At 40.5% G+C, this 143087-nt stretch overlaps 1 protein-coding gene and 1 non-coding gene across 3 annotated transcripts; one reads left to right on the top strand and one right to left on the bottom strand.

The window, feature by feature from the left end:
* Nucleotides 1-26666: 26666 nt before the first annotated feature.
* fbxw7 (F-box and WD repeat domain containing 7) lies at nucleotides 26667-87035 on the top strand. Of its 2 annotated transcripts, none has more exons than XM_070918664.1 (11): nucleotides 26667-26894; nucleotides 67644-67726; nucleotides 68695-68836; nucleotides 71754-71888; nucleotides 74208-74331; nucleotides 74507-74643; nucleotides 75323-75436; nucleotides 80805-80986; nucleotides 82686-82911; nucleotides 84309-84519; nucleotides 86767-87035. In XM_070918664.1, exons 1-11 carry the CDS (start codon nucleotides 26667-26669, stop codon nucleotides 87033-87035), a joined length of 1851 nt encoding a protein of 616 aa, XP_070774765.1. The 2 variants fall into 2 exon arrangements, with proteins under 2 accessions (XP_070774765.1, XP_070774768.1); XM_070918667.1 differs by lacking the exon at nucleotides 26667-26894 and adding an exon at nucleotides 63360-63398.
* Nucleotides 87036-95484: 8449 nt separating this feature from the next.
* trnaq-cug (transfer RNA glutamine (anticodon CUG)) lies at nucleotides 95485-95556 on the bottom strand. The gene has a single exon. It is a non-coding gene; the product is annotated as a tRNA-Gln (tRNA).
* Between the last annotated feature and the right edge of the window lie 47531 nt (nucleotides 95557-143087).

Raw genomic sequence — 143087 nt, 5'->3', positions numbered from 1 at the left:
ATTTTGCTAGTGATTAACTTCATGTTTATCTATGCAAAAGACCACGAGTCCAAATGAAACGTCACTGAAGTAAACAGAGTCTGTAACAGATGAAAACTAAGAGGAAATGAGGTGCAATGTGCATCTTCTTTAAACAAATCATCAAATCGTGAACACGAAAGAAGAACAGTTATTCTCAGTGTGAGCCAACTGGGTCAGCATTTTAAAAATAAGGCATGACCTACTGACAGTAGGTCAGTAGTGACAGAAGTCAGCCCTTCTTGCTTCAGGCTCTATAAATGTGGGAAAGCAGTCAAATATGGTTATGTGGACTTGAATCGCACATTCTAAAGACTTTCCTCTAAGATAATGTTATGATGGATACAGAAGATGAGTAGAAGTAACAGACCTAACGCTTGCATCTGTAATTTTTTCTATGATGCCTTTTTGTGGTTGAAAATTATAGCTCATTGCTGTGTTAGAGGTATTGGGCTGGGGGGGGGGGGCTGGCTGAAATCAAATCAACAGTTTCATGTTTTTCATTACTTTGAGGCCGCTGTGCGTTGTATTGTAAGTGAAACAGGAAAATATGTGTTGATGTGAGGATCTGTGTCATCCTTTTGAGGGGTGGGGTTAACACTTTCTCATTCATGCTTTGGAGATCTGTTTGAAAACAGGAAATCCAAGTTTGTCCCTGCGTTGGGGAAGCAGGAAGTTTGGACTTGCTTTGGCCTGGTGCCCAGAGATGAGTCCTGATGATGGTCAAACCTTTTTTTCTGTGTAACTATGTGATGTATGTATTATTATTATTATTATTATTATTACTAAATTTAATTTAAATAAATGGATACTACCTCATCACAACCCAGATTTAACCTATGAGAACCTTACTGACAAGATAAGTATGCTAGTAGTGCATGCTGGTGCTTTTAATAGTCTCAATGGTGAGAAATCATCCACAGTCTGCCTTCTCTTCAGTGACTGATGTTATTTTCAGTCCTGCTTGAGTTTTCAGTCTTTGCCCACTAGAGTGCAGCCTACTCAGAGAAAATGGTCCATCTGCAGGATATTTTTTGTTTCACATTTGTGTCATTGCTTTAATGTTTAACTCTTAATGTTTAGACATAGAAACTGGATAGATTGCCTTTTATATGAAATGGTGCAAACAGTGAGGATGCACTCTTTGATATAGTATCCAGCTTAATCAATGTTTTTCCTTTCAGTATGTCAGAATTTTGGGATAATTGAACACATCATTTACAAGACCACTTAAATATATCAACCGCTAATTGGTTTGAAGAGATTAATGGCACCATGTTAATTATCACACATTTGCCACTTGATTAACCACTGAAATGCTCTTTCAAAGTTGTGTTGCTCGTCACTTGGAGATTTAAACACTGCAGATTAGGTGAGTAATTTACCTTGCTGAAATTCTGATAACGTTAATGGCTGTGTTGTTTTGTTTGGAGAGTTTATGGACTCTAAGCTGAGATCAGACATCGGTTACAACAGTCTACCTTAATATCTCATTAGTGGTTTCACCATTCTTCTCAATGAAGAGCAGGCTATAGATTTACTCGACAGACAGCAGTCGCAGCACAGTTGGCTTTATACATTGAAGGGGATCATGACTTTAAAATGTTAAATCAAGGATACAGAGGGGGGTAAACCTCTTTTTCTATTTTGCATAAAAAGAGGGAAGTGACTTTGTAGCCTTTAAATGAGTACTTTACATCAACATCATGATGTATTAATATTAAGAAACCATATGATTTTGTAACAAGACTAAGTTTTAGGGATGCAACATGAACAGGTTATTTCATAAATGTTTAAGATATTGTCATGATACATGATGTAGTCTTTCTTTTATTCTTTTAGCATATGCTTTAAGCATATAAATAAATCTACGTACATGCTTCCAAAAAAAAAAAAAGATAAAATCTGACTTTATCAAACACAAGCCAAATCAAATAATAACATCAGCAGTAGTCAAAGTATGCTTTTGCTACCTGTTCAGATGAGTTAATAAAAAAGAGCACTGGTATCAGATCTGCACTGTGTATCACAGCCCTTATCAAGGATTTAGGTGTCGGTGAGAGAAAAAGTGGATCCCAACATAGCTGTGCATTCTGGGAAGCGGCTCAGAAGTAATTTGTCATTTTGAAAAGCCGTTTAATGAAATGTTATCTTTCAGTAAAAAAGAATAATCGCAAGAGTCCTAACAAGAATAATTAAAGGTAAAGTGCACAAGTTTGAGTCAATATAATTGGAAATATAATTATTGATGTAGGTGTAGTAGTGCTACAGTATTTTTTTTAATTTAAATTGCAAACTTTTAACCTGAGTGCTAAGAATATAAACATACAACAAGCATGTTCAGATTATTTTTTTGGTGTTTTGTATTTATGTGGGAAATGCAGGGACAAAAGTTATGCTTAAATTTGATTTCAATTCATCACCAGCCTTTTCAGAGTTTGTGAAAGCTTCTTTTTAAGTCTATAAAAACGAACAACAGAAAATAGTTTAAAGAACAGATTTCGAGGAGGATATTAAAAAACGTCAGCTTGCCGTAGGGTTTGTCTTTGCATCTTTCTGTCTGCTCACCGCCACAGTAAACCATGTTAAACATTTTAAGACAGCTTGAGGCTTCATATTACCGTCCTTTTCTCACTTTGTACCAGATTGGCTCTCCATTCTTTCAAATTTCTCTCATGTCATGGACTGTCTGTAGTGTTTACATAGACCTCTGACACAGACACATTTTTAATGCTTACCAAATCCCTTTTTGTTACAGCAAATATACAGTTGAAAAAGCCTGAATACTGAAACTAAATATCCTTTGTTGAAACAAAAGAAGGCTAATTAAAGGTTATACTTCTATTGATCTTAGTAACAGTGGTTAAGTGTGAATCATTATTGTAAAAATGAGTTGCATAGTCTTTAGCACGAAGGGATTGGCATGTGGTGTAGTGATGCCACATTTCATTCAGCATTGGAAACTGATACAGCCACACTGATTGTTTGTGGTGAGATGAGTAGTTATAATCAGGGGATAGGTTAACTTGGTTTTTGGTTGAAGTTAAATTTAAAATGCAAAATGCTGCATTGGCCTTCAGTTTGCTGTTTTGTTTTACATCAACCGCTGAGATGCATGTCTGAACCTATTTTATGGCTTTTCATTTCCAAAATTTGGCTTTCATGTACAGTGAAGCTCAGGGGGTTATCATCCATCAGCGTTTGTACAAAGGCTTGGAAAGTTTGGAAAATGCTTCATTTTAAGTGTTAAGGTTAGGAATATACTTGAATTCAAATATACTCCTTGAAAATGCTTGACTTTCAACATAAATTTGTATGCCTTTGTATTTATAGTAACAATTTCGATGTGATGATAAAGGCTTCAAGAGTCTGGAATTTTTTTTTGTTAGGTACCTTGTTAAGTCCTTGAAAAGCACTTGAATTTTACCCTATAGTGAGGTTGTACTGATTTCTAATCCTGTTAATAAATACAGTCTATGAAATCATGGCATAAAGATGACAGCGGTAATGGCATTAAATTGACTTTGTACATTGCATTTCTTGTAAACTCACCAACAGCTTTGTCCAATGCCTGATTCTTCTGATTATGCACAAGACACAACACAGATTGTTGTAGAGCACAGTATTGATCAGTAAAGCTTTTGTTCAGTTAATGTAGTGCTGAATATTAGTTGTTTGTGCACAGTGCTGAATGTAGAATTCATAAAGTAATGTTTTTTTCCAAAGGACAAATGATAATTCAGTGAAATTCATGCCATGTTATATGCCAGTCTAGCCGGCCCTCTGGGGTTTGATACACCCTTTTAGCTGCTCCATGTAAGCCTCGTGTCGTTATGTCTTCCTCTGAAACCATCCGCTATGGTGCAGTGAGTCTCCGTTTTATGGATCAATACTGAAGCAGTGAGCTGACACAGTGAAAAGCAATATTCATAAATAATGAATAGGGCACCCTTTCACCCTGCCCTGTCTTTCAGTCATGGCAAAGAACAGAACAAAAGCGTAAACATGATGCTTATTTCTTTTTTTTGCTTATGGAGCATTCTTATTTAAGGGAACACATTTTGTCACTGTACTGCCTTAATGTTAGCTTACATTATGTGAAGGCTGGACTTTTTTGTTGCATCCCTTTGCCCTTGTTCTGTTTTGACAGTATTACTTTCCTTTATAGATAGTTTCTGATTATTGTACATGGAGGCCTCTGTGTTTGCTGTGTTTCATTTCTCTCCTGATGGGCTGTTTGTTCCAGGGAGATGGCAACCTGGTGTTTCAGGAAATCTCTGTTGCAATGAATCACAGTGAGGTGTCACCTTTAGTAGCACTTCTATCAACAGCACAAAGATGTGCCAGTGAGTGAGCACAGAGAACAGCTTTAAGTGCTTCATTATTACCCTTTTCACCACCTTTTATGTTGGCCGGAATTGGCAGTTGGTCACAGCTGCACACCAAAGCGTGATGCACTTCACCCAAATACACGGATGGGGCAATAACAGTTCTTGTCATTTTTGCAATATCCTCCTGAAAAGAGACTAATGGCAGTCGATTTTAGAGTGGATCTCTCTGCGTTATTTAACCCAGCCAGTATGTCGAATACAGAACAGGATGGACAGCCCAGGTGCAGAGATACTTTTGTACTCTCCGTGAATACACATTTTAAATGACCTCCTTAAAGGTGTATTCAAACATGAAGCCAATTTTAGAAGCGGCGTATTTGCATATAAACTCGATGCGATGTAAAGACATTAGTGGAAGTTACTAGACCCAGATTTCCTCTAAGCCGGACAAAGTGAGACAAGACGTGTCTGCAAGAGTCGAAAATGCTTCAATTTATCCCAAGGTTTTGTGAATAAGTGAATGAATAATTGGCAACAATAACAAATCTTTAGAGTGATAGGGTTTGAAGGGAAAATGGTTAATTTAATAATGGCAGTGGATTTATTTTCTTTTTTTTTTTTTTTTTGGCTCTTTTATTTGGCGTGAGCTCGACTGATTCACTTGTTGCACATCAGTGGTGGAGGATGATGTCCCTGTACATACATGGGATGCATACGAGTAGAGGGATGAAGATAAAGAAAAGCATAATTTCCTCATGTTTGAGAAGGGGGGGCCATCAAATGTTTGGCATTTTTATTTTTACTTGGAAAAATGCCTGAAGCGAATAATTGAAAAATAGCTGCCGATTGATTTCCTGTTGAGCGACTAATCAGTTAATTGTTCAAGCTTTAAATCACAATATTGCAGAATCACCATATTTTGAGAAACCACACTAAGTAAATAATCAGCAACGCAAGTAGCAAGATAATACCTTATTTTGATGTTGCGGTTGATTCTTGTGCCTACTAATCAATACGCCATTTATTCTCTGATATTTTCTAAAAATGGCATTTGCTTCTTGTATCCTTGTGTGGGAAACTGGCGATCTAGTTGGTTAGTGTTTCATTTTTCATTGTCTTTGTATTGGTGGTGATAGCAGACAATGATTCTGAATAGTCCTTTAAAGTTTATGTGTGTGTGCTATTAATAGCAAGCTGCTGCCATTCCTTTAACAGAGGGCCCATTCTCAGTTTTTTTATCAACCGATCTTTGCCTTGCCATTATTACTGCCCCTCCCACTCAGTATCTCTCCCCCCCAAGGCCCCACAGCTTCATCAACTCTGGTTTCTATTAGCTTCTGTGCTGAATAATGTTCACGTCGACCCCGTGCGTCGCTACAATCATCAGGTCAAACATCTGTGATGAGGTGAGCAGTGAATATGTAGTCTCACTGAAGCTGGGACAGAAGTTGATGCACAAGGGAATTAAAAATGATACACTTTTATTACAGTTCTTTGAACTGGCACTAATCGCAGACATGCAGGCTGTATGTATCATAACACTGATAAAAATGTAAATTACTGTGATAGAGTTTACTAACTGCAGATTTCAGGGTGTTTATTTACCACTTTCCTTATCAGTTTTACTTGATCAGTCAGAGAAACTGTCTTTCTTTTATTTCACTGATAATTACAGCAGTCATCAACGGCATCTTGACTGCAGTGACAGATTATTACCATAATAATCCTGTCTGCTCTGTTATTGTCTCCTAAATGCTTACCCAGGACCCCTCCCCCACCGCACACAGACTGTATCCTGCTTATCAGTCCTTCTGGTGCATGCAGAGTGACTTGGATTTCTTATAATATTCTGTCCACTGCTTCCTCAATTAATTGAACGACCAGGAGCTCCGATGTCATATGAGGGAAGCACTTTTATCGGCAAGTTGGATGAGCTCAGTCTGAGTGGTTTACCGCTGGAGCTGCTGCTGCTGGTGTTGGTGGTGGGGGGGGTACGGTGGTGGCAGCAGCGTTGACGGGGATAGCATCCTCATTGCACAGCAGCCGAAGGGAGTGGAGGGAGTGGAGGGAGTGGAAAGAAGCGGATGGAAATTGTGGGAGACAGAGGGGAATAGTGGCGGACATTGCATCCTGAGTATTATTTGCAATATCAGAAGAAGGTGTTTTGTGGATGGGACTGCATTTGGCAAAAAAGGGGGAGCTACTGCAGGAGGCGTGTGTTGTTCAGAGATAGAAGTACAGCATAGGGAGTGGAGTAAGTGGGAAGCAATCACGAGGGAAATGGACCGACAAACTGTACTTTCCAACTCCAGTGCCCTCACTGTGGATTAAGGTGAGCGTCGGCATCTGTATTATGCTGACTGTAGATAAAACCAACCAGATGTCAGTGACAGAGTACCTGTGGATCAACACCATGTGGAATACATCACAGAAAAGGCATCAGCTGTGAGGACAACTGAGGGAATTCAGCAAGGACCAGGAAGTGCCTGTAGCTTGCAGCTTGTCTCTTTTTTTTCCACACGTCTTTAAACCCCAGAACAGTCAGGCTACTAATGAGCAAGTCGATGTGTGGCTGTGGCTGCAGCATCATCTCCTCTCTGATGAAGAGACTGGGCCGCACAGCTTGCTGCTCAGATCTCTTCTCCAGCCATACCTCAGAACAGCTGCAGCGACTGGCCACTGGCTGCCCACCTCAACCAAAGGTAACAATGCGCCAGCGCCCACTGACACCACCGTGTCTCCATGCCTCCTGATCAGCCCGCGGAAAGACTTTTTTATGTGTTATTACCCATGTGCAATGCAGGAAACATATGAGGCCTGACAGCATATTGCAGAAATCACTGCGTGTGAAGTACAGTGTCCTTGTTTATCTGCTTTGATTGTCCGAAACAATTTCTCAGGTATAAGAACGGTGCTACCAGGGAGAGCAGCGCCGTAATTGATTCTTTAATGGAACCAGGTGATTTAATGGCTGTCTTGCTGCCTTGACAACAGTGGACTTGCTTTCAGCTTGCAGAGTCATTTAAATGGATGCCTTCAGACTGCCTGTGGTTAACAGTGATTGCTGCCCCTCATCAATTGGAGAAAAAGCTTTTCCTAATGGAGCAAATGAAAGCCAAACAAGATTGTGTGTGCGTCTGAGTGCTTGTGTGCACGTGCCAGTGTGTGTGTGTGTGTGTGTGTGTGAATCAGAGTGTGACTTTGCTCTAACACAGGCTTCTGTCTCATGGCTGTAGCTTCTACAGTTCCCTCTGTTTCATTGTTTGTTATGCACATGACTGTTTTAATAGTTGGCTGGCACTGACTGGGATTCTAAGTCCCTTCCAAAGTCCCTCTGGCAGTCGGCCATTCTCGCAGTAATGGAGATTGATTCTCTTAGTTTCTAAGAAGATTTATGCTCTTGTGGGTAATGATGGAAATTCACAAAGGAAAATGTTTTTGTATTATTGGGCTGTTGCATGGCAACAATTCAAAAGAAAAAGAGATAATGAGTGACAGTTTTAGAGGAGGCGTTGTGCTTATAGACAAAACCTTAATGTCACTTATGTTGAACAGAATCCTAAAAAAGTATTGTCACAGGATGAAGTACTTTTTGAAATGAATGTGGAAAAATGTTGTCCCCCTGTCAAGCAGCTCAGGGTTTGAGGTTTCACTTTCTTCCTCTGAGACTTCACAGGGCACCAGCTCTAAATAGAGTCATCGATTAAAAGCTTCTGCATTGCATTGGAGACACAAAGGTTTCAACAAACGCAGTGTATTTATAGGATTTCTAGACTCTGTAGGAATCCTGGAAAACAGTTCCTAATATTCATAAATTCACTTGGCTCAAAGAATATATAATTGCGAAAGTCCGAATACTCATTAACTCTTATTACTTTTTATTTCACATTTTGCACTTATTCAGGAGTCAGTTATGAGACAGCAGTGTCTGTCAGCTTTAAAACACATATTGGTTTCTTCAGTCTTCATTAATGTCCCACTGTTAATATTTGAAAATCTAAGCGGAGCCACTATATATACATTGCTCGATGTATATCTGTTACTATGTGCTTTGTGAACAGCCAATATTTTCTCCACTCTTTCCCACTGTTCTATTAAGGTCACATTGGTGTGATTTATTGCTGCCATTTGGGGGTGTTCAGCTCAGTCCTCCTAATTTTCTTTCCTTATTCTCAACAGGGTTTATGTGCGAGCTGTTTCCAGTAGCCTTGAAACGATTGAGCCTCTTTTTAAGTAAGGTTTCATCTTTTTCAAAGCTGGAAATCATTGTCGCACGTTAGTCCCCCACAGGATCTCAGTTTTTGCAATTCATCATCAAACACAGAATCTCCTGATAAGCATAGTAATCATGAACTTGAATGATATGAAATGGTTATTTTTTATAGATCCCACTTTTTAGATATTCAACCACCAACTTGGACATCATTGGTTCACAAACAAGTATATGTCAGTAGAACACAGTACGGTTATTTTGGCCAAACTCATTTCAGTGTGCAATATTACCTCAGTTACTGTAATAAGAAGAAAAATTTCACACACCATTAAACCATACTGTAATGATAAAAACATTTTACTGGAACCAGTGATAGTGACAGATGTGACATAAAATTTGTTCTGTTGCTTAGAACTTGTAATATTTTACTTTTTGCATCAGTTTCTAAACTAATTGTACCCAAGTGTCTTCATAAACTTCTGACTTAACTGTCTTTATTGCGAGAGGACATTTAGTCTCGTTTGTCTTTACCTTCAAAACATTGCTTTCTCAACCAAATTAAACAAAACAGGTGTTTACTGGCAGCCAATTTAAGGCGTGGAAATCGCATGATGAATGGTACACGATAAAGAGAGTTCTGCCAGCTGTAATACATACTTCAGATACAAAATATTACAGCCATCTTGAGATTGTATCTCTGCCTTTGGGTTTAATTTGTTGAAACAGCTACAGCACCCAATCACTGCTGATTCAAAGAACGCTAAACTGTTGTAATGTAGCTCATAAACAGTTTTGGTTTTGTTCTACAGCGATGGGAAACGAGTTTGGATGTCAGCCGCGTGATGGGGCGGGTAGGTTAGCCACTGCTTTGATGCTGTCTGCAGAAAGTTAATACATACCATCATGCATGTAGAGAACTCTGTCTAAATCTACCCAAGACAAGCACACTCTTGCTGAAGTGCCCCATGTTGAGTCTCTACACAAGGCTAAAGTAATGTCTGTGTGTGCCACAGCTGTGGCTTTATCTGTGAAGTGCCAACTTGGCACCACCCACTGAAGAAATCCCAAGCCCTCCCCATCAGCAGCATCACCAGGGACTCTGTGGATGTGTGTTGCACTGCCAGACTGCTGGACACGCATTATCAAGGCTGGTCTATGTACATCATCTTATTCTTTGGCCACTAAGAATTTATAATAACATGTGTAAGGGCACAATTAAAGAGATTCTGTCCAAGTTGGCATACCACAAAAAACTGCATCATTATTATTTTTTGCCACGTGGGGGTAGTGGATATAGTGGAAAGATATTTATGCACCTTATAAATTGTTATTGTTTTCATGTTGGCAAACAGTTGCCTATTTAAACATCTAACAGACACAGAACAGCATTCATTTGGAGTTTGTGTTTTTGACGAATGTAAGTCCAACATTCCTTCATTTTTTAGCTCTGTTTTGGTCTTGAGGGAAATATCTTGATAAATAATCCATTATGTTGACCCAGTAGTCGCCAAGGTTGTCTTTCTCTTGTAGCAGGGCAGGTAGCATACATTTGGTTTTTCAAAGATTTTCTGCAAAAAAATAGCTGCCTATGAGCTGAAAGATGCCAAAACGCTTCATAGAACTGACGAGAACAGAGTTAGTGTCAATTCTCCAAGGGTTTGTTACTACGAGTGACCCCTGTCACATTACATGTAGTTATTTGATTCATTGTTAATATAAAATATTGATTAGAGAAGCTTTAAGTATTGTCTGGTTTGACATGCTCATCTACAGGTCAGTAGACGAAGAAGTTAAATAACTAAAACTCTAAACCAAGCATGTGTCTTTGTGATGCTAACCCCATAACTTTGAAAAATCTCTGAATATAATTTCCTGTGTTTGCTCTCAGAGGCTCCCTACCTCCTGGGCACCTGTGTCACCCGTTTGCTTCACAAGACACACATTCACACCTGCCCTCCCCAGCTACCCAAGGCTATTTTTGTGCACCTCATAGCTCTTGCAGAACTAAGAATAGAGACTGATGAATGAAATTTGTGTATGCAATGCTAAATGTGCCATGTCTTTGTTCACTACAAGTGTGGCTGGAGTTTCATCTTTGTACTTGTTAGCTGCTCCTAAACACCAATTCAGCCACTTTATAAGCTTCAACAGAAGAACAGTTCTCATAATTGCACAAGCAGCTATTCTGAAACGATTTTCTGCTTTCCATTTAAAGGGGCATTTGAGTTGAGGGACTATCCTATTGAAGGGTGAATGATAAAATGATGAAAAAACCTTTTAAAATACGATTTTCTACTATTGAACGTGAACACTAAAGCTCTCGGCTAAGAAATGAATCAAAACTTTCATATACATTTGTCCTGTTTCGTCACGTTTTTATTGTGCGTCAATCTCTCTCATCCTGTTTGCACTGCTCACAATTGTTTGAACAACAATAACAACAAACAAATTTCAAGCGGTGTCTAGGAAACTAATTACGGAACCCCGGTCGTTCCGGTAAAAGGCAGGGACAACTTTAGCTATTCATAGCCTTCCTCTTCTGAGCTCACAGCAATGAACTGGCAGTCCCGAGGGGGGCTGTGCAATCCGAGATAGGTCTAATGCTTCCCACCACAGCACCGGGACCATACAGCAAAGACAGGGAGAAGCCTTACAAAAGGACCAGTGACTTTTTCTTCAAGGTCAAAGCAATTGATTTTCACAGAGACAGATGAAGTATGTGAGCCTCCCCAAAAATATTTTCTCATCTCGTATGTAGTGCATTGAGGAGATTTGGAACTGCAGTCTGCATAGTTGCTTCTTAATTTGTCACAGTTAAGATAAGCTAGAGACCTCATGTGGGCATTTAAACGGCCCATTGGCACCTTTTTAAAGCTACATTAGCTAAGATTATGTTCAATTCAACAGACAAAAATGAACCTCCTCTCAGTAATGTGTGTGACCATTGGTGAACCTCTGACCTTGTGTTCCTCACAGTCTATAAATCAAGAGACTAACAGCTTAAATTCAGAAAGGATTGTTTACTAATTAAGGATTAGACTGAAAAATGTGTGCCAAATGTCTCTCCCCTGTGTTGCTCACAATAAAACGGCAGCTTTATATTTATTTATTTATTTATGTAGACCACTTTGAGAAATGTATGTAATGGCACGACCATCTATGGGCTTAAATCACAATGTACAAGAGTTATGCGACAGGAAGGAAGTGTGTGTTCAACTACAATGATGTATAAGCTGCAAACACTGTAGTTGATATACTTTTTTATGACTTGCAGAATATCTTATTCATTTGGTCTTACAAAATGTCACTGCCACTGCTAATGGAGGCACAGTTGGTGCAGCTCCACATGATGTATTGGTGGAAGTCACTGATACTAAAAACCCTTAAGGAATGAACTGCTTTGCATGCTACCTACTCAGCCCACTACCACTTGGACCTGACAAATCCATGAGTCACACATCCCACTTACCTTTATTCACAACAAGCCTTTCTTGCCACTTAAATGTTCAGTAAGTGGAATACAATGTGTATGAAGTTGATTCACTTTTGAGTACTTTAAGTTGTGTGTGTCTGAGCTTGTGTCTTGGTTTCAGAATTCATACATCTAGATGTTACCAAAGACCAAAGCAAAGAGGATACAATTCCAGTGAAGAGTCTTTACCCCACTTTTTAAATGTTTTATTGTTTTACAACACTTAATCATAGTGGTTATAAACTAGGCTATTTTGACTCTGGTCAACTGAAAACCTGACTCGGTGGACATTCAACATGACTTGCAACTGTAATACACTCCCCAAAAACATGTATAATTGTACTAGTAATACATGTTCCGTAGTTTTTTTGGACCACCTTTAGACGGGAAGTGCCAGTTGTTTCTTTGCTAATTCTCAAGTACGATCCTATTAAAACCCATTTCTTTCAGAGTGCATGTCAACATACCAAGCCAACTTTTTACAGTTGTCCTCCTCTTTCAGTTGTAACCATATAAACAGACTGTTATTCAAGCTTAGATGCAATAACTCAGTTAATTCAGTGACATCTCATGTCTGTGTGGCTTTGTTACTGTGTTAAATCCAGCTGAATTGGTAGTGACAGTGACAATTGAGATTTAGTTTCCTGGTAGCTTTGTCAGCTATACCCTAACATACCACACCTTAGACCCTTCATTCAAATGAAGGAAACTCCATTTGTAATACCATTTGATCTTTCATGCTGTTGGGAGACCTATCCAGAATTAGTATATTAAGAGGAGGCAACAGCAGATTTTGGAGGGTGCAATGGAATATAACAAGATGTAATGAAGCACCGCAATCTGTTAATGTTTTTAATTGGCTACCAGAAATATAGACAACATATGACAAGATTTTGGATTAGAGCCCAGTTTGGAAAACACTTAGACATGAGGCATAAAGTGGTGACTTTTACAGGGTCTTTTATGTGGGAGCCCTTTGGTCGGTTCTAATGACATTGGCTTTTAACAATTGTGATAATGTCCCAGTGGACAATTTTGTCACCAAAATACTAAACACAGATAAGTTGACTAAAGTCAGTAAATGTCAGATAAAATTTCTGGATTTTAAAATGAAAATGTGTCTGTTAGTCTGTTGGCCTGTAATCATTTGAATACTGTCTCGTTGTGTAGCAAAGGCTGCTTGTTGCTCGTGTAGTGTGATGCAACAATCTGATACTGATCTTATTGAATGACTCTGGTATTGGGCCGATGTGCCCAAACCACAATAAACGCTGTTTCTTAGTCTCTTTCAATATATATATATATAAGACAATTTTATAGATTGTTCAGTTTTATGAAATTCGCACAAGCCCGAATAAAGAAGTTAAAAAGTTATTTGTTTAGCTGTCTGAATTGGTATCTGAAGAGGAAAAAGCAGAATCTGTGCATCCCTAGTTAAATGTAACAGTGGGGTCAAATCTCCTCAACTAGCATGGCTGAAGTCTGCACTTTATTCTCCTTTCCTCACCTCTTGGTCCCTCTTTGTCAATTACCTGTTAGTGGGGTAACTACATAGTGTTGTTGCAGCATCATACATGCAGCCAGATGCCTGTAAATGCGAGGACACATGGACTAAAAGAAACTTCAGCTCAAGAGAGTTGATGCTTTAATGGTGAAAGATTAGCGCTGTTGCTTTGAGTTGGATTCCTGTCTGCATTGCTGTGTCTGTACAACGGCGTCAGAAGGAGAAGCTGTCTCATTGTAGATAAAGTGCCGGTGCCTATCCTTCATTTCTACATATAGTTTGAAGCAAGCAACGAGACTTGTGATTATTCAGTAGGTTGGCCATCATAAACAGGTGAATTCATAGCAGCAACACAGCAGATTTAGAAAGTAGATAACATGTCTTTCATTTTTCCGAAGCTTGTAGGCTACACAACTCTTAAAGACATTTGTTGGACAAGCTTCTGGTACATTTAAGCCATGTTTTGCTTTTGTATTTGACAGATTGGACTTTGTTTATTGGCTTTGTTGGAAGCTGGAACACTAGTAGCTCTCAAGGCTTTTCTGCCCATCCAACGCTGTGTGATCTGAAGCCAAACACAATCACTCCCACCTTTTTTTCCTTGTCTGCTGCTGAGCAGCAATGATCTAGCTCCAATAGCTAAAGTTTAATTATTTTGATTCAGAGGCAAGAATAGAATATGAAGAGGGATATTCACACTTTTATTTTGGATGAAATAAGCAATTGAGCATGCATTTTTGTGTATGGAATGATATCCAATAAGAGTCTTATTCTTTCTCTTTAGCAGTTGTTTGATTTTTGCCTCAGAAACACAAGAGTGCGGACAAAAGACAACAATTAACATATGTTGATCATTTGTGTCTTTTGTCCTTTTGTGTGTGTCTCTCTGCAGAATGCCAAGCCCTTCTCCTCCTCAGACAGCCTAGCGAAGGTCCAGGAGGTAGCAAGCTGGCTTTTGGAAATGAACCAGGATCTGCTGTCGGGGGGCAGCAGCAGCAGGCGGAGTCGGGGGCCGGGGGGTCCGGCAGTGCGAGGTAACGCCTCCTCCACGGCCCGGGCACCTCAGCAGGCGGCAGAGGAGGGTGATGAGGATGAGCACATGAACCGGGTAGTAGAGGAGGAAGAGCAGCTGCAGCAAAGGGTAAGGTTAACTGACATTCAGCAAATGAAATGATATTGCAGTCACATGGAAGGATTTGAAATATAAACCTGTAGATCTAAATTGGATTTGCGAGTTACAAACTGAGGTGTGAAGATGCATAGATCAAATCAAGTCATATAATAGTGGAAATTTGCTTTAGACCTGCACTGTGATAACAAAGTAGAAACCTTTAGGCAAGTATAAGTGCAACAGATTGAATTTTTCATCAGACCTTTCCTCTGAGGCATGGTATTTTTTTTGTGGCTCTTCACAGCCTGAGGCGTCCCAGGTTGATGGCGAGAGAGAACAACCATGGGCGGCAAGTGAATCAGGAGCCAGCAACGGCCCTCGGGGAGATGACGAAGGGGAAGAAGACGAAGAGGGCCCAACAAACGAAGTGAACGGAGGAGAGAAGGGAGCTCGATGGATGTGGGGGGCAGAGCAGAGGCGGCTGCGAGGCCAGCCGCTGGGCGAAGAGGACGAGGAGGAGGAGGAAGAGGAGGAGAACAACAACAGCAGCAGTCACCAAGAGGAGGAGGAGGCGGAGGAGAGGACAGAGGGCGGGGAGGAGCAGGGAAGGGAGGAAGAGGAGAGAGAAGAGGGCGAGGAGGAAGAGGAGGAGGATGAGGACGAAGAAGAGATGGACCAAGACAGCGATGACTTTGAACATTCTGCGGAGAGTGGGAGGGAGGAGGAAGAGGAGGAGGAAGGAGAAGGGGAGGAAGGGCTGCGGTCTCCCTCTCTCAGGAACAATGTGTCTGCCCCCAATAACAACCTGGACTCTGGTTGTACACACCAAAGCTCTTCCAACAAGAAGGTAAGCACAGCTGTTGTTTGTTGAAGAGTTTTTCATTGGAGCTACTGCACCTTCTCCTGAAGAAACAGTCCCTATGTAAACAGTTCACAGGGAATTCTTGCTGGGAGTTAACAGGGGCACTGTTTCTGGAGGAGGAATTTGCTGTTGAAGTTTTTAAATGTCTTTTTTTCAATGCTATGGGCACCGCAAACAAAACTGCTTTCATCTCCATTGTATCAGGGTGAAGGCAGATGTCTGAGACCCACACTTCAAAACTGGGGCAAATATAACATAAATAATATGTAATTTGGGTGAATTGACCCTTTTTGTCAAGTCAAAGTTTATTATAACCCTATATCACAAATATGAAATAAAACTATTATAAACAACATTAGAATATATAAAAAGTGAGGCGGAATACAAAAATGCGCACATAAAAACCTGTGTACATTTATACCTGGATACATATTTAAAAAAGAAAATGCACACATAAAACTGAATATAAGCTGGATAACTTTAGCTACGTCTGCAGCAGGCACAGCAGTTTCAGAGGAAGTTGCTCACAGATAGTGTTTAGTTATTATCACTTCACTGCTGTCAAAACTCCCCACAGCACAGAGTTTATATTTAAAACAACACCTCCCTCTTTTGGCGTAAATGTGTTACTGCACTTCACAGTCCAAATCTTCCCAGTGGGAAGGATTAGGATATTGAAACCACATTATATATTTGAAAAGGCACATACAGACAGATGATCATTTTTATCCTGTTGGGAGGGGTCTACCAGGGTCCACAGCTCTCGAGGGTTCACTGAATGGTTTAGTATTATATTATTATATAGTATTCGAATCATGTGAATCATATGCCATGATCTTCACAGTCACCAGATTTCAACCCACCTACGGGAGATTATGGACCCACATGTTAGACAGCACTCTCCACAACCATCATCAAAATATTAAATGTACTTGTACAATCCACTGTATGATAAAAACGACTTTTAACCCGTTCTCAGATTGCGACTCTGTTTCCTAATCCAAATAAAGATAGAAGGCAATAAAGGTAGCTGGTGTTTACCTGGAAAGGAAGCAGAGTTGTAACGTGGAACAGGTTAAAAGTTGTTTTTTATCATGCAGCAGACATAATATCTTTTTCATCCAGATGGTTAGAAGAGTCTTCAGGTTAGAAGAGATTCTGGAAATACATTCCTATCAATGAAATTGAAGCTGTCAAGGCAGGTCGCTGTGGACCGACACCTTACTGAGTCACTTGTAGTGGTTTTCCTGCTACATATTTGCTTCACTGGATGGGCCGAATAAAGCTGAATCATTTCACAACATTTTCAATGGAAAAATGATATACAGTGCATCACACTGCTGTCATCAATATCAAAACTCAGTGCAAGCAAACACAGAGGAGGCACCGAATAAATCCTGAATTCCAACATTTATCACCTGTGGCTATAAAGCAGCTGCAGAGCATGGTCACAACTGCAAAATTACTGGAAAACAAGTAACTATGATCACAAAAAAAAAGAAAAAAAAAAGGGTGTGGGGGGTAGTCTTTCTTTGCATCTTGTTTCACCAGTTTAATCACACGCTGTATTCTAGGAACATTTTGTTCGGTCTGTGATAGAGGAGTGACAGCAGTATGAAATAATTATAGCTTAACAACCTCCCTGTAAATACGTCATTCATGTGTAGAATGTACAGAAGCCTGTGTCAGGACATGTTAAAACGTTCACGCATCACTGATTGATTGCTGACATGATGAGTGAAACGGAGTCGCGCTCGATGTTCAAAAAGACGTGTGACAGATCGTCTGTCCTCAGTAACAGAACTAATGTGCCCGGTTCAAAGGGCTCTGATGTAGCACAGCACCAGTGTTTGGATGTCAATGCTGGTGTCTCGTTTCAGTGAGTGGCCTTCACAACACCTGCATTTTAAACGAGGAAATGGAGTTGCCCAAGTTGTTTTCTTGACTCTACAGATGATATTCATAATTTGCAGTGTGTTTGCAAAGCACTGACATAGATTTGGCAAGAGTAAACCAATAAAATAAACGGCTGACATACCAAGATATTAGCTTATTACTTATTACTCACATCTGTATATATTTAGGCCAAAAAAGGCTTTTAAAAAAATTACTGGGGGTAATTACGACAATGCCATTATGACACTGTTTGTCCTGTTTATAGTAGCCACATGAGTTGTTGGAGTTTCAGGATCACGTCAGCGGATAGTGGTGTGAGTCTGTTAAGAATAACAACCCCCCCCCCAACTACCAACTTTATTGTGCATTTATGTTATTCATATTATCAAACTCTGTAGCAGCATCAGCCCCTTTAATCAAGTATTTCTCCAATTTTTAATTTTGACCTTTATTCACAGTATAATTTTCTTTTCCAAAATAATACTAGAGGCAGATATTTGTATTATCTGTAATTTAACAATACTTATGTGAACAATGTTTTATACTATTGTATCGTATTATTGTTATTCTTACTACACCAGAGGCAACATGGAGGACAGCAGAGATAATACACCCATCTCAACAGACAGTAATGACTAAAGCTGTGACAGATTTGTCATCAGCAGTGTAGTCTCATGACCAGTATGCTGCTCTTCCCAAACCCTTCTGACAATAGGAAGCTGCACAGTTATGAGGGTTTAATTATTGCTGTTGAAGAGCATGTGCCTCTGTATTATGTCATGCCTGTGGTTTCATTAAAGAGTGACATGACAACTGCATGTCATGTTATGTGTGTCTGAGCCTTTGATGGAGACATTGCCCTTGCTTTTATTGGCCTAAATATAGCAGTTAGTCTGAAATTGCTCCTGTGTGCCTCTCACCATCCGACACAGCTGTCAGATAGGTTTGTCAGGGTCTTAGCCACTATAGTGGGCCAGCTGGCTTTGATGTTCAATGTACACATTTTGTTCAGCTGTAGGTCTTGTATGCTTGGAATTAGGAGTGGTGAAGAAAGAGCAGATCAACATTTGCTGGCAGTTCATCTAAGACCTTAGAGTCTACTTCTATAGCACTATAGCACAAAAAACGTAGGTTTAGAAAGTGCTGTTGAGAATGTAATCAGAAAATAGGCAAAACCAAGTGATGAAAAGAAGCCTAAAAAGGCACAAACAGAGATGGGTGAAAAGGTACTAGACAGGATAAAATGAACAATAAGAGTTTAAAACGTTAAAACAACACATTTTAAAAGTGCCCAGATTTGAAAACAGATTCAGCGATTCTGAAATAGTAGCTTAATTTATTCCAAAGCTTCAGGGCTGCAAATGTACAGTTTCCTTTACTGTTGAGTATGATGATTATAGACACCTTGAAGAACAGCAATAGTCCACAATACTGTCTACTGGGTGTGTAGACTTTATGTAGCATCAACAATGGCTAATATAGACAGTGGTCATATGAAAACTGAATACTTGTCATTGAAAATGTTCAGTGTATTTGTATAAATAACACAATTTAAGTAACTTGTGCATTTGTTTTTGTTACTTGATTTATTTCTCAGTGTTACCAGTAGCCGTGTCCTTGTTCATTTAATAATTTAAGCTGCTCTTTTCAATTTCAATTCACCTGAATTTGAAACCATCGGTATCAGCCTTGAAATTCAGACATATGGTTGAAACGTGTGATGTATCTGTTCAGTTATTAGTCTGGTAAATAACACAATGCTTACCAGTAGTAGTAGTTTTTACCTTCACATAAATGACATGTTTTGAGGTCCTGTGTATGTTCCCATAGAGCATACGTATCCAGTCTTGCAAACTATGATATGTGCATTTTGACAGCTGCAGTGTGCATGTGTCAAACAAGAGGCAACAGGGTTGAAGTGCAGTATCAGTACCCATGTTGTAAAAACTCAGAATAATATGATGATTTTCAGCTGTCTGTGCATGTCTTAGCATGTCCCTGGTGAGGACAGATTGTGTTCCCGGGCTCCAGGTGCTGTAGACTCAGGTCACCAGAATTAGACGCTTCACTTCCTCTTCTTACTTGACACTCTCGCTTCATGAATCAATATTTAAGCCATGCATCAACATCCCCGCAGGCCGAATGTGCAAAGATATTCCTGATTTCAGTCAAACTTCACTCAGATTTACGTTTTGAGTTTAAAGGTACCAAAAAGGGCATGCATCACATGCTTGCACGTGTTGAATGATATGATATGAAAGGATATATGGTGTTGGGTTAACATGAGGTTGATATCTGCACCATATCTGTGCCATGTACCTTAGTCCCTGGGAAGGTAGGTTGACATTAGCTTGTCGGAAAAAATGTTTAAGGTTGTTAAAGTAAAGGTTATAACAAAAAGATCTGAACAGTCAAGTACATGTTTACTGAAAACTATTAATCCCACATCTAATGGAAATTACTTCTACTTAGAAAATAAGAAATAATGTGTGTTACATTTGAAATATGCCCACCCCAGTCACTCCAGACTGTTCAGTGTGGAAAATGTTGTGTAGCACAGTATCTAAAGTTTGAAACAGAAGCTCTGTGAGGAATTGTGAATGTGCAGTTCCTACCACTGTACTACTACTGTAACTACTTGGATTTGAAACCCTTTATACGGCTCAGCTTCATAGACAAAACAGCAGGCAAACTTGAAACTAACACGTAAGCTCCTTTCATTCGTTGGACTGTAGAAAAATTAGGAATTTGATGACTGTGTTCCAATATTCTCTATTTCCATAACTCTGTACAAATGGTGTGCAATAAGAAGTGGAAGATGTTGACATTTTTCAGGTGCAGCTTGCTATTTTTTTCAGGTGTAGTTTTACTGTTCTACTTTAACAGCTTGTACATCTGAAATTAAGGACGACAGATTTCATTACATGTTACGGGATAGAGCATTAGGCACACTTTTTAAAAACTTTTCAAATCATAACCAAATCTTCAAGATCTAAAATCTAATTAACTTATATTAAACTGTCATGTTTTTTTTTTTTTTTTTAATATGTGACAAGAATAAACAGGAATATATTGTGCCCATTTTAGGCTCCCTTCAGTACACTGCTGCCTGTCCATATTAGAATAAATTTTAACATATCACTCATGACTAACGACTAAGGCATTATGTGATCTTACAGGATTAGATGTCTTATAATGACTCATCGGAGACCTTTGGTGGCAGATGGATCTGCAGAGCTATGATAAGGCAAAGGGTTGGGGGGGGCACGATGAGGCCAGAGTGCATTGACAGTGTTACATTGACATCAACACTGGCTGAATAAAGCATCCAATTATCTGGATTAAAAGAAGATAGAAATATACTAATATTGTGTGGTGGGTGTCTGATATGTTATGTACATTTTGTCCTGACTAAAAAACAAACTATTGTACCTTTTTCAGCCTCACATCTCAGCCATCTGGGCCATCAAAATGTTATACATCTACATCTGAGCATCATTGAATGTGAAGTTTAAATTTATCTCTTAGCCGTTTCTCTGTCGAGCATAGCTGCTCAGATGCCTGTGTTCCTTGTCCTCTTTTGGTCATGTCTTATCAGATTTTCAAAGCTGACTAATCTTTCCAAAGGCCCACATGAAAGTGGCCTTTACTCTGTGAATAGTAGATGAAAGGACATTTAAAGAGAGCGGACAGCCGCTCATTCTAGTGCTTGTGGGTTAATGGCTTTGGGGACACTGTGACTTGTACAAGGTTGAAATAATTTTTTTTTTCTGGTGTTCCTTCTCTGTCGCTACTGCAAAAAGAACAGAAAGCTTCATGGCATTGAGCAATATGTCAATGAACTACACCTCTTTTCATGTGTTATTGTTTGAGATAAGGATGCGCAGCCAAACAGTTTTTTACTGTAGCAAACTTGGACATTTAGAGATACATTCAGTGCTCCACTTTTCTTCCCTTCCTTGCCACTAATTAAATGTTTTTCCAAAGAAAAGGCAGCCTGCTTATTGTAGGTGGCGTCTCCCACACACTGGCCTTGTCACACAGGCAGAGATGAGCCACAAAGGACCAGTGTTCTCATCCTCCCACATGAAAGCAACTAGTTTGAGTCACTTCCAATATATATTGACGACAATTTGTTTTCAAGGAAGCCTGTATACTGATACACTTCCACAGGCCTGTTGAATTGATCATTGTTCGTCTTTTCTATATCTAACCCATGTGTGTATATCCCTCAACCAACCACAAGGAGTCACTAGTGCAACTAAAAGGACATAATCCCTCACTGGCTTCCCACCTGCTGACACTTGCTTCGGTCGTGCTGTGCTGCAGACACAGCTGCTGATTGTCTTCTGTGCTGCCTCGGTGCTGAAATGGGATGTTTTTTTTAAACCAGCTCTTTGTTTACATCTAAGTGTTGTGCTAATTGATGTCAAAGTCACCAGTTGTTTAGATATAATTGCCTTGGGTAGGCTTTGTTCCAAATACTTAAAAAAGAACCCGGTTTCCAAATTAGTAGGGGTCTGCATGTGTGATAAAAGAGAGAGCTGTTCTGTTGTTATGTGTGTGTGTGTGTGTGTGTGTGCGTCCACCACTCTGCAGGCTCAGCGTGTTTTTTGTCAGCAACTTTTTCTGCTTTAGAAGGTAACTACAAAGAAACATGGACCAAAAGGATTTGCCCTTCCGTAGAGCATACAGTTGCATCATACGTGCAGGTTGTCTGTGCAGTGACAAACCTGTTGTCTGCAGTGGCAGTCATGCTTGGGAAGCAGAGTGTGGTTATCGCTTGTTAAGGAGCTGATGAAGTTTAGTCGTGTATGCTGAACTTGTGATTGGGTATATTGTGTTGTGGAGCTCTAATTTTCATTACAGACTTAATTTTCTTAAAGGCAGAATGAGTGGGATTTTCCTAAAAAAAAAAAAAAAAAAACCCCATTTGTATTGAATAATCACTCTAAATCATCAATTATGACAGTGTCTGTATCCGCAGAGACCCTGCCCTCTGCCTGTGTGCAGGATGTGAGGGCGGGGCTCTATAACAACGTAGCGACCAGGTGCCAGATTGTAAGCTATGAGCCGGGGAGGAGGGGCCAACTTTGAATGTTGTGTTTACAAACTGCGACTGACAAATCCGACTCATTCTGCCTTTTAAGAGGGTCTTGGTTTGGTGTTATTCATAAGGTTCCAGGCACAGTCACTTAACATAATGTAGGGATTATGTTGTTATCACAATAGATTTTTGAAATTTCTTGCAAAAAACCTGCCTTTGACAGGATATTGTTGTATTGGGGGATTTTGCAGTGCAGCATTGTTGTCCCAGTCTTTGACACCAGAGGGAGGCAGTGGTCTGAAAGACATGTACATACAATAATCTACAACCCACTGGTTGAGGGTGATTGCTGCAGCTGTGCTCAGACTGCACCATAGGCTTTACCTAGTAATGAACTGTAGCCTGTCTCACCCAGACAAGTGAGTGAGCGTTCATGTGTTTGTTCTCTCTAGTGATGCCTCTGGTGTTTGGCAGAGGTTGTACAGTCATTGTTTGCTGATGCAGAGACAGTGTGGGAGTGAACAGGATGAGAATGATGATTTTATTTTTCTGAAAACCACAATTTTCACACTACAAAGCTGCATTTTATGTGTATCTACGATGTGGATGTTTAAATGTAACAAACCACGCCCTGCTGCATGTTGGGTGCATCATCAGTTAAAATTGCTGATCATGCACCTCAGTGGTATTATCCGTTAGAAATGAAAAGGCTGATCACTGCCTGTCATTAGGACGTAGAGGGAACATGTTCGGTTTATGATACTTCATCTTATTGAGTTTATAAAAAGATCTTCCATTCACAAAGTCACCCCACGCTCCATAGAACTGTAGTGTGATGAGACTAGAAACATGCTATGTCCTGCCTGTTTTATAGACAAACATTTACTTGATTTTCCGATATGATAAGTTATCATGAGAAGCAAAATTCTCGTACCAGTATGCAAACACATCAGTCTCTTCTGTACCTGTCACTTTAATAGAATGTGTTTCGTCCATTTTTCAGATGATTGGAGAGTAGGTGGTTCCTTCCTCCTCTTTTTTTTTTTATCTGATGCCTGCACAAAAAATGCTCCTTGCAGGTTTGGTCTGCAGCTTTTGTTACCATGATGGCTTTGTGGCTTTTTTTTTACTTTGAGATTCAACATTAATAACTTTACACTGCACACAGGCAAGGCCTACAGTGTCCTTCTACAGGGCCTCCATCTGCAACCATATCCTGTCATATCAGTTGCTCTAAAAAGCTGGGATTGATTTGTACTGAGTTACTAGAAGCCTGGCATTCTTGACCTCTGGCACTCCAGCAGTCTTGGGATTTCAAACTCAATGACTAGGCAGGAATACTGGGACACAGTATAAAAAGAAAGCAGACAGACAGCAGATATTTGCCAAGTCATGGTCAAGTTATGAACTTGTATGTTGTGACCATAAAAAGTATGACTACAAACTACTATAATAATTTAGCACAGTGGTTTTATTCCTGGCATTGATCATCTACGTCTTAAAATGGTGCAAAGCTCAATGGATCTGCATGTTTCTTTCTAACTTTGTAGCTTCATACTCCTAAAATACTCACAACACAGTTTCAGCCTTGTCATAGGAGGATATCACACTAGCCACTTTTCTACTGCACAAAGTTCTGATTGTGGGAACTTTTTCAAGAACTCCAGGAATTTTATCCCCTTTTTCCACCAGAGGAATCTCTCTTGAGTTTGGTTTGGGTTTCTTGGTCATGGGAAAGCAAACAGAAATAGTTCCTTTACATGTTATTTCCTGGATCATTTGATGGAAAATGGCATCATAGATAATGTTTAAGGAAAATGTTCTTCCAAGCATTGGGGACAAGCATCACAGAGGAGAGAAAGTTACTTTGGGCTGATCATGTTGTCGCAGACTGGAACAGTGTGTCTGTCACATAGCTTTATGGCCTAAGATTAGTCCAAAAGCTCAAGTAACCTCTACATGGCCTGGGGAATGTCAGAAACAAGCAGCCATTCACAGGTGCTTCATTGGTTAGTTCATGTTGCATGTGGACTATTGTCAATCATGGTTTGTAAACTGAAAGGGAAAATGAAATTAGCCAATCATTCTTACTGAATGGAAATACATTGCTTTTTAGCTTATTTCCTTTTCCCTTTCAATCTTAATCAGTGTACATTTCAAAGTCTTTTCTATTTATTGTCTTGGAGGACACAGGTGCGTTTGGGCCCTGGCCTAAAGATGTAGGCCAATTGATGAAACAAATTGTTTCTGTATTCTGTGTTAAGTTACGGTCATATTACATTTCCATTCTACGAATATTCACTCCGTCTTCCATTCACTTCTGTTGAAACCCGCGCAATGGACAAATTCAAGTTTCCTATTTTGCTGTGATCTCCAGCTGGCTCCGGTGGACTCGCAGGTCAGAGTTCACCTTTGTTCAACTTGGACCAAGCAGATGTGCTTGGTCGACCAATAGAAACAATGATGCAGCTGTGTTTGTAAATGGAGATGTTATTTTTGTAGTGCGTTCTATCACCATGTTTTATTACATTATCACACTACCAGACTACAAACTGTAGTACCACTCTTATACACTGTTTATAGTTTGCAATTGATCGGATCAATATTTATATATTAGTGTCATTTTGTGTTGGGCAATTTTGTTGAACAGAAAACGTATCAAAAAAACATCAGTGAAAGACAATTCCACATAATTCATTCACCACCATGAATCTGTTTAGTCTCATTAAATGCTTGGAAACCAATTCTGGACGTGTGAGATGCGCCTTGCTTGGCGCTGGTATTGTCAAAATGTTGCCTATGAAGAAGCGGAACAGGAAAAATAAGAGAAAACTGCATCTAATTTGGTTAGCCGAATGTTCAGTCCGACAGCTCTCTCTCACAGACATCCTCTGCTGTTAGTTCAACGTGCTCAATTGATGGACCAGCTGCCGTTAAGGCGCCAACTTGCTCCAATTGTGCTGAACATACTGTTAAAAACTATGGGCGTTGGTCAGCCACAAACACTCAATGGCGTCCAACGGTCGACTGTTGGCCTGGTGTGTCAGGGCCCTCAGTCTACTCTGATAGATGTTCTGGCTCTGTAATCCTCCTCAGACAATGGTGGATGTGAGAATAGAAGAGAGGTTAAGCCCTGTAGGTCTGTCTGTTACCATGTGTTCAGACATGTAAATACACACAGGGATGGTCGTCTCCTGCCACTTGCTCAATCTGTAGATTTATACACATTCAGCACTGATAGTCAGCTGTTTTCTGCTGCATATTCATTTTCTGTGGCAATCAGCATAAATGCCATATTTCTCAACTCTCTGCTGTTCCATCACTTGTTGCGCCTACTTTCCTTCATACCTTCACACCTCTGACATTACATACCTTGTTGTGTAGCAAGGTTTAATTGAAAAAGACTGACTTCCTGCTGCTGCCTCTCTCTTTGTAGCTGCATGTGGACACACTTAAATACACTTCGAGCCTAAAAGTCCATCCCTCTTGACATTTGGTCAAGTGAATCCCTGTTTAAGTGCGTGTGTCACACATACTAATATTGAACTACTGTGTGATCGTCTCCTGAAATATCTTCAGCCTCCTTGCTGACATAAACAGAGTTACTGATATTCCTGAACACCTTGATTCATGGTAGAGTCAGAGAAGGTTAGCATATAACAAATCCTTGCTTCAACACTTAACGTTGACAAATGTGATTCAGACGAGGATATAGTAATCTGCTGTTGTGTTGCATGCTGACAGTTTTCATGGGGTAAAGTTAACTGGGCTCAGTGATGATGTAGGCCACTAAGTTGGGAGGACCAGAGGGGGGGTCAGAAAATGACCACAATGAGGAAGCTCCCTGGACACGTGTGCTGCATCGGACGACTGCTGGTACACATTCCACCACCGAGGGGTCATGGGAGCAGATTCCACAGTGCCTGTCTGAGAGGGGAGAGGCTGAGTTGGTCCATCCTCTTTTCAGGCCCTGAGAGCAGCTGCTCCGCCTGGCTTTGGCGCAACAGTGACCTCACACCCCAGAGATATTTTAAAGGGTACCAGTCAGCAGGGAGACGAGTTCTGAGTAGGTAGGTGCAGAGGCTCAGCGAGCGCAGTATTGATACACTAGGAAGATACTACATTCATTTAAGAAAAGTGATCTGCTTGCGACAATAGTCGGCCAGCTTTCCAAGCGCCTTCTGGGATATGATCCATTAGACCTTTTTTGCAATGCTGCGGCATTGCCCTATTCCCCGTTTCTCGTCGTCTGGTGCTCGGAGAAAGATGCCAAATGTTGCCTGTGGGAAAGAGAAGACTTTGCACGTCCCGCTGGAAAGCAAGCCACTCAACCTGGCAGACCCCAAGAACGTTGCCACGGAACCGTTACCCCCTCAGAAAGTACTCAAGATATTTAGCATCAACATCATTGCTCAGGGTTTGCCCTTCTGTCGCAGACGGGTGAGTATTGTACATATTAGACCAGTAATACAATTTGGTTTCGGTTGAGCCACAGAACCCGAAAATGTCAAAGGTCATGCTACACTCTCAACCCCCGTCATCCAGGTTGTTGTTGCTGCTGGTTTATCAAAATGGCAAATCAAACTTTAAGCTACCTTCTCTTCTACTCATTACGTTTTTTCGTTTTGTCAGTGCAATACAACATTCACATTTACTGCTGGATTAACTTTTGTCAGTCCTGCTGAATTCAAAAATTAGTCAAATTAACATAAAGTTGCATAGATAAGAATAGTCCAATGTCATATGTACTTCAGTAGTTTCCATACGCTCATTCGCTTGCCGTGGCTCCACCCATGGCAAACGACGGACACCAACATATAACCTTAAAAAGGCCGTCGCCAATGAGCCTATTTTTAGGTTATGTTTTTTGATGAAGATGGATATATATATTAATATATATATAAATTAATTAGAGAGAGAATTGTTAAAAATAAGTAAAATGCGCTAAATACGCAAATTAATTAATATTCAGATTAATAAATAATTGTGTTTATTATAGATGGGGTTTAGGATTTTTATATACACTAATCTGTTTATCTTAAAGTGTATACAAATGAAATAAAAACCCTATATCTGCCAGTTTCATCCATCGCGGCCAGTGAAGGAGTTCCGACCTTTGACCTATGATGGGTGGAAATTTAATGTAAATCAATTGTTTATTCTTACCTTAACAAATGTTTACTTGGCGGTTTTGTTTTATAAATTGGGAGGTAAGTTTGCATTAGAATTTGCAATTCTTCTAATGTGTTAGAGCAAGTTGTAGGTTGCAGTTTTAGCAGTTTCAAAACATCAGCGCTCTCTAACTATGACATTAGTAATTTCTTCGTCTTTGACAGCCATTAGTTTGCCTGATGGGAGCTGTAACAGTAACACTACATGCATTAAAAGTCTCCTGTGACATTCCTGCTGAATTAATTCAGCATTATGTGCAATGTTCCAATGACTTGGAACTTAATGAAATAAATTTCCCCATGTCAAGTAAGATGCTTCCCAGTGGAACCCAGGCAGCTATTGAAAGACGTAAACCCTCTAGATGACCGTCTATCTAATGTTTTGTCACTGGCCGCATCACATCGAGAGGTTAAAATTCACAAAATTGTTCAGCCTTCACATTTTTATTGATAAAAATTGTATTTATTTCATGGTAAATATTATCTTACAAAGCTGAAATTAATTAGATATAGAATGAATAGATATATCTGTACATTTATTTGCCAAAAAATTCTTTATGCTGGCATTTGAAAATGTCATTATTTTGTTTTTGTTTTTTTGTAAATTGTAGATGATTAAAGAAAACAAATTTTTCTCAAAATGTAAAAAGACTTTCCACATACAAAAAACAATCTACATAGTCAGTATTAGCTGAAGTTCATTTTAGTATTGATTTATAAATGTATAAAGCAGGAAATTCTTTTTAGCTTTCTTATACTTTACGTGTATTTACTTTTTTCATTTGACGTTACAATACATAAATGACACATGAAATCCAGGACAACTCAACTACTGTTTCCATTTAAAGACCCCAGTTTTTTTTACTCGGTGTTGAGGCGCTCGTAAGCTTAGTATTTTTCTTTCAGGTATTTCATTGGTCTCCCGCAGCTGTTAGTAAGAACTTTATACTTATAGCCAACCAAAATTTAGCAGGTACTTGGATTACAAGTAAAGCTAGGAACATCTTGGCTGCATGTGACCTCTGAATTGCAGTGGTTCTGACACTGTCATTAGTTAAAAATATCAACTTCCAATTGGTCAGAAAAATGTGGCGATAGACGGGGTAATGAGGAGAAAGGTAGTGAAATATCGGGCAAAGACTAAAATAGAAATTAGGGTAGATGTCACAATAACTGGGGAGTGTCAGGTTGTCCTTTTTCCATTCTTGGTTTTCTCTCAAATCAAAGCTAACTGCTATATTGGCCAGCTTTTTGAGACAAAGGGTCTATTATGGTGTTTTGGTTTTAATTTGTGCTGTTTATTCAGTAGTTAAACAGTAGGTTCAAAGGATAAGCTGAGTCACACCGCAGCGGGAGGCTTCTTTAGTTTACCCAGCCACAGACTTAAAAATGTCCAGTTAAATCTTTGTTGCAAGGCGAGGCAGCACTGATTTAAGAAAAGTGTGAGCCATTGTGTTACACATCCTTGTATCATCCCTAATTACATCTCTACATACAGCCTCTATAATTTTACATGTTGCAGTCATACCTTTATTTAGCATCAAATCCATTTTGTCTATAGTTCCAAGATTTGTACTTTCTTATTTTTAGCCATGCTATTAGCATTTTTCCACCATCAGGGCAAAATTTCATAATAGTTTTATCATAGTTTATGAACAGTTACCTGCAGTAATAATTACATTCTCATCAGCCTTGGCCGTGCTTTGTGTTTAGCGCTAATTAGCAAATGTTAGCATCCTTACACGCTAAACGATAAACATTGTACCTGGATAGTATCAGCATGTTAGCATTGTCATTGTGAGTATGTAAGCATGCTGATGTTAGCACAGCACAAGTACAGCCCCATAGAGCCTCTAGAATGACTGACACTTAGTCTTGTTTAGTTATGAGGTGAAATGATGGCAGCTGAGACACTGACTCATTTGTAATATACTTAATTATATTTTAAATGATGGGTTCCACACCTGTCAAGGTTAACACACTTTACATATAGTGTTCTTGGGAACAGAAATAAGGAGATGGTTTCATCCAATAAAAATTGGTTTGACTGTTAAACAAGAAAGAACTGGGGAAAAGCTGGGATTTTGATAGGCCTTGAGTTAAGGTCTTAAACTGTCATCTGTATGCCAGTAGCACCACCACTTGAAGGGGTCTTGGATATTGGCTGCATGGAAAGACTAAGGCATCTGTGTTTGTGCTCAAGAACACTTTTACTTTTAATTACTTGCTTTTATTGTTTAAAAAGGCAAACAAGTCAGGAAGCCCTAGACTGAAGAAAAGGAACTTAAGCTTTAAGGTGGCTTACAAAGACTGTTTTTCTGGATTAACTAAATGGAAGGTCCCACAAGGCCAGTTCATGGGATTGTTGGTCCGTGAAGAACAGGAAGTCACGTGGCCTTTGCTGTGCATGTGGCAGCTGTCTCCAGTGAATGGCATAGCTGAGATTTCCCAGGGTCTCTGCGGTATGGTACAACTTAAGTCGCCTGAAACTATGTCTTCAGATGGAACAAACTATACTGTAAAATACATATTTTATATTATTCTATTTCTGTTCTATTCTTTCTATCGTGTTACTTGCAGTTTTTTTATTTTATTCTAGTAACTCTGATTCCAATTAAATTATTTTTAATTTGGCTGTTGACACAGGAGCTTTCAATGAGGCAGTGTTGTTTCTCGTATCTATTTCTCTTGAGAAACTTTGTCTACAGCTACATTGGTCCTAAAACATATCATACTGTACTGACAAAAATAGTCCAGGGTTAAATTTCCAATTAAAAGGTGGCCAGGAGAAGCCACTGTATTTCTGGGAGCCAGAATGGGCATCCAGCTGTTGCAGGAGATAGAAATCAAGATATAGAACATTAACAGCAGGACATTTTAGTTGCAGTATTGCTTTTCTCACCCACCACACCCTGCTCTGCAAGCCTGTTGAGTAAGGTGATCTGGACTTGCCCATAGCAGCTATGTCTGTATCAACAACTATCAGCAAGATGCATTTGCTGTTTGAGCAGGTGTTGAGGGTGTGTTTCTTTAGCGAATTTGACCAGAGCCTCCGGGTTTCCTGTGGTTTTATCCATAGACATGTTAATTATAGCCACACAGCTACTGTAATTTTCTTTTGTTTTTTGCTCAGTTTACATTTTGTTAGCTTCATTTGTTGGCCTTTCTCAGTTTGTCAGTTTAAGACCGTGAGCTCTAGTTATACCCCTTTTTGGTCTGAGACAAAACTAAATCCACTCAGGGATTCATGTTGCATGTCTGTCACCTGTTTGTTCTGTTTATACTGTCAACTGGTTAATTAAGACAGAATGTCATTATTTTGTTTTATCAGTTAGTTGGTTTGTTATGAATCATGCTATCATAATGACACATGTATAGAGAGATACCAAGAAGCCATCTGTCACTATTCGAATGCACTTTTTTTTTTACCGTCTATTTTTGAGAACATGTGCCTGGATACACTGAGGACATTCGTATTCACTTTCAGTTTGCGTTGTCTGTCCCTGTTTGTGAAAACCAGATAATCTTATGGCAGCTTGAGTGTTATTTGTCTTTACTATTCATATTTCAAAACCAACTGTTTTCCATCACCAAAACCTTGAAATCACCTCAGGTAATTCAATGTTTGGATTGGGCTTAATTAATCACCCTGTTTTTGCAGCTCTTTCTTGTTTGTCTTATATTTTTAGTTGTTTTGCAAAAATGCAACCTGTTGATACAACCGGTCGATATGTATTGATGATTATTTGTGCACATTTGTAAATACTACAATGCAATTTGAGTGACAAAATTAAGTAGCTTGTCAAATAGAGTAACAAAACAGTGTTACCTTATCAGTAAACTGAGTAGCCTGAAATTAATGTTAGCTGAAAAAACAATTTCACAAGCAACACAGATTTTAAAATAAGGTGCAATGGGGAAATCCTCTGTGCTTGTAATGATAAATAGCCACAGCAGGAACACTAACAGCCACCACCACAGGAAAACTAGATTTGTGCAAGCCAACAAGGACCTGATTAAAATACTGAAAGTCCCTTAAGAACATCAGCAATGCAGATTTTTATGTGCTCTTTATTAATCACTATTAAATTTGAGTAAATAAATCGCATCAGCATCTCTAGAACATTTATTTTAAACTTCTATGTTCTACATAAATGTTGCTGCTCTGACCCGACTTCTTCATTGTTCAGTCACAGTCAGTGTCTCACTTCAGATAAGCTTGCTGCCCTGGAGGAGCAACTGCCTTTACTAATGTCGGCCTCTGTAGATAACTGTTGTAAAGAAAGTAAGGCTCCCCCTGAGAGTATCATGCTGCCTCACAAACACCATCACTCAGGCCTTTTAAACCATTTTTCTCCTGTTTTTTTGGATTGCCAAATGCAGAATATTGTGTTTGACAGGACGAGAAGCCAATTAATCTTTTGAAGTTTTTAACTTTCTTTCCCCTTCTTCTTCCATTACTGATGCAATACGTTGTAACACAGTGGAGTGAAGTTGCCATGAAACTGAAGTGAGATTCCTTTTCCTTAGTTTGGTGTTCCTATTGAAGTGTTTGACTGTTTTATGCCAGCTGGATATGTATATTAGGATTTTTTCTGTATTTCTTTTATCCCTGAAAAACTAGAAAATCAGACTGCTACCTTTATCTACCAAGTAAGACATGTGGAGAGACTTAAACAATCATCAAAATTTGGTCTTAATTAATATTTCTTAAGTTTAGAGTAGTCGATAAGTGATATTTCAAGTAAAAATGCCAACCATTCTCTAGTGGCAGCATCTCAGTTGTGATGATTTGAGCTTTTATTTGCAACAACGTGATGCATTTGAGCCCATCTGTGAAGCACATGCAGACTGCTGGCATAAGTCAATGACTGAAAGACGTCTGATTTTGTCCACCGGACTTCAAGCCCTTTTCTCTGTCCTGAAGTAAGGACCACACCACAGTACACTGCAGGAGGTTGGATTCCATTGCCCTTGGGCTCCAAATAACACAGAGGGGAGGAAGGCATCTGCCATTGGCTATTCTGAGAAGCGGTCCCATTCCAGGGAGCACACAGATCCAGTCAGCAAGCTACCCAGCACCCAGATCAGCCAAACAGTTCTGTTTACCCCCGATTTCAGTGGAGACTCGTAACTATGGCACCCAAAGACTAGGGATTATTTTGTTGAAAAAGCAACTCTGCTTTGATTAAAATCTGTCTAGCTGGGCCATCTAATATTTTCTTGTGAAAATTGGATACATTTACAAATAATGTGTTCAAGAAATATTGCGATAACATTGGGAAATCAAAATAAAATATGAAAATATTGCGATAACCTTCTGAATATCTGCTCATGTAGCTTTCTATAGTAATTTGCGACCGAGCGGTCTTTGCATTTTGACATAACACGTGATCGGTGAACATAAGCCTGATCTAAATACCTCTTGAGTTCAAGCTTGGGGTGTATAGTGTTATACTGTTGTGGTGCTTTACATGTACTGGATAGCGATGTGCTCCCACCTGCCGCAGGGCTGCCTGAAGGCATTGACATTTCCCACACTGTTAGATAGGAGCTGAGAAAAGATACGCTCTTCCTTTAGTGTCAAAACTCCTGAACAATGTCCTTTAAATGAAGAATTGAAACCTCTTTCATCTTTCACACATACAAACACCTACATTACTCAGTCAGATAAATTATTCATCTCAGTTGTGCTGCACTACATACACATTTTGCTACATAATTCAACACTGTTGGACACATTCAGTAGACTTGAATCTGAATACACCACCTCTTGAAGTTCAACTGCATTAGTTCTTGTAAAAGCAAATTATTTCGGACCTCCTGCACTAAATCTGCTGAGGTGTGCATTTAAGAATTAAGCACTTTTCTGTGATTGAAAAGTCTCCTGTGACAGTGACTACACTTGGGATGTTTGAAATATTTCGGCATTGTGTTTTTAAAGGAGTCTCTCAGCTGCCAAGTATATACCCACAAGTTTCTAAGCTGCCTATCATTTATTTTCCTCAAAAAAACTAACGAAACAAAATTCATAATTCAAGGAACTGTTCTCCCATGGTTCACACTGCATTAATTCAAACACAACCAATATAGCTAAATCTCACTTGGGTGGCAAGCTAACAGGTGAGTCCTCATTTGATTTGTTGTTGTTGTAGAGTTATGGGCCGTTCACACACACAGACTCAAAAGCTGGGGCAGCGATAGGCTGCTATTAATTGTGAATGAGACCTGGCGTAGCCCCCTGAGCGATAAAGATTTAAAAGGTGCCCAGCGGCACTGCAGGGGAAAGTTGAGAAAAGCTCAACTTTATACAAATGTTCTCTGAAGCAATGCAAGCGACAACCAAGTGAGAGCCAATTGTAATAACCGCAGAAACAAAAGCACAGAGTTGTCTACTATTCTGCTCCACTAGTGGAGTGGGGATTGATTCCAGGGCAGGTTCAGGACTGCAGTGCCAATCAGTCTTGCCCGCTTGGGTGTCATTGTTGTATTAAAACCATTTCAACAACGCATACCGCAAAGTAAAAAAGACTGCAGAGGTATTCTGTACTTGGGGAAACAAACTGTGCAACAGAAAATGAACCACTTCCTCATGCGTAGTATCATAGCCACAGAGCTACAGAGGTTGTAGAGGCCAGAGACTGCCCACTACTTTATATTTGTATGTGTGAATGCAGCGTATGTCAGCTGCTTTTTACAAAGTCAGCATTTTTATTTTGGTGTAATTTTACCATCTGTGGTGTAAAGTAGATACTTCCACATACTGCTTCTCAGGTGTTTCTGTGTCGTGATTATTCGGTCAGTGCGGCTTTGCTTGCTACTGTCCTCCTACATTTTTGTTTATTAGCTTAGTTTACTGATGGGTCAATAGGGCATGCGATAGGTCAAGGTGATAGCGCCCTCTGCTGGACCACAAGGTAAACTACTTCAAACTTTGCCTGTTGCGCTTATAGTCTGTACATTTTGATTTCACAACAGGTCATTACAGTTCTGAGTATTTCTTCTGAATTTCGAAGACAAAGTGACAACCCTACCTCTCAAGTTTGTTGGGTCCCACAGTTCGCCCAACTACTGCGGGTTCCTACATTGGTGCTTGATGCAAAACATTCAGAGTTGAGCCAATGGGTCTGATAATTGCAAGTGCTATACTAGTTTTGAAACGGTTGTACTGTGTAACTGTAAATAGATTCGCGCATTGAGTCATCTGCATTGACAATTGGTGAATATTTAATAGAAACTGTTATGTTATATATTTTTTTACCTCCAGACTGAGCTGTGATTTCCCTCCAGAAATGTCATTTCTTAGCGCTGACCTTCAACAAGCCCCGCCTGTGCCTTTCACAGTGTCCTGCTTGCTATAATCTGGTCATCAGTGAAGACGGCCCGTGAGTGGATAGCTGACTGGCTGTAACTGATGTGGCCGTCTGCATAGTTTGTCTAATCTGTGTATGAACCCTGCTGTCTGAGTCACAGTGTGTGGTCTCTCTGCTTTTGATGTGCACTTCTGTTGTACTGCAGTGCCGTCTGGACACTTGCTGCAGTCCGTGACTTCTGCAATATCACACTCCAGCAAAAATAACAATGTCTAATGTTGTGTTTGTGAAGTTGTTTTGCCTCGTTTTTGTGATGCAGTGTAAAAGGTATTGGTAATGTGGATGCTATTCACTTAAGTTTAAAAGTTAGATGGCATTTTCATTGTCAGTCAGGAAGAGGCAACCAAAGAAACCGTATGAACATCTTTTTAATATCAGAAAAAGGAAAGTGTCTCTAAAAATCACAAACACATGGTTGTCACAATATATATTAATTTAAAAAAAAAACATCAAGCGGAAGCACAAGTCAAGTCTCTTTTGATAGCTTCACTCTGTTGAAACACCCTCTAAAGCTCTTCATATTGACTATTTGTAAAGACAAAAAAACCTTGAGCTTGCCTCCTCTTAGTATTCACCTGCAGTTGATGGAGTATCAAGTGCTTTTTTTATTACTTTAATGGCAGGAATACAAGATTTTGTAGGTGAGTGTATGCCTGTGCATACCTTAGCTGGAATCACGGAGGTCTGTTGTTCAGAGGTTAAGCAGAAATTTAAATGCTTGCTCAGCAACACAGGGATTACACCCTCTGTTGAATGCAAGGCCTCTAACCGAGCAAGGCGATCAGAAAACCTTTCAAAAAAGAGGTGAAAGGATAGACAAGAGGAAGAATTAACCTATGATAAAGATGCTGAAGCTGTATTGTTAGCAGTTGTTTAATATCATCATGGCAACAGGACGAAGAGGCCACATTAAGTGTTTGTTTATAGAAAGCTATTTCTTGAGTACATTTAATTAGTATTGTGTTAAAAGTTACTCTAATGGTGTCTTTGTTTGACTTTTTGTCCACACTCATTCTTTTCTGAAGCTCACGTTCTCCAAAGAGCCACTTATGTTGTGCGAAATGCTCATGGGCCGCACTATTCTAACACACTGTTGGGTTTGCGTAATTGTAACATTAAATATCAGCACTGATCTGCAAACCATTTATCTTTTAAACATTAACTTTTCATGTGCTAAGAAACTGTTTTCAACTTTGTGATGATGATGATTATTATTAACCCAATGGGTTGGTTGGTCTATTTAGCTTATGAATAGAGTTACAACAACTAATCAATTAGTCAATCTACAGAAAATTAATTGGAAACTATTTTGACTTATTTTTTTAAGAAAAAATGGCAAAATTCTCTATTTCCAGCTTCTCTAATGTGATTATTTACTGGTTTCCTTTGTCTTCTTCAATTCTAAACTAAATATTTTGGGGCTTTGGACAAATCAAGACATTTGAAGATGTCATCTTGGACTCTGGGAAACCCTGACATTTTTCCCTGTTTTCTGACATTTTAGAAACCAAATGATTAATTGAGAAAATAATCGTCATCACAATCGATATTGAAAATTATTACAAACTAGCGTTACTTAAGAAGTAGGAGATCGCCTAATCTTCCACCTAAAAACTCAAACTAGCTAAATTTGGAGATACAAAGCTTTCTCTTAGCTGTTATATATATGTTATATATATATATATATATATATATATATATATATATATATATAAAATCTGTTATCTATATGTATAAAAATATTACATCTTTCACATTCGTCATGACATCAGTTACTATTATGATTTTATGATGATTGAAGAATAACATAACAACAGAGCTTTAAAAGTTAGATGGCATTTTCATTCAGTCAGGAAGAGGCAACCAAAGAAACCGTATGAACATCTTTTTAATATCAACAAAAGGAAAGTGTCTCTAAAAATCACAAACACATGGTTGTCACAATATATATTAATTAAAAAAAAACGTCAAGCGGAAGCACAAGTCAAGTCTGTTTTGATAGCTTCACTCTGTTGAAACACCCTCTAAAGCTCTTCATATTGACTATTTGTTTACTATATCAGTTACTATTATGATTTTATGATGATTGAAGAATAACATAATAACTTTGTAAATAGTCAGTGGCCAAGTGACCATATTGAGTGTACGTGAGATACTGTACCCGATTCATCATCTGACATTGATTAGCAGCATGTACAGTGTGAGAGATGATGGATGACTGCCAGGTCTGGGCCATGACATCCATATTTATAATTTGTGCAGTTTATAAATGACCTTGGCTCTGGTGTACTGTACCTCCCAGGTCTGACAAGTAAGGCCGTGTTCAGACCAAAATAACTCTCTGTTAAAGAAACCACAAGGGGCTGCGTTGCTACAGGTACCGGTGAGAAAATGAAATATGATCTGGGCGGTTTAGTTTGAGGAGAACATCCATGACTTTGAAGGCTTATCACATGCCAAAACACTGCACAGGGGTTTACTATGAGGCATTTTCGGCCGTGATGTTCTCAAGGTAAACAGAAGAATTAACACTGTTAATACTGCAAAGTAACCTACCAGGAATATACGCTTGCACGCACAGTATGTGATTGGCCAGGTCAGTGTGTGCTGCTGGACAATGTGGCTTTGCATTATGTTTTTTTTTTTGCTTGATAACACTGCATTTGTTTGCCGTAGCCCTCTGTTTCAGGACCCCCCCGCAGTACCAACCCTTTTTGACGCAGCACTGTTGTCAGTCTGAATGCAGCCAAACACATAATCCCCAGATTCTTATTTTCTTTTCACCGTCTGCCTGACCTTCTGACTTTCTGCATTTCATTATTCAAAACATCGAGCCATTGTTGCTGTGACGAGGTTGATGCATTTATTGTAAATGTGCTTTTATTAATGCAAATGTGATGACTTGGATGACAATGAATAGAATCTGTCGGTCTCTCTGTGCTGGAATATGATACATTATGCTCCTATATAGCCAAAATATAGCCAAAGGATACATCAGCTAAAACCAGGATCTGAAAGAATAGATCTGTTAAGAAAAATGTATGAATGACTCACGAGCTTCATACTTCATACTCTCTTATAACATTTTCTTGCTGCAGTATCAGTTCAAGCTTTCTTCCTCCCAGAGTTCATACTTTTGTTAGTGTGAGAGTTTCATCTCCGTCAACAGATGGAAAGAATAGGTTATAGGCTACACCGAAATATGTCTGTCTCGTCTTTCAAGGACATACCTCTCCTTTGTGTCATTAACAGAACAACGAAGTGGGGATTATAGCTCCCTTTCAGTTGCCCTCTGAGGGCATGGAACAGAGGGAGGATGGCTGCATGCCTGGCAGAATATTGACTCAGTGTTCATAAAACGCCAACTCTCGCTTTGCCTACCTTATATCATTCTCTCTTCCTACTTTTGGAGCCTTTTCTTTCACTCATTCATTCACAAATTTCTTTCCCTCAGTCAGAAAAGATGACTCCTGGTCTTATCTCTGAGGAACAGAATCAACACCATCCCTCCTCACACTGGACGAGCTGCTTATTGTCCCGACTAAATTGAGTCATTCAGTCTCAGTACAGACGACTCTCTCTGATTGAGGACAGACACTGATTGATTTTGAAACTTTCCAAAAAAGTGCCATTGTAAAAGTCTGAATTACTTATGTACGAACAAATCTATTTTATCTTAGTTTTTAATAACAAACTTATACACATCTCCATGACCACCACATAGTGTAACCTGGTGTTTTCTTTGTCATTAAAGTATGTTTTAGTACAGTTAAGAGTTTCATCTACTTTAGGTAATTATCAAGATAATTTTGTTTATTTTTTTACTTTTGCTATAACCCCACCATTATACTGTCCACTGGACAAAAACTATCTTTTCCCATTTGTTTATGTCACTTCTCCAGAGTCTGTGAAGCAGGAGAGGAAATGCTACGATTTCCCTTCTACTAATTCAGAATGCAACTTAATATGCACTGCTACAGACTATTGGTACGCAGTAATTAAGTTGGGTCTCTGTGAATAATATTATAAAGAGTACGGTCTAGACCTGCTCTATATGAAAAGTGCCCTGAGATAACTTCTGTTATGATTTGGTGTTATATAAATAAAACTGAATTGAATTAAAATGAGTAAAGTGCAGCCACAAAGGACCTGTGTCCACATAGATAATAAATGAACCGCAAATATGTATTCAAATCCTTGTGAAACAGAAATGTTGGCAAAATAACAACAAGTAAACAATATTGGAAATGCTGACGAACAAACTACTTTAAGACTACTGGACATTTTAACAGAGACGTGGCGTAGTCTGTGGCTTTAAATGTAACACCGCTGCCTCCCATGGATATCTGTTTAGTTGCTGCAGTCCAATTCGTCCATCTCCGTGTGATTAAAAACAACAACTTGAAAAGGCAGTTTTGAGAGGTGCCTTTTGAGAAAATGTTTGTTGTTAATTTAGCATGTCACAACATTTTGGTCCGAGGGTTTCCAGTGCAAATAACTTTAAAATGAATAAGTAATGAAGCATGTGATTGTATCGTGGAGAAAAAGTAGAAAATAAGTGCAGTTTCATTTGACTTGACGCCTCTGTCTTCTCACAGCTTGTGGACCTCGGTGACTTGTGCGTGGGAGTTGTAGTTTTCACATTTTGCTTTCAGACTAACAACTGCACACTATGACTCTTTACTGTTTCAGCTCTGGTTTGTTCCTTTTAAGGCAAACACAGAAATTGCTTTTACTTTTCAGCTGTTTGTTGTGCGGTAAGGGCTCGGTGCTGATACCATTTCAGCCAATGCTGGTCTGTACTATTGGTAGAGAAACTAAGGAACCAAAATCAATTTCTATGAACCAGAAGAGAATTGCTTTATCACCTACACAACATTACATCTGACACCCACAACAAACACCTTCATTACAGAGCTGTGAATCTCACACTCTTGTAGTCTTTGCAAGTCGGCCTCACAAGGCCAAACAGTCCGCCCTTTTTACCATGAAAATATATGAATTCTATATATGAGTTGTAATCCTGCTCTCTTCCTTTATCACATACCTCATTACTCATTTCTCTGCATCTTTCTTCCATTGATTGAAGTTCTTACATCTACAAACAATGAGTTGAATTGATTTCTGTTTGTGCTGCTGCCAAAAACTGAAAAATGACATCTGAAAAAACTGTTTCCAGCAACAATGTCCCTGTTATTAAGAATAGTCCACAGATTGTATTAAATAATAAATTACTAGTTTATAGTCATATGGACTGTTTCTTCTGTACTAAACTACTTCAGGGTCTTGGGGGGTGCTGGAGTGTATCCCAGCTCACATCAGGAGACAGGGGGTACACAACAGGGCTTTAATAAATGATAACATGATGCTGTTTTAGTAGGAAGCGATTGTAGCACTTCGCCGCCCATTGAACCTGCCTATGATGAACCTATTTGCTCGTACTCTTTACCTCTAATAAAGAGCCTTTCACTAACTGAAATGTTTTCTTTTTTTCTCTATGTCCTGCTCCACTGTGATGGAACGCTGTGAACACACAGGTAAGAAAAAGCTCATCTGTTGATTATGTCGCACTATATATTTCTACATTTTCATCTGTTGCATGTTTCTTCCATCGTTTCGTGTACAGCAGAAAAAAACTGAACATAATCCCACTGCCATCTTCACTGGTGCTTCAAGTGTTTTGTCAAAATGCTTTTGTTACCTCTAGGGGGCAGCATGAACTAAAAGTTAAATGATGACTGAGGCAGTAGAAAGCTCAGTGTCACCCAGGACCTTCCCCATGTATATAGCTAAGAGGGTTTGTGCATTACGGCTGTGTCTGTATTTGCACCCTGTACATTTAATTTCTCTCGCTTTGACACAACTTAAAAGTTGTTTGCTGCAGTTGTTTCAGGACCAGCAGTGGTCTTGTGTCTCTCTGTTGTCGTGCTTTAGCTTTGTGAAATCATGGACACTTCCCAATCACCTCTTTTGTGCCTGAACACTATGTGACTCCTGCTGTTTTCCATCCCCATCTCTACCTTTTGCAGAAATGTGTATTTATAAGCGTTTCGCGTGTCCCTCAGACACACATTTGCGGCACCAACTCTCTCCTCTTCACTCATTTTCCACATGCAGACACTCCCAGCTAAGAGCTTCATTAAATTCAGGTTCAGGTTGTTATGACGACTACGAGTGCAGCACTCAATACTACATTAAGAGTCTGAAGAAGCTCTTACACTGTTGCACGTCTCTGCAGGTTTAATGCAATGGTAATTCTACAAAAAATCCTTGGGAAACAATTCCCAAGATGGTCTGTGCTAAAAAATCAATAGCTTTTGTTAAAGTTTTCATTGAGACACAACTTAAATTTGAGAGGGCAATCTAAGACATAAAATGCCAGCCATCTATTCAGTAGTATTGTCTGAGTTTATAACTTTGTGACCTGTTTTAAAAGTAAAGTTATCTAGTAGGATTTTTGTGACTAGTCTGTTGCTACCACACAGGATAAATACATTTTCATCCCATCTTACATATTTTTCAAAATATTTAATGAAAAGACCAAGTAAAGTTGTAATAGCTTTGCCATAACTGGCCCATCCAAGCACACAGGTATTGTTGACTGGTGCGCTGTACCTTCTGTCGGTATACAATGATCTGTAAACTGCAATCTCTTTCCCTGGCATAATATTCCTTAATTAATGAAATTATTGTTTGTCCGTCAGTCTCTTTGCTCGGATCTGAAAGTGGACTTGCTCACCTTACAGCCTTGGGGGTGCTTGAGTTTGATGGGGCGCAAGTCACTAGATACAAAGTGGCTGCTACTATCACAACTGGGTATGGCGCAGGGATAATTGAGGACCTGGTGCAGCATCAGTGCACCCTGACTTTTCTTGGCAGCGTGGGGTCAAAAGATGCATCTCCTGTTTTTTCAGCGCTTCTGACTTACTGCAGGCTGTCTATGCTATACAAAAGGCTGTCTGTAGGTTTCGGGCCCACTCTGTTGCACAAGTCCAGTCTACTACATAGTGTCAGTCCAGAGTAATAATTTCAGTTGAGACTGAGTGAAAAGAGCATCTCGTTTTATACTTTGTTTATTTTTTATGGTGGTTATATCAACTTAGAAAAGTATTAAAGAACTACATCGTCACTTATTTTCTCAGATCAAAATGATTCTTTGGCAAAACCTTAGTCTTGTCTGTTATAAACAAACATGCTTATTTTCTGCGTATAAGAAAATATGATTAGTTAGGGCTTGACTGTTTTGACAGGTAAACAGTTGCAGGGACATGAAAATCCATAATACAAAACTCTGGATCAAAATCAGATACATGGAGTTCATGCAGCAAACATTGTAGCTTAATGTTTGGATAAAGAGGGAATACCATGTAGATGAAAATCAGTTTAAACTGGTCTGCTCTGTTTTTAAAACTCATAATTTTAGGTTAAAACCAAGAGCTATGAGCTTTAATTATATCCTCTTGGTGAATTCAATGGTCTCCAAAACTTAAGTAAGTACATGGTATGCCTTGTATTGCACTTCCTAGTTTATCTTTTGAACTGTTACCAGCAACCACCCTATCGCAATCTTATTGTGCCTTTAGCCTCTATATTCAAGTTTCCAATATAATTTAACGTGGAATCAAATGCACCATTTTCTGATCTGTCCGTTGAAACAATATGTACAGCATCACATCTACAGATAATCTTTCCTGCAGCTCCATGGAAGAGTTCTGCCAGGTGTCTACCAGCATGAAAGGCATAAAAAACAAGTTGCCAGGCAGCACATCTGCATTCGTGTCGAGGTCACATCAGACTACACTAAAAGCATAAATCAGAGATGTCCCTGTTGATCTCCCATCCGTCTCATTGTGCATTAGTGTCCACTGGAAGAAAGAGTAGCTCCTTTTCCAGCTTGACTGTATGTATCCCCATATGTATTTTTACTGCTCAGCACAGCTTTGACCTCACGATGAATAATTGTTCACATAGAAAAGAATAAGAATCTCATTTCAGCATTTCATATTGATTCTCATAGTCACCAACTTCCTAAGTGCATATGTCAAAGTGTACACACTTAATCTCAACGTGAAGGGAAATGATTTTGCTGCCGAGGGATAATAATGGAGGAGCACCAGTTGGAAAGAGGTGTGTGAGTTAAAGGAGTGCTTCAAACACTCTGAACAGTGTTTTCTGGAGTCTTATCGCCATCTCAGAGCTCCCAGACATTAGACAGGAGGGTTGCAATAAGTGACAGAAAAAGTCGCCAGTCATTTCTTTGTACAGTGTTCTGCCAAGACAACATTCAGATTATGAGAAATGTCCTTTCATTTTCAGCCCCAGTTCATTGTATATAAGTGTGCCCTTTTTGGCAATTGATTAATGTTGTATGTCATTTTAAATATAGACCAAATATTCCCTAGTTTCAGCATCTCTGTTGTGGTGATTTGCTGCTTTTCTTTTTCTTATATCTAGTAAAATACTTTTCTTGAAGTGTTGGTCAGACAAGATAAGCAATTTGAGTATTTCAGCATTTTTTTGATGGCCATTTTTCACAATCTTCTGACATTTTATTGAACAAATGGATAATCGATCCAGAAAACAGTCGATAATGATGATAATCATTAGTTGTGGCCTTAGCTTGAGCATGAAGGGTTTCGAATTTGAGTTGAGATTCATCTTGGGCAGAAGTCAGTTATACCCAGGACTACTGTTTTATTACCTTAGAAAGTTGTCTCACTTCTCTTAAAGTTTACATTTTGCCTTTCATAAAAAGCCCTTGCCATTCCTAGATGTTCAGATTAATGAAAACAAATTATACAAGGTCACAACTTGTGACTCTGTTACTCCCAGTACCCCAAATGTTTGGCTCTGTTTGTTTTGCATGGCCAGGAATTGAATATTTACCCTGACGCCGTTCCCTGCAGAATTTGGATTATGATTAGCAATTCATGGCCTCCTTAAGGCAGTATAACAAAGCAATCAATATCCTGTCCTCTGATGAGGATTTGGGGGGGGCACGTTGTAGGCATTCATTTACTAATACAAAATGAAAAATCAATGATAGGCTCCTCACATGCACAAACACACAAAGATGCACACATGCATGAACACGGAGCAGCTGGATCCTCTGAGCTTTGTTTTTATCTCAGCTGCAGTGTGTCAGTAGCCTCTTGTATTACTGTGATGGATGACAATGAAAGGGATTCCATGGCTACATTAGATTTTCCAGCTACTACTCCTAACAGGGCATCAACATCCGCAGCCTTTCATTTAAACAGAGCTCTGATGTAATTAGCACAAACTCATTACTGTGCTTGTTACCCCTCCCACTTGTTTACTATTAGTCCAGTGGAAAAACACAACCATATTGGGGACAGACTGCAGGTTTAGCCAAATTAAAGTTGCCTCTGAATTACACTAAAGTTAACTTTTAGAGGCAGGCATTTCCCACTTGATTTTTATCCTTGAAAGGTTGTCCATGACTCCTTCCTCTCTAATGAAATATATGCTGTAACAAAATGTAATAAATCATTACTCCCAGTGAAATATGTACAGCGTAGCTCTTAGACATTTTAGGTGTATTAGTGGTTTTAAGGGTCTCTTTCTTGGAGCATTTGGTAAAATAAAAATGTTTAAGAAAAGAAAGCAGTCAGTTACCTTAAGTGGATCAGTAGATTCCAATGATATTAAAGGGGAACTCCACAGATTTTGCACATCAAAGGCTGTTTACAGGTCTTAGGCAGTACTATTGCATATGTGAAAAAGGTTGCTGCACGAATCCTGATCAATTCAGTTGAAAATGAAATCTGGCTATGTGGAGTTAGAAAAAATTGAGTTTACCAGACTTCTATAGCCCGCTCCTCATCTCTGCTTGAGGCTAGTGGTTGGAGGCTATATTAGCCGCAACTAGCATAAAATACTGAATCTCAGACTGAACTGTCAACGCTTGAGTCACATTGTTGGTAATGTAGGCGTCAGGTTTTGACAAGGAAGAGGAATGAGTGGAATAGAAAAAGACAACATCTCTGGTTCATTCTTCTTCCCTTCTTTTGTTGGCGGGGAACCACTCACGAAAACAAAGCTCCATGGCGCTACTAGTGGTTAGAAATGTCATACCTTTAAATCTGTGACGAGTATTAGCCCTAAAAAGCCTGATTGCACCAACATTATGTGTAAAACTTACATACATGGAATATTGATGCGGTGAAATAATGTTGAAAATCTGCCAAGTTTCCCTTTTTAATTTCTGCCTCCTATCCAGCAGTGTTTACTAATTAAAATGACCAAATATTTGGGCTTCACAAGTCTACAATGGTGGTCTGCCACACCATCTGCAATTGGTCTCCCTCAACACCTGCGTTAAAGTCCTTGTTTCAGAAACTTCATTCTGAGCTTTACAGAACTGGTATTTATAGTCAAGTTGCAACATGTAATACACCTGACAGTTCATGACGTACTGTATGACCCTTGAAATGGTATAAACTGCCATTTTGAGGTAGTAGTTACTTAAGCAGCAATGAATATGTGACAATTTTATAGGACGAGTACAACTTTACAGGATGAGATGGTGCAAACAATTTCCATATTCCAAGAAAATTCTCCATATACATTACCGTCCAATTGTAGTGATTCCCTGAACACCAGAAGTCTGTCAAATGTGAGCTTGGACCTCTTCAACCACAAAATCTACATCATGAAGTCCTTTTGAGAAGTTAACAAAGTCAGTGAGGATGAAGTTCCCCTGGATGTAGTGGAGTTGCTTGAGGCTCACAGTACCCACATGTGCACTTCATGCTTCATCTCCCCTGATCTTCTCAGGGCCTCCCTTACATCTCCTTATGACAGCATGCTACAGTGGATACAAGAAAGTGCTGATCTGGTCCGACTGCCCTCCTAAATTTGTGATGAGCGTGAGAGAGTGGGAACCCACGGGGACGCCAGAGAGCCTTGTGGCCAGGTTGTGCTGCTGCTCCATCCCCCTAGCCAGCTGTAGATGCACCTGCTAAATCAGCGCCGCCTACCCAGTTCACTTTCTTGTTCTCACCACAACTGGGAAGAGTAGAATTATCAAACTAAGAACTGACCTCTTTTTTATACTCAGAGAGGAATGTGAAAATGTCACGTTTTCTTTAGGTACAATGGGTGAAATCCTTATTTAATGTAAACTAATTTCACACCAAACTTTATTTGCTATTAAGTTACAGAAACCTTAGTGTCCAATCTCTTGAGTTAATGCGCGCTCTCTAACACCTTTTGCCAGTATACAAAATCATGTTGCACCCCAGTGCTGGCAGGCCTTTATAGCATTTTAGATCATTTATGGACCCTTAACCCTAAACCTTAACAAAACAGGAAACCATTGTAAAATCATTTCTGCAAGGTAAGCAAATGAGATTAAATTTCACAGAATGTGTTTTTACACTGTAGCTGGCTGAGAGAGGATAATGTAATAATGTAATAATACCGTCATTGATTGAAAAGGATAGAATTACTTTTTTTCTTTGTGTAAATAAACATGACAAATGCCTGATGATCTACACTGAGAATGAAAGTGAAAGCCTGACATCAGTACTGTGGAGGATCTGATCGCTTGTTGCTCTTCTCCGAACACTGGTGATCAGATGAAGACGCCAAATCCAGCAGACAGTGTAAAAGACCAGCAGAGTTCAGACAGCCGTAAACTCTGTCGGGGCAGAAATTGCAGAGCCTTGTGAGCATGTTTAGGAGTCATCAAGACAGATAGCAGACAATAGCCCCAGAAACCAGGATAATCTTATAGTCATGTAAACAATGCAATCATGTTACTGTATGTTCAGTATAAACATCTTGTGTTGTGTAAAAATACTAGGCAAGATGTGGATTCACACGTGGGCACCACTGCCCTGTGGCAATTGTCTGTTACCAGTTTTTTTTTTTTTTTTAAATAAAAGTAAATCTATATTTATTTTATTTATGCAAAAGGGAAAATACTGCCTATGTCTATTTCCCTGAGGCTGTTCTGGCATTTTAAAGGATAGTTTTACGTTTTGTCGTGTCAGTGCTCAAATGAACAGTGAAACAGGTTTGAAAGTGTTTTTCAGACACAGTTGAAGTTCAGAGAGCAGTTTGGTGCATGAATGTTTTAATTGAGAGTGCAGATGTCTAAGGAGTCTGTTATATAACTGAATTTGAGGTTCCCATGTACAGTATGTCTGTCATAGACTTCAAACTCGTCTTGAAAGATGCTTTTTGAATTATTTGCACTTCTGGGGAAAAAATGTTTGACTTTCGCTTATGAAGAAAAAGAGCACACATCCATTTCTGCTAAGTCTAATTAACAACCAGTAAAGACAAATATTTTCTCCGAACAGTTCCCGTCACAAAAACAACTTTGTTGCTTTATTTATTGTAAGGTGTTTTCACATTTGCATTTCTGAGCGGCTCAGCACTTTTCCTAATGAAAAACAACAGTATTTCATTAAGACGGCCTACAAGTTGAGGACTTATTGATGTGCGTTGTTGGTAAAGTCTGCAAGCCTGAAAGTTGAATCTCCGTCAACTTTCCCTCTCAGCCCCAATGAGTAGGATGTCTTCCCTTGTATTCTGACCACACCTTTCACTCTTGTGTAAGTAATTTTACCATTTGGTGATGCATTCATCTTCTTCATCCTGATGCACTTTGTATGTCTGTGAGCAAACAATACATGAGAATCACAGATGAGTTGGCCATTTCAGAGACTGGCTGAATGCTTGGTAACAATCCATTTGTTGTAAGCACATCTCCCCTGCATAACAATTAAGCGACATCGTCACTGAGTGCATCAGAGACAGATGGCATGGCCAACACAGGAGGGAAAAAGAGAAACTCTCGAGGTTGGGCTCTTTCCTTTTCAAATATGATTGTTTCCAGCCTGTTGGGGCTGTAGCCTGATGTTCATGGCATTGTTAGCTGAGCGAGGTGAGTGACAAATTGTAATAACACACACGGCAAGAAATTCCTGTTACATATCCAGCCCTGCTTTATGACGTTCTGTCACATTTTGAGATAAAAGTGGCCGTAATCTTGTGGAATTGAAGCGGTCATTTGCAGCCTCTGCAGAATTCATCGCTGAATGGCAGCCCCTGCATCCATTGCCAGAATTAGTTGACTCTAATGGCAAACAAGAGCCTTATCCCTGGATGAGGCCAGAGGCAGCACACTGCAGCCTGGAGGCCAGCGAGAGCGAATCCTGTTGCCAGGCAACAGTTTACAGATAGAGGGGGGGCTAGTAGCGGGGTCCTCCACTGCTGCCCACGCCCCTGCATGTCCTTCGTCATCGTCGCGTCAAGATTAGATCTGCAACTTGCCTGGCCTTGATTTATTGATTTGATTTTCCCCAAGCATCAACGTTTTACTGTGCTGGTCCCACCTGAGATGTCAGACATCAGCTGTCACTGACCACCAGTCTGCTGTTTCTTGAGGCTCAGGGAAAATCTAAAACCAACACCTGCGGTAGTACCAGAGTAAAAATGAATTCCTTTTGATTTTCGCCATAAAAAACTGACTTTTTACTTCTGCAGTTGCTTTTACTATATGAGGATAGAAGAAGTTCAGAAATCTCTGTACTTGATGATGTCTGTCCTAATTACAGCATATATTTCATTTCAAAAAGGAGGAAAACCACAAGGTGACAGGCAGAGGTCTTCAGTCTCATCACTTAAACAGTTGAAGGACTTTATTTCCCTTTTCTTTTTTTGGGCTCTCTCTGCAGCCTTGTGTGTTTGCTTGTTGTGGTTGATTTCGGATGCCTTTCTGTGATGGAGCCTTATTTGTTTCCTGAATGTCTAATCTGCCAAGTTCATGCCTTTGGCTACCCACTGAGAAGGGGGTCCTTGTTCTGTGTCTGCCTGGCAATCCCAGTGACTGCTGCTGTCCCCGGCCTCTTGTGCACATTAACATACAGCTGTCCCACAGGATGTAGTGAGACAGACACCCATGAGCTTCAGAGGGAAGCTGGACACTCCCTCTCCTCTCGCAGATTCAACTCACAGGCAGCAGCCGCAGCAGATGGGCCGTGGAGATTAAACCAGTAGGCACATGGCAGCTATTGTGGGCTGTCTATTGTGAAATTTAAAGGTCGTCTATAGGGTCAAGGCTGAATTGGTATGGTGAGCCCCGCCTCCCGTACATGAACTAAGTTGTCGAAGGTTTTGCTAATGATACCTTTTTTGGCTTGTCAGGTATATTGATCAATAGACAGTGTGCTAAGGGGCAGCAAGAGTCAGTGCAGATTACAAGCAGGAGCACAGGGTGAAAGGTTTTGCATCAGCTGCATTATATACGGTTTCTTTTAATTAAGTTTTGTGCTATTCTATATTTTCCTTTATTCTCAATAAACACTATGAAAAAATGTATGTATTAACATATCCCAAGCTTATTTTATTTATATATATATATTAGCTTCTTCCTCTGTGCTGAGTGCCACAGACAGGCTGGAACAGTCAGAAAGTATTGAGAGATGGATCTTTTTGTGAGATTTTTTGACAACAAGAAAAAATATAGAATATCTGCAGCCTATTTCTTTCATTCTTTTTAATAAACTACAGCGATCTTTAGCGCCAAATATACCCACCTACTCAGTTTAAAACAAAGTAACACAATCATACAGATCACCATGAAAAACTGTCATAATGAAATCAGGAGCAAAACATCAAGACTCGTCAGTAAAACCAGTTTTAAGCAGCGACATCATTTTGACTTGCCTGACATTTGAAATCTTGAAGTTTCACGTTGCATTTGCCTCAAAGGTAATGAAACATGGCAGAGGAAATACAAAGTGACTGAAACCGATGATACCCTTTGACTTAAACATCAGTCATCATGCAGGGGTTCAGCTGAGGGTTCATGAACAGTTCATGCAACCCGAAAATACAGTACTTTATCAATTTAAAATTTCATAAAGTATTAATCTCAGCTACTCAAGTTTTTTTAACAACCACTCAAATGTCTGTTCCAATGTAGAGTTCAAGTACTGTGCAGATGGAGTTGAGGTTTGGATAACCTACTCTGGCTGCTATACTAGTTCGGTTCACTCTACTTTCCCCTTTGTGAGCGGTGTTGACCCCCAAGTTGTGTCCCACTATTTCTGAAATGAAGGCAAACCCTCCCCTAAAGAAGACGGTGTGGTTCCTTACTTGAAAACATTAAAGCCTTCCATGCTGTTGCGGTGTGAGAATATGACGGTGTGTGCTGAAGGGAAGTTTATTTTTGGGAAGTTGTTCCAACCTCCAACTTCCATTTTCCACTCTTGTGCTCATTTCATTGACTGGCCAGTTGGCTGCGTAGGTACTTCGTTTGGAAAGTTGGTAAAAGTGAAGGAAAAGAAGTGACAGCATGACATGTCAACTGGCTTCATATAAAAAAGAAGTGACAACCATCCACCCGACACAAGCAGTTGAAGGTTATGTGGTAGACTGAGTTAAAACAGCTCTTAAATTTGTAAAGAGTTTGTCCCCTTTAAAGAAAGGAAGGCCGTCTGATTGTTGAGTTTTGTTTGAACATATCACTCAAACATATTTCAAGCGATATTACAGACAATTGTTGCTCATGAGGCGTTATGTTGAGTTTTAAAAATCCCGGTGTGGATAGCGGAATATGAATGTTCTTCCTCACTGGTTGGCCTCAGGAGTGCCTGCACCGTTTAAATAGGAAGGCATGTTTACTTTTTTTAATGCCATCTGCTGCTGCCGTGCCTGCAGTAGCTTCATGGACGCTGGTTAGCTCGCCCTCGGGCTGGATGTCGTTTCAAGGTAGACAGCTCATCAAGATGAATGACAAGTTTGAGAATGAAGCGGGAGAATTGACAGCTTGAACTAACAATACGCTTCCTGCCACAAGGGGAATATTTGCATGCTATAGCGTGTTACAGCGTGACCTCTGTGTTAACTGGGCAGATATTTTCAAGTTAATACAACACCCCTGACCTTAAAATGAAAACACTGACAGAATTATTGTTCTTTGTTATTTCAGGCAATCTTTAATCTACTTTGAACAAGTTACCAAGGGAAAATAAAAGCCATATATTCACAGTCCATGTATTTCTGTCACAACAGGGGCACAAAAAAGCCACAGCAGCAATGGAGTGTGTAATCAAACTCCACATATGGTGTTCATTTTAAAACTATAATCTCTCCACATTTTGTTTAGCAGTTTTCGACCATGTGAAGACAAAGGCCAGGGCTATTACTCTATACTCGTAACGAATCCAACAATCAACATTGAAAGACATAGAAAGTAATGCTACTGTGAAATATATATATCCTTTATCAAGTAATCTCATTGTAATCAAGCTCTATTTTGCAAGAGAGACCTGAGTACAGCAGAGAGAAAGAAAAACAAACATATCCAGACAAAGAACATAGCCAGACATAACAAAAGCACATATAGCATCAGAGACAATCGCAGACGTCTCTGAATAGATTTGAAGTTCAAAGTTTAAGTTTTATCAGCCGGTGGAATGAAATATTCAAGATTTTAAATCCTCTGTGATTGAATATAGCGAGCAGCATGAGAATAAATGATATCTCCATAGCCGAGCACAAACATGATGGCTGACTGTATCAATCATTTACCTGTCCTCAAGACAAAAACATGCTTTATTCCCATAAAGGAAACCCATTTTCAGCTTTAGTTTCTGTGCCAGCTGCTCCACATGCTTCACGAGAAGATTTGAGAAAAACATTCAGTTTACAGAAAATATTGGGGTGTAGAAAGTATTGTTGGACATGACTGTGACTCTTTTGAATAAAGAATGTCAAACTATATCAGTCTAATAATATTTTAAACAATAAAACTTACATAATGTTGGCGGAAACAATGCTTTGCCTTCAAACTTTCTGGTACAGTATATCATCAATCAATATCATCCCATGCCCAAGACTTGCTGCCTGGCGTATGACTACGCATTGTATTTGCCTGTTGCAGGGCTCTTGTGGGAATTCTTGTATCCATTATGCATGGCATAAAGCACTACACATGAGCAAACAAATCAACAAACACACACACAAACTCAAGCTCCTAAAGGTGCTTTTCTGAATGACCCAATATACTCTTCTCTCCTTATTCATTCTCTGCAAGATAGGAAGTAAGAGAGCGGAGTCTTCTGTGTAGTTCGGTGTGTAGGAGTTCTCTCTGAGTACGTGTCAGAAGCTGTATGAGTTGGAGGCAGGGAGGAGGAAAAGACTGCAGCAAAGTCTGAATCGAATCAGTGACACATTTGCTACCAGAACGTTTTTGTCAGCGGTGTACAGAGAATCAGAAATGGCGATGAAAATGTGTCGCTCCACGTTAACAAATACAGACACAGGTGGTGTGCGCTGTGGACACAAAAGACGTGGAGCTATTGCTTAACAAAACAGCCCGAGGCAAAACTGCTAGTGGAGAAAGAAGGCTCCAGAAGATGATCATAAGTAATGCAGTGATTTGGTTCATGAGGTATACTGTGCTGTGGGATCATATTTACATATTTAATCGATCTGCCATACTGGTAGGACTGAGGATCAAGCAATGCGAGTTAATAAGAAACGTCATCTAGGTTTGAATTTTTATACAATATGAGGGAAAGAGCGGACCTCATTGTTCTGAAGAAGACTGGCCATGCTACATGGCACAATACTGAGCAAACTGAGACAATCTTTAGTGTGTGGTTTGATAGATGATGGTGATGCTGAGAGAGATGCGTCTCCCGAGATTTAAAAGGATACAATGCATGACAAGGGTCAAGGGTCACAAATGTTTCATTTCAGGAAGGGCAGAGGAGCAGTGGACCTTGGGTGGCTTGCAAGGATGTTTGTTTCACTCCCACACACACACACACACAGACGCACAAATACTTGATACTACTGCAGTAGAAGACACCTACTGTATGTATTAATGCAGAGAGACTGCTGCTACACAAGTCTTCAGCAAACATGAGGCTTCATATGGGAAAGCTCACCTACAGATCAAAGCTGTATTGCAAAAGCTTTGTCTTCAAACTTATAAATAAAAAATAAAGTCCACCAGGGAAGAAGCACAGAACCATATGACTTTGTAAGTATAATAAATGTACTAACTAGGTCTGCAGCAATAATTGGTCAGGCTGATGTTTTAGGTGGTTGCCATATGTCCATTGAATCTTGAGGTGGAAATCTGTCTGCCTGTGAGGGAAGGGCAGCATGGGGCCTCTGAGGAGTTACATCCCATGCTGGGAAACATGGAGACAGCTGCTGCCAAAAGGAAATCTTGAATGGACGTGTTTTATGTGAAAAGAGATGAGTATGGCATACTTTGAGTTCATCAAAACTCCTCAAACAAACTCCACAAAAGTCAGACTTCAACCTTGTGTTATTGACACATGCTGCTACAAGAACATGTCTAATTAGGTTGCTAATATATTAAAAGATTAAGCGACATTGCTTTTGTTAAAATGAGTAGTTTAAGACAAATGTTCAGCAGGATTTTAGAGTGCATTTCCAAGTTTCTGATGGTGGCTTAAACCTCAAAAAAGGGTACACACTGGAAGCAGTGTAACAATAGCAAGCAAATACAGAAAAATATGTTCACCTATTTAGACCGTTTTTATGAACGTATTCACGTTTTGATTTTCATATTTTAGGAGAGTGGCAAGTTTCTTTTAAGCTATTTAATATAAGATTTTTAGATTTTTTTTTGATAAATGATTAAGCCACTCTGACTTAATTTAATGAAATTCATTTAACTAATTTATTCATTTAAGCCGCCTTTAAATGACGCAATTCTAAAATGATTTAAAATGGATAAAATTACCATTAAATGTGCCAATTAATTTACTTGTTATATTATTCCATCTTTTAATTATGAACAAATCAGTTAGTTTAAAACTAATTCTCTAAAGCGGCTATAATCAGCAAATTTATGATAACAATGTATCAAATGACAATGTGAAAATAATGTGACGATGTGAAATGGGGTCTCTCACACTGATGAACCTTCCATGAATAATCACCCAAATCTGCAGCTCAGAAGTGTCAAGTGTTGTGTTCACAACTTCCGCTGCCCACTTGCAGGTTTAAATTTTACTTTTTGGTGCTCTGTTTATTCGTCTACAGGCTCAACTGGCACAAGTCGGCATCTTACTGGTCTCGAACCAGGTGAAAATCTTTCTTGCCAAGCTCTGCCCACTCTATTTTCTTTTGCAGCAATGCATCATTCTGGGACCAGAGAATTGTTTCCAACACAATTCATTTACAGATTAGTGTCTTTCCTCCACACATACACTTTCATTTATTCGTTTTCATTCTTACACACTACATGTTACTTAAACTTGCTTTGTGAATATCTAACATGCACTAATTGTGCACTCATACGTATGTTAAACCTGTATTTACAGTATATCCACTATCACAATAACCTGTGGTTGTTGTTTCATTTAGTTAATGTATACATGAGTAAAATCTGGCCATGTCCAGTCCACAGTCTTCATGCAAGTAGCATTGCTGATACGTTGCATCAGTCATCTTCGCCAACAAATGCAGAAAATACAAAGATGTATGAACTTTCATGTGCTGCCCTTTCTGATCTCTCTCTCTCTCTCTCTCTCTCTGAAATATAGTCATTACGTGAGTCTCACTTTGTGTCATCCGACATGGCAGTTGATAGTTGTCAAGTGAGGCACTAAAAAGGTTGCTATCATCCACTCTGCTGGTGGTCCATCAGAGATAACAATAATCCTAAACACTTTAGACAAGAACTGTGGCTTTCAAAGCATGGCCAGTGGACACATTTAAACTAGATCAAAGGTGCCCTTCACTTACTAGAAATTGGATTTCTACGTCAACATGGGAGTTTCGTATTCCACTGTTGTCAAATGTTTTGGGTTGTTTTGGTCACTGTCCGTTTGTGCCAATTCTCTACTTAACCTGGCTGACAAAATAAGAGTTGCATTTTCAACTTTAAGCTGAGCAAACTTGCAAGATGTTCTTTCCAGATTACCTCATTGGTCAGGCTCACCTGTCAGTAGGATCCACCTCAGTTTAATCTTCAGAAAAGGCAGAGACAACAGCTATAGTGCCTCACCCATGAGACAGAATTGCTTTCCCAGCCTTCTCTGATCATTTTCCTTCCCGTCTTCCTCTTTCTTGAACGTCATTCTACAAGTTGTTAAAAAGTATCCCTCCATTTATCTTACCAGTGAAGGGGGTACCGCCCTGCACTCGGTGCTCTTTTGTTCCTCACCGGTTTGTTCTGTTGAGAAAGACACTACAGTCCGTCCTATAATGAAGTTTATGGTCTTTTCCTCTCAGTAGAACTTGTTGATTTTTCAAGGAAACTTTGAGGAACATTGCTAAGACGGATGGCACCATTCCCCTCGAAACTCTCTTACTTTTCTGCTTCCTCAGATTCTGGCAGAGGAGGTTCAATGAGAATGCATATTAGTATTATTAGTAGTGCCACTGGCATGTAACTTTGAACTATTTTTAAACACAGAGCTCCTCTTCCATCATAACATGAGCTTAGATAGGGTCGACGCTGTGTTTTTGAGTGTGTACTGTACTTGCACACTTCTGGGAAGCTTAGCTTAGAAGAGCTTAACATATAGTACACACTACTTTTAATTATACAAACTATGCAAAGCTACATATCTTGTTTTTGATCATAAGGAGATGGTCATATAGCAGCACTGTGTTATTGTAACAGGAGTATACAGCCATGCTAGCGGGTTTGTGAGGCTGCACTTAGGCACTGTGGTGTTTTGAACTAAATGTTAACATCTGCATGCTCACAATGCGAATGCTAACAAGCAGATGTTTAGCAGTGAATGTCTGTACAAAACTTCATGGCGATCCATTTGGTGGTTGTTATTTTACTGGAAATATACTGAAGGAAAGTCAGAGGATGACCATCATCATTGGGATTCATCCTCTGGGGACCACGAATGTCGGCACAATATTCCATGACAATACATCCAATAGTTTTTGAGATATTTCAGTCTGGACCAAAGCGGACGATCTGACAGACTGACATTGCCATCCCAAATATCCGCTAACATGGCTAATAAAAACTGAGGTTAGTGCTCAAAAAAAGGGTGAATTATCTATATTTGCTTATGTCATTGCTTCTAACAGACTGGGTTAAGGAGCATCCTCTGATCTCTGATCCACTTAGATTAAGGTAAAACCTCAGTTCAGAGGTTACTCAAGCATGTTGTCTTTTGAAAGCCTTCATTTGGAACAGCAAACATGCAAATTACGGCTTTGTTGGAGAGATAAAGTGTAGAATGAGTAGATGGTGTCCCAGATGAGATCAGTATCACAAGGGGTGTGGGGGTAAAATACCAAATGTACCGTGATGTTCGAGTTTCTGTAGCGAGTCCAGGTCAAGGCATGCGATCAAGTCACTGTCAGAATGTCCTCACACGGTTTCCCACCACCTTCTCAAGAATATTTAGGGATCCACACATGACAGGCAACACCCAGCAGGCACAATTTGGCTCGCTCTGCTTCATCTGGGATGCAGAGTGGTAATTCTGGATGATTAAAGAGGTTTATTCGTTTCTGTGTAAATGTTTATGCGAGCCCTGGCCAAGTTTCACCTGGCTCATCACACACATTTCCATAACCCTCTTTCATTTCTGAATGAGATATGACAGCTCAGGCTGCATCCACATGCAAAACTAGATAGGCCTTTCATTGGGAAAGGATTAGAAATGGAGGGAAATGTTAATACCTCTATGGTGAAATTTTTCCTGTACAATTTGACAGAAGAATGTGACCTCCTCCTGAGGTACTTATCGTATAGTATATTAGAATTTTTAGAGAAGTCATTTGACTTTGAAGTTTCATTACTCTTCCTCTACAGGACCAAAAGCTGTTTTAAATTTTTTAAGACGGGAGTTGTTACTGAATAAATGTTGACTTTTTCTCATTTCAGAACTTAATATATATCCTGAAGTCTTTGCATAACACTTAATATTTACTTTATGTTGTACATAACATTTTATTTACTCAAAACTGCAATTCTACCGCTGCTATTGTATACCTGGTCATGATGAAGGAAAGGTTTCCCCATTTTTTCCTGTTAGAGAAATGTGTTGTGTGTGATATATGGCCCAAAATGTGTGATTTTGGGGCCATATATAGTAAATAAACTTGACTTTTGGACCTTCAATTGAGGAAGGTGATGCAGTCACTGAATCGAAGCCATCCAAACTTGACGCCCAACTTTTCAGCTATATTGTAGGTCAAATGTAATGAGGGTCAGTGTGTAGGAGGCTGTGGCTCTTAGAGAGGGTCACACATTTCTGTTTGAAGCTTTTTCTTACAACAGCAAGCTGGTGCCACTGACCTGATGTTTGCTTTGGGCTCTCTGCAGATGGCCATAGGATTTGGGTATGATGCCCGTGATCAGACAACATAACGATCGAGAGCATGATTCGAGTCTTTAAAATGCAAAGAGACACACATTCAGTCATTGATTACTTGGACTGCATTAATTCTAGTGCAACAAATTTAACACCTCTGAGGAAAAACTAATGATGCAGTGCCCCACTCTAAAATTCTTCCCAGCAGGACTACAAGGACCACTGAATGTCATCCAGGTGTCCTTGTAGTCCTGCTGGGAAGAACTGTAGTCTGCCAGGAGGTGCATATTATTCTCCTCAGGTGAGATTGTGTGTATAATTGCTAAAAATTGAAACAATCATGTACATGTCATAGCCACATTAGTGGGACAAACACAACTGTACTTCTGGCGCAAAACGTTTTTTTTACAGGACACAGTTGATGGTCTGTCTCTAAATTTTCTTGCACTTCTTACACATGTAACATTTAAAACATGACAGAGTTTAGATTTTAGGTGAAATTGGGGGTTTGGAAGCCAATCAGAAGGCAGTATGTATGATTGTATGTTATGCTGCAGCTCTTTTAGAGTTTTTAAGACTAACTTAACTAAGAATTTGACATGGCCAGTGGTCAACACATTTATCCACTGAATTGTTTGGGGTTGAGAATGGAGCATTATTTTGGTTTTCTGTGTGCAGCTTTCCTCAAGTCTGTGTACATATTTAGTCCACAGTGTCGATATCATCTACCAGACTGGCTTATTTTCCATGGTGAAATCAGCTTCTTGGTCTTTTATTGCCTTACTGAGGGTTCTGTGGTCAATTTTAATAGTACACATTACTAAATAAGGAGACAGGATGACTGTTATTCCCAGTAATGTTGTGTGATGACAAGAGACAGAACAGAGCTCTAGACGTGGTAGCTTTGCTACAGATGCAGCCTCAGCAGAGGTTTGTCTTTGCAGTCCGAGCTGTTTTGTTGCTTCCATGTCAGAGGGGAACGGTAGTCCAAATTTTAAGTTCAAGAATGCTTCCCGTGTTTTATAGACACACGTTTTTTGATACTTATTGAATTCTACTTTGCAAATCAATCAGTAATTTATAACTGGTGGTAGACGCTGTAATACAGTAATTCTGTTAGAAAGCCATACAGAAGCCCACAGCCTCCTGTTCCTCTTAGAAACTTTAGAGTTCTGCATTTAAGAAATGACACTTGTTTTTTTTCCTGCATTGCATCATTTTGTGGTTTTATGCTTTACTGCTTTGTGCTTATTGTCAAAACAAACATCACAGAAAATAAATAGATTTTATTTTTGTATTTGTGGCAGGCCTTGGTTGCATAAATGCAATCAAATGTTTGAACATCTTTTTTTTAGCCAGTTTATATTAGAACTTATTGTCTTCTCACAAGACCAACAAAGGAACATAACCCGGCTACGCTGCATTGGTTTTATCATGAAATGAGACTTCAGCACTCATTAACCGGCAAACATTCCCATTTAGATTGTGTTCAGTGAGTGATAAACAACAGATGATACTCTGCAGTATTTTTTGCCAGTAGTGACACAACCAAACCTACTTAAGCCTTTTAGTGTATTTGAATTCAATCGTTCTCTCCTTAGTTTTTAAACTTTTGTACATTTTTTTCATTTTCATTGCTTAGACCATTGCCTATTATTTTCTGTAAGGCCTCTCTACTTGTATACACTCCAAAATGCTGCATCTGCTTGAAACTCCAGTTTCTAAATAATTGCTAATAATTGCAAATACTGACCTCTGTTCTTCATTTATTTTCCGTGAACCCCATTGATGTCACGAGGGAGATACCAGTGGCTCTCGCTTTAATTTCTTTTTTGACCTGACCCCTTCAAACTTGAATGTTTCAGTCGCGTGGGTGGCTGTAGGATATGTTAATTCAACACCATGCAGATGATGCTATTATTATCCTTCGCAGAATGCCATGATCCATGGTTTCCTTATTCATCAAACCTCCCCCACACGCCTTGCATCTGTCCAGCCTGGAATGGGGCTCACACTTAACCATTTCAGAAACATCCATTGAGAGGAGACCCCATAGTCCTCATTTTTTTCCACTGAGGAGACAATCGCACAATGACATGGCCCCGTTTAGTGATGCATCACTGCCCAAGAAGTATTTGCCTCCTTCAAGTTCACCACCTCACATTAAACATTTGCTCAAGAAAGCCCCTTTTCTCCTGTAGTGCAGCTTTTTTTCCCACCAACATCCACTGATGTGGAAGAGTAGACCAGTCACATTCCCCCAATCGCACTAGACAGGTGTTAGACCTTTAATTCACTTATTACCTCTAATGAGGTTCAAACGATTAATCAGTGACTCAACGGAAAACTAATCTTACAATTTAGATCATCAATTATAGGGCTGCAACTATCTTTTATATTCACAATCGGTTGATCTGCTGAGTACTTTCCTGGTTGATAGATTAATCGTATGATCGATGAAGTAAAGGAACTTACTGCAACTTGTTGACATATTCAGTTTGTTTTGTGCGACTAACGGTCCAAAACCCAAAGATCTTCAATTTACTGTCATAGAAGACCAAGAAAGCAAGCAAATCTTCACATTTTAGAAGTCATAACCAGTGAGTGTTTGGCATTTTTACGAATAATAGTCAGTAGTTGACGATTAATTCTCTGTCCATCAATTAATCGACTAATTGTTTAGCTCTAATCAATGAATTGTATCATTATATTAAACACTTTCTTCCAAAATGTGAGGATTTTCTTGCTTTTAAGATAAGTTTTACATTTTGTTTTCTGCTAAATTCTGCTGGGCATTTATCTTTATTTTTGACATTTTATAAATGGAGCAATCAGTTAATTAATCAAAAACGTGATCATTAAATAAACTAGGAAATATTTGCCGCCAAAATGTCCTCATCCATTCATCAACCGCGTCCTCTCGTATCTTCATACATCAAAGGATGTTCGTCTTATCTGCAGGCTTATACAGTATCTGTTGAGTCAGTATGCTGAAATCTTGGCATTGATGTTGTCTATTATTTGTGCACAGTCAAATGAGACAGCATTTGCATTTCCCCACAAGCTATCTGCTGCACTGCGATGTAATGAGTGTATTTTTATACATCCTCTCCTGTTCAGATATTGCAGCAAAAGGATGGAACACTATTACCTGAATAGGTTTGTTTGTTGAAAATAACAAAACAACATAGTTCAAAATGAGGTTGCCTTTTTTTTTTTCTTCTTCTTTCTTTTTTTTTTTTTTGCAGCTTTACGTTTAACCAGCAGGATTTTTTGGTTGTGATGAGCAGGAGGTCAGCTTCGGGGGGGCCTGTTAATGCTTTACCAACTGGCAGAAGGAGAGCGACAAAGGAGGCCACGGCCTATTCAAAGGCCCCAGTGCAACTCTTCTTGCATGCCAAGCATTCCAATGTGCTGTGTAAAGGTTGAGCCGGCAGAGAGCTACGAGAGGGCCTTTTCTCATGAGGGCCACCTTAAACACACACAGACAAAGCTGGAAGCGCTCTATCTGATGCACCCCGACGTTCACCCATTTCAATGCTTTTCTGTGTGCATTGCTACGGTGAGAAAGTGTGACTAAAATTCAAAGATTAGCCAAGTCCCCTTTTACACCTGTCGTGTCCTCTCAAAGGATCATGATTTATATGTCTTACTACATTCATCCAGACTTATTTTGTCATGAAATCCTGTTTGTTACTGTGAAAGATTTGCTTTTTATTTACTTTGGTGAATTACCATGCAAAAAGCTATAAGTTTTGCGGCGTGTCACATCAATTTCTTTACTGTCTAGTCCAGAATAACTCAACATTTCTGTCTCAAATTGTGGCAGATTTTTTTTTTTTTACCAGTACTCTCTTGCCAAGTTTTTCTTTTCAGTAACAAGCCCTGAAACCCCCCCCCCCCCCGTGCCGGGTCAGTCAGTAATTACAGGTGTAAGCTGGGAGTGTCTGGAAGGCTGCCAGATCTCAATGCTCCATCACCTGTGAATAGAGCCCTTCCCACGACCCTCCATTGTGTCCTCTGTTTCGATGATCTAATGCCGATGTCTTGTGAGGTCAACGGTAGCAAATGTTGAAGATCTATTGAAACTCATGGCGTGGTCCAAACTGGTATGAACTGGATTTCTAAAACTTAAGAAAATAGTGTTATGGTGTGCCCAGAAGCCAAAGTTTAATTTAAACTGCACACAAAAGTCACTGTTTATAAATGACAACTGGTCAGATTAATGTAGAAATGTGTTTCAGTTTGTTCTCTCGCAGCTCAGTGACGTAACACAGTTGGCCAGAGACACTGTTTAATATATTCTCTGTTCTCAATTTGTCCAGATTAATCAAACAAAAAGCTTCTAGTGTATTTATCTTGCATGACTAAACAAGATAAATATGTCTCATGTCACAACTCAAATTGCCTTGAAAAGGTAGTTTGAGATGTGACAGTTTACATTCATTTGCACTAAATGTTCTAAATGTTTCTAAACTACAGCCACCATCTTGAAGTTGTGAGCTTTATCAGCTGTAATGGCCTTTGTGAAGCCGTCAGCAGTGCATATTGTTGTTAACTGGGCAGGTGCAGTCACCCATTACCTGCCGCACTGACATGCAAATATTGGCATGTTCCATTTGTGTTGAAATAAGTAGGTGCAGCAGCAGTCGTGGATCCATTCACTCTGTTGCCTGATTGATTATAATGGAAGACTATTTTCTGTCATGAGATCTGTTGGCTGGGGTGTCTTTAAATGCAGCACTCCAGTGCAGTATGTTTGATGTATGTACGCAGTGGTGGAAGAAGTATTCAGATCGTTCACTTACAATACCACAAAAATACTTCATTACTAGTAAAAATCCTGCATTCAATGTTTTATTTAAAGTAGAGAAATATTGGCAACAAAAAGTACTCATGCAGACTGGCTCCGTCATTTGTATTATTATATCATTGGATCATTATTATTGATACATTAACATGTAAGCAGTACTTTAACGTTGTAGTTGTAAGTGGAGCTGATTATAACTGATTTTTTATGTACTTGACTGGATAGTTTAATATATAACAATGCATCATATTTTATAGAACTGACACAATTTGTCCACTAATCGATTAGTTAATTGACAGAAAAGTAACTGCCAGCTATTTTGATGAATCACTTATCAAGCAGAGATGCCAAACATTCTCTTGTTTCAGCCTCTCATATGTGAAGACTTGCTGTTTTTCTTAATTTCTCACTATTTTCTTACAATTTATTGACAAAATGAGGAATCGATGAGTTGAAAATGTATTCTGCAGATTAATCGATGATGAAAATGGGCCATGGGCGGGGGTGCGTGCATGGATGGATGGATGGATGGATGGATGAGGTGTTTGGGTTCTGCAACAAGTGGGGATCCACCTTTTTTTTGTTGTTGTTTTTTTATTAATGCGAAAAGTACAAGTGCGTACCCCACCCGGTCTCTGCGTGCTGCCTCGTCTGCTACGCCTATGTCCCCGGTATCCTGCTCGCGGAGGACGCGCTGCGCACGGTGTTGAATGTTGGACTGCACCATTCCTGCCGTCTCCACCGGGGAGGCTGTAATCCGATCCTGTTTGGAGGAGCCGTCGTTCAGCCTGTGAAGAGGAAGAGGGGCTCTGGCGCTCTGACGCTCCCCCCTCCACTCCTCCCCTTTCCGCCGAGTGTCACCCTCTTTCTCCCTCATCTGTTCACTCCCTGCTCGGTGAGGCTGGTCGGCTGCGCACACGCCTCCGGGATCGTCGCATCGCATTGTTCAGCCACCGAGCGAGCCCCGTTTAAGTCTGCGTGACACGGCGGAGCTTTTTCCCGTTTTTTCCGTGTGTTTTTCTCTCTTTTTGAATGCCTTCACCGGGGGAATCTACTGCATGCACGCCAGTCCGGTGACGTGCCCGAGCATGTTCACATCAGAGACGGCGTCGGATTTACCTGAGAGTACGCTGCCCTCACACTGTCACTGCCGTCTCCTCAGCACGCACACACATTTGGACTTCACCGATTGTCACTGAAGAGGAAAAAGGAAAACACACCGGATTACAAGGATGGGGTTCTACGGCACTTTAAAGATGATTTTCTACAAAGTGAGTAGGATTTCTGCTCGTGTTAACCGCCGGTGTCACCTCCAGCACATCCCCGTCTCTTATTATTTCATGTTTGACTCGCTCTGCCGCCCTCATTATCTCTGACGGCAGATTGTGCGGCCACTGCGGAGGATGAACAGCAGTGTAGCAGACCCCCAGAGACGCCGCTTTAATTGCCGGGGCCTGTATGTTATGTTAGCGCTGCGTTAAATGTTGGAAAATCACGACGGGATTTGGCATCCTTTGCCTTCATAGTAACTTCAGCCGTGTAAATAAACGCCGCCGCACCGATTCAGGGCTAACCGTTGTGTTTGTAAATGGGTTACTGCTGTGGCACTTGCATGGCCATTTAATTCTGCAATGATGAATGGAAATATGTTCATATTTTCGCCTTCAATACTACTGAATTTAGCGTTTTTGGATGGCATAAGATCCCATTTTGCCTCAGCGTTGGCTCGATGCTCTCTGCACCTGCACATCAACTGTGGTCCTCCCTTCCTCATAACCATTAGATGCTGTAGCTAATAAGATCTATATACTACACATAGATGGCTGATATCACCTCCTTCTATGTGTTAAGGCACCCACTTTTGTAAATCCAAGAACAGAAAGACAGGGGGATCCTCCCCAGTTTGCAGCGTTATTATGATTGTACATTATGCAGCAGTGGCTGTCTTGCACAGACCGAAGAGGCTGCTTGTGATGCATGCATGTGATCAGTCTGCTGTCGCCTGTTGGAGTCGCCTATTCCGTGACATTGTGCTCTCGCCTCAGGCTCCAACCACAGATAATGGGTCACTGTGTCAGACTGCGTGAGGTAGAATATCCTCAAGGATGTTGGGTGTATTATGCTGGACGGCAGCCATAAAATGATGCTCCCTTAGTTGGAGATGCAGAGTACAAACAAAAAATATGAAAGGGAATCAGTTATGCAGAGGGTGTAATGTAAACAAATGTGTTATTATCACCCGTCTTTCAAAATCAGGCTCACAAAAATCCCTTGCGGTGGGGGCTTTTTTTTTTGTCGAGCTGTGTGCACTTTGGCTGTGTAGTGTTGATGCTTTTACTCAGTCCTGATGATTACATGAAAATGTCATTCTTAATCAATGGGCAGTAGTTGATCAAATTGAACGGTGATTCATTTATATTCTCCATCCATTTTGTGGATGTGCTCATTCAAAGATATCAGGATTTTGAAGTCAGCCCCTAGAGCTCAAATATCTCTACGCTGCTCTTTGATGGTACTGACTAAAAGACATATTCAGACCCATTTTTCTGGTTTGATTTCAATTCTACAACTTGCCCATTATTCCCAAAATGGCCAGTTCTTGGTTGCAAGTGTTTCTGTGTCTCTAGAGAAGCTGTTTTACATGATGAAACAGTTTCATGGCTGCTTGAAACACTCTTTGAAAAATGAGAAAAGATTTGTCAAGTGACTGATGCTGCAGGATGTAGACTCCATTGAAATTAATCAACACATTATGTAAGAGCGATTGCTGTCTTTAAAATATCATTAACTCTCTGTGTATCCATCTGTCGTGCCTTTTGGACAGATAGGGAAGGGGGGAAGCCAAGAGGAGGGAGGCGAGGACTGATTAGTAGTGATTTACAAACACTGCGTTCTCTGGTTACCTTTTCCCAGGCTGAAACACAAGAAGAGGCTGCTTACATGCTGTTTTTTTCACGCCCGCATTTAGTTTGAGGTTTTTCTTGCATGTGCACACACAGAGGCGCACACACTCAAAAGCCAGCCAGTGCTCCCCCTTTTCTCTCTCTCACACACATATCCACCTCATGCGTACACACACACCCATGCTCTCCTTGACTACTGAACTGCCATTGCAGTGAGATCACCGTGTTAAGAACAAGGCAGTTGGTTTTAAGAGCTGGATCTTAACAAGCAGAAATATCTTTATAAAACCCCTGTTTATTTATTTTCCTTAGTAATCAAACAAGCTGTCAGCCAGATACTTTAATTGTAGGCAAGGGTTAGCTACGTACCTACCTAGCTCTTGAAAATATTTGGACTACATTTACATGGGTTTCGCCACTTGAAATGAAATCCCCCTGTGCTTTTTTAAAATACATTTCCATAATGAATAACTCAATATTTTATGGCTTGATCCTCTCTGCAGCTTCACACAGGAGCTGACTTGTGAGGAAAAGGTCACAAATCAATTGGTCAGATGACAGTCTTAATTTCTAGGGGAGCACCTAACCTGCAGTACGAGTTGGTGTGCCAGTCATGTACACATGCCTCTATAAACTCAGGCTTTGGTTGAGTTGGTGCATTGATTCATTTTATAGTCCACATTAAGTACTGAGGTAGGGATCCTGGGTTGATACCAAATGTGTGGCTGCTGATATCATGCTAATCATTCAGCATTTCTGAATACTTTTTCTTGGTTGGTTTGATGTATTGCGTGCTGTTCTCAACGCTCAAGTGTGTCCCTCAGGCTGAAACCACTGAGAGGACAAACACACGTACACACACTCACCAAATTATAGTGATAAAAACAAAAAAGCACACATCTTGAGGAGAGACATGTAATCATGCCACTGTAAAGCCAGACAGTATGGAGTCAAACGTCCACTGCTGTTTTCTTGTGTAGCTTACAGTAATACAATAACACACCCAAAATGTATCACTTTTTCATTTTTTTGTTTGCCTCAAAAGGGGGAGGAAAAAAAAGTTGATTTTGAATGTGGTTTCTGCTTTCTACAAGACATTTCTTACAATAGCAGGAGGACAGATGGAAGGTCTGCAACAAATTGTCCAGTACAGGTTGCGTCTTGCAGCACAGCAGGATGGACTGTAACTGTAGACAAACTTGACAAGATCTTTTGACCTTAAATACAAGTGCAAAACATAGATTGTTATGCCACAAGTAATGTAAAAGAACCTTTTGAAAAACATGCTACAGTGCAGTAATAAATATATCTGCACCATGATGTCTGTATTTTGGTCAAAATACACCCTTGTTGGTGCTCCTGGTGGCTCCTACAATGTAGCAGATTTTAAGTGAATCCCAGAAAGACAATTGAGAGAAGTCTTTGTTGTATCAGTGGCTTTAGTCCAGGCTGAAACTGTAGGAACACGATCAGATCTCGCCAGGCTTGCACTTAAACATGAAACATATTTAATTAATCAAGAAACAAGGCCAGGCAGTCACATTGTGCATCTTATTTTGTGACTTAAAATCAGTTATTCAGCTTGTTAGTCATGAGGGAGCGGCGATGAGATGGTGATCACTTGCATGTGTGGTGAGAGGCCTTGCCAGAGAGAGAGAGAGAGAGGCAGGCATGGGATGAAGAAAATTGGCTTGCCCAGGCCTTTACACAGGCTCCTTTGTTTGCGCAGTAGGGTAGGTGGTAACAGGGATTGGGCGGTGTGTGCACATGCAGGTGATAGAGAGTGATAAAGAACTGTCTTGCTCTGTTTTTCTTTCTCAAGTATCCGTGTGAATTGAATTTCACTGCCTAACAATGCTCCCTGTACCCTCCTTGAACACGTTTCTGTACTTCGTGGTTGTTTTGTGTACATGAACATGTACACTTGGAGTTTTGGCGGTGTGAATGTGTGATTGCCTCTGGATATTATGGCATGTCTGGTTGCCCAAGGATCACTGTTTACTTGGCATGTGCCTCCAACATGGGAAATAATCAGAATAAAGCACGGCATTGTTACACAAGCACCTGCTTTGTATACTACGATCTCATAACATCGAGCTACTTCATCTGCAGATAGGTCTCTGCTTTGTTATGGAGCATGTTAATAAATCGAATCTCTAGCCTATGCATTAAAGTTTAATTTCCTATTTGCATAGAACTGTTGCAAGACTGTGGTGTCTGTATTTTAATATGCTGAATTTCAGACATAATGTTAACAAAGTCTGTAACTTGCAGAAGCAATTTTCTGCTTCCACCCCTGTTTTTAAAAACTTCCATGACCCCGTGTCCTTTCTTAAATTTGCTTTTCAAGAGCTGGCTTCTTCCCTTAAAAGAAAAGTGGCTTAGAGTCTGTGTTTTTTAAAGAAAGTTATCAGTAGGGAAGGAAAAAATGATGGATTATACAACACATGCCAGAGCTGCCCCCTCCATGGCAAACATGTACATTTTGATTTATGTATGAAAAGGATGCTATGCAATAGCTAGCTTTCTTTTTTTTTTCTCCTTTGTGTTTTTAAATACAGTCTCTTTTTGTGTTACTCTCTGATGGTTTATAAAGTTTTTCTTCTTTCTCAGATGAAGAGAAAGTTGGACCATGGCCCCGAGGTCCGATCTTTCCCTTCAGGAAAAAAGCCCTGCAAAGGCCCAGAGTACTCGAGGTAAAGCAACCTGGATTTCACCCACCTAATGGTCAAAAGGATTTTAGAAGAAATTACATTTTGAAGAGCCGTCTCTCCTTATTGTGATGCTGTACACATATCAAATGAACCTACCATGAAAGGAAATAATGAAAAAAATATCAAGAGGTATGAACAAATATGCGATGTGTCTTCAAACAGAATGAGGCTTCACATCATATTGTATCTCCAGCATCCAGGAGCAGCCAGCAGCCCCAGATGTTTCTCTAACCCTGAATATTTAATGCACGTGTTCACATGTAGTCACATTAAAATTCAGACTGAACGTGGCCACTTAACTGTAAATGTTGCCATGTAACTGGCTCCGTCTCAGCTTCCCCTCCCATTAAAAATGGATCAATAATGAAATGGACCCCAAGCTTTCCATTTTACTGTCAGCGAGCAGAATCTGAAGTATGGAGGGTGCCAACTGGATGGTTTCTCCCGCTGCCCTTACATTACAAGAGCACACCTTTGAAGTCCTGCGCTTCTTTTCACATCCAGCTTCTTACAACAGGAGGGTCTCGACTTGAACAGAAATCTGTGGGATTGTGCATACTTTGAAGTTGATTTGAATTTGCCTAGCAGGATACACATGCTTTCAACTGGGGTTTTTATTGCTAAATCAAATCGGTGATCAATCAAAACAGTGATAGGCAAAAATGCTTTTAGTTTAAAGTGCAGCTTTAAATGTTTAACTTTGCAGTATTTGCTGTTCCAGTGACCCAGGGGGCATCTTTAGTGTTATCACTGTTCAGAATAATTTGTAGTGGAAACATCTGCAAAAATGGCAGCAAAATGAACCCAAGGACATCTAATTGCCCTCATATTGAGCGTGTTATTGTTCTCATTAATATTGTATCCTTAATGTGTCTGTAATGTTTCTATTCTTTTCTTAATACTCATATAATTTAGTCTTTAATGTTTTTTTCTTTCCTTGTAAATCGCAGCCCGACAGGAATTGTCCCATGTCCAGCCACGCCCACCACATTTGGCCATATTAGAACAGCCAATGGTCAGGGGCAGCAGAGACGGCGCATCACCTCAATCCAGCCACCCACGGGTCTCCAAGAATGGCTCCGAACATTTCAGGTGAGCACAGTGGAGTTTTCCTTGTTTCTTTTTTACTTTTTGCCCCATGGGCAGCTCCGGATCCTCGAGCAAAAGCTCATCAAAAAGCAGATGTTGTGCCCAATCAATGTTCACTTAGTCTCAGAGATAATTGCTGCCTTGTTGTCCTGGCCCACCGCATTATAATAGGCACTGTAGCGTGGAATTGGAATTAGCCGTACCTGTTCAGACTTAAATAGCAGAGTTATAACATCACATGTTTCTACTGTCAGTATTAAAAGTTGAACAGATGTTGACTCCTGTGATCCTCTGAAATGAAGAAGTTAAAGTTACTGCAGTATAATCTACAACTATTATTACCTTGTCATGTATTTTTACTGCATATACAAGGACAGTAGTGCAGAGTCTGGGTCTCTTTAAGAGGTAATTTTGTGTCTCTGATTAGCAAATTTGGAATAAACAACAGATTTTATCTGGTTTTCAACCACTTCAATAGACTGATAGAGACATAAGGTCATACTGTATTAATTTCTCCATATTACAGTTTACCCTATTTTGTTATATTAATTTCACTATATTATCATCGTCTGCACAGATGCAACACAATAGAGACACTTTTTTCATTCTAGGCTTCGGCTCTAATGATTCCAGACTTTATGGAAATAAGATGCCATTTAAACATATTAGGCTTGACGGGGTCTCTCTCATTTCCTATATAATGGGTTCCCATTTCATTACCTAAGAGAGCTTAAACTCATTATCTTTGAATAGCTGGGCGAACCTCTTGACACCTCAGTGTTTATTTTACGTATATTAGTCCGCAGGCCTGACCCGCCACAGTCTACCCTCTTTAATCTGGCAGCGCAGGCTACAGGCAGCTAAACTTACATTCTGTACATTCCCCAGTCCAGTCCTAGCCTGTAGCTCTTATTAGAGACAAAGCATCATACTGCAGCTAAAAAGAATGTTTTCCAAAAAAACGCGTCCAAACTTCTGGAGTTATTTTGGGATTTAGCACTCTAAAAGACACAAGGACATACACAGTCATGGCAAAGTCACATATTACATTAAAGGATTAGTTTGAGATTTGGGGAAATGCACTTATTTTTGCTGAGAGATAATGAGAAGATCGATGTCACTCATATCTCTCCATTAAATATAAAGCTAAAGCCAGCAGCTGATTAGCTTAGCTTAGCATAAAGGCTGAAAACCGGAAAATCAGCCTACCAGCACCTCCATGCAGGCACATCATACATTGGTAAAAAGTTTAAATAAATTTAACACATATTTCTTGCTGATCTTTATCTAAACAACAAGGCACACACAATTATTATGACTGTCTTTGTAGCTCAGTAATCTGTGTTTTGCTTGCAGCCCTTTTGAAGGCTGAAGAACTCAGTCTTTCAGTTTTTCAGCAAATACTTCAACATTTCCCTCAATGTCTGAGCTGTAGTATTTTATCAGCAGCTTGTCACAATGATTAGTTGATCAAAAGAGTAACAAGGCTTGTGCATCAGTAAGCCAGCCTGAATTCCCTGAGTGTTTCAAGTATCAGCACATCCCAGATGTTAACTCCTGGTTTGTGTTACAGACGCTCTCAGGGGATTGTTGACAGACATTCTGGGAAATCAGTAACTGAAGCAGAAGTAAGCCTGACCAAAAATATTTGGCAATAAAATGATAATCTACAATTAATCACTAGAGTTTATTCTGGAAACTCTTGGAATAATTTGAGCCCTTCAAAAGTTTGGTTTGAGATAAATATTAAATATTCTGCAAAGTTTACAGCCCCACAGGGAAGAATGAAAAGTTTTAAACTTTTAAGGAACTTACTTTTTAAATATTCTACATTTTGTAAGAGTCACCACTGTTTAAACCTATACCAACTTATAGCAAAAAATATTTGAAATAACACAAACACTCATCACAGAACATGAAATAAACCAATAAGTGCATTTATGAATACACAACAGACTAGAGGCTGTTGTGAACCTGCAGTGTTTTCTTTCTGTTTAAACAAAAAACACGAATACCACGAACCACTGATTACCTCCAGAACCAGCACCTCTGGCTAAAGCTTTTAGCTGCCAAATTACAGGTGGTTTGTGTGTGCCAGATTTTCCATCCTGCCTCGTAGCCTGTAATCATTGTTAGATTTCAGCACTCCACTGAGGGAAAACTGCGGCTGTTGGGTCCAACATGCAGTGCAGTGTTACCCAGCGGCCAGCGTTAAACAACTGAATGTTCAAGCAGGAGAAAAAACCCTAATGTTGTTAATGGAGTCTGGTTCCTGATGTTCAGATTTTCCACTAATGTTTTGGCTGCTAGAAATAGGCAGGTGCCTCAAGCAACTCTGCGCTGCTGTGGAGGTCACGTAGGGAACATTAACGTGTTACAGACACACTGCACAAGGCAGTACGTTTCCAAGGCGCTCCAATCAAAGTAAAATAAGGCGTCTCTTGACTACGATGAATTGGCACAGCCGTAACGCCGCTGCTATGCTTTTCAGTTAACGCAGAATATGTTTACAGCTGCGTTGGGTGTGGCAATCCAGGTGTGGAGGTTTAATGAATATTCTGCTGACAGTGTTCAACTGGTGTATTGCCACCTGTGACACTAAATAACTACAGCATAAAAATGTGAAAAGCCATTAAACACAATTAGATAGAAGATACATTATAGGAATGTTACGCTGTGAAATTGTAAAGTAAGAGAACATGCTGCTCCTGAAGAATGTTTTTTAAATACTTTGCTGTGATAAAGGTTTAAAAGTATCTTACATGGCTGACGAACCTGTGCAGCTCAGTATTTTTAATTGCCACTGAACACACTTTTATTAATTGATTAACTTTAACTTTAAACAGAAGCATCTGCCAAATGAATGTAATGCAGAGCATGTCATTTTTTAAAACCAGTTTCTTTGTCCTGTGTGTTGCAGAGCTGGACTGGCCCAGAGAAGCTGCTGGCGCTGGATGAGTTGATTGACAGCTGTGAGCCCACACAAGTCAAGCATATGATGCAGGTGATCGAGCCGCAGTTTCAGCGAGACTTCATCTCCCTGCTGCCCAAAGAGGTGAGTTCCTGAGTCCCTATTTCTGTTATCAAGTCACAACTTCTCTAGTCCTCTACCTCCCATTAGTCTTCCTCCTGACCTGAACTCCCGTGGGGAATCCCTCGTGGTAGACATTGTTTTTGAATGAGCATGACGTGACAGAGACGAGGCTTCCTCACCAGCCGCTCATCCCGTCGCAGTCTTCCTTCACATCATTAAACGGCATCCATAGTGGGTGTCTTGGTTTTGCTCAGCATCATAACTGACAATACAAACAATCTGAAGTGCCACACTGATGATAAGATCACATAAGGGATTCTTACAAAACAGCCGTGATCCACCGTGTCTGGTGTAGCTGATCAAATACTTAACACCTTGTCTCTGTCTGGCAGGTGTTACGATGAAAGGGGGGCGCTGGTAGCATAGAGAGTGAGGCAATAGGATGCAAGATTTCAAGCCAAATATACAACAGCACCACGTGTGCCCTCACCAGGACACGAGCCCTCTCTTTTCATTTTGTTTTCTGTTTCTCTTTTATATATTTCCTGTTCCTTCTGACTTCTTTAGATAATCCCACCTCTCTCGTCTCTGCCAGAGCTGCTGGAAATATATTGGTGCGGCTGTCAAGTAATTTTAGCAGGACAATCCCTGTGGCCGCACTATAGATACAGTTGAAATTGAAACTATGAAGAGAATCTGTACAAGGCGGTGTGTCGGGCTTAAAAAGCAATCATAACTCGAGGTCCATTCATAAAACTTTTAGAATATCCTCAAGCTCGGTAATGACTACTGGCTTAGACAGGCTTACAGGTGACAGAGGTATGTCAAGGTTTGTGGGTCTTGTCTGGGGCAAGTGACTTGAAATAACCCTAAAACTAAACTGTAATTACCCCTAGTCCTTTAAAATGTTGTCAAAGAACTTTTGAGCTACTTAAAGTCGGATATTTGACAAGGAAACATCTCCAAATATTTGAGGAATTAAGTGCTCGAGAACTTTTCATAAAGTTCAGATCAGGGGCCCAGTTTCACAAAGATGGACTTTGACTAATAGCTTAAATACAACTAACAATCAGTCATATGACCACAGTCAATAGTATTAATCCAACAGTCGACAGCAGCATCAAATGCTTAGGATTCCTTGAGCAACTGAAAACGATTGACAATGTCCTCACTGCTGTATATATGTCCAACAGGTTACTGCGCTCTCTAAAAACTCTTTCCTTTCTTATTAGGCGCTCCACCACATTGTTAGCAAACCACAAATAATGAGCCATGTTTTCCTTTTTTTTTTTGGTGCATTGGTCAGCATGTGTCACTGATTGTTACCATAGAAACATGAGTCTTCGTTCAGAGTTAGTCTGTGGTAGGGTGGCCAACTTTTTAGTCTCTATTTTTGGGAAACTGTCTTAACTTGCATGATACTGGAGCTGCAATGATTAGTTGATTAATCAATTAATCGAATGAATATATTACTTTCATTATTTTCTGACATTTCTCAGACCAAACCATGAACCGAGAATATAATCAGCAGATGAATCGATAATGCAAACATTAGACTAGATCTAAGAGCAAAATGAAGACTGGCCTAACACTACAAACCAGTCTGAAATATCTTTGAGACCGGCCCCTGGATATTAGAGTGGCCTTGACATCATGTTCATGACACCACTCCTGAATTTGTCACACAGTGTGCTGTGTGTCATTATCGTCTCGGATTATTGTAATATAATAAAAGAACAATATTTGCACAGTGGGTTACACCTCATTCTGCAAAATGAACCCATAATCCTCTCCTCTTTTTATGATGATGCCAAGCAATCATGGGCCCTAACCGTTAAAGCACCTAAAGCATTGTTTCATAGTTGCAACAGACATCGTGTGTTGAGAGCTTTGTCCAAATATATACCTGTTTGAATGTGTTTGGGAAAACAGCAGACCATAGTGTTTTATTTCCTATTGCTCAGGGGTCCAGATTTATGCTCATTATACCAGGTTTTGTGTCTTTATATGCCGGCTTTGGCTTAACGAACAGTAGCCCTGGCATTACTGCCTGCTGTGTGAAGCTGCTATTGTATTGTTGATTCAATCCTATGGAAATGTCATTGTCTACCCTTGTCAGTTAGATTCTTGCTGTTAATATTGTGCACATAGGTTGTTCAGCAAATGTGTTTTCACAGCTGTTCCTTTTTTGTTATTGTGATGTAGTTACTTCAAACTAAAAGTCCTCTTCCCTGAGGTGTTTGTACAGTTGTATACACCCGCTGCAGTGAACAATGGGTCCTTTTTGTGTCTCCTTTTCCATTTACACCTCTCACATTCCTCGTCCTTGTCTTTCAACAGCTGGCTTTGTATGTGCTGTCATTCCTGGAACCGAAGGACCTCCTCCAAGCAGCCCAGACGTGTCGCTACTGGCGCATCTTGGCAGAAGACAACCTGCTGTGGAGGGAGAAATGCAGGGAAGAAGGTGAGTCTGAATTCTTTGCAACAGATGCAGACAGACAACATGCAGGCACCCAGCGGGAGCTGTCTGGACCTACTGCTGTGTTCAACACTGTGTTTAAACATGTGGTTGTACCTGTTTTTGAAATAAACTTTTGAGCCTCTTCATCCAATCTGATTCCATCTCTTTCTTCTAATAGGCATCGATGAGCCTCTGCCCCTCAAGAAGAGGAAAATCGTCAAGCCTGGCTTCACTCACAGCCCCTGGAAGAGTGCCTACATCAGGCAGCACAGAATAGATACTAACTGGAGGAGAGGGGACCTCAAATCACCCAAGGTATCTTTTTCTTCAAACTTAAATTCCCCAGAGGTTAGCCGATCTTATAGATCTGATATCAAATGGCTCTGAGTCACAGAAAGACGGTTCAATAAGAGTCTGAGGTGTGGAGTTGATGGAAAGTTAGTGATGGGTCAGGTCCGTGCTCCGCAGTATACGTGTTGAATGATAATTGAGCTGCAGCACAGGAATGTCTTACTGTCCTTCAGTCTTTTGCCTGTTCAAAAGTTTCCCATAAAGCAGGACCAGCATGCTGGGCCTTGTGTGCTTCTGCTCCTTTTGAAACAGCCTCTGGGTCGTTTCAGGCCGCCACTGATTTGGTTACTGTGCTCTTCGTACTCCTCTGCATATGCAGTGTGCTCTGTCGTTTGCTGAGCTAGCAGTCCTGTGACCTAATATTAGCCAGCAGAGACTACACACACACACTCGAACACAGCATACAGCTCTGCTTAATTCATTCATTCATTTTTTTCAACCTTTATTTAAATCTTGAGCTTAAAGAGCTGTGTACACCCGCAGCACTTGATGACATTCTCCTCTTGTCTCCTCTTTGATGTATAAAGCACTAGAGATGTGTCATTGTCAGCCTCCGTTCTTGCCTTTTTTTCTTTTGTCATTCCACATCCATCCTCCATGTCCTCTTTGTCATTGCATCTCTCTTTATCTGTTTCGTCTAAAGGTGCTGAAAGGTCATGATGACCACGTGATCACCTGCCTCCAGTTCTGTGGCAACCGTATCGTCAGCGGCTCCGACGACAACACGCTGAAAGTCTGGTCGGCCATCACAGGAAAGGTAAGGGTTAACTGCTCTTCTGTTTCCTGTTTTCTCCTTTAGTCTTAATAGCATCCGTTTCTTCCGCACTGTTGTCAGACATTAATGGACCGTAGGCGTGCAGCTCAAGTTCTACGTTCACTCTTAAGAAGTGAAGGAGACGGTCATCTAAATATTTGCTTAATGTTATAAGAATTCCTGACATTGTATGTAGCATGTTGTACATTTAACTATACATAAAAACATATCAGCTAACTGTATCTGTACAGCTCTCACTTCTATCTCAGTCTCTTCTCTCCTCTTACATTTAGCCATTTTGCAGACTTGTTACACAGCACATGTCCGCAAGTGCTGTTAGTATTCATTGCTGGAGCTGGTGCAGCCACACCGGCCTTGTGCTGCAGCTTTACGCTGTATATTAAAAAGAAAGGCAGTGGTTGTACCGTGTTGTTGGAGAGAGGTTCACAGATCAGTGTAAATCGCAGCACTTTCACGCCTCAGTGTTGGACTCCATTTTCAAAAGAGCTTTTTTTTTTTACTAAAACTCCTCTGTAAACTGTTGTTGCATATTTCTCTTTTCCGCTCTATCCCTTTCACTTTAACTTGGTAAATAACTGAGATAAAGTTTGGGGGTGAACTTGCTATTTCATTTCACCAAAATAAAAACACATTCAAAGAGAAGCCCTTGGAGAAATTGATATTCTGCATGATCACACTGCAGTAGATTTCTCTTTCTGTTGGACACAATAGGCCAGAGAGCTCCCTTTTCATAGCTGCAAAGACTCTGTCTAACAGATAGTAAAGTTGGTATTCAGCCAACTGGTGATTACACGCATATCAGTCACAGCATTTGCTGATCTGAACAGATCTCACCAAGGTCATCCGATAGGCACGGAGCACGATATGGCTCTCCCTCACCCAAAGACTAATATCTGGATGACAGGTTGTTGAGTTACAGCATCACCGGCTCCATATTGGTGGTGGGAGTCTGCGAGTTACATCACCAGCAGGCATCGACTGCTTGTCGTGAAACCACCCTGCATTCAGGCTGACGTCACAGACACACAGTGTATTGTCTGTTGTTTCTACAACGTTAATCCGACTCAGAATTGTTTGTTTACATTAGTCATGAAGAGGAGATGAGCCTAAATCCGTTTCTGTTTGGGTGCTGTATTCAGAGCACATCCCCTGTGTGGATTTCATCTCTTTGCTTCTTGAGCTCTCGAAAAAAACAGAGAGCGAATCCCTCACTCGAGAGGAATGGCCAATTAAGCCTAGTCGACCATTTCGGGTGAAGTAGCTGTTGATGCCAGTGAAACTGTAAAGTAAAAATACAATGAGATTACCAGCTCCTGCATTTGTTTTTCCTCTCAGCTGTCAACCTTCTTTATAGTCTTTGCCAGCGTATTTGAGGACTTGATCGCTGTCAGTTTGTCCCCGGGAGATGCAGGACTGTGAAGTGGATATCGGTGATCGTGAGGTGTTGCACAGTTTGCGATGGCCCTTGGATGAATGCCCGTTGGGGCTCCCAATCCATGTGGCAATATCCATCCCTCTTGTCCTTCATATTGCAAATAGCCAAGATGTTAGGGAAATATCTACTCCATAACCTTCCTTTTTTAAATTTGTTTGACCTTGGTGCGCCTTTTCTTTTTCAAATAAATACTTTAACTTTAACACCAGGTCTTACTCAGAATTGGATCAATAAGAGATCGCAGCACGATGATCAACGTGGATGAAGAACTCTGATGATAGTCTTTAAACGTTCTCCTTTTGAAGCCTGATGCCATTAGACTGAAGATGTGGTTTTCTTTTCTTCGCTCCCTTACGTACATGCTCTGTTTTTCATTCTTCAGAAAACAAAAAATTGCAGTCCCTGCAAATCAGCATTGAGTTTGGTGGACGATTATAGATCACATGGGTAAATTGGCTCACACTCTCAGAGATCAGCGACTACATCTGTCCTTTTCTTCAGAGGACAGATTTGAAATGCAGCTCCGGCGGCTTCAACTGTAGGTTGAGGATTTAAATTGATAAAACGGGAAAATAAATTGGTTACAGCTTAGACGTAGAAGTTGTGCCAGAGGCAGAGCAGCGTTAACTCTTCTCCTCGGCCACTTGTGCTGCTTTTACTCGGAAACCTTGTGTTCAGTTTAGAGCGATCAAAAAGATTCCCCTGTGATGGGACAATGTGGGGTGAATCAAGTGGTGTTACATCACTTTTCAGCACCAAAATGTTCTCATATTTTCTCTCCACCCACCAGTATCCCCAACTCATCGCTCAATACTGCATCAGTTATGATGCTGACAAGATTGAAACAGATGTTTCTATCAATAGTTAAATGAATCTGTTCAATTTTTTCTGTTGAAGATTTGTTTGTGAATCATGTATTTTTCAAACTCACTGGGCATTTTTAGGACATATTGACAGGGTTATTTGCATTGACATGGCTTAAATTGATGAAGTGTTTGACAAATATTCATCAGATTACTCCAGTGCAGGCTTGCCAAAGGTTCAACAAACCCGAAGACGGATATTTGCTAATGTTCCATCGTTGCTGCCAGCTTTGTCTTGCCGTCGATTCATCTTGTTATATAAAACGCAGTGAATTGAACCCCTGCTGTGAGGCAATCAGGGAATTATTATTTGAGCACATTATATGTAAATGCCTCTACACCTCTGAAAGAACTGGGCCGTTGCTTAGCGATCAGATAAGACAATGGGGATTTGATTGTGGTAAAAAATATTGCACCAGAGATTGAAATTAAAGTTATTCATCTGTTGCAGCTTGCATGCGCGGATCAGATTTGTGGTCTGGAGGAATTTCAAAAAGCTTTTGTTTACCTGCTGAGGAAGCGATTGCTTGGACGAGACTTGAAGGCTTTGTCTTTACCTGATGGACCTTTGTCTTTGCGTGTCCTCCAGCTTCAGTGAAAGATGTCAATCTTCCACACACACAAACAGCCGCACACATCTCATTGCTTCAAAGGTGGCTGCCTGGTGCTTAACAGAGCAGCGCATGCCCTTGGTGGTGCCTGTCAGAAGCAGTCGCAGCTGTCAGGCAGATCTAAGATGGCAGACCTGTGGACTGCTGTCGTATCCAGGGAGAGGTGTCCTCTGCCAGATGCTTTAGCTGCATGGATACCCAGATTACCTTCCATTCGTTTTAACTAATGGAGACTAGAGATTGCTTTTGGAGCTGTGAACTTATCTGGAATATTGTTTGAAATGATTAGAGATGGGGAAATAACCTCTCAAATTGTTAAATTAATGAAGGCCATCTAGAGTTTATGCATGGGTGCGTGTGACTGCACAACAGCGGCTGTGTTCCCCCCCCCCCCCCCCCCCCCCAAAAGAAGCCAAAAGAAGCACTTGGTGGCTCAAAAGAAAATAATGGAGAGATTTTTACTTCATGACTTTGTCTATGAGGATGCCTTGGAATACAATATTGCACATAACAGCTTCCACCTGATCAGAGAGAGCAAAAGACAAAAACTAATTGGCTAGTATGGTTAGCATTTTTGGTTTAGCTGTTCAGGTAGTTGAGCATTTACGTTGCATTTGTCATCGCCAGTGTTGCTGTGGTTGTTTAAAACTTAATCTAAACGTGGAAACTGTTTGAACAGATCTACTCTTTGAGCCATGTTACATTTCCAGTGGTAGAAGTACAGGAAATGTATTCTTTCCTGTTCTTCTTCTTTTCATCTTTCTTTACCGTCAAAGTGTGAAATAAAAAAATAAAAAAATAAAATGTTAAAAAGATAAGAGAAACTTTAAGAATACCTTAATGTATCATGCAGTGTGAGTCTATAATAATGTGATGGCTTGAACTGAGGTAGTTTACTTTAACCTTTGCAAAGCATTAGCTGCTTGAACCTTAGCCCGGTTGACCCTTATTTTCTGATATTTCCTGCCAAGGAAGCTGGCCTCTTCAATACGAAGAGAAACAGTATATAATCAGCCTTTCATGGTCTAGAGCTCTGCAGCTGCTGTACTAGATACTCACTCCCACTGTGTTTCCTTTTTATATGAAAATAAATTAAAATGCAAATGTAAAGCATTGTATGAAAACCCTTATGTGTTCAAAAGAAGGTCCTTCACAGGTTCATTAAAAGAATGCAAATCTTCTTTCACTCTCAGCAACAGCATCGTTTTATGTTTGTTTCACAGACAGATAAATACGCCTAAACCCTTCATTTCAGGTATTTTCTCCTCCCACGCAGTGTTTGAGTAGGCTCTAATCACACACTGTGATTCTTGTTCTTGGAACCTCAACCGCTGGCTTCGATTCACAAGAAAAATCTTGCATCCTTGAGAGTATGTAGTCAAGTGTTACAGAAGAAAAGCAAATATTCATCATAAATGTGGATTAAGATTTGGACAGTCAGAGCGTTGTAGATAATCCTGATAATATACCAGGATATTCCACAAATTAGCCATGTTTCTGATGTATTTTAAAAGTACAATAAACTTGAATTAAGTCAAATGTTTTTCCAGCTGCAGTATTATTTTTTTCACTACTGTACAAAGCTAAGAAGAAGGACCATGGTGATATAACAAGAGAGACTTAAAACACGGTAGTGAGGTTGATTGTAAGGTCGTGCCACATTGGCCCACAGTTAATGAAGTGATTCTCTTTATCACAGGACAGGGAGGGGGTAAGGCAGGCTGCAGCATCATCTTCCTCTTTCACTCGCTGCAATAAAACCTCTTGCCCTGCGCCGCCATTCACTGCTCAGCGGCTTATCAGCTGCAGTCAGGGGGTCACATGTTGTACACTTCAGCAACACGCTCCACTCTGAACCTGACATAACCACAGCACTCACCACCGACCTCCTCTACAGTTTGCTCTTCTCCCCAAAGAATTTTAATTTAATACATTTAGGATAATTAAATCGAGGGACAAATGAGACAAACTGTGGCGACTCAAATTCAATTGATCAGAGATTTCCATAACTGCTGCAATCAATAGCTAATCTACCATCCCTAATGAGGATGAATGGGCGCATTTCTTTATTGAAGACAGTTGTCGACCCCTTCTGCAAAGAGAATGAATCACCCGCTCTTCCAACAGATAAGTAAAAGCAATTATAAAAGCTCAGGGAGAGATTTTGTCCCAGTACAGCAGCAGCAGGTATGGAACGATTCTGCTCCTCTTTCCCCTAAAAGGTCACAGAACTTTCATTTTACTTGTCTTTTTTTCCCTGAAGGCAATAGGAGGTCATGGGGGGGAAATTGCAAATGTAATTTATGAGTTCTTAAACTCAAATGTAATATGTATGAATGAAATCACCCTGAATGTCTTTGAAACTTTTCTAACAACCAAAGTCTGCAGTAGCAGTGGGGAATATACTGATCAAGACTCTTCTTCTTCTGTGATCTTTACAGTGTCTGCGCACGTTGGTGGGCCACACAGGGGGCGTGTGGTCATCCCAGATGAGAGACAACATTATTATCAGCGGCTCCACTGATCGCACACTCAAGGTCTGGAACGCAGAGACAGGAGAATGTATCCACACCCTCTATGGGCATACCTCAACAGTGCGCTGCATGCACCTACATGAGAAAAGGTATGGGGCAATCTCATCGTTAGGCCTTAATAAGTCTGTGTAAAGTTAAAAAAACAACACTTTGCATGTTTAGCTAATAAATCTAGGGCTGAAAGAATTAGTTGACTAATTGATGAGTTGATCAATAGAATATTAAACCGTTAACTAGTTCCAGCTTCTCAAGAGTGTGAGGATTTGCTGCTCTTTTTTTCTTATGCGACACTAAACCTAAAGTATCTTTGGTACAGTTGGTCGTACAAAACAAGCAATTTTAAGATGTCATTTGGGACTTCAGGAAAGTGTGAGTGCCATTATTCAGTGTTTTCTGACAAATTAACCAAATGAATTGAGAAAATAGGCAAATGAAAATAGTTGCAGCACTAAATGAATCCATTTTGTAGCAAAACTGTACATAAATCTAAAGGCTTATTTGTAAAAATGTTTATCTTCCTCTTAAAGGAATTGTTTGATATTTTGTGAAATATGGTTATTGGCGGTGTTGCCGGGAGATCGTTACCACTCGTGTTTGTACAGTAAATATGAAGCTAGCGGCAGCAGATGCTTAGCTTAGCTTAGCATAAAGACTGGAAGCAGGAGGAAACGGCTAGCCTGGCTCTGTGATAAAATCCACCAACGAGCACCTCTAAATCTCAAATAACACGGTATATCTTGTCGAAGTGTAAATTCTCTGATCTAATTCGCAGCAAGAAAGCGATTAAGCATTTGTCCCAAAATGTTGAACCGTTCCTTTAATGTCCCATTTGCTCTGTTATTATTAGAATCATAACACCCGACTTAACAGCGATCCCACTGAGCAAAGAGAGCATCTTTGCAAAACTGTAAGGGGACAGTATCCCTATGAAAGTGAGTATGTGGTCTCATAGTGATTAAATAGACCCTGTGAGCCGTCTTAAGTGAACTGCTGCTCACTAATTCATTCGGCATTACACTCGGGAGACTCAAAGTGCTCTTTTTGCCTTAGGGCCCACCAAGGTTTTTGTGTAGCATTTGATTACTCACTCAGTGGAAATGCTGAGAGCTGCAGGGAGAGAGTGAACAACATGTTGGTGATTTCCATCTATGTAGCGCTGTGAGGCATTTTGTAAAGAGTTTGTTCTGTGTGTATTAACAGCATGTGTTTTTATCTGAAAAGCCTGTGATAGAGATCATTTCATAATATGGAGGAACGCTTGTCTTTACTGAAGTGTCAGGAATCTGGTGGAAATTAAGAAAAGCAGAGTCGATGAGTGACCAGAGTTTTTCCTTTGTACAAACTGTTCTTACAGTAATAATCTGAAAAATGTAAAACTTGAGTGACAATTTTCCCTAAAGGGAGTTTCGTTTTCTATAGTATATCTTTCCTTTTTCCATCCTGGGTGAAGACACCGCTGGAGGGCAGCTGTTTGAGTTAAATGGGCGTTTTTGTACATTCAAGTATGAACATGACTGTGACGCTGTAGGTTACCTGTTGTCAGAGGAGTGAAAGAAAATGTTCATACCTGTCTCATTATTCTGTCAGTGCAGCTGCCATGGTATGAATGTGTTTATGAATGAGAGTGTAGACTATTGAATTTAATCTTACAGAACAGGAGACGTTCCTTCTGTGGGAAAGTGAAGCTCAACATAAAGACATCTATTGAATTCACAACCCTTTTAAGACTCATACGTTCATCCCTGACTGTCACGTACCTGACTGGCTGTTTTTGTGGGTTTCTATCAGGGTGGTCAGTGGTTCTCGTGACGCCACGCTGCGCGTCTGGGACATTGAGACAGGTCAGTGTTTACACGTCCTCATGGGCCACGTGGCGGCGGTGCGCTGCGTCCAGTACGACGGGCGGCGGGTGGTCAGCGGTGCCTACGACTTCATGGTCAAAGTGTGGGACCCCGAGACGGAGACCTGCCTCCACACGCTGCAGGGCCACACCAACAGAGTGTACTCATTACAGGTGAGCATCTTCAGCACATTCAGCAACAACAGGCTCCCATCCTCGTGTACAATGTGCATTAACCAGCTGTTCGTACATCCATGTATGTAAAGTCCTCCTGTAGTTCTTAAAAACTTTTAGCTGGTTTTAAACTAGTAATTTGATGATGCACCATTAAAAGTGATATGATATTAAAGGAATATCTTATCTAGTAAAGACATGTATCGTGTAAACTGGTCGCTAGGAAACGTCTGTTGCGCCATCTAAGCAATCAACTACATAAACAGGAAGTCACTGTAGCATAAAGTTAAAAAATAAATGGTTGATATTTAAATTGGCTCCATAAACTTAACTGCCGGTGTAAATGTAGGTATTGTTTTGTTTTCTTTACATCCGCACAATAATAAGTAAGTGCGTTTCAGAGTTTGTAGTATTAATGCAGTTTAAAGAGAAAGATAGGGAAATATCAGATAATGCTAGCCTGACAAAGATTATTATTGGCGTAACATTTTGTAATTCGGGATAACTTAAAAATCATCCCAGTTTATATCATTATTTCATGCGTGTCACTCATACTCCCAATTGCCCCTTTTACACTTCAGTCTAAACATATTGGCTAGTTAATGTTAGTTCTGTCACTTGGTTCAGTTAGTAACCGTTATACCTGGCAGTTACTGGGTGTAAATATTTAGTAACAAATACAAACCATTATAACTAGGCTAAGTATGAACAGCTGGTGCAGCTCGGTCGAGGACTGTCTTCTCTGTAAACAGACTCTAGGACAGTGAACCTCATAGATATGTACATGCTGTATGTACAAGTGTGCAGTGTTTATTCTTTGAAAAAAAAAAACCTCCTTGTTGCTTTGCCAACGTGGCACACAAACAGCCATAAACAAGTCAATCAAATGTGATTGCACCAGTGTTTTTCTGCTCTTTTCTAATGTTTTAATGCTTCCTCTCCTAAGGTGTGTGTGTGTGTGGTTGTTTGTTTGTTTGTTTGTTTGTTCATTCATTCTGTGAAAATATTAATCTCGCTGCGTCCTCTAAGATGTCCTCTCGCCCACTCTGTGTGATTACGGTGCACTTTAGCTGGTGCCATCACCCTCAGCAGGCTGTTTACTGCACTGATAGATTGTTTTTTGTACCACGCTGCATCGTTAGGCTTTTAAAGTGTTGGTGCTCTACTATTAGACGTGGGAACAAAGAGAAAAGTTTCATAGATCAATACAATCCATTCATTTCAATGAGTTTAATCTTAAGTTTGTTAATAGAAACAAAGTATGCTGTGTAGGTATCAAGTTACTAACAGTGTTGGCAGCTTGATTTTCAGTTTAAAATGAATCTCATCAACATTCAGTCTGCAGTCAGAATGAAGAAAGTGTCGAGGCTGAACCTTTGATCCTCTCTGCCTTCTAGTTTGATGGGATCCACGTGGTGAGCGGCTCATTGGACACGTCTATAAGGGTCTGGGACGTGGAGACGGGCAACTGCATCCACACGCTAACGGGGCATCAGTCCCTCACCAGCGGCATGGAGCTCAAAGACAACATCCTGGTCTCAGGCAACGCAGACTCCACTGTCAAGATCTGGGACATCAAGACGGGCCAGTGCCTGCAAACACTGCAAGGTGAGTCTACCATCGTGCAAGATGTTGCACCATCGATGTTTAAGTTTACATTCAAAATGAATGGGAGGGCTGAACACAACTTATTAGTTAACATGGAACTGTTATCTAGAAGTACTGGATGGTTGATACATCCAGCTTGTGCCACTCCTAGTGGTGGAAGTGTGATTGTAAACTGGACCAAACCAACCTAAACATTGTGGGTTTCATGTAGCTAATAGTGTTAAATAAGACATTAGGAACATGACTGGTGGTGTCGATGAAGGAGTGCTTGAGCTCATCAGACGAGAGATTGGGAGCTACTGTCATTCATTACCATTTATTTTTTTAGATTATTGTGAGTCTCTTAAGTTTTGTTACTAGTTGTTAAGTTTATGCAACAGGCTGCAGAACCACTCGGATGTACGCCGAACTGTAAATATGTTAATTGTTAAGTATAAATATGTAAGTAAACGTAGAAGAAAGGCCACCGGCCTTGAACGACAAAAAGCACATAAGATGAGACTTAAAACTGAGAGTCCAATTAAAACCCAGACTAAATGACCTGTTTGTCTGTGTGTGGCAGTACGGAGCCAAACACCTTGTGGGCCTGCTGGTCCTGATTACAGTCTCATTTCCTTTGTGTCTGTTTGAATAGTTCAAACTCCATTAGCATTAGCAGCACCGGAGCCTCACAGGAAGTTGGAAATCCTTTGCTGAATAGCAGTGGCAACCACCAGTGCCCCACCCCTAAATACCCTCATTAACAAACTACAACCCTGTATGCTGGTCCTACAAACACCAACACACACACCCGCTGAACAAAGGGATGCCCCGGTGAGAGTCTGAAGAGAGAGGGAGGGATAAGACCGACCAGGGGGGAGGATGTGAGTGTGTCATGTGAAGAGGGGGTGACTACAGAGAAGGGACGAGGAACTTTGTAGGTCATATAATTAGGTCAGCGGACAATTTCTGCCATTCATTAGTGTGTTTTGATAAGACAATAGGCCAACAACAAGGTCGTCACTGTCAGCTGAAGAGAGTATAGGTAATGATGGCGCAGGCTGCTTTGTTGTGGTAATGTAGGGAGGAGAGAGGCAGGCACTTTGGGGGTTGGTGCAGCGCAGCATTGTATACTCTGGTAAATAACACAGCCTTTGATCCCACCGCAGACAGAAATGGAAAAGATGTGAAAGCTTGTTGACGGTGAGATTTCAACAAATTTTCTCCGCAAGTGGATTGTGAGAGCGGAAAGAAATTAAATGTGTCTGAATGAAATAGCTGCTATAGCAACCTCCAGTTAAAAAGCACTTCATTTGCCAGCACTTGATTCTGCACTTGTTTGTCTTTTGTGTCGCCCTAATTGATTTAATTAAGATATCATTTTCAGGCCCTTAGGGAAATCTTAAGTCACCGCACGCGTACAGTCACAAATAAAGTCACCTCAATGGAGGCAGTAACAGCCGCCATCTTCACTTTAACTGTGGCCTGCTGCCAGCAAGCAAACGCACCAGACGGAGGTGTAGCCGGAGCTGCTTAGTGTCCGTGACAGTGACAGGCCTGAGTCCTGGCATCTTACTGCAGCTCGTCCTAAAGACCTTACTACACTCACTACCGCTTCAGCAATACCAGAGAAGAATTTTCCCTTCGTCTCACAGAGATTTTCTTTTGAGTTATTTATTCTGTATCTGGGTTTTTACACCACAACTATTTTTTCCTTCATGAAATTGTTTAGAGGTGGTAAGCCTCCCGTCTTGTGATCAGCTTCCCTCTTCTGCGTTACTGTTTGCATTTCCACCATGTTTTAACAACCGTAAAGGTTAGTTAGTTACTAGAAATTCCTGTCTCGAGGCCAAACATTGATGACACTCGCAACATAGTTACTTACTGTCTGGATAAATGTTGTACAACAGGTGCTGGACCAACAGTAAATATTAAGGCAAAAACCTGTAGAATGTGCAGTCTGAACATCACTTATATTATATATAATAACTATTATTTTCTGTTTGATCAGTGGCATTAAGTGCAGCTGACACTGCCCCTGATAGTTCCTGGGCCATCAGAAACTGGGGAAGAGACTTTTTGAGGGGCATCAAATATGGCTGAGGAACGAAACTTAGACCCTGGTTCCTCTAGTAGGAATGCAGGTAAAGTTCCCAAGTTCCTAAAAAGGTTCCAGGGTTCCTGCGGTGGTCTAGGATTTGTCTTTTCCTTTCTTTTCTCGCTCTTCATCCTCTTACCAGCTGTTTCTTTCTTTCTTTGTGTGTTCAGGTCCCCACAAGCACCAGAGCGCCGTGACGTGCCTCCAGTTCAACAAGAACTTTGTCATCACCAGCTCGGACGATGGCACAGTTAAACTGTGGGACCTGAAGACGGGCGAGTTCATCCGAAACCTGGTGACCCTGGAGAGCGGCGGCAGCGGTGGTGTGGTGTGGCGCATCCGGGCCTCCAACACCAAGCTGGTGTGCGCAGTGGGCAGCCGCAACGGCACAGAGGAGACCAAGCTGCTGGTGCTGGACTTTGACGTGGACATGAAGTGAGAAGGGACGTGGTGGGGAAGGACGGAGAGGGCGAACCGCGGAGAGGAAGGAATAGAGAGGGAATGGGAGATGAGGCACCTAGAAACCGGAGGGCCGAAGCCCAGAACTCTTCACCCAAACTCGCAAAATCTACAACCACCACCACCACCAGTGGGCTGTCCTGTCCTCTACCATTATCTTCCCCGTCCCCCTTTGGGCAAATGTTACCGACAGAGCCACAGACCCTCACGTGTTCAGCCCCTGCTTTTGACCCCCTACCACCAGTACGAGGTGGAGTCTGAGGGGATCGGGCTGGAAACGAGGCGGGGGGGGGCACGACCGGTCTGCCTCCTGATTGGCTGGGAGAAAGAAGAGAAGAAGAAAGGAATGACGACTGAACTCTTTGAAGTGACTCTCAACCCTTTTCGGTTCGGGGTCAGCTTCGCACAGAGACTTGGTTTCGCTCAAGCCTGACAGATTTTGAGATGTACAGAGATATATTATTTTTTAAAGACCCCCTCCCTCCCTTTACACCCCTCCTCCCATCAGTGCGCGCCCACACACACATACACTCAAACGGCCAACCAGAAAGTGGAAAAGATTGGTGGTAGACATTTAAAGCTAAATTTCCACACGTAGTTACACCTAAAGAGCTGCTTGTTGTAGAGGAGAGAAAGCGATCGGAGGGTTCAGCCTTAAATCAGGCTCGTTTCTTGTCACTCCATTTCCGTTCTTATTGTTCTCCACTCGGTTTCAGTAGTTTGATTTCTTTACAATATCGCACACAAACACAACTGTGAATTTCAATACATTTTTGGTTTATCATATGAAAGGGGTTTCTCTTTTGTTGTTGTTTTTTTTCTTTTTTCTTTCCTCGCAGTTGCCAACAGCAACAAATCCCAGTATTAGAAAGCTGCTCTGTTTAGGTTTGCTGTCATTATGTCACAAGGGTTTTTTTTTTTTTCGTCTCTTTATTTGAGTTGTTTGTTCTTCCTTTCTGTTTTCTACATACCTGGCTTTGGAGCTCCGTCTCCACATAAACATCAATGCTGTCCAGAATTTTTCAGAGTCTAGCTGGGGTGGTTTCCTCAATGCCGGTGCTGTGACGAGAGGAAGTAAAGGTTCTTTGCTCGAAGCGCTGTGGATTAATGCCCCTGAACCCCCCAGCCCCCTTCCCCTCTACTGTTTTCCCCCCAGTGGCCAAACTGTATTTATGCTGCTAGATGAATGGAAAAAAAGAGAGGGAACTTTTACTTGCTGCGACGTTTTAGTCCCAGGCAAAATTCCAAATTGAACTCTTATGTTTGGACTTAAAGAAACAAAAGATGACAAAAGATAACATCCGACATTTGTTTTATTTTGTTTGTTTTTGCCACTGAAACTTGAGCCAAACGTGCCTCTACGAGGCTGAGAGGAGGGAGCGAGTCCGACAGATACTGACGGGATCGCCTGCAGAGAGGAAACACGGGGATGTACACTGTTGGCGTGCGTGTGTGTGCGTGCATGAGTGCGTGTGTTAGCGTGTTAATGGGCAACTTGTGAACACATTCCTGGGGACAAAGCTCTTTCAGCCTGTTCTTTGGGGAAATGTACAAATGCTGTGTGGACTGGCAAAGAAAAAAAAACTAGCAGATGAATCGATTTTAACACGTGAATGAAAGAACTGTCCGTGTCCGTGTGTGATTGTTGTTCCATTCAAAGATGTCTGAAGCAACAGAGGAGACCATCACAAGCATCAGCTGACAGGTGGAGCTGCCAGGAGTCTTAGTGTTACATGTGTTGCAGTTAAAATCGGCGGGGCGGTCGCAGCCTCGTGGATTGTCAGTGGGGAAAAATAAAAACACAAAAGGCAACAAACGTGAACAGAAACATTGTAGCCAAACGAAAATCGTCTCAATCTCCAAGAGTCACAACTCAAGCTGAACTGTGAAAGTGGTATAACACTGTATATTAAAAAAGAAAAAAAAGAAAACAATCTTGCTCTATCTCCTCTCGTTGTTTTCTCCCTCTGTTTTAATTTATGATCTGGTTTGAGAAATCAGATTTGTTGCAGGTGTTTTATTTTTTCAGTTCATGTAAACTGCCTGGCAAAAAAGAAAACAGACAGAAAAAACCTTAAAGGGATTGTGTATTTGTTTGATTCACTTAGAATTTTATTTTCTTATAACTTAAGTGCAATAAAATGTGGGTTTTTCTTTTTTCATTTCAAGCATATCAGTTGTCTGTTTTTGTTACCTGTGTGAAGGCATCTTATATGTTCAATAAAGCAAATTATTTGGTTAATTACATCCACGAGGGAATACTTTTAACATTTAACGCAGTGCAGGTTCTGTAGACCAAATTCATCTCAGCAAACCAATCATATGACAGTAAAACCAGGTAATGTTCATCAGTTCAGGTTCTCTTCAGTGGCAGTTCTTCTTGTCCCGGTTTGAGAAAGGATTTGTTTTACTTTGTAGATATAGTTTGTCATTTTAAGTTTAAATCCCAATATGTTACACAAAGTCTCAACAGTCTTTTCAGGTCTGAAATAGCGACGGTTCCCAACCTTGACTGAGCTCCGTCTCTTACAGTACTCAATACTGCGTTCCCAGTTTCCCATGCTGAAAAAAAATAATCGACAAATTACAAAATGCTCGCTCTAAAGCTGCAGCAATTTTGATAATCAATTAATCGTTTCAGTCGTTTATGAAGCAAAAATGTAAAATACCCTCCTGTTCTGGTTTTAAATCTTTGTAAATTTAATCAGAGTTTCAGACTATTGATCAGAGGAAACGAGCAACTTGAAGATGTGCCCAAAGTCACACTCTGGATATGTGTGTGCAAAAATCACAAATCTTCACTATTTTCTGACATTAACTAAACGATTAATCGAAAAAATAATCAACAGAGTAATTGATGTAAATAATTGTGTCTATAATTGTTTTTGACTAAAAAGAAAACAATCAAGGCAGCCAGTGTGCTGTGATGAAGGCTTATTGGTTCAAACATAATTGTCATGTAAAAGTCATTTTTGAAGAAACAATAGCTTCTAAGCGGTGCCGTCTTTCTGTTTCATATTTGAAAAAAAGCATCTATGTGTTTTGGACTGTTGGTCAAAACAATTCATTTGCAGACATCTTCTTGGGCTCTGGGAAGTTCTAATGTGCAGTTTTTACTATTGTCTGACATTTTACAGACTTAACAAGGAAGTGATTATGAAAATAGTTGCAGCTCTTGATTTTGCTCAAAAAAACCAAAACGGCATTTCTACACAATTTCACTTTTCTCGCATGGAACTTACTTGAATGAAAAATCTGCCACCAATTTTCCATGATTGTGTTCTGTAATTGCTTTCTAGTTTCGTTACTGTTGATGTTTCAAGCTATTAAATGCTTTAAAAAGCCCAGCGTGACAATCAAAAAAAACAAAAAACAAACCCTGAATCAAGGCAGACAAAATATTTGGGAATCATATTTTTAATCCCAGTGTTTTCAATTAAAGTAAATTCATTGAGAGATTAATCTGCCCCCTGAAAACAAGATAATGGGGCATTTTTTCAATTTAGTTAATTTCATTCTCGTTTGTGAACCTCTAAGCTATGCGATTTTAATTTTACTGAAGCCGGAACAGAAGAACATGTTGCTTTCATGCTGCTCTCAGTGTCTAAAGCACCACGAAGGCGACCAATTTGAATGTGACCCTGTGTTGTCTTTTTTTTTTTTGCCCCCGCCAGTGTCAATTATATCCGGACCGTTATCTGTCATGCGTCCATACAGCTCACTGTAGCAGCAGTAACAGAGTCTGTGCTGCGCTGCGGATTCCCTCCTGCCTGTTGCCTAGCGATAGCTCGTCCCTGGCCGGGCCTCGCACTCGCAGTATAAACGGTATTGTGAGGAAGCAGCGAGGGCTGTACATCCTCACATGAATGGACGCGTGGGGGAGTTTCCACTTTGGTTGGCAAGGTTACTCTGAGCGCCTGTTTGTTCCCAGGCTCCACTCGTGTGTTTGTGTAAGCAGCAGCTCTGCTCCACTGACTGGTCAGGGAGGATACTCCTCTAGTTTGTTTTTGGAGCAGAGTATTTGTTTGTAAACGTGTTTCTGGGTTTCATACACCGACGCAAAACTCTTTTGACAGACTAAACGATTGATCAGCTAATCGAGGAAACCAGTGGTGGAACAAGTATTCATACCCTTTACTAAAGTAAAAAGTACCAATACCACAATGTAAAAAATACTCTTACAATTAAAGTCCTGCATTTAAAAATCACATTTTACACATGAAAGTCCAATTAAAAGGTCTGGGGGAGCACTTTGCATATGTCAAAAAGGTTGAATGAAGCATTTTGTGGCTGCATGAAATATGATAAATTGCCTCAAGTGATGTCACTTGAGTCAGCGTCGGTTGAGACTGAAGAGAAGGAAATTTAAAAATAAAATCGGGGGGTGTGAAGTTAGGAAGAAGCGAGGTCACCAGACTTCTGGAGCTGCTCGACGCTACATTAGCCTCTACTAGCATAACACACCCAAATTTACGACCAAACTGTCTGTGGTCGAGTTGCGTTGTGGGTAATGTAGGCTCTACATATGGCTTTTTTGTAAAGGGGTTAGGAGCCACTGGTTTATACTTTGATAGCTTATAAAACATAATACACTTTTAAAGTATTTTCTCTTTCATGTTCAAGTACAGTACTTAGTTACGCTCCACCACTGCAAGAAAAAAAAAACAAACAGGAGGAAATAACTTATCTCAACGGCACGTATACTGTAACAAACAAGATCATCTGGAGTAGCAGACACTGATGTATCTCCACAGATAGTCTTTTAATGAACTTAATTTTAGGAAGTGATGAATCATCTCATTCCTCGAGGGGTTATAAGCCATTTATCTACCTTACACTTACTGCCTCGATTGCACTGCACTTCCTCGTGATGAATGAACGTCCCTCCTCTCTGCTCCCGCCGCTCAGCACTAACTCATCCGGCAGCAAACAACACACCACGGACATGAGAGATGGAGAGACAGAGCAGAATTTGATGGAATGTGAAGCGGTTTGGATGTCGAGATAAAAAGGAGGTGGTGGTGGGGGGGTGGGGGCTCCCACACCTCATTCCATATCCCTCCATCTCTTTGTTCACTAATCCTGCCCTGCAGCGTCGAGGCTCCTCTCATTGCCAGCAGATTGTCAAAGGGCCGTAGCATTAGCAGTGGTAGCGTTCCACGTCTCCGCTTAATCCTGTTTTGGACCTTTGTTGTAGCCCTAGACCTGATAAAAGGAGCGCTTAATCGCCATAACCTGCTGTCAATGGATGATGTTGAATGGAGCTACAGTACTGTAGCTCGCCATTGATCCGTACACACACATAGGTAAATCTAAAATGCCTTTGTTTCCTTCAGGGAGCTGACGTTGATGTCGGCCATTAATCTTGACGGTTGCCCTCTGAGGAGGCACACACAGTTCAGGCTGTGAGGTCAGCATGTTCACTCTACTCCTCCCCCGTGGCCGAAAGAGTGCATTTGTGTGAATTTGACAAGTCTGACCTTTTTCTCCTCTGCACTCGTCTTGCATCCGAAAAGCCGCAGTTCTTGAAACCCCTATTGAAATGCCAGGTTCGTCACTGGCAAAATTGGCAATTTGAATGAATTCCTGCGTTTGATCACAGCTCAGCAGCTCACCAAATCACATCTTGTGTTTCATAATGAGACGTGTCAGAGCCATTCTTGAGTACAATAATCCTGTATGAGAGAGTTAGAAGCAGAAATATTCATTTGTCTTTTTTTTCCCCTCTCCTCTTTAAAATCGAGCATGGTTAATCACAGCCAGGTGAATAGAAGGCAGATTAGATCAGCTGAATCTCTTTGATTGCCCTGATGGGATTCATGCTTGACTGCCACTTCTTCAGTATCAAGAACCTGATAGCAGGAGGTAAAACTCCAAGGGTCATTTGTTCACATCGCTGATAATCCCATGGACCTCCAAACGCAAGACATTTATTTTAAATGATAGTCAAGATTTCAACATCTCAATAAATTAACCACCATGTGGGGCTGAATTATAGAGAATCGTATAAAATAATGTACGAGACATCTAAAAAATTCTGTTTGATCTAATGATGCAGCAACACAAATATGCCATCTAGGGTTTCAAAGTTTTGCGTGAGCGCTTCAACGTCTAGAAGTGCTAATCAAAGGCGACTGGATTTGTTCATCCATTCTTAAAGATGTTTTGTTACTCACTCAAGAGGCTCTTCACTTCTGTCGCAGGTGTTTTGACTTTTGTTTGGCTGTTCACACACTGATGTCGCCTGAGGGTCATCGAGGTCACGCGAGAGTCTTGAGGTCACGTGAGTTACGGCGTGAAGGTGCCTGGGGGAAGAGAGATGTCAGGAGGGCATTGCCTGTGAGTGAGTACTTCTAAAACTACTATCCTGTGACCTGGATGACTTAAACGCCTCTTCACACCGAGTCGTTTCGGGCTCCCTTACAGAAGCTGACGAATGTTGAGAGGAACGTGGTGAAATCTCTGGTGGTCACGCTGTGAGATACTGTTCGATTTAGAGCTTTATGTCAGAAATTTAGGACCAAATTCTCACAATGTGACTGCTGCTACAACTCGCGTCTACAAACTAACCAATACAGCATGAAGTGACATTTAATATACTGGCCGACATCGTGTCAATTTTGAAAAACTTTTTAAAAGTGAGCCCTCGCTATAACTGAGGCCTGTTTTCAAATCATGACAGCATCACAGATGGATGGGTTGATAATGCTTGCATGTTTTACTCTATTTAAAATGTAATTCCGGCTGTCATTATATCAGAGATTGCAGCCAACATTTTGTTAGACCCATCTTGGACACTATCAAGAATCTTCTCAGACATCGAGCTTAAAGGATCAGGGAACAAAAACATTTCCTGACTTACTTCAGTGGTTTCTAGCCATGCAGATAGTTTTGGTTTTATTTGCCATCTTATTTTGTTTGTAATTCAAATTAAACCAGTGGTGAGTGAAAAAAATATGACCCTCATGCTTTCCCTAAAGCCCGAGGTGAAGTCTTCAAATTGCTTGTTTTGTCTGACCAACAGTCCAAAACCCAAATATATGAAATTTACAGTGATGCTGTGGAGTTGCAACTAACAATTATATTCATTATTAATTAATCTACCTATCATTTTCTTGATTAACTGTTTCACCTATAAGACTTTTGTGTCTTGTTTTGTCCAACCAGCAGTCTAAAACTTAAAGATATTTACTTTACTATAATATAAAACAGAGAAAATCAACTCTTCACATTTGAGAGGCAATTTTGCATTGTTGGTTGGAAAATTATGAAACGACTTGTCAATTAATGATCTGTTGTTCGACTAGTAAATTAATCGACTAATAGTTTCAGCAGGATGACATGATTTTGTTGTGTGAGTGGCCTCTCTTATTACTGTGACCTTGAGTTTGCAGGATTTGAAAGGTGGGAGAGTGGAAGTGTGTTTTCCTACCGTGGAGGATTGTAAAGGAGCATTCAGCTTCACGCTACACCAGAGCCCATCTGCAACACTCCTGCGTAGGCGGCGAAAGTATGGCAGGAGAGGCTGCCAGCACATACTGCTATGGAGAGGGCATACACGCCGACTATCCAGCACCACCTGTCTCACTTGGGTAACTGATGAACACAAGGTGTGCAACGGTGTGTGCTCCCATTTATCTGCAGAGAAGATGAGTAAGCAAATTCACCTGTGGTGTCGTCCTCGAGTGCTAATTATGCGGTCAATTTTCTGCAACGGAGGACAGAGTGTGAGCATTTCAGAGACAGATTTATCTTGTTCGCATGAATATGGAACAGAAATGTCTAGAATTTAACTCATTCCGTGTCAAGAAAACGCAGTTGTGTTTGCTCTTTTTTTTCTCCATGTTTAAGCGGTTGTGTGCTTCTGTTTGTGTGTATGGAGGTTGTAGCTGGTGCTTTCCTGCGCCTGCCTTGGCCCGCTGTGGCTTGGCAGGGAAGCACTGCCGATGACAGCTCCTGAGCAGGAGAGTGCCACAGGCAGAGCTCGGCCATGACAAACCCTTCTGGAGCAAGCTTATGACTCAACGGAGCTAAGATACAAAAAATACTCGAATCCCTGATGCCCTGACCTCCTGCATAACTCTCAAACTGTGTGTGTCCCGGGCTGAAATCCTTTAACCCTGTAAAGGACGTTCCCGGTTTATTTTCATAGTTTAGGCCATCATTTCTATCAATTATGATAACAAAAATTTGGAGACACTTTTGATTCAGGTGTATGAGACCTGCTGCACTACAAAACAGAGGTCGAGCAGATGGATTGCCCACGAGAAACAAGCTGAACGTGAACCAGGCTCAACTTTGTCTGCAAACACTACTCTATGTCATCCTGCGAGGCGCTGCGATGGTCAACCAAATGGATGGTGAACGTTGTATTTCTCAGAATCAGAAATACTTTATTGATCCCCGGGGGGGAAATTACACAAAACTTCAGGTCCCACCGAGATTTGAACTCAGATCACTGGATTCAGAGTCCAGAGTGCTAACCATTACACCATGGAACCATCTATAAATTACTGTTAACTGTGCGATCATTGTGTCAAAAGAGCCGCCCTGATAACTTTGTTTTGTTGTAAGATCCATTGTGCAGTGTTCTGGCATCTGACACACCTTTAAACACATTTGTCAAACTGGACTTCCTGGATTGTATTTCATTGTCTCACCAGTACCTTAAACAACACCAATGCAGCCCCCCCCCCCCCCAGCTGTTTTCAGTCTGAATCCATTTAATCTGTCAAATTCTCTTCTTCATTACAACTTTTGTCATGAGTTTTGTCTGCGTCCTCTACGTCTAAAAAACAGAACTGTCTGTCGGTCTGTAAACTGTGATGAATGTTTATAACTGACAGTTTGGGTGTTCATCTTAGTTTTCTCCTCCAAACAAGTTTGACAAACATGGGAATTTGTTTAAAATCTGAACGATTTGACTGATATGACTGAATTGGGCCGTGCTCACCAGCAGAGTACCTCCACGTCAGCCTGCAGGAGTACTTCTACCTCTACTGCGTACTGTCAATCTAATAGATAACAAAAAGCAACACAGTGACATATAGAGACTGCAGAAGCAGAAGCTTTCAGCTTTCATTATGTTCACATCTCCGCCTGCTTAAAGTTAAAGTTATGTCATATTGACTGTGACCATCTGCTTTCGCCACATTGGTTTAAACTGCTTTTAGTCGCTCCTCAGAGGAAATACACTTCTCCACGTCGTACCACCGAATGACTTTTTAAATCTTGAATCTTGAGCTGCAGTGTCAGGATGTTATTGGAAGGTTTCACTCACATTCAACGGCAACCTGTCGCACCGCTCTAGTGTTTGAGTCCGTATGTGTGAACGAGGAGTCAGACCAGCTAGTTGGCAGAGGTGCACACACCTGCGTATTTTACGCACACCTGGCACAGCATGGATACTTTCATTAATTATCTAAATCTTCCAACACAGCACCGGGACGGTAGTTGACCTTGTACGCACTAATGAGCCATCCTTAACGATTCCAAGTTTATACAGTGAGTTTATCGAGTATCGCGGCCAACTTTTTAATTTAAAGCAAATCGTCAAAACCTATTTTGAGATGGTTCCGAGAACTGGCATCTTTTTATTCCACTTTAAAGCATTAGTCTCACTGCTTGTCTTCTCACTTCTTTTAGCGCCGTTGCCACATTCCCAGATCTCACCAAATTAACTTGGTGAGAACAAGGTTATTATTAGAATAATTATGACATATATTTATTACTAATATTACACATATTATAAGAATTATTAGATATGAATCATGGTCAAAACTGTGAAAATAAGACAAGTTGCAATAAACTGGAATTATCCTTTTAATGGGCAGCACCAAAGAACAAATTCTACCTGAGATGGAGCAAGATTCAAAAATCATTCAAGTGAATCAGTGAAATAATAAAAAAAAAACCTTATCTAGGTTAAATATTACCCAGAGACAGAGAGAGAGAGGAAGGATGCAATGGAGCAAGTACTGGAAGTGCCTTTAATATCAGGACACTAATTATACTCACCATCTTCAAAATATTGCACAGCAGTGATTCCCAAGACTGCTGTGTTTTTGCGCCTTCATCATGATTGCAATTTTCCCCAGGAGGAAACGCTTCCATCCAACATGGGACCAATACATGTCTGCAAATGCCTCCTGTCAAGTGTTGCAGTGTAACAGTTAGATTATTTTCCTGCTAGACGTTAATTTGCAGATCATAATCCCATAAAAAAAAGCAATTTACAGGGTGATTAAACAATAAAAAGGTTAAAACATAGAAGACAGACAGGCAACTGACATTTATTTCACACAAAAGTAGATGAAGATAGTGTTTGTGCAAACCTCAATGAGCAGGCAGGCTGCTCTGGGCTTCAGGTGCATACACAGTGAATGTTCAATCACCAGATTTAGAGTGAGCTCTGAGACTCTGAGGGAGACATCTGTCTGGTGACCTGAGAAATCTGTCGGGTGGACAAATTGGAAGCATGTCAGATATGTAATCTGGAGCCAGACCATTAAGAGCTTCATAGTCCAGGAGCGAGATCTTAAGAGTCAGCTCTGTAATTAAAAACTGCAGATGTTTTAGAATTTGAGTGATTTGATTGGATTATTTTGGTCCTAATTAAGATGCAAGTGGCTGCATTTTGAAAGAGCTGAAGCCCTTAAATAGATATTACAGGATGACGAGCAACAAAATGGCATTGCGATAATCTAGCTAGCTCAATTCAAAAGCATCAAAAGGTGCTTCCGAATGTGGGATAGAAAGCATTGAATTTTTGAAACATCTACAAAACAATCTTGTTTTTGAGAAATACGTGTGTTTGCTTTCTTGCAGAGAGTTAGATAAGAAGTATAGAGGGAGGGAGGGAAGTATGGAGCTTAGCTTAGCATAGAAAAAGCAACACTGCGTAACTCCTCTAAAACCACAGATGTTACATTTCCGGTGTGTACAGATGAGAAAAATTAAACAAAACATGTTCATTTGTGAGATGCTTTAGAGGTGCTGGTAGGCAGATTTTATTTTACTTTTAGAGAGGTCCTGCATCCAGTCTCTATTGCTAAGCTAAGCTAGTCAGCTCCTGGCTCCAGCTCCATTCATAACGAGGAGACTCATCTCACTCAAATCAGCAAGAAAGCAAATATGTGTATTTCCCCAAATGTCAAAGCAATCCTTTAACTCCATTTACTAGTGTGTAAGTAGACTACAGTGAAGAAGAAACCCACTCAAGCAGATCCACATTTCAGTGATCAGGATCCTCCTCCAAAGAGCAGAGGAGGGTAATCCGGGCCAACGGGTACATGGAGTCAGAATCCCACCCACATACATAAGACCAGGAAAGATGCTGCTACACTACCATGGACCTCCACGAACATCCCAGTGGAACTCGCTGTCGCAACATCTAGCCAGTCTTCAAGTCACGAGGTTCAGCACTTACCACAAACAATTTAACAACTTAAGATCTCTAAAGACCGGACCCCACCAGACCAAAACCAGAGCCATCCACATCCGATGACAGAGGGCGTTTTGAACAGATACAGTCGGAGGGCTTATTAACTGCTATTGAAACGCACCACCACTTCCCCCTCGGCACTTCCTCTTGGGGGGGTCAGTTCGACCCTCCAAAGGCCAAAGGAGTGAGTCAACAATGATGTAGAGCTGCACATACTAATCAGTGTGCATTGTGCAGTTGCGATAACCAGCGTCAGTTAATTTAACACACTTAATATTATCATTTGTTCGAACACCATCTACACATTGACATTCATTGGTACACAGCAACTGCAATGCACAAATATAAGGCAAACGGCTATTTCACGATTCATCATTGAATAGTATATGTAGAGTCTGCAGATGAGGGCAATTTTAAGACCTCCGCCCCCCCTCCCCTCAGACCTTGCCCCCGACCCTGCATGACTTATGGTGCTATGTATCGAATGCCGAGGGGAAGTAAAGGTCTCCCCCTATACGGGACCACCTGCTATCACATGAGCGAAATTTCATACTGCAGCCACATGATGACAACTGGGAACACTTCATCTTCTGATTAAGAGCGAGCGTTGCCCTGGGAAAAAAAAAGCCAGTAACGCCACCTTGAGCTACGATTTGTTTTGTCGGGGTCAAAACTGGAGCTTCATGCTCAGTTTAACAGCTTTTTATGACGACATTGTGATCTCAGGGCAGAGGCCAACTTTACCTGAAGACTAGAGGTGAAAGAAGAGCAGGACAATAAGGACAATAAATTATCTCGACCCTCTCATGACCTCACTGGGACCCTGAAGTCATTGCACTTCTGGGCTCTGCTACATTATTTCTGCCAGCAAACAGCTTTCAGTCAGTCTGCAGGATGGGAGCAGTATTATAAAGCCAAGTGATTTACCCTGAAACGTTGTGTAATCATTATTGATTCTCATTGTTCTCATTTTGTCTAATCACCTTAATTGCTAAAATACTATTTTAGAGAGAAGATAATCACAACCATAATAACTCCGGTGCTTCTGCTAATCCTTCTCCAAAGCTACTGAAGAAATGTTGCATTTTCTTGAAATCTCAATTAATTAGTGTTACATCAAAGGAGCAGTCTCACTCTATAAGCAGGAAATGTAATTAGGCACTAATGAAGAAGAAGACTGTACTGCTTTTATTCTTCCACAGTGACACTGAAGGCTTGCGTCACATCAATATCTCACTTTTTGCCCCCCTAGGGAGTTGATCAGCCATTCGCTGGGTGAGGCTTTAAACCCCCCTTGGGTGAGACACAAGACATGCAGGGGAGAGGGAGGGGAGTGCTGCTCCTAATGACAAGTGTAGGAGAGCTCAGACTGTCGAGAAAGCCCGACTTCAAAGGGGCGAATGAGAAGAGAGAAAGACGGCAAACACAGGCAGGCACAATGTGTCAGAACAGAGCAGGCTGAGGGCGTCTGAGGAAGCAAAATATGAAAGGTTTGGGATTTAAACCGAAGCCGAACGCCCTCAAACACTGTCAAGAAGACACCTGAGTGCTCAAGTCCACTTACAAAGACTGTACAGTGTACAGTCCAAACACACACTCTCACCTTTTGAAGCCTGCAGGACTTTGTTTGTGATGTATAATTAAGAAAACTGTGGCTAGACGTTGGCGCGGTGCAACGTCCTGGACTGTGTTATGATTGATAATAATGATGGTAGCCCCCGGCTGTGGGAAACGACTTGCATGATGATGTGCACCACACAAAACTGATCAAAGCCCCAAAATATGAAATGCGAAGATTAATGTTTGAAATGAGAGCGAGGAAGAAAGACAGAGGGAGAGAGAGAGGGAGATCCTGGTTTCACCATAGAAACGGCAAATGAGCAAATGAATGCATATCAGTCGTTTTACAGAAATAGACTCTTTTCTCTCAGGGAGGGCTCCTTCAAACCCTGGTGAAATAAGGCATGCACAAGGGCCTCCCCAGCGGACCGTGATGTATGCGATCAGTTTGCTCGAAACATAATGAAGATGCTCTGAGCGGATTCGGTGGACGTTTGCCGTGCAGCTGATGACTGCCAGAGCCTTGGGATAATGAGGCCTGGGATAAGACGACTGTGAAGAGGGATTGTAGGAATCTGCGGCAGGCTGTTGGCAGGCTTGTGTTGTCTGAGCTGGGCTCTTACACCAACTGCACCAGAGGACGACTCTCAGATGAGGGGAGGGTGGGAGAAAAGCGGAGGAGGCCGTTTGTGCGAAAGAAAGAAAATAAACACCCACGTGTAACGGCAAAACATTCGGCCCTAAAATGTGCTAGATTTCCCCATGTGGCCTGCAGCTACCGAAGAGACAGGAAGCAGAAGAGAGGGGTGTCAGTCAGTCAGACAGCGAGTGGGATGACACGAGATGAGTTGACATCACCAAACATACTGTAACGTGTCTGTATCACAGAAGAATCACAACGGTGTCCTGGTTTTCGGGTTGTTTTGCTGTTTCTCAAAGTGCTCAAATCTAACTTAAACCTTTTGTCAGAGACTGAACTTGGCAGGTTTAGAAACTTTTGAATGGTGGAAGGGGGGCGCATTTGGGAACTCGGGTAAAGAATGATTGACATTTAAAGCCCTGGTTCTTGGCAATAATAAACTGTACATTACTCATAGTTATATTATAATATTTATTCAGTGTAATAAATGAATGCCAAATAAGCTACTTCAATTTATTCCTAATAATATTGAATATATAATATTGAAATAATATCAATAAATAGCTGCCATTTGTAACTCCAAATAGCAGCCATGGACACAGACATGTAAAAGGCTCCCCACCCCTCCTATATAAGAGCAACACACCCAGACTGAAAGGGAAACAAAATGAGTACAATTAACACGTCTCTTCGTGGTCATTTTGCATTATTTTGTGCCGCTTTGTAGTAATTTTTCTGTAGTGATTGTCCTGCGTCTCTTTGTAGTAATTTTTCCCTTTGCGGTCGTTGTCCACTGTTGTCGTCATTTTTTGTCTCTTCATGGTTGTTTTGCGTCTCTTTGTGGTCGTTTTGCATCGTTTTGCATTTCTTTGTAGTCGTTTTGCGTCTCTTTGTAGTTGTTTGATTGACTTTCCAACAAGACATGTTTGGAGTCACCTCATACAGGGTTTCTGATAACAGTAACAAGCCAACTACTTATCACCTTTCAAACCCTGGCCACCCCTCTGGTCCTGTCCCTGGAACTTAGTCCAACCCTCTGTCGAATACTCTGACAGAGACGAGGCAGGCGCAGAGCCGATAGAATCAGGAGAACAGAGAGATGCTGCTGCTACTGGTGTCTCCCAAATGAATAAAGAGCAGGATGTTTTATCACATTTTCAGATATGGAAGAGTGTGTTTTTCATGCGGGTGTAACTGTTTCATCTTTTGTTGTTTTCAAATCAGGACAATTTCTATTTATCAAAAACATTAACTTCTCCAACAAAAACACAATTCAGCGCCCCATTTTCAGTTGGCACTGCAGTTCACAGGGGCCATTCATTACCCTCTCTCATTCATAGTTTCTCCTTGAACCAAAGGGAATGATTAAAAAGGCCCCGACCGGTTGGAGAGTTTCTGATTCTGCAGTTGCCAGACTTCAATCAGCCTCTAATTGAAAAGTTATAATGAGGTTCAGCCGAGCTCAGCTAAAGCACTCCAGCTCGACTCCGATTCAGCGCTGGGCTCGTCTCTCGGAACAAAGCGAAGACGCAGCCGTTTGAATTTCCACACAAACAACTCCTGTGGAAACAGATCTTCGCGAGAAGCTTTTATTCAGATTTTTTTTTATCAAGCTTAAAATGAAGTGACGTTAAAGCCTGATTTAATGCAAATTGAATGCACAAAAGCAGTTTGTATTTTTCATTTTGCTGTGTCTGTAATTAGTTGCAGTCCATTCAGAGTCACAGAGGAAATGGAAGAAAAACAATGCATACATATTGCATTAGGGAGCAGACGGCCGGGGAGGGGCATCATTAATCAAAGATCCATAAACACAGCTCATAATGTTAATCCAGCACTTATTTTCAGAGCTGTGGACGCTTGTAATTAGCTGTCTATTTCTACAAAGTATTTCTACAAAGTGGAGGAAGATGCAAAGCCAGAATATGTGTTGAATTATCCATTAATAGGACTAGCAAAGTTCCCACCTTCTCTATTTTTCCATCCAGAAACATGAAGTTCTTACAATCCCTGATGTAATGAGAGTAGTATGTTAGCTTCCATGTTTTATTTTCACCTCGAGCTCCAGTGAGGCTGTGTTAGTATTCCTCATACATCCCATCTTGCTGCTTTAGCTTTGAGGTATATATATATATGTATGTGTGTGTGTGTGTGTGAGTGTGCATGTGGATGTATATTTTTTATTGTAGCGGTGATTCAGATGAAGACTGGCTGCCTTCCTGTGGGCATCACAGCGACACAGGAGGCAGACAATCAATCGGCACTCGCCCGTATCGCCTCAGATTAATTTCCCAATGATTACCTCCAGGTATCCGCTGCTGCTGTTTTTCCTCTGCAGATCTATAATACAAACACTCTGCAGCGGCTGCATGTGTGTGTGTGTGTGTGTGTGTGTGTGTGTGTGTGTGTGTGTGTGTGATGCACAAGCCGGCCGCAGCAAACTATACCTTGTTGAAAAATGAGCACCCCTGGGCGCTGAGGGAGGGAAAGCAAGAGAAGATGGGGAAGAAACAGGAAGAGAGAGGAGGAGATGAAGAGTGACTGTGTGTGTGTGTGTGTGTGTGTGTGTGTGTGTGTGTGTGTGTGTGTGTAGAAAGAGGCTGAGAACAATTTTTCTTGGTCAAAAGAGACGTAGACTTAATATAAGAGGTCTGCCAAAATGTTAAAGGCCTAAAAAGAGGCACCAGTCAATCTCGGGAAAAGGCTGCAAGTGAATCTGTCCCATTGATCAATACTCACAGGATCCTCTTCTGTGTGTATGATCCTTATATTATCTCAGCAGCAAAGCCTATTACTGTGCACTCAGCGCCAATATGTAGTTAAAATACGATTTCATGCTTCAGTGCCCATTAGGTCACTGGACTTTTTTTAAAATAAAAACAAAGAGACATAACCTGAATGCCGGCAAAAATTGATTCATAATGTTTTCTTGTACGTCTTCCAAATCACGGTGAGTCAGTGCTCGTCTGCTCGTCTGTTGCTGATTTCCAGAACAACTCATCTCCAATATCCTGTTGGCTTCCTGCTGGAGAGGGTGAAAAAAGAAAGAGAAAAAGAGTACACGGAGGCAGCAAATTCAAACTATCATAAGTCCAAATGAATCTATTATCATAATTCTCACAGCTATTCCGTTTTTTCATATCTCTGTGCTTGGGGGCGACGCTCGGAGCCTTTCCTACCCATCTCCATTACGCTCAGCTTGTCAGCAGGCAAGCCAAGCGGAACGAGGGAGGAGGAACAGTGGTCATAATGAGAAAGACGATAACAAAGCAGAGGATGGAGAGATGGCAGTGACAGAGTGAGATGGTGCGAAGTTCTAAACAGCCTGGACGGCCTGAAATGAAGCGCCGTCATTTCTCACGAGCCGGGGCTTCGGCTTGGAGGAATCGTGAACTTTAAATGAAGGAAATGACAATTAGCGAGTTTTTCATCACTTTCAAGTAGCCTGCCATTGTCCAGAGCAATATCGAGCGCTGCTCTCTACATCATTTAGAGAAAACTATGAATTAAACATGGCCACTTACCACGCTGGTGGAGATGGTGTGAAATTCAGAAACATTACAGACACTTGTGGCCGCTATTTTAATCAAATAACACGTAAAAACAAGTGTGGAAGATTTTGAAGTGATGAGTGATTAACTGGGAGGTGAAATGAACCTCACTGTTGCTAATTCTCTCCAGAGTGTGATTGCCTTCGGCTATTGTAACACTGGTATGAAATTATTCATTTGCAGCACTGAAATAAAATGAGTCCATTCTCGTGCTTCCAGCCTTCCTGTTCCAGTTGCTCTTTTTCCTCTCATTTCATGTCTGCTCTTTTGGGCTCCGAATCATCTGTGCGGTACTACTCAACCTTTCAGTCTGTTTTGCCTGCAGCTTCAGTAGGTGTATCCACAGTCCGTCACAGGTCACCGATGCTCAGTCCGTCCACCTGCTCCCTGTCTGACCGCCTTCAAGACTGCAAACAGGAAGCTGCTCTTTCTGCCAAAATAAGAGGTCAGAGGGCAAAAAGCTGCTCCCTCTCCTTCTTTTGAGAGTGTGGCCCAGTTCCAGTGTCCACACTAAGCCCTAAGCACTGAACTGTTCCCACTTCAAATGATAACACATGCATTATCAGCCTGAAGCGCCTGAGTGAAGGAGGGTACAAGGGCTCCAAATGCTGTGTGTGGAAGGGCACAGCATTTGGTTAAATCACATGTTAGACACTTTCCAGTGGCCATGTATTCATGTCATGCCCTCATATAATAAAAGGCTTCACACATTCAATGAGACCCCTGCGTTGGTATAGCAGAGTGCCGACGCAGAGGGCTTCAGCAAAAAACTCCAGCAAAGTTGGTGAACCTGGTTAACTTTGGCCTCAACACAGATCATTTTGTGAATGGCGTAATTCCGCTGTTAAACTTGTAATAGTCGAGACAGAAGATACCATTTTTGTTGCTGTGATAGGTTTCCAGACAAAAAAAAATCCTGTCGCATGGTATTATAAACCACAAACTTCCTAATAGGCCATGGTATGCCTGAAACAAACTACATGTTGTTCAACCACGGCTGGAGTGTTTATAACTCGTCCAAATGCAAAGGCAGGTTGAAAAGCATGACATCATAGAGAGAGGCGAGACACGATAATTAATTAAAATTAGAAAAAACAGTGTCTTTCCTCAAAGGCAATTTGCACTAGTTTGTACGTACATAAAGTGACTGAAGTAGCTGCGTAAATAATGAACAAAAGCGCACACAAGAGAAGTTCAAATCATCATCATCAAATCAGCCTACTATCTCACCTCCGCACACCTGGCCAATGGAAGTGGCTGTGCTCGTCAGATTCTTGGTTTCAAAAAGATAGAAATATTGTTGGACGCAGACCCCCAAATTCCAACATCAAAAAAGGTGTGTGGGGAGCAGGATTTAGATGCTATTCAATGATCCAATAAGCACTTTGTTTGAAGCTTACTGGTCTGAACGCCTGGTTATCGGAAGTGCGCGTCGAAGTCTGTGAGTCGGTAAAGTGACAAACCGGGCTTGCTCATTTTATAAGACTTGTGCAATGTGGGAGACGAGTGGCTCCACTTGTTTGTTTGACTTGTTTTTTGTTAAGTCTTCTTGTTTTTGCAAAAGTTCGACATTGAAATTCACCACCTGCAACCATAAAAACCTCGATTTGAAAACATACTGGAGAGCGCTTCCATTTTCTACACAAGCCGACGAAAACTCAGTGACAGTGCCTGAAAGTCAAAGATGATGTGCTGTCAGGATAAACACTCCAGGAACTACAAGCGATACAATATTGATGGTTGGGCCTAAATAATGAATCCAACAGAAGAAGAGAATGTGTTGCTGCTTCACATCAACATCAAAGAAGAGAAACTGTCTTTTCTGACAACACGGAAAAAAGGAAACATAATGTAATCAATTAACCATCGGTGACCATTCATAATATCTTCTAATGTTTCCAAAAATAGTCTTCATCTAACGACAAAACATTATTTCAAGACGTAGCCCAGTTGTCAGGCCTTGTTTCCGTATTCCCTTTTCTTTTCTAATCATCTGTTCGACAGCAGCGAGCACTGCTGTATCTCTTGCAGTTTGTCTTGTACAATAGCAGGCGTACAGTATCAGAGCCCTAAAATGGGGCACAATGGCGTCGCCAGATAAAAGCCCCCAAAATTGGCATCCATAGATGAGAAACAAGGGTGTGTGTTTCCAGCTCGACCGTCTCCGTCTCCCTCTGCTGCTCTGACAGCTGTGTCTGTTTCACAGGCCTCATTATTATCCTCTCTGTCTCAGCGTTCTCCCCTGTACCTCACCCTCGATCTCTTCCTCCTCTTATTTTTTTTTATCTCTCTCTATCTCCGTGGCTGGGCCTGATCTTTGACTGCCACCCCCTTTTTTTTTGCAGGTCCATCTACTGCCCTGATTGGCAGGTAATTACCAGCCAGGTGACAGCAGCCTATTCCAAGAGTTGAGAGGTCATCAAGGTGGGGTTTTTTTTGGCGCACAGTTTCCAGGACCTCCTGAAGTTCTCATAGCCGGGTTCTCGTTGTGAGGCAGCGCCAGGTGGTGACAGTGCAGAGCTGTTAGTTCGGTCTTTGTGTTGTCAGTGCTGCTTCCATCCACATCCTCTCCAGCCATCTTTGATCCTGTGACTGAGAGGCGGGCGGAGGAAAGGCCTTGTTTTTCTGTCTTAACCACTGTTACTACAGCGGGACAGGCGAGTAATTGCTCCTATTCAAGTGCATGTGAGATTGTGTAGAAAAATACTGTAAACTAAGTGGAAGAAGAAAAAGGAAAGGCAGCGTGAGAGGAAAAGATGAAACAAAGCCTGACGACAAAGTGTGTCAACAATGAGAGAGTGGATTTAAGTGACAGTTAAAAGTCAAAGGGAAATGGCATTTTGAAGATGTCTTTCTTGTTGAACAGCACATGGAGGGACAGCTCAAAAGTAAGCAGGTTGGACCGTAACAAATACTTGGAAGACTTGGCAGAAGTGTCTGCAAGTTTTTATTTTGTTGTGGATGCCTCGTGTTGCCTCCGGTATTTCTTACTGGAGCAGGCGGTGCACCAAATTTCACTTTAAAATTGTCGGTTTTGTGTGATGCAGGCAGGAGGTTTATGGAAACCTTCAGAGATCTGTGATGCTTTTGTTGGGTGAAATGTTTTATGTAAGCCTTAAAAGCATCATTAATTGATTTTTTAGGCCACTTGGAGGCAGCAGAACAAACTAAAAAACGTGTTTCAGTATACAGTTGCTGTGGTGAACACGTTAGCAAACAATAAACAATAAGAGTAACATTAGTATGAATTTGGAGTTGTGTTTCTGGCCACCTGGCAAATGCAAGTCAAATATTCACTCCCCTTTTAGCTTTTTGGTCTCCACCGACTCCTGAAGGAAATATCTCTCTATAGCTCTTTAGCTGCTAAATGCTCCACTGTGTCCACCACCTAGTCGCTAACTTTGTCTGTTGGCGTTCGGTGCTGGGCAAGAAGTGTACAGCTGCTGATGGAAATGTTGAGAGCGGCGAGACTGAACCAAAACAGTAAAGCTGCAGGCTGTAAAACCAAAACAATGAGCTGAATGATGCTAAAACAGCATGAAAAGCTGAGGGAGTTGGGTGACAACTCAATAACATTTATCAGACAACAGTCACTTGATCCAACCTTATTATAAAAAATATAGCTTTAATGTAACACTTGAAGGGAACACCATGACATGACCACTAAAATTATTCTTAGAGACAAAACTAAAGAGAGTTTGATGTTACAAAATACGTGGAAAAATATGTTACAATGTGAAAAACTAGCGGACACCAACTTAAACCTTGCCTTTGAGCAATAGCTGTGCTCCTTGATAACTTTTCTGTCCTTAAGACTAACGCCTCAATGTGCCCTCATATCCATAATGTCAGGGACATAACAGCCAGCCTGTTTGTCCTCAGCTTCTGCTTCCTGGCCTTTTGTCTTGCTGAGTGGTATAATTGTTGTCTGTGTGATCTGGTCAGGTTTCTGCTGCCCGCTAACCCTCATTTATCTCATTCACAGAATTAACACATTAAAACAGCATCCTGCAGCTACATTTGTTGTTCAAAGAGCCATTAGCCGCTCACTTAGCATTAGCTTCTCAGCACTAATACTGACACAGATGCTAACTAACAAAGGAAACACAACAGAGTAGCATTTAGTGTTATAACGTGCTCTGTAGTTAATCTTGAGTCCAGCTACTGAGGAAGCAACAGTCAAACTAGCAAGTTCACCTCAAAATGTTTTTACATTTTGAACTTTATAGATAGTTCTGGTTAATGCACAAGCAGCTAAACTACTGAGAGAAGAGACTCTGCTTTTCCTGTGAAAAGTTAAATCACCCCTCTATCTGAGTGAAGCCACGGCGCCTGACAGAGTGACGCCCCTTGAGATATATTCAGAACAACATGAACAAGTTGTGTCTCTTCTTTCTACTCAGCACACTGTTATTGCACACTTGGACCTTGGTTACATAAGACTCAGTCGCCTTTTTTAGCCCAAGAAGGCTCTCATTTGAGGTGCAGCATAAATGATGCAGGGCTCTGAATGACGCATGTAGACACAAAAGCGATGGAAAGGTTTCCCACTGTGGCCGCCACTTTGGGCATAAACAGTCGCCACCATGCTGGTAACACGGCTGAGTCACAAACTGGACCGCATGTATGACGTCTGCACCTTTACTTAAAGCCTGTGGCTCCCGTCTCCTCCCAGGAGCAAGTAGATCGGAGTAAGCTCTCATTTTAGAGGCTTGGGTGCATAATTCAAGAATCAGACATTCAAGCATTAAAGCAGAGCTCAGAGAAATGTTCCCTCGCTTGGTAAAAATAAAAAGTCTCTCTTCGAGTTAAACATTGATGCTCCTCAAATGGTAAAAAGACAAACAGTCCTTCAGACACACATGAGGGTGTGGTGGGAGTCAAGGCATCCACTTCCACAGACCAACACCACAGAACATTCTGGAAACTGCTGACTGACTGTTCCCGGCCGCAACCACGCCGCCATGCAGAACCATCATTTACCAACAAGACGGTGCCTTTTGCACCAGCTAACCCTAATACTTACACCCACACATGCTGACAGTGCTATTATCATCTCAAAATTATAGTATTCTTCCTGCTCTTCACTCCATTTGTAAAAGCAACTGGCAACGGCAGCCTCCAAAGCCTTTCTCTTTGGCCCTGTGATGCATGCGCACATATCGGCGACAGCGAGAGATGGAAGGACGTGGTCCTCATCGGAAAGCACACTGCATTCCTGATTGATATGCACCAACTGTCCTCATATAGGCCGCTACTACTACTGCTGCTACTGCTGTACTGGAAGAAAAAAAAGGCAGACAGGCACAGACATAGATGAAAAGCCCACAGCTCATTCTATGATCCAGCTTCTCTGTTGAGCCCTAGGAAAACAGAACAGAGCTGCACTCTAAGCTAAACAGACCTGCAGATGTGAAATCTGTTAATCTCATGTAAACCAGCCTGACGGATGCGTCGCTGCTGCTCAGAATACAGGGCCATTCTTGTTTTATACCTCCTCGTGCTATGAGACCTTAAAAGGTTAAAAAGATTTGATTGCATTTGACAGGAGTCTTTGATCTGTGGCAAAAGAATGAGAATTTATCCCTGGTGATGCAAGGAACAGAATTACTGTCATCAGGGCGTTTGTGGAGGGATTTTATTTGGTTGCATTATTGCCAAAGGTCAGAGCGTTTCTGCTGAGAAGAGCAACAAAAAAAAAAAAAGACACACAACCACAGTGAGCAGACATCACAGGGCTTCTCAGGTGTTTATGAAAATAATGGTTTCCAACACAAACCTGTTGCTGCCAGATTTAACAGACCCTCGTGCTGCGTTACCTACAGTATGGCAGCCTGAACCATGACTTAGCTCATTAAATGGAGACAAAAGAGGGCTTGACAGTTTACATAAACCACAGCAGATATGTGCCCTGTAGGCATAATCAACAACACCAAAACATCCCTTTAATTAAAAATCATTAACTTGATGCATTCGCTATTAACAGCACCAATTAATTACATACAGAACTAATGTCTCATAAATAATGGAAAGCAGAGTAGACGGATGAAAGGGTAGATGGATGCGCTCACTGTAGCACAAGAGGGAAAGAACAGATGGATGTTCCTTTCGCTCGTTTTGCTGCGTCAGTTCACGTTCAGTCTCCCGCCCAGACCACTAAACTACACTAATGGGGTTCTGGTGTCAGCGGTCCGGCGGTTGATGGCGACAACTTTGTTTAGGGGAACAAATGAATCTGTCTGAACCGCTGCTTGAGCCATCTGTCGACAGGAGCCCATGTCCACTGACGTAACGACGGCCGCTGCAAAGACATAAGGCCCTGGTATCCAGCATCGCTAATTTCATTAAGTGTGTAAAGGGCCACAAGTGTCTGCACACACACTCCCGCACCTGCATGTTGTTGTTGTTGTTGCAGGAGGTAGGAGGAAGTGTTTCTGAGCAGATGGTCAAAGATTTCCCCCAATTTGTGCCTCTCATGTGATGCCATTACATTCCAGTCACACAGATAAGCATCCGTTTTTCCAAAAAATAAAAGTCTGGCAATCTTTGCTGCTGTGTTGTGAAGGTATTTCCAAAATTCTCAACCATCTGAATGAAAAGATATTCCATCCGCTGCACAATAAAAAAAAGATTTTTAACGTGATGTTGGTGATCCCCTGAGTTTACCTCTAGCGCCGCCATGAGGTTGACAATTTCTGGTTTTCTTGAAATATCTCAACAACTATTGGATGGATTGCCGTGACATTTGGTACAAGCATTTATGCCCCCCTCAGGATGAATTGTAATAACTTTGATCCACTGACCTTTCATGTAGGCGCCATCATCAGGTCAAAATGTCTGTTTGTCCAACACTTTCTGACCAGATACCTGGAAAACTAATTGCTTTCCCATCAGCAGTACTTTGTCTGTAGTACTAATAAGCAAATGTTAGCATACTAACATGCTAAAATAAGATAGTGAGCATAGCAAACATTCTATCTTAAACATAAGCATGTTAGCATACTGACATTAGCATTTAGCTCAAAACACAGTTTGTCAGAACAGCTAGCGTGGCTGTAGGCTCTTAGTCTTGTTTGTATTTTTCTTGTGTCGTACAAAACGAGCAAGGACAGATTAAACCAAATTTGCAACTCTGGGGAAGGGTCAAAAATATTTTTTATTGTGCTGCAGGCTTAATATTTTCAAAAATCCCTGGTTGTTTATTTGTTTTAAAAACAGATGCTTAGCTCTGCAACTTGAATGTAATTCAATACATGAGGGCCAGTCAAAGCCGAACATTCATCATCAGAGAGAGTGAGCAACACAAAAATCTGTCCTACAAATCATAGAAGGCAGCCATGTCTGCAGACATACATCCGTTTTTTAATGAGCAAAGCTTCTCCTCTATCGGCTCCCTTCTTCTCTCTCACACAGTAGATGCTTTTTCTCCCTCACTGTCCCTGATTCCCTTCTTTGTTTCTGATTTCTCCTCCCTCACTTGTTTCCCACTTCCTGTCTGTAGCAACAAAAATGAAAAATGCCACTACTTCATATCTTTGAGTATATCTAAAAAAAAAAAAAAGGGCTCCCAAGGCTCCCTTCCAAGTTGAAAGCAATTCTTTTGATATACTGCAGAACAATTTCATGCCCAATTCATTTATTCCCTCGGTACTTTAATTGTGAACTATTTCCAGATCCACTGTAAATTTCCCACCATCTAATAACGTTAGAGTGGTGGTACCAATTCTCTTCAAAGTTTAGTGTCTGTAGTTAGAAACTTCATGCTCTGTAAGTACTTTATTACACAACCTTAATTACAGACGTTCAATTTACACTTTTTCTTACTGAGCAAGTGCTGAAAATATAAAATATTCATAGATTTGGAAAACATTGGTCTCACATGAACTAATGAGCCACAGCTAGACTTACAGCCTTGTCAGTTTTTCACTCTTTGTTGAAGTGAATTCAGCAAACTATACATGTGTGCAGTGTTTTACCTTTGTTATTTGTTTAGTTAAGGTACTACAGGCTTTCAGACATGAACACAAACAAAAAACAAACATCACAAGATTTCTCCTCCATCCACCAATCAAAAACCAGATCTGCCACATCCCCCTTTTCTCTCATCCTAACCCCATAACTGCCAGTTTGCTCCACACTAAACTTATTATCCCATAATCCATCAGTGGAAGTCGCAGGCTATGGCTTGTTCACCACAAACCACATCCGCCTCCAGAACAGAGCCGCAGTAAAACAAAGTCAGCCTCTGTCTGCAGCGCCGGCTTTAACATGGAACAGCGCTGAATATAAATAGAAAGCAACTTCTGTTTTTATTGGGTTTGAAGTACGATTTAGCTGTTTTGTACACGACAGAGCTGGAAAATAAAAGAAGACAGCGTGATGCCACTTTAAGCACTTTTTCTCAGCCATTTTGAAATCAACTTTGGTTGACAACAGACATTTTGACTTGTCATCGTAGGAAAAGCACATGTCTTACCAATAACATTAACAATGGCTCTGTTTTATTCAAATATCCCAGTAAGACTTGACAGTGTGACAGTGAGCCAACATGCACAATACCAGGTCCCTGAAAATGAAGCTGCTGAATGAAATTCAGCCATCATTCATTTGATTATTTAAATTTACATGGGCTTTTCTTACTGTGACTGGGTCCAATCGTCTTCTGTGAAAAAGGTCAATTACTTGAAATTGGAATAAAAAAACTCACCGGAAACGACTAATTCCAAATACAAACTAAATCATGTGCACAAATGAGCCAACAAGACTAAGTCTGTAGTGGCTCTGTGAGGCTGTTCTTAGGGATAGCTAAATGCTAACGTCAACAAGCTAACATGCTCACAATGATCATGCCAACATGCTGATCTTAAGCAGATTTGTTTATTTACAGAACAAATTAATTCTGTTCAAGTATAAGCTGACCCTCAACTCCAACCACTCATTGATGCTGAACCACTAACCTGAAACTAACCTAAATTAAGCCCCAACCTCGACCACAGAATGCAGCTCGATTAGAAACACTATTCAAAATCAGAATCAGCTTTATTGGCATACAAGGAATTCAAACTCAAAAATTCAAGTAGCTCTCAGTTTACATTGTAAAGGGGAAACAGTTCAACACAAGACCTGCAGGTAAACACTGGCTAATAGTATGACAATAAGGTATAATTAGTTTACTAGCCAAAAACAGAAATTCTCATGGTTGGTATGATATATCGATATAACAATATAAAATTAAATATACCATGATAGAGGACTTTATCCATATTGCCAGTCCTAAAATCAACTAATAGCTTTATTGGCGTGTTTGCAGTGACATGCATTCTGGTACCTAATCATATTAGCCTTTTTCATATTTGGCAAAGTGATTAGTTGATCAAAAGATGCAGCCTGGTTCCCCGTCTTCAGAGAAGTAGAGTATTCATCAGGATATTGGCATTGTGTATATATGCAACACTGACGGACTTGTTTGCCAAAATGAGACACAAAAGAAAATGTCTTTGTCAAAACAGCGAGCACATTCAGTGTCCATGCAGGCCCGGAGCCTCTCAAATCAGAAAAGCCTGTTAAATCCATGCTTTGCAGGAATTGTACCATAATAGGACACCTCTTATCCCTGCTAAACAAGGACACACAGGTTTAGTAATTGAAGCACATGTGCACTGTATGTGTGATATTAATGTAGATAACTATCTATCAGGATTTAATTAAAAGATAAATACAGCTGGGGTTTAACAAGAGGCTTAATTTCACTAACAGATGAATGTACACCTGCTCCTTCAGGATGTTGGGGGATGGATTAGTCTTTGATTAGATTCTATAGCTGATGGGGCAAAGCGAAGAGGGTCATTACAACAAGCTGCTTGAACTACAAAACCTCACCAGCTCCACAGGGGCTCAGCATTTACTTCTTAATACTCTGCAGTAGCTGAAATAGCAGGAGGAGTCGTCATAAACATTTCAGCTGCAGCTTGTCTGCCACAAAGATCTAAGTCCAATCAATTTAATAACTGATAACTGTTAATGATGCAAATCATTTAGGTTTAGTTCTGCAGAGAGGTGGCAAGTGACTGATCCTGGTACAGCAGCTGTGTCTCATTATTAGTTCTTACCACTGGAAAAATACCATGCATGAACAGCATGTGTACAATGTTGATACGATTGGTCAATTAATTCATATTTTTTGAATGCCAAAAATTAATTGATTGAATTTTTATTACTGATGGATAGTTTGTGATTTTTCTTCAAGTAAAAACTGATTCCAGCTGTTTGTTCTACTTGATATTACTTTAAATGGACATTTGTTTTAGACTGCTGGACAGACTTGAATTTGACGGCAACATCTTGAAATAATGACGGTATTTCTTTCCACTAATTTCTAACATTTTTTTGACCGAATGTTAATTTTCTAATCATAGAAATAACATTCAACACTAATAAAAGTAACCACTGAGTTGAAACAAGTGTCACTGGATACTAGAGCACCACAATGTACAACATGTTTTCATGATATAGTTTACATGTCTGCTGATAACCTGTTATATGTTTAGCATGTTCATGCACTGCTTGCTGCTCCTGGTGTTTTAGAAATGGAAAAGAATAGGAAATGATTGGTATTAAAATGAGTTGTTCCACACCGCGGCATTTACCACTTTCTAAATCATAACCTTTGAAAATAGCCAATCCTTCCACTTCAAAATACTGCAGCTATTACATTAAAAGAGGTACTTTTCTCGGAGTGCCTGTACTTTTAGCAAAGTTAATCTTTAGAGATCCAAGTGGTTCCTTCCTGCAGTCGTGTTGCAGAACTTAAATTACATTCAACGTGATGTGTGCTGTCAGACACTTCTGAGGAAATGAAAGAGGTTAATAGCTTCCTTTTTATATCATGACACCAACCTAAATTATTTTGAATTGACTAATAGAAGAATCTGTTACTGACAACGCATTCGTATGAGTTCATCAACATGAACTTGCATGCATACTGAATCCAACTGGTTAACTCAACAAGCTGTGTAACATTACTTGTCTTGATTGCAATTTATGTATTACTATATTATATATATTGTGCAATATTTGCTTTGTGTCCAGGAGTTAGATGATAAGCATAATAAAGACTGGAAATTGGGGAACAAATAAACCTTCCAACACTTGGAAGGTCACTCACTCATTAACACGTTATATGTCTGTTTAATCCCTACACAAGCAGATTTTTATGGAGAGTTGCACAGTGAACAACAGCTAGGCGCAGTGACTGTGCACAGCATCCCAAAGATTTTTCATAACAGTGAGGTTGCCAGGTTTGGCTTCTTTGAGACCAAAACCTGTGCTCACTGACTGTATATGGCAACCAACACTGTAGTCAGAGATATTGAACACTGGGTGGATGTTTGCTCTAGCATGTAACTCTCCCTAAAGCCACAAAATGTCGCTTTTACGTTTTATGTACAGGTTAAACAAATGAGATACAACGTGCTAATTAGTGAGCTTTGAGGGTGTTGGTAAGCCTGTTTCTGATTTGCCAATCTAACAGTTTTCCCCTGCCTCAAATCTTTACGTCAATTTAGTCAAACACTTGACTCTTTGGTTCTAACTCCATATTTAACACATTGACATGAGAGTTGTATCAATCTTCTCATCGAACTCCAGGAAACAAAGCAAATAAGCATATTTACCAAAATATCGAACAAATCCTGTAAGATTCAACCACCACAGGCTTCATCATTACTTTACTAAACACACAAAATATTCTGAAGCGGACACAATATATTATATACACCTATTGGTTAGCTTTGCAGTTAGACCCAAGACAAATAATTGCATGATCTTGCTGTCATTGTTTTAAAGGACAGAATCAAGATATTTGTAATTAGAAGCACAGGTTCATGCATGGTACAGATTCTGACTGAAACAGACATTTTATGTGATACTATTTCCTGCTTAATGTTTAATGTATCAACTGTTTGCCAGCTTTCTCTTTTTACACAGTGAAAGACACATTACACATGAAGCAGTAATTTCTGAATGAAAATGGCTGAATATCGTCCTCTGCCTTTTGAGAAATGACACTTTCTACAGACTTTAAAACTTAATCCATTAGCACTCAGTGTATTATGACAACCAGCACACATTTCTTTATTAATGGAGGGGAGAATGGATTCCTTCCTTGTGCTATATGACACTAATGCCTTCCTGTTGTGGCTCTGGATTTTCTGTATGACTTCCTGCATAATTTAGCACGATCCTCTCGGTAGCCAACGATGCCTTTCTTGCATTTTAAGTAATTGTAAAGCTCAGTTGTAGATTACAGCGGTAATGAGCTCGCACCAGAACGCTGTGCTGTTTTCGCTCCAGTCCTCATCAGAGCTCGACCCCTGAAAATTGGCGCCATCATCACTGTGTTTACCGTTTAATTCTGATCATCCAATCAGACTCTGGCGTCACAGCTTGTGCCCCCCCCCTCCTGACACCAGAGGTGGACGCACCGGCAAAACAGCTCTGCACAAACAAGCCACGACAATCAATAGCCAGCACAAACACATAACGGCAGTGTTGTTCTGTGGCCTCTATCTATTGCTACTAAGCACCGGGCAGCTAAATAACCTTTTAGCGGGCCCAGGCAGGCGAGACAGATGACTTTCCTAAATGAGGCTTCTGCTGACACTGGGCCTTAAATCAATGGTGGTGGCAGGCGTTGAAATGAAGCCCCTGCAGCATGTGCTCAGAGTTTTTTTCCTTTGAGAGAGTTGGAAGCTATACCTCTCCACACGTATTAATATTTTATCATTGGCACACTCATTCGCTCATTCCTATGAGAAGATATTGTTGCTATGGCCAAAATTATGATGAAATCCAGCACAGGTTCCTCATGATCAATTGTGCTTCGGCTTTACTGTTGTTCCCTTGAAATGCTCATTTCATAGCACATGATAATCATTTTTGTCGTTTGTTGGATCCCGATTAGCTTTTGGTTTCTAGTCTCCATGCGTGAATACACACAAATAACATGGGACAAACACCAAGACATTAAACTTAACAAAAGAAAAACTGACTGTAAGAAATATGTAACATGGCAAGAAGAAGACTAAATGAATACATAATCCATATCCACCGAGGAAGAACATCTTCCCCATTTTATTTACAATTTTATCAATGTGCTGACAGCAATCGTAGTATTCATGAACTATTTTTATTACTGTTATTCTTTCTATTTCACAATTCTTAGATTTATTCCAATGTAAATTAGGCAATTACACCTCGTCTGTCCAAACTGAGGCCATAGAAAAGACGTACAAACTGTAACGATGTATATATGCAGCATTCTGTGAAGTGTTTATGAGCATATGTCTCTATAATTGCTGCCCCAGTCAACAAATTATTTGTAACAATTTGTTATCATTTGATGTTTTGCATGCTGAGATAGACAGAGGCCCTAACCTGCTATGTAAGGGCTTTTTATTGAGATGCAAATGTTGTCTCAGGGATTTTAGCTCACAGTCAATGGTTCATTGTGTGTCCCTGGCTTCCTGGTGCTCTGCAAATTTATGATGTTATTTGTGATTCAAATAGATCCACCAGGGCATCGAGTACATGCAATCTTTTTGTGCATATTTGATCTCGAACTTTGGGAGGAATATGTGGGTTTTTTCTGGAGCTTTTCCTTACCTGACAAATTCCTTTGAAGTGGCAGATCTCTCAAGTATAATTCATTCACTCCGCTTAATGGCGAGTTATAAAATCTAATTTGGTATTAAGAAAATAATGAGCGATTTGAAAAATGATCATTAATACATTATGAAGAATTTTCCAAATAGAGAAAGTGATGATGTGCTAATAATATGAAAGCAATTTCCTTTGACAGGTGGCAAATGACCTTGAGGTAATGATGCCTGAGATGGATAGGGATGTATTTCTGCTTCTATCCATCCATCCATCCATTCATCCATCCATCCATTCACCATCCATCCAATCAGGCTGTATTAAGAGTTATACTCCAAATGTAAAGAGTTTGGAGGGGGGTGTCTTTTTTTTGTCTTTCCAAAACCAAATATACGACAGCAAAAGTGTAAGGAATGGAATAAACAGCGTGTTTGTTTGCTTTTACGTAAGCTGCAAACATTAGCATATCTATTGTTGGCTTTCAACCTACAGAAGTGACCTATCCAGTGTTACTTCCAAGCAGGGGGGCAGTAAGGGGGGGCAGCTATGAGGATTCCAAGGGCCCTGGGCTGTTGGGGGCCCTCAAACATACGACATGAACATATAACATTAATTATGTGAGGAAATGTTTTAGGGCCCCTAATATAATATTTTAGCCTCTTGGAATTTCAGAAATAAAATTATGGTGTGTTTGTCCATTTCTTTTTTGCTAAAAAACCATCCTGGTTGCCTCCCATATCTCACCCCTCAGTATAAATATTGAATGGTTCAGTCCTACCTAGCTGCTCTCACCAGTCAGGAACGATGGAAACTAACTGACGGTCCGTCTCGGCCTGTATGTAGAGCACCCGTCCGACGCCGTGTGTACATAGTGTCAAACTCAAAACCAAAATCTGGGTGCCAGAAACGGAAAGACAGGCTGAGAGGGACAATTTGTGACCCAATTTTTCTCCAAGAAAGGGAAGTGCCCATGAAAACCTACACAGCCACGTTAGCATTTTGTTAATAATATTCTGGCTTTATGGTGAAGCCACTCGCAAGCTAGTGACAGTATAATAATAATGTCATATATGTCAAAACCCCTTTTACAGACGTTTTTTAAAAAGTCTGTCGGAAACATCAAAAAGTCACCCACGAACAGTGTTTTCAACGGACTCATGGTGCTAATATTAGCTAGCTACGGACAGCTCGACAGGCTTAGCAACAGTAACTAAAATAAGATTATCCTTTATTAATCCCTCAGCGGGGACATTTGCATTGTTACAGCAGCATACAGAATAGTGCAATATAAAAATCAAGATATAATAAATAAAAACAATAAAGGCCGTTATAAAAAAGCTACTAAAACTAAAAAACAACAAATTTACAAATTCACAGAACCATAGAAATAAAGATAAAGGAATTATACTGTAATGCACGTAGAGAGATGCAGATGTAGATAAGGGGGTGGGCCTGATAATGTTGTCAATTATATTTACCGTTCAGATCTCTGGATCCTGAGTGGGGTTTGACTCTGAAGACAAGATCAAAGTCAAACTTGAATAAACTGAAAATCCAGAGGCTTGTGCTCTGAATTCAGGGAGCATCAGCTCATCTTTCCCCCTCAAGACAGACGACAGTGTTGAAACAGTAGCAGCTCTTTTCATCACCAAACCTACAAGTCTCTCATCACTTTTAGGTGACCTGACATCACCAGCTCTGGGAATATAACATCTTCTCTCTGTTTCTCTGTATGTTTTCTGCATCAGTTTTCTGTTGTGATCTAATGCAGTTTCACTCTAGTCATCCAGTATTTAGTTCCGTATTTTCCAAGTGGCTGGAAACATAATGGCCTGCACCTTAGCCACAGCAGCTAATACACCATGCTCTTCACATAATGGATGCACATTTACCTCCATCTCCCTCCTCTCTCTCTGTCCCTTTCCAGCTCATTCTCTCATCTCTCGCTCTGTCTCGCCGACTCGAGCCCATAATGACGCCTCACTTCAGGATGAACACGCTGCCATTTTTTGTAATTACAGCCGGATGTGATTTTCATACAGCCTCCTGGTTGACATTTCTGAACACACACACAGCCATTAGAGTCTGCATGAGGACAAAACCAGAGAGAACACTATTAAAATCAGATGCCTTTCTTAAACTTCCCAACTGTAAAACAAGCTGTGAATTAAGTATATAGATATTAAAGATTATATATAAAAAGTGTATTTGTGAAGACATTGCGTGATGTTAAGCTGTTATCCAGATGATACATTACATGACCAAAAGTACTGAAGTACTGTTTTTCATGATTTGGTTTCATTTTAATACTACAGTATACTGTCATATTTATGTGGGGCTGCAACTAATGATTATTTTCATTATCAATTAATGTGCGGATTATTTTTGGATAAACCAATTAATCATTTGGTATAGAAAATATCAGAAAATAAAGAAGGGTTCAGACGTTCCCAGAATGTAAAATGTGACGGCTTAAAAATTGCTTTTAAAAATTGCGTGACCAATAGTCCACAAATATTCAGTTTTCTATCATATAAGACAAAAAAAACCCAGCAGATCATAACACCTGAGAAGCTGGAACCAGCAGATTTTTTTGGGAACAATGAAGTGATGATCAAAGATACATTTTCTGTCGCTTAACTTATCAATTTGTAAATTAATTGTTTCAGGTCCAAAAGCGTAGGAGGAGGCCACTTCCTGTTTCAACATAAAAATAATAATAAATGCGACATGCACCAAGCAAGGTAAAGAAATGCTTTCCTGACTGTCCTGCACAGAGACCTGACATCATCCCCATCAAACACCTTTGGGATGGACTGGAACGCAGACTGTGAACAAGGCTTCATCGCCCAACATCAGTGTTCAACCTCACTAATGCTCTTGTGGCTGAATGGAAGCAAATCACTGCAGCCAGGTTCCACGATCTGATGGACGGCCTTCACAGAGGAGTGGAGGCTGTAATAGAAGCATATCTGTAACATTTTTCTTCCTCTGCTTAGATAACTTTGAACCCAGGAAAACTCATTGGGCATCCGATTGTGAGACTAAATAAATATTTTAGCTCGGAAGTTTGTTCTCGACCTTTGGAAACTGTATGCATGACAATATAATCTAAAATCAAAGGTCCACTTACTAGCTTTTCTGAGCTTTCAACTGCATCTCATTCTTCAACAATTAATGGAGCTGCTCCATGTAAGTATAAGTTATTAGTGACACCTTAATAGTTTAAGAGATTTTAACATTTGATTGTCATTCAACAAGTAAGTACAATTCTGCAGATTTTTGCGATTCTCTGACTTTTACTGTAGTGTTTTTCAATAACTTGCAGAGGGGATATTGTTGTGTTACCACAGTTGTGGGGACACAGGCTGGACAAAATAACCACAACACTTGACACATGACATAAAATATGTTCTTCTCAAGTATATGATAAGAAGTAGGGTCAATGAGCAGCTTCTTGTAATGCTGTAGAACTCCTGAGCTATTTTCAGCGTGAGGAAACATTTTTCAAGCATGAAATGTCTTTTTCCTTGATGGATGAAGGACGTGGAAATCTATGCTCTGGCAGTTCAGACACCACATATTTAGTCCCTGTGGAGCTGTGTTAGTTTCTTTGAAAAACTCTCATATTAAACTTGATTTTAATACATCTGTTAATGCTGTGGGGAAAGCTTGTCTGATGACTTCCCTGGGTAGATGCATTTAGAATAAGTTGCTTTACATGTTTTGGACCCCATTTTTGCTCCTAGGACACGAAACAAAGCCATTACCTTTGATTAATCAACTAATAGAGACAAGCTGCACTGAGCATGAATATTATATACGATGGTACATGCATTAACATTGATAAAAAGGAGTTTCATGACATTGAAAAGCAAAGCTCAGTCAAATAGTCAAGAAACAGCCTTCTACCCCCCCCCCAGCCTCAGTTTATAGTCTCTAAATACTCTTGTCCTACATTTCAGCACCCAGGTTCTTTTCAGCCACCCTGACTTGTTTCTCCTCCTTGTTTTGAGGTTTAAATGCAAAGTGATGGAGTGACAAAACACTGTCAATCAAAATGTGTTTCATGACCACTTGAGATTCTTGGCTGGTCTTGGAGTGTGAAAACATCTGAGGCTGTGAAGCTAAGGTCTCATCGAGAGACTGAACAGCAAACCTGACTTGACTGTGAATAGGTCGCGAGATTCTCACTCTGCACTCAAGACTTTTTTCTTGAGAATGGTCTCTATAAAGCGCTGTTTTGCAGTGAAGCTTGAGTCTCATTCCCGGTCCCTCTGAATCAATGCTAAGCTTGTGAATGTGGACAGCCTATTTGTCAAGTCTTTCAATTAGAGTGTGTAATGCCACTGTGTTCCTAGCCAGGAATTTGGTTTTTGAGATGTATAAATACACGGCTAAACACTCTTATTTACCTCAGTGTTCTCAAACATAATCACCAGGCTTGGCTCCATGCTCTGTGCCCTGCATGAAATTAGCTTGCTATTGATTCCTTAAACATCTCCCCACAGTTCTCAGCATTGCCGGGCCCTAATTGGCTAAACCGCAGTTTTAGTTCCGAGCAACGTGACAGTTTTGCTCTTAATGTTGTCTACAGCAGAGAGGCAGATTGCAGAAGTACCATGCGATAACATTATATCGACCTTTTTTGTTTATAATCATATTTCACATCTCTGCCCGCGACTTGAGGAGCTCGAATACAGAGGCCTTGATGTGACATTTGGTGACATTTAGCACTGGAATGTGAATGACTGAGTCTTAACATGAAAGGTCATGCTATGCAAGAGAGTTTGTTTGCCCGCTACATCTGACTTATTTCTGTATTTGTGCACAGAATGTACGCAACATTTCATTATTTTGGATCCCTACTGCTATGTCTGATTGATTTTTGTCCTTTGAGGTATGCAGTTGCTTTCAAAAGCTGATGCGGTACCATAGTTTTCAAATAATTTCCCAGAAGGGAACTGATATGTCACTGCAATTTCTTAGGAAGGTTTCGTGGAAAGGACTATGTAATCTGGTGCTAATTGTAGTCAAACAGTTTAATGGGTTCACTTTCAATTCAGTGGTAGCATAACCTTCTTGTGCACAGCAGGTCAGTTTGTCTTTTTGTGTAGTTGTAAATTACAGGCAAACATACAGTACAACTCTGGAGAATAAAGTTTTACATTTTCTTGATGTTTATGTTTATGTTTACAATCTATAATTTTGTCATCCTGATTGTCCAAGCTGTCATTTTATTATGTTTATTCTGTACACATCTATTGCATGTCTGTCCGGGATCCTTCCTCTGCTCTTCCCTGAGGTTTCTTCCATTTCTTACCATTACAGAGAATTTTATTTGTCAGGTTTTTCCTCATCCAAGTCAAGGGTCTAAGGATAGAGGGTGTCGTATACTGTACAGACTGTGAAGGCCCTTGAGGCACATTTGTGATATTGGGCTGTATAAATAAAATTGACTTGACTACTTGGATTTAAATGGATCTCTTTTTTTTAGGAATAATTTTAAGGAATTTCCCCTTGCAAAACATACAACCTGACACTTCTTACTGACTACTCTGCTGAAACCTTCATGCCAGTGGTATTTGCTGCTGCAGTGCCCTCCATCACCCAAACCTCCTCCTTATGTGCAAAGTTTTTAGTATTGTTGACGTTATTAAGATTTAAAGTTCTTGTATGTTTTTTTAAAGAGGGATTCTTTCTTCCAGCAACTCCTTGTTGCCTCTTGGACCCTTTGAGAGCTCCCTCAAAGACCCTTTTCCATTAAATCTAGCTGAGTAGCCATTTGCTATAAATGCTCTATTCCTTGGTGTGAGTGTCTCTGACTGAAATGAAATTTAAACAGTAGCACATTTTGAAAAGCAAACTAAAAATTAAACTAAATGCGTTCTCCTCTTCAATATTTTCTCCTCCAGCTACAGGTTCTGCAGCATCACTGTTCCGAGGTTCGGTCCCACAGTGGCTTCTAATTGGAGAGGGACTGAGGGGACACTTGTGATGTGATGGCGATGACAAGAACAGGGGCGTTCAGAGCCACGCAGCCTGTGGGAGCTCTCGCCACATCTTCTGACAGAATCTATGCGTGCGTCTGGCCCCGTCGAGGCCACAGGGAGGCTAGTTCAGCAGAACTAATTACTGTTCATTTTAAAAGTTTTTTCCCCCCTTTCTTTCTGTCTCTCTTTCCCACGTTGCTTCATTGAGGGAGTCGTCATTATTTTGAAGTGTTTCATTAAGTTGGCAATCAGATAGCTTCAGACAGCTCAAATCTCTGACTTGATATGATTCATAGAGGGATTTCAGGGCAAATGAGTAATTGCCGGTTATACGGCCGGTTAAATAGAAGACCAGGAAGCAAGAGAAGTTATGTTGAGCTTTTGTTTGTGAATTATTTAAATACTGAAATTACCATATTTTTATTGGTTGAAATGATTTCTGTCTGTCTGACTTACAACATAAAGAATAAATCATCTTGATGTGTAATAGATGTTTTCAGTATCCAAATATGACAACATCTAAGTAGTTTTCAGTGATAACAAAGCAGCTCATTCACATCATGCTCTCACATCAACTCCAGACTGACGGCGTCCAGACTCAGCACCACCTGACGTATTGTTTACTGCCTGTGAGGAGCCTGTGCACCAACCTGGTTGACGTGCACACACAACCTTCCTGTTATTGGGAATCCAGGGATGAAGCCTTCAAGCTGGGCTGCACAGCTCTGAGCTGACGCGAGAAGACAGGCTCTTGTAGGTAAACAGAGGGGGAGTCGACCGGCTCGGTCTGTGGGGAATCCACGGCAGGAGCTCCTGAGCAGGTAGGGGGGCTCACTGCAGCGCTGTCCTCCAGCAGGGCAGCTGATAGATTGCAGCATGCACAAACAAGACATAAGCCAGCGGTAAGAGGTCGTCACAGGATGCTAAATATAGCAATGACTCGACAAAAAGGACCCACCTTTAAGGAGTTACTTCAGAAATGTGTCTTTTCAAGTATCATTACATAACAACAGAAGTTTCTATGTTGAGAATATCTGTTATTTCCTTTGAAGAACTATTAATTCTAATAATATCTTTTATTTCAGTCAGCCAACTTATGTGGAACAGTGTGTGTGCAGGCCTACAGCACATAGAATAGATGAGAGACCATAATAAACTACAGGAGAATCAGAGCCTACAAGTGGATGCTGGGTGGAGTTGAACTGCTATATGAGGATCAGCAACACAGTTTACAATGGAGCTGTCTACTGTGAGTGTGTAATGGTGGTTTCAGACCGAACACGAGGAGTGAATAGTTCACACAATGTAATGCGCAGAAAAAAGAGCAGCACAAAACAGCTTACAAGGACGCTATGAACAACATCAGAATGTAAATAATAATAATATTAATTCTCTATCCCGGTATCCTCTCTGATATTTTCTGCCATGCTTGAGACTTTTCACAGAGAGTTGAGTACTCAAGCCTGTGAATTCAGAGATGTGACTGTTCCTCAGTTCTCCTCTACAGTAACATCGTCATAAGATTTGCCTCTCACAAAGGCCTCAATCCTATGGGATGCCCGCTGTGGAGGTCAACTTTTTTCGGGTCAAAGTTTAATGTAATTGAACTTTCTCCCGTACAACCTGGCAGAAAATCAACGTCGTATGTAGAGCTGCCTGAGAGAGCACAGCGGCTCTCGCCATTGGAAATAATGGCTTCCAATTTTGGAGTAAAGTGACTTTGTTCTTGATACTAACATGTGCTGAGCAGAGACAAACACAGAACAAATCAGCTTAAGTGTCTACTACTGCAACGCAGGCAAATGATACAAAAGCAGTCATTGTTTATGCAGACATCTGCAAGACTGTTTTGTGAGGATAGGAAATGAGAAAATGAATAATGAGTCAACTAGGACTTCTTCTTAACTAAGTAAATTAACAGTTTTGACAAGTTCATACGAGTTTTGTGGGACTGTTAGAGGAAGGACTTCACAGTTCAAGTACATACCGGACAATGCTGAATGCTGAGCCAACTTCTGATTTTTTTTTGTATTTACAGTTTTTAAATCATGCTGTTCATGTTGCTGCCTTTCGTCCTCTTCGATGGTCGTGTTATCAGATTTCCTGTATAATTTAACAAATAAAATGGCACACACTACCACTCACCTTACCTCATTGGCTGAAACAGACAATCAAACACAGTGTGGGATGGATATTAAAACCTTCCTTTGGAATCCAAAATAATCATTACTTTTGGGCTTGGATTGCATTCAGGCATATTTAATATTTCACGCTTAAACTGAGGCATGGCATTTACAAAATCATTTAATTCATTTATTCGGTTATCAGATAATGAATTCTTGGCTAGACTTAAAATTTTCTAGCTTTATTTTCTGTTATGCCGTCTGAATTGCAAGTGGCTAATGCGCTTTACAATTGGATAAAACACTTAATGTCTTTTGGTGCTATTTGATGCCCTGAGTTCTTTAATATCCTGTGTGTGTGTGTGTGTGTGTGTGTGTGTGTGTGTGAGAGAGAGAGATCCTCAGAGTATCATCACAGAAGTCTCTATTTAAGGGCGGCAGGGAGACGGTTAATCTCAGGTGGGCTGAGTCCACTGTGGTTTCTGCTTAATTAATGGCGTGCCATCTGTCTGTCTCCAGAGGAGGTAGACCACCAGCTGCTCAGGCTTTGATCTCACCTGTCTGTCGGTCTGTCTGTCTATGAATATGTGTGTGTGTGTGTTTAAGTGTGGGTGTCTGCATGTATGTACATAAGCGTGTCAGTCCTCACCTGCTCATTTCAGAGCTGTTTGAATGGTGTGACATCATGAATTTTAAAGTATGGGACTTACTTCAATAACAGAGCAGCAGTTTTGTCTGCTTTGCTATGAAAACATAAATCCAGTCTATTTAAATTCTTATTAGTTATTAGATCAATGTCATTATTTTCCTTAAGGCTGCTATAATAAATATTTCATATTAGCAATGGATCAAATTGCTTTGCGTACTGTGAAAGGGGAAAATAAGGTGAAAGGGAAAAATTATGGCCCAACTCCACTCAACTCTACTGAGCATTTTAGCATCTTTCAGCTCATTGTTTTTGTTTTATTTTCCGCAGCTATACTGCTAAGGTTCTGTCTCAGCGTAGGCAGCTGTTTTTAGCAAAAAAAAGCTCTGATAAACCCACTGCACGCTACCTGTACAGCACCAAACAACAGAAAGACAAAGTCAGCAACAAGCTGGTGAATGCAGTCAAACATTAAGCAGCTAAAGAGCCAGATATTTCCCTCAGGAGTTGGAGAGCAACACAGAGCTAAATGAAGAACGAATATTGGCCTCCAAATGAATGCTGAATGTTCCTCTGCTGGATGTGTAAATAGGCAACTGTTTGCGAACACATTCGCCATATGAGCTTCTTAAAATGATGTCAAAGCTTGTTTACACTGAGTCCAAATACATTACAGAATGTATGTACTGAGTGGTTAAACTGTGTGTAAAACGTAAAAATCACATTTTATGGGTAACCCTAACCCTTGGACTCTGATGTTGGATCATAAGGCCCCGGCTCACAGTTCATCCCAAAGGAAAGCACACTATTGTCTAAAATATGATTGCATGCTGAAGAATTACAATTTCCCTTAACTGGAACTAAGGGGCCAAAACATGAAAAACAGCCCCAGGCAATATGCACAGTATGGATGATAGGCTTGTCCACATACTTTTGTCCACAAATTATTTGATAAATCATATTTATATGTTTGCTCTGCTTTTCCATTTCCATTTAAAATTTGGGCAACACTTTTAATTCTGGCAGCCAAGCACCAGATGTTCTGCGATACCTTTATTATCACCTTTTACTGTCTCCATCTTCCGTCTATCTATTTTAAGAGTCAGTTAAAGCACAGCATCATTAGTCTCATCATTGATCTCCCTCCTCGCTGCAGCCGAGGCCTGAGGACTGTCTGCCGTCACTGCTGGCACTGACGTGTCCCCTTTAAAAGTCAAGGTGAAGCGTCAGTGTCTCATGTGGGAGGAGAACGCAGATCACGGAGCCTGCATCTTGAAACCGCCTCAGACAGCCGAGGTAAAGCACGCACGGCTTTCACTTCAATGGCCGCCTCCCCTGAGAAAGCTTAAGGAGGACGATTCACGCAACAGTTGGAGAAGAAAAGAGGCGATCCAAGTTTGTCATTGAGCACCATAGAAGTCTTTTCACCGCTGGCTGCATCTTAATTTCAAAAGTGATTTTCTTTTCATTGCGTAAAAGTGATTATGATTCAGCCACCAGGGGCAGTGAGTTAGTTAGTGTCAGAAACACTGTAAAATAATCCAAGTTATCCTGATCACTAATGGAAATCTATTAGTTATATTGTGTGCATATGTTTGCTCTCAACAGCAAACTGATTCACAGTCATTACCTGCCAAGACTCGCTGACTTAGTAATTGATTAATTTATTTCTGCGTCATGCACTGTAGGTGGCCAGCCTACATACAGTGGGGCTGACATCACATTGTGTGTAATTATTACATTCCTCAAGAGACTCATACAAACTACTTCAGTGTTTTACCAGGATTTATGTAAAATCTGCCTTTTCTCAAGCAGAAATCATCTTTCATGATCAGGTTGATGTGATTTTGCTGTAAACTGCACGTTTTTAAATTATATTTTGGGCATTTTATTGATTTATTAGAGAGTGGAGAGGTAACAGGAAATAAAGGGAAAGAGTTGACATCTAACAAAAGGTCCCCAGCTGGACTCATACCAGGGACGGCGAGAGTACATGGTTAGTGACTGGGGCACCAAACTGCATATTTTTATCACATCAATTTAATAGACAAACAAAACACAAAATGATTGTGTCTATGACAGACTGGAGTTGCCGGTAGCCACACTAAATCAGACTTAAACCAAATCTCAACATAGTGTTCTTCTACATTATTAAAAGGAATATATATATATGTTATTTCCATATATATTATCCGTATATCTATCCGTTATAGTCTATTATTGTAAATTAATTAAAAGCACTTACAAAGACAGACTCCAAAACGGTACTTCAAAAATAAATGTAAATGTTGGAGCTCAGTGACCCCCGTCTGACAATTTTTATGATCAGGCTGGTGAACGAGCCTTCATCAGATCACCATAATGATTTTTCATAATGAAATCCATTTAATAAATTGAATGAATTAATTTGATATATATGAATATCAGTGAAATCTCTTTTTATAGATTCAGGGACAAACCCAGCGTTTTAAAAATAGAGACAAAGATAGATTGCGCTCCAGAAGTAATGAGGGGTTCTTGTAGAATATCTCACTTTGTATCCTCAGGATGCATTTTGCATTTGAATCTGTATTTTTATAATGTATTGTATTATGGAGATGTCTTGCTCTGAGGCAGTGTTGTTTTTGTTTTGACGGATGAGATAACATTCGATAACGGCGTCTATTTTAAGTTCGTAATTTTGTAAAAAATGAAACCGATGCCACATTCATTATGGTGCTACGATGGAAACTGAAGACACTGAGCAAGAATCTGGTTTTATTTCCTTGTGTTGCTATTTGAACTGACAGACTGTAACTCTGCTGGGTGATGGATAGTCAGTTAAAGTTTCCAAATGAGTTGGGTGAGCCTGTGGTTCAGCATATTTACAAGACTACAGCACCCAAAACCTTAGTTTTCAATCTACTGAGACCTGTGGCAGAACGCACGAGTCGTGTATGTTTGTACGAGTATGCTGTGTTTTTTATTGGAGATGTCAAAGGTTTGTCATGTGTCTAATTAAACTAGCTCTCTACATATGCTCTATGAGTTATTTAGCTTAGAGCAGGAAAAACCCTTCACACATACATCACTCATTACTGATATAAAAACACACAGTTCTACTTATTTTGATTAGGTACAGTAATTGTAATTGCAGTTGTTGGCCTTGCTGACTTCAAAGTGTTCCTATGGTAACCCACAATTTAGTCCATTGATAATTAACACGTGTGTTTGCATGATGTTTAAGTTTGAATATCAGTCAAATATCAGGAAATCAGTTTCCACAAACTGGAACTTCCAGACATCCCTCTCCCCAGCAATGTTTTTTCCAGCTCCTCCTGGGGGATCCTGAGGCGTTCCCAAGCCAGATGAAATATATAACCTCCTATCTCCTATCAGTTGGACATACCCGGAAAACCTGGAAAAGGAAGGCATCCAGGAGGGATCCTGATCAGATACCCAAACCACCTTAACTGGCTCTTTTCTAGACAAAGTAGCTGCTGCTCCGTCCAGATGTCGGAGCTCCTCACCCAATCTCTTAGAGTGAGCCCAGCCACCCTACGCAGGAAACTACATCTAGCTGGTACTGCTCCACCTCCTGCACCGCAGTGCTAAAATAGAGGAATCCCTAGGAGTCTCGATATAGTATATTATATACAGCACAGTACGTAATATCCTGTAAAAGTATGTACAATGAAGTAATGCTCTGTAATAAAAAATACTATTGATTATTATCCAATATCTATCTATCAATTGGTTATGTTTTAAATGCATCTTACTTCTTTAAAATGTCAAAAATAGTGAAAAATGCCTATCACAAGATCCCAAAAGGCCAAGGTCACGTCTTCTACATGTGTCTTTTGTCTAATCAACAGTTTGAAACCCAAAAATGTTGAATTTACAATCTAACTAAACAGAGAAAAGCAGCCAATTTCAAAAAGAGGACTCTGCAATATCCACATGGTTTTCGTCATTGTTATAGAAATAATAACAAACTGAGGTGCTGTGTGCGTACAGATCAAAGTGATATTGAACTGGGCTCCGGTAGGTAAATCAATCAGTAATAACACAGCGAGGGAGAAACCTGACTGGAGGATTGTAGGTGCAGCTGCTGCATACCAGCAGTGTGCTGTTTGAATGCTATGGTTTCTGTATTGTCGGTAGTGTCCAGTGGGCTTTGAATTGTCTTGAAAAGTCGACACGTGGAAAACAAATCATGTTCTGCCTCTCAGCTCACCACAGAGGCACTCTGTGTTTGGTTTTATTGGTCCTGAATCACTCTGATGTAGCAGGAATGACCTTGACTTCGCAGCCTCATGGCGCAGATCCTCATGAAGGACAGTTTACACAGAGTGGGTGGGAGCATGGGGAGCCGAGATATTGGAAGACAACTTCCCTACTTGTAGGTTAATACCCCCCCTCATCTCTACACCTGCCCCTTCATTAATTTCTTCTCTCTTGTGACTTCTTTTCTCCCATCCAGTCAGAGGTGTCACAACATCCTCTCTTGGCTTCTCTGCCGTCAACATTGTTAAAACAACCACTCGCAGCTTTGTCCTGCAGTGGAATATTACATTTTAATCACATCAATACAGCCTCATAATTGCATTATGATTGCAAATCACCTGCGCTATTGTTAGACAGTCACTGATGAATATGTGAGAGTATGAGCTGCTGGGAGAGTGACAAATGACAGGACTAATGATACTACAGGCTGACTGCAGATTAGCTGTGGCCTTATAAGGTCAGGAGGAACTGCAGCAAACTGACGTGACTCACACACACACACACGCACACGCACACACACACACACACACACACACACACAGACTACTGCAAATATCCACAGAGGTAATGGGCAGTTTTATCCTATTTGTACTTGTACACAAGCATGCATTTTGCACATGTGCATGAGAGTGTTTATTGTATGTGTCTGAGCTCTTGCTGGCACTACTGTGTGACCCACTGCTGGCCTGAGCACAATGACTAGACCCAGTACACAGACAGGGGGATAAGTAATAGCTCCACTATGGCCGCCAGCCTATACAATCATCCCTGCTATTGCCTCCACTGATTTATTGAAAGACAACGACCTTTGGTTCCACTGAGCCCGCTGCCTGGCCCGGCTCCCAATGCATGTATTGTTTTCCATTTTAGAGCCACATATTGCCATGGGAAGACACTGCGGCCCTGAGCCAGAGCCCCTGTCATTGCTACAGATGCGACTGCGTTTGCTGTTAATAAAGTGGTCAACAATAAATTACACGACACCTTTTCATTGCCGAGTCCAGCCCGTATGACTTCTGACAAAGTAGAGAAGGTGCACTTTCAATTTCATTTCATTTCATCAAAACATTTCAGGAATTACATCACAGTGTAATGTTATTTACAACACACAACCTCAGTGAAAGACACTACTATACCACAATGGTATTTCAGTATTTTATTGTTGGGTGGATTTCCTTTGATTGATGGCTAATGTTTTAATTAAAATACGCTTCAATTATTCCAGTTGATGGAGTACAGATATAGTGCTGTGGTAAATCACACAGACGTTGAACTGGACTGAGATGAAACTAAATCACCTCCCAGTCATATTTTGCATCTCAGAGTGTTTTTTAATTTATATTCCATTTCACTTTGTCTGGACGAAATGTTTTATGGAAAGGCAAATATTTCCACCGGAGCCAAAAGTTGCTTCCTGTGCACACAACTTCATCAAATCGCTTCAAGGTGGGTGAAAGTGCTGCCAGAAGCCACCATGCTGATAAAATAATGTGAATTCAAGCAGGCATTGATACTAATACAACAAATATGAGAGTCCTGTGTTAAAATACAAAAGAATGAAAGAGGAAAATGTGGAAAAACAGATTATCTGGCCTGGTCAGTATAATTTCTACTCTATTAACTTCTCTATTCAAATTGATGAGAGCTTGTCTACAGGATAAAGTTAAAATGACACTGGAAAAAAGAGAAGAATAGAGCTGTTAAATGGGGAGGAGAAGTATTATTAACCACTGTAAATTGAAATTTGAAAGTTTCTTTTAATTAATTTCCTCAACATACCTCAACATCGAAACACAGGAGTCTCCTGAATAATTTAATGATACTACGGGCTTTATGTTATCACCATCAGTTTGAATTATTTTCAATTTGGTTTTTGAGAAATCATGTCTTTTGTTTGGTACGGCAGATGGCTTTAAAGTCATATTGAAATGGCATTTAGCTTCTTTATGTTCTGTAATGTGACATCTTTCCCGGTGAGACGGAATATGTGGGCCGGGCATAATTACAAGAGGGATTTAAACTAATCCTTCAGATTTGGCTGGATCGCTCAAAAGTGGGCCCGGCTTAGCAAATAAGGCACAATACAGAGCTGTAGGTGACTGCTAGCCTCCATCAACACCTCCCTCACTCTCGCGGTTAGACCAGACGGTAGAAGAATGACGAATTAATAAATTAGACAACAACCACATTATTTGAAAGAAAGTGGCAAAGTTTTTGCCAACAAAAAAAGTTCTTGAGGTCCAAACACACATACCTCCTGCTATGATGTCGCTCTGCTAACTACTACAACCCACAAGCTAACAGTCAAGTATGGTTTTACATGATGGGCAGGTTTAGTGAGTCACCTCAAGTCACATTTGATTAGATAAATCTAAAAAGTATACAGCCCAAGTTTCAAGATGAGTCATTAAAAATATTTTACAGGAAGAGAAAGGGACATTTTGCAATAAAAATTCTCAAAACGTATTGTTTGTAATTGTTTAGTTATCCCTTGTTAAATGCTAAACATATGTTTTAGCATTTAACAAGGGATAACTAAACAATTGCCGCAGGGAGACAGGATAAGAACGTATTTAGAATGTATTTTCTATTCCACTGTGTCTTGAAATACCATACCATGAGCCTCAGCCGCCGTTGCTGTTGTGAAAAACCAAGTCAGAGGTGCATCAGAGCTCTAGCAGAATGCTTCTTTACTGCAATTGCCGACAAAACACTGCACCACAGTTGCTAAGTGCAAACAAAACTGATGAAAAATCTGAAAGTGAATTCATTTAAACTGTCATTGGGGTTAAGACCCCGACCATGAACCATAACATGCCTGGCTGGCCGCAGTCCTTTGTCATGTGAAAGCAGCATGACATTGTAAAAGCACATCTTAACTACAACGCCAAGGATCATCCCTGATCAGAGACCAGGGCTTCAATTTCCTCCTGATGTACAACCACCTGCTACCACATGACCGACATTCTGGAAATTGCAGTCAGAAAACATTTATATGGCTCGTTCTGGATGGCAATGACAATATTTGGTTGTTTAGTTGTGTTTGTATACACAGACACAGGCTTGAGCCTTTGCCTTTTTAGACATTTGCTCGTCTTCTTTACTGATGATTTAAACAGGGGAGGTTCGTGTCCATCCAAGCCTTGGAAGAGCTCCAACCACCAGTCACCTAACATTATCTATGCAAGGAAATGAATATGACTTTTACTTCCAGAACCCTAGGCACCCGAAATAACTGCTCCTTCCTTGCTACTCCACAGGAATTATTTAAGGTTTTCGTGGCCCACCAAAAAGCAGAATGAGAAAAAGAGAGAATATTGAGGAAGAAGGATGGAGTGAGAGAGTGAAAATCCTCTGTCAGCTTACATATCGAGGTTATGTTCTCCATCAGTGGTTTTGAGGGATTGAGGAAGGAGAGAGAGAGAGAGAGAGAGAGAGAGAGAGAGAGAGAGAGATATCCAGTCTGCTGGGCACAGGAGCTCAGAGAGGTGACATAGGAGACCACACACACACACACACACACACACACACACACACACACACACACACACCTCTATCAACTCACACCTGTACTTATTTCTCCGCTGTATCCCTCCGCTGCTTTCTCACTTCTACACTTCACCTCTTTCTCACTCAACTGTTTTGTGCTCTTTACGGACTCCATATTTCCCTGCCGTTATTTTAAATTCATGTGCTTCATAAAATCAGTTAGACTGACTCAGGCGGCGTACGATGTGTTGTTGTTTGTCTGCAAACAAACAAGTCATCTGACGGTTAATACTGAGTACTCTGTATGCGTGTGCCTCTTTCTGTTCCTCTCTGGGGTGAAAATGCGGTTGGTAAGGAATGACTGGGTGACTGGGTGACAGGTGAGCAGAGCGGAGCCTCATAGGTTCATTACCGGCTGGCAGAGTGGAGCACTCCAGGGCACGGCTGTTGGAGGTAACGCTTCGGGCCTCCTCATCAACATCCTGTCACCTCCATTTTCATACTCTCAGGCTTGGCACAGCGGCTGACCCGGTCCCCCCCGGGGGAAAACTGTCTTCCTGAACAATAAGTCAGCACCTGGTAGCAAGAAAAACAGTGTGTTTGTTTAGTCTTAGAGAAAATGAAAAAAGGTGACGTCAGCTGACCTTCATACGCAGTTTGCAATGAACAGCAGGATGTTTTACCACATTTCACTTCTTTCTAACAATGAAATATATTTCACTTTTTCATGGTCAGCACCTTAACCCTAGGCCTCATGAAAACAATTTTGCAGACTGTCCCGACATGAGAAGAAACTCCTCTACAACTATTATTATTAAACTGATTTCATTATCTTTGTGGATAAGAGATGATGATTAAATAACAAATGGATAACAGGGCTCTAGATTGTTTATTCAACGCAATGCTGCTGCTGCCGTTATGTTAATGTGACAGCATTCAGTTCATACGTGCGCTGTGTTGGAAGTGTTACATAAATGTTTTGATGTCTGAATTTGTGAGATTGCCGCTGCTCATTTTACTTAAGTGACTCAGGTGCTTATACAACCATGACAACAACATGGAAAATTACCACATTTATGTAATAAAGTGTATGTTTGAAAGTTGTTATAGTCACTGCTGCAATCCTATTAACTTTCCCATTACTAGCATGGTCTGATTTTCTTCTTATTGTCCACACAGACTGCCAGTTAGGGCTCTTAATTTCAGACTGCAATCAAAGGGAGGTTTTCCAAAGGCTTAACTTCAGAGGCGAAGTCTTTGAGAAGTTCCCCAGACAGTTTCTCTGCAGTATGAGTGTACTTTTCACTGTTATCTTTGAGTAGAAGAGGTAGGAGAAGGAAGTCATGCAATATCAGTCTGCAATATGTTTAGCTGAGGGTAAGAAATAGCCAGGCTTGTAATTGCTTTGGGACAAGCTAGGATGGTTCCTCTGGCAGTAGGAGATTTTCTTTTGGTCAACCATGAGGGCAATAAGACAGATAAGAAAGAAGGCAGAGAGAGAGACGGACTGAGAGAGGAGAGAGGGAGGGAGATTTTCAGATTTTTTGAAGTGTTCAGATGAAATAGAGGCATTATCGTCCCATGAGGTTACAATGAAAAGCCCACAGTTGGTTGCCCTTCCAAACTCTAAGGTTTAGGAGAGGAAAACACATATAAGACTGGGAAGGGAAAAAAGGAGAAAGAGTTTCGATTTCTGAGTGCAATTCTGCTCATGAGTATCCTTTACAACTGTTTGTCCCCAGCTTGCGGCGACTGTCAGACAACCCTCAGAGGAGTCATGTCGCAGTCTCAGATTTTCAGTGTTACTATCAACAGCTTTTCTCTAAACGACTTCCCTCCTGTTTCATTACCACTTCTCTACAAGATAAAAACCTGCTGAAAGATACAGGAACAGAAAGTGAAGCACCTGCAGCCACTGATGTGTTCGACTGTCTCCTGCAGTGGTAATGTACATTACTTGCACTTGTCAGGACAGAGCTTGTTTACGGCCTCTAAGGTGTGTCCTTTAATTAATAGCTCTGGGGCTGTTCTGGGTGTTTAGCTGTCTGAAGTGGGAATGAGTTTACAAAAAGAGGCACAGTAAAGTAGACTCTACATCCTGCAGTAGGGATGTGGGTTAGAGCTGAAACCAGTCAATGCATTGATAACTACTTCGATAATCAATTACTCATTTAGTCATTTTTAGAGCAAAAATTGCCAACCCCCCTTAGTTCAAGTGTCTTAATTGTGAGTATTTTCTGCTTTTCTTTGTCTTATGTGATTTTAAACTGAATATCTTTAGATTTTAGAGTGTAGGTTGTTCAAAACAAGCAGTCTGGGCTTTAGGATATTGTGATTTGTGTTTCACTCATTTCTGACATTTTATAGATTTATCTATATACAGACTAGAAAACAAATCATCAGATTCATTAAAAATGAAAATTATTGTTAGTTCCAGCTCTAAAACATACAAATACATTATTCAGATATGCATGTAAACAGATGATGAATCTGACATTTTTCCAGTATAATATTCCTCTCCTGTACAGTGAGACTAGCAGCCAAAGCTAACTAGCAAAGGCTTTCAATTATGCAGACAAACAAATGAGCTACACACAGGGAGGTGTAGATACAAGTTCAAAATTCAAACGTTTGACAAGGTTCACCCCCAATAACTTTTAATCAGCTCTCAAGATAGAGATAAAGATAAAGCTTGACTGATGATTGCACAGGTGTTATTTTTACCTGATCTGATATTAAAGCCTGGCACCTTGCGTGACAAGCAGTGGAGAGAAACTGACGAGCTGAAGTTAGAGAGCGTCTCAAGAGTGCAAGCAAATTGTCCCAAGAGAGTTTTCAGATGTTTATCAATAGCTTTCTCCTTTTTTCATAAAAACTTCAAACAAACTTTAGAATCATCCGGACCTCCTCCCATTGCATGCATTTTACGGCATTACGGCCATTTTTAAATCATAAGACACTTCAGACCAACTTTATATTCATCTGGGCCTCATCCTATTACAACCTCCAGTTTTTAGTAATAATGTGGCTTGCCCTGCCAACTACTGGTGACAACATGCTTTTTTCAAAACCTGTGCAGCGTGGCAGCATAGTACCAAGCTACATCACAGCTGGGTGTGGTCACAAGTACAACAGAGCACACCAGACAGACCGCACCCAGCTGTGATGTTCCACTTTTCATTTCCGCCTGGATCATTCACTCCGCTTTTATTTAGACTCAGCTCAGACTTACTTTTTACTACTGGATTAATTTAGGTGCACGGTGAAAATATTATGTTGTTTTGTATATTTCGTTGGCAATTAAACTTATAATACATATACATATTAGGAGCAAAATTGGCAGCAGAAAGTCCAAATAAAAATATACACAGTTTCAACAAATTCCAGTCTTTCCAGCCTTGCCCACATCTGCTATAAATCTGAATACGGATACAAATACAGATACTTTTTTTAAATATACTGATACAGATACCTACCATATCTAGGAAGTAGCTTTTCTTGTAGCCCATCTGGTGATTCCTTTGTGTTACTCAAAATGTTCTCTTTTTTTGGCAATGTTCCTGGATGCATAATATCCTAATGAGATACAACAATCTTATTAAACCGAGCATATTGTTACCTAGAGGCACTGACTCGACATCATTTTTCATCTCTTTGTTTTAATCTCTTATTTTGTTGTTTTGCAAAGAGTTTAGCGACATATAGAGCAGGTATTTTCATTCTCATATTGAACTCTATTATGTTGTTTTCTGGCTTTTCACATTATAACCGAATGCCCTGAACACCTCCTGCTGCAAAACATTTACTCTGCCGGTTGCTTTGCTCCAGCAAATCATAACAAATGTGCACGACCGCATCATCTACAGTAATGCCCCTGTTTCTTTGCCTCCTTGTTCTGTGCTTTATTTCCCAAAACACTCATTTTCCAGTTGGGCAGTTAATTGAATTCAGTGCTGGGTGTAAAGTAGTGGGTCCTTAGCCACAGTTGCTGCTCGCAGTGCATGAGGTAACCGAGGTTAGATTAACTAAAGCTGGGCTCGGATAGAGGAGCCAATGGTGCATAGATACACCCACTGAGTAACTGATCATGATATTCCATGCTGGATGCTCAGAGTTGCTGCTGGCTCTTAACACGTATACAGGAGTAAATCAGCCGCTCTGTTGTACAAAAGGAAAGTTTAATTCTCATAACTCAGTGAGATGCTTGATTTGCTTTTGGCGATAGTGAGAGAAGATGGATAAATGCAGCGAGTACAGATGCTTGATAGTCTTAATACACCAAATGATCCTGCTGGGAAAACAGTATGCCTGGAACAAATGGTCCCTGAGTATTTGTTATGTGGCATCTTAAAAAAATAATGTCTGCAGCACAGTATTATAGTCAGTATAACATTGTCCTTCTCTTCAGAGCACCACTTAAAACTTAAGAGTTTCATCCCCGACAGATCTGGCCTTGCACGTACTTTTTCATCGCAGTTCTTTTCAAATATTCATATATATGCATTTTATTTTCATCCCCCCAGCTCACCAGTGAAACTACAGCGATGAAAAAGAGACTTAAAGAACCCTCTTAGAAGTCAGCAGGCCCGCAGAATAATGCTGCATCTGAGTCGACCTTACTGATGGCTCCGATAGTGGCTTTAAAAATAGCCCTGGCTGTCCGCCTCTCCCTCCTCACTTCTCACAACACGCCACTGTCAGTGTGTCGCACCTGCTGTGGTGAGACCATTGCATAACCATCTCTGCTCATGCAGAAGATCAGTGTTTCTCTCCAGCAACACACTGAGTGTATGTGTGTATGTGTGTGTGTGTGTGTGTGTGTGTGTGTGTGTGTGTGTGTGGCTTCTAACAGAGAACAGTAAAGGACACTGAAGGTCAACACACACATCAAACAGGAACTAATGCGTATTTTTTCACACAAATATAACTATGTACCATATTAAGATCTTTTATCATGCTGTGTTTGATCATGTTTTCAAAATCACTCACTTTTCCAACACTATGTGATGTCCCGAACTAAAGGGAAGAATGTCCTTTCACAGAACAGATCACTGAGTGCTTTCAGCCAGTACATTGTACATTTATAGTATTTTCATCATGGAGTTTCGTGGTGAAATAACGAAATACTTGTTTCTGGGAAATCTGTAACATCTGAATTGGGAATTGGAAAGAAATAAGTAATTTAATCCATTAAACATGGACTGGTTGTACTGGTACCTTCACAGAGGAACAAGTGAGAGCAGTTCACAAGGAAGAGGTGGGAATTATCATTACAATCAGCTGTAACAAATTAACGGATCGTTAAATTAAAGCTAAAATCTGGAGATTACTGCATGTTGTTGGAGTTGTTATGGAAAGTTGTGTGGAGGGATATTTATTTTAGACAAATATTAATACTATTTTCACTAACAGGACAGAAAAACAAGCTAATTGTGCTATTTTTTCACTCTGTCATTATGAGGTCTGAAGACTGTGGCCAGGTAAATGAACAGTGGCTCTACATCCCACAGCAAAGCAAAGGTCACATATTTAACGAGTGAGGTGATTGTTTAAACTGTCATCGAGTAACTTTGATAGCAAGGGCGCATCAGGATCTGTGTAATTCAGCTCAGCAGGGGATTGATTGACCAATCACATCGTACGCTTGCTTCGCAGTAATTAATCAGAGGAACGCATCACAATGTCGGTGACTTTTTACAAGTAGGGAAAAGCAAGGACGAGCAGCCCAGTCACAAACAGATACTGACACGTGAGAAAAACACTCATCACTGCCCTGCAGGTCAGACACCAGGCTGAAGTCAGTTTGATAATCACCAGATAGACACACTTTACCCTACAAAGCCTGCAGCTGCTTAGTGTGTTGTACCACTGTGATTAGTTCAGGAAAGGTCATGCAAGCAGAAAATGTCAGGTTCAAAACCTAACCACCGCTGATTGTAAGCAGATTGAAGAGCAAACCGCAAATTTCAGTTGATCCGTCATGCACGTATGTCATCTTACATGTGCCCTTTACAAGAGGCCAACAAGTCCAAACACAAACAAAATACACAAAAGGAAGAGTGAGTGAGTGCGTGAATAAGAAAAGCAAAGCACAGCAACATCTGGTTAAACTAACACTGTTCAATTTAACAAGAGGTGCTTTCATCTTTTAAAAAGAAAGACAAGTGAAATTCTCCTCACTTTATAGGGAAACCTGTAATAAAACAAGAAACAATAAATAGCCCTTGAGCCTGGATAGCCTGCCTTGAGTTTTAATGCTGACTTTAATTGCACTGATTTACTGAGTTAACTTATCTATAAACTGTCCTAATGTGGCGTTCACACCGACCATTAGCTCTGTCCATTTTAATATAACTGTAAAACACTTTAAATGGTTTAATGATCTCTTTTTTTTAACAGACATGCTGCAAACTATACTCGGCTGTTGACTTAAATCTTAGCTCCAAGAGTCACGAGTAACTCTTTCTACTCGCCTCAAATGTTAAGTGCAACTCATGACTCATGCTACAGCTTGTGACGATACAATCATCTATGCAATGACACAATGAAAGGTTTTGGTCAAATTTAAAGTGTGGTTAAAATACACTTGGATTTTTGAGTAGAGTTTCTCCACTCATACCTCATGATAGAATTGATGCATTTTTTAGTGTAACTATTATTAATTAATGAACTATAACATTCAAGTGTAGCTTGCTCAGAAAAGAATATTACATTTTTACTGAAGAATCTAAAGAACAAACTTTCACCATTTTTGTCAACATAATCTAACTCTGTATCAATAGGCTCATCTTCTGCAGAGGAGCTGCCTGTAACTTGATCGAGTTAAATTATTTTTTTCTACTACACTACTTTAAATGCTAACCTTTAATAGCTTTTAGGTACAGACTAAGGTTTTGACTGCAGCCTGAAAGCATTAAAGTCTCCTTTTACCAGCTTTTTGAAAACCTTTCAATTAACTTTTGTTTTTCTTTAATTTTACAGTTTTTATTATGTTTGTTTGACCTACTTAATGTACCTCTTGATGCATACTGAAGAACACCTTTCATGTGCAGTTGTAGGGTGTCTGTCTTTCAACACTAAAGAAAGCTTTGCAGAGGGTTTTGTATACTGCAAGTACAAGCATAATACACTCAACGGGTTTGATGTCTGACTGTCTGAAATGAGATGGATTTGAAATTGCAATCCAAGACGTCTGCTGAGAATTGTGCGAGCCCTGTTTGCTGTGAGGTGTAGCGAGTCGATTATAGTAGGAGAGCTGGGCAACAGCACTCAGTTTCAATTACAGTTATCACTTGCCTTAAAAGATGCATGTATCAAGAGGCAATGCAGCCTTCAACCAAACAGAATGGCTTGGTAGGTCGATGCACAGATAGAGAAATGAATGGCTTTGATAGTGAATGGAGCTCTGTAGTGAAGTTAAGAATAAAGATGGAAGTTGCATAACCTTTTGTGATCTTCGCCGCTATGCTGCTAAATTGACTAAAAGTTCAACTCTAACTTTTGGATTGTATTCTCCAAGTTTTGGTGCAGGAAGTGAGACCTTTAATGTAACAGACATCGAACCTTTTCATTGATGCCCCTCTGAGGACGGCCTGTAGAGGCAGACAGAACGGACACTGACTCTGTGGGATGAAAGTTCATGATGTTGGTTGTTGCCAGTCGTTTTCTGGAAATTTCATTGCCACAACATCAACATCCACACAAGTTCCAACTCGATAAACTGCTCAAATTCAATAGCAGAGCTAAAACATTTTTGTAGCAAATAAATAAAAACTAAAACAAAATTTGCAGTGGGTCTCTTCATAACTTTGTGCATTTTAAAGTAGCCATTGACTGGCTGAAAGTTTTGGAAACAACAAGTAAGCTGGACCTTGAGTTGCAAATTGTTTTGTGAAGATGTTTGCAATTATTGTGGTAATCATGTTTGTGTAGCTCACCTGGTAGAGAGTGTTCACATATCAAGGCAGAGTCCCTGCTACAGCGTCCTTGATTCGATTCCCAGGCCCTTCGCTACATGTCATCCTCTCTCTCTCTGTCTCTCTCTCTCTCTCTCTCCTGCATCTCTCTACAGCTGTAACTCTCCAATAAAAGGCAAAATGCCCGAAAAACTAATCTAAAAAAAAGAACTGTTGGGACCAGGTCATTCGAAAGGAGCTCTGTGATGCAGTCGGAGAGTGTCGAAAGAGAACTTTAAGGCATTTATGATATTTCACGGAACCATGTAAAATTTCGAAGGGTCACCAGGATGTCACTGTCCATATTCCAGATTCCTCTTTCCTCTTTCAGACCCCGAAAGAGGCAGTTAACCGTGTGTGAGGGTGAGTTACTGCCACCAGTTTGCTAACGGCAAGCATCATTTTTGTATCTCTTCAGGTGGTGTTTGAGAAAAACTAGTTATGTACATTAGATGAAACTTGCTACATTATATTGCACATATAATGCACATCAATCCCTTAAATTAGAGGACCACATACACCTGATCCTGCTGTCTTCATGGATTTCATAAGCATAATGGCTTTATAGAAATATTTCTATAAAAACCCATTAATGTCATCTAGTAGCTTAAAGCTCAGCCTTACTGGCATTATTGCCATTATTGCTAGTTACACTTTTAATCCGCATGTAAATGTTGAAGAGGTTATATTGACATGAAGCAGGCATGCAG

This window comes from Enoplosus armatus, chromosome 2 (genome assembly GCF_043641665.1).
Source record: "Enoplosus armatus isolate fEnoArm2 chromosome 2, fEnoArm2.hap1, whole genome shotgun sequence".
In the NCBI taxonomy this organism is placed as follows: Eukaryota; Metazoa; Chordata; class Actinopteri; order Centrarchiformes; family Enoplosidae; genus Enoplosus; species Enoplosus armatus.
The sequence above is the reverse complement of the archived record's forward strand: the minus strand, read 5'-3'. Positions and strand labels throughout refer to the sequence as shown.

Coding starts and splice junctions, on each gene's coding strand:
- fbxw7 (XM_070918664.1), top strand. CDS start 26,667: ATGCTGCGGCATTGCCCTATTCCCCGTTTCTCGTCGTCTGGTGCTCGG. Junction 75,437..80,804: donor GGTCGGCCATCACAGGAAAG/GTAAGGGTTAAC, acceptor TGATCTTTACAG/TGTCTGCGCACGTTGGTGGG. Junction 84,520..86,766: donor GTGCCTGCAAACACTGCAAG/GTGAGTCTACCA, acceptor TTGTGTGTTCAG/GTCCCCACAAGCACCAGAGC.